This window comes from Oncorhynchus tshawytscha, linkage group LG31 (assembly GCF_018296145.1).
Source record: "Oncorhynchus tshawytscha isolate Ot180627B linkage group LG31, Otsh_v2.0, whole genome shotgun sequence".
Taxonomy (NCBI): domain Eukaryota; kingdom Metazoa; phylum Chordata; class Actinopteri; order Salmoniformes; family Salmonidae; genus Oncorhynchus; species Oncorhynchus tshawytscha.
In genome coordinates, this window is record NC_056459.1 from 7,407,355 (window position 1) to 7,516,623 (window position 109,269).

The window sequence follows — 109,269 nt, forward strand, 5'->3', positions numbered from 1 at the left end:
CGCCGGAGGAACCGGACCGTGGATCGTCGCAGGAGGCTCTGGACTGAGAACCCCTTCTGTTGGCTCTAGACTGAGAACCCCTGCTGTTGGCTCCGGACTGCAGACCGTTGCTGGAGGTTCCGGACCGCAGACCGTCTCATGAGGTTCCGGACCGCAGACCGTCTCATGAGGTTCCGGACCATAGACCGTCTCAGGAGGTTCCGGACTGTGGACTGTCGTTGGAGGCTCCGGACTGTGGACCATCGTTGGATGTTCCGGACTGTGGACCGTAGTTGGAGGCTCTGGCCTGGGAACTGTCGCCGGAAGCTCTGGGCTGGGAACTGTCGCCGGAAGCTCTGGACTGTGGAGGCGCACTGGAGGCCTGATGCGCGGTGCGGGCATTGGTGGTACCGGGCTGGTGACACACAATTCAGGGCGAGTGCGGGGAGCAGGCACAGGACGTACTGGACTGTGGAGGCACATTGGAGGTCTGGAGCGTAGAGCTGGCACAACGCGTCCTGGCTGGATGCTCACTTTAGCCCGACAAGTGCGCGGCGCTGGCACAGGACGCACTGGGCTGTGAAGGCGTACTGGCGATACAGTGCGTAGAGCCGGCGCAGGATATCCTGGACCGAGGAGACGTACTGGAGACCAGGAGCGCTGAGCCGGCACAACCCGTCCTGGCTGAATGCTCCCTTTAACTACTACTTAAAGGGATAGCTTTCTGGGTTTTTACTGCAATCCTAATTGGTTTGTGTTCTAACTTATTTAAAATACAGACGACTTGTTTAAAATACAGGCTCTACAGAAAGCCCTAATGAAGTAAACTATGTATGGCTTGGGAGTAAAGACATATACTAAAAATCTTTGGGAAAAGTTATGTTCCATAAACGTAGATGAACACAGATCTTCTGGAGTGATACACAAGATAAGTCAGGAATTCATGACCAACAGCAACATCTATCCACACTAAGAGGGCGTGGCCTGTCAGCAAGTCACACTCTTCTCTCCACTGATCCAATTGACAACATTCAACTTTTTTTTTAGTATGTTCTCTATTGCTTTTATGTATGTGTCAAATAAAATCAAATGTATTTTACCATATTTCAGCCCTCCTCGATCAAACAACAGGAAATTGTGTAATGGAGCATGTGTAGCAAACATTTCAACTAGGTGTAGGCCTACTTTTGCCCAAAGCACAGTCCAAACGTTTCAGTAAGCCAGTAGCCCATAGCTTTTAGACAATATGAGCAGAGAACCTTACAGGCAACGTTATTATGGGCTCTCTCTGACGTCCCCAATGGATGCTGAAGGTGCCGTAAAACTCCTAAACCGTGAGCCATTTTTGATTGAAATAATGGTGACAAAGCTAGACTTACAGACAATAATGCCATTGATATTACTCACGTGTAGGGTCAAATAAACACACAATGTGACATTAATGAAACGTGTCGAGAATTTACTCAAGCCAAGCAGTAGGTGATTGCGCGTTTACTCTAGTCATGGCGGTAGTTAAAACCCGCAGTAGCTTGTTAATTTCTGCCTGGCCATGGTCTTGACTGTACTGTTACATCGCCAGACATCCCTACGCCAAAGTTAGTAGTTGCGCTGCGGCCAGCCAGGTAGCCTTCACCGCTTGATTTGCTGCGGCTTTTTCAGTCACAGACGGGTGTAATTTTAAGACGTGGAATATTCTACTTGTTCAATAGCACCTTTTTACCTATAGCCTATAAATTATTTGATTTTGTTCAGTTATCTTATTCTGTCCTGGTAGGACGCATGTGCTAACTCTTCACAGGGCAAGGCTATTAGGGATAGAGCAAGTGAGGCCATTATTTGCATCAGGAGTTAGCTTTCAAGCTAAATTAAGAAGTCTGTTTTCATGCCGGATTTCGAACATTTCAGATTTTCATATGCAAGCATGAATCCGTTATTGGGGGAGAACGCGTACCTGGTTCAGCAACAGCAGCATAACCAGATGGGCAGCAATTCGGATTCTTCCATGACAGGCCTAGACTCATACGGTGCACCTGACTCAGGCTTCATCTTGGGTGAGCACACTGGCTTTGGACAAGATGGGCTATCTGGCCTGGAATTTAGTGCGCTGCCACCTTCGGGACTCGGGTATCTGCACCTGAACAACATGCACCGTGCGCCGCCGCCCCCCGCAGCGATGGCCCTGCGTAATGACTTGGGCTCCAACATCAGTGTTCTCAAGACCTTGAATTTGCGCTTCCGCTGCTTTTTGGCTAAAGTTCATGAGCTGGAGCGTCGGAATAAAGCTTTGGAGAAGCAGCTTCAGCAGGCTTTGGAAAATAATGAGGACAATTCAGGAGAAGGACACAGGAAAAAGCCATTGACTAAGGAAATGGGAGTCCAGACTGGTTTCGTAGGGTCCATCGCAGTTAGGCCCGGACATATCCCCCTCCAGAACGTCAATAATTCTGCATACCTGCCCGGAGGCCTTCTCTCTCCATCACTCAACAGGGCTACAACTCCCGTCTTTGAGTCCAACAGCAAATCAGTATTTAGGAACTCGACTCTGACTGACTCGAATTGCAACCTCAATTCCAACCAACTCACTCCACATATTTCCATCAGTCCTTTATTAACCCCTACCGATCCTTGCGAGACGATATCCAACATTAACGAGAAATATTTCCGTTTTGGGACTGGTATGTGTACTAACCCGCCTCCCCGGTTCCTTCCCGGCGCCGTTTGGTCCTACAACCACGACCGCAGATTTGGCGCGGGGAGGGATTCGCGCATAACAGGCACGGGTGTGCCTTGTGCCCAAACGGACGGAGTAGGTGTACAAATCGACACCATCACCCCTGAGATACGGGCCCTGTACAACGTGTTGGGCAAGGTGAAACGAGAGAGGGATGAGTATAAACGCAGGTATGGATGAAGCGGTCTAACCATTATAGTTAAAGGCTTGGGGCTTTAAGCCTATGTTATTGTCAACTGTAGGCCTGATGTGTGATGTCATTTATTGTCTCTATACCCCAGGATTGGCCAACCCTCCTCCTGGAGAGTGAAGGGGTTGTGCAGGCTTTTTTCCCCCCAGCCCTGCTCTAATTACACACCCGATTCTACTAATCAGTGATCCTTTTTATAGTTACAGATACCATAACATCTGTGTCCTTCTGCCAGAGTCTTGTCTAACAGTAACCTGATTTGAGCCTAATCAACCATAGTGTGTTTTTGCTTTCTTAGAACTGAGTTGAAATGAAGAGGCATCATCATCATCCTCCATAAGATGGCTTCTGGTTTTAGCCAATCTACTTTTTGTCTTCAAATTGCCCCTGTACCAAGTGATATGCCATTACAAAGCTTCACTAAAGGCTGGTTGGGGATCATAGTTCAAACATGGTTAATTACAGCGTTTAAAAGAACAGCACTGGCCAAACTCTTATCCAATAGGAGATTATCTAGAGTGGGCTGAATTGGCTGGGGAGAAGTCAGCAGTACAATGTTTTTTCTCTCTCACATGGCCTCTCTCTCTCTCTCGCGCGCTCTCCCTCTCCCTCCTCCGCCCATCTGCGTTTCGTCTCACCACCTGCAATGCAGCACTGTACTGAAACCTGTGACCGCTAGTGGGGCCGCTAGCAGCTGTTCACATTATTCTCTCTTTTTCTTGTTCCCACTTTCTCTTCCTCTCTCACACTCTCTCTATCACTCCCTCTCTTGCTCTCTTTTTCTCACTTGAACCCTCTCCCACTCTATTTCTCTCTTCCACACACAAACTCCCTGTTTCTCTCTCTCTCTCTCTCTCTCTCTCTCTCTCTCTCTCTCTCTCTCTCTCACCCCCTCTACCCATTGCACTCGCCTTCTGCAGCATCTGTGAGAGGATGCTGACATCACTAAATGACACCAGTAACCTTCACTACAGCCTATAATCAACTGTCTGAATGTTAATGGCAACAAGGCAACGTCAACTCTCTGTTCACCAGCCTCTATGCCTTGCCAGCTGAAACACCTTCCTCTAATTCTCTTTTATTGAGAAGGTCAAATTGTTCAACATGGGAACATTTCCAACCATCTGCCTTAGATCGCATGAAAAACAACTGTCTCATAACAATACAGTAACATACAATGAGTTTTTGTGTAATAAGTCTCCAGGGGGCTGTGTGAAGCTAGAATAGAATGCAACTTCATTTTCCATTCAACTTATACAGTGTATACCTAAGGCAAAACCGAAAGTAGGGTTCAAGTTATCTTTATTGTCCCAATTGGGAAATTTGTTGTGCAGTCAGGGTTCAACAATAAAAAACAACAACATTAAAAACAGTGACAACCGTATACAGGTGAAGTCGGAAGTTTACATACACTTAGGTTGGAGTCATTAAAACTCGTTTTTCAACCACTCCACACATTTCTTGTAAACAAACTATAGTGCATGACACAAGTCATTTTTCCAAAAATAGTTTACAGACAGATTATTTTGCTTATAATTCACTGTATCACAATTCCAGTGGGTCAGAAGATTACATTCACTAAGTTGACTGGGCCTTTAAACATCTTGGAAAATTACAGAAAATTATGTAATGTCTTTAGAAGCTTCTGATAGGCTAATTGACAACATTTGAGTCAATTGGAGGTGTACCTGTGGATGTATTTCAAGGCCTACCTTCAAACTCAGTGCCTCTCTGCTTGACATTGTGGGAAAATCAAAAGAAATCAGCCAAGACCTCAGAAAAAAAATTGTAGACCTCCACAAGTCTGGTTTGTTCATGGGAGCAATTTCCAAATGCCTGAAGGTACCACACTCATCGGTACAAACAATAGTACGCAAGTATAAACACCATGGGACCATGCAGCCGTCATACCGCTCAGGAAGGAGATGCGTTCTGTCTCCTAGAGATGAACGTACTTTAGTGCAAAAAGTGCAAATCAATCCCTGAACAACAGCAAAGGACCTTGTGAAGATGCTGGAGGAAACAGGTACAAAAGTATCTATATCCACAGTAAAACGATCCTATATCAACATAACCTGAAAGGCTGTTCAGCAAAGAAGAAGCCACTGCTCCAAAACCGCAATAAAAAAAGCCAGACTACGGTTTGCAACTGCACTTGGGGACAAAGATCGTACTTTTTGGAGAAATGTCCTCTGGTCCGATGAAACAAAAAATAGAACTGTTTGGCCATAATGACCATCGTTATGTTTGGAGGAAAAAGGGGGAGATCGTTGCAAGACGAAGAACACCATCCCAACCACGAAGTATGGGAGTGGCAGCATCATGTTGTGGGGGTGCTTTGCTGCAGGAGGGGCTGGTGCACTTCACAAAATAGATGTTATCATGAGGTAGGAAAATGATGTGGATATATTGAAGCAACATCTCAAGACATCAGTCAGGAAGTTAGAGCTTAGTTGCAAATTGGTCTTCCAAATAGACAATGACCCAAAGCATACTTCCAAAGTTGTGGCAAAATTACTTGAGGACAACAAAGTCAAGGTATTGGAGTGACCTCAATCCTATAGAAGATTAGTGGGCAGAATTGAAAAAGCGTGTGCGAGCGAGGAGGCCTACTAACCTGACTCAGTTACACCAGCTCTGCCAGGAGGAATGGGCCAAAATTCACCCAACTTATTGTGGGAAGCTTGTGAAAGGCTACCCAAAATGTTTGACCCAAGTTAAACAATTTAAAGGCATTGCTGTTAACAACAGGCTACTGTTCCGTAACACAGCTGAGTAAGGGAGATTAGGCACACAACGTGGATATACAAACTCCATTAAACTTTAGAATGAACTGGGTGGTTCGAGCCCTGCATGCTGATTGGCTCACAGCTGTGGTATATCAGACCGTATTCCAAGGGTATGACGAAACATTTATTTTTACTGGTCTAGTTATTTTGGTAATACAGGAGGTTGGTGGCAGCTTAATTGGGGAGAATGGGCTCGTGGTAATGACTGGAGTGGAATCAGTGGAACGGTATCAAATACACCAAATACATGGTTTCCATGGTGTTTGATGCCATTCCATTTGCGTTGTTCCAGCCCTTGTTATGAGCCGTCCTTCCCTCAGTAGCCTCCACGGTTGGTAACTAGTTTATAATAGCAATAAGGCACCTCTGGGGTTTGTGATGTATGGCCAATATACCACACACCCTTGGGCCTTATTGGTTAATTGAACCGCATGAGCACAACACTGTAGCCTATAGGAGATGGTATTAGGCTGTCTGCCTGGTTTCTATCTGTTATTTGGAACTTTTTTACATACATTTTTTATTTTACCTTTATTTAACTAGGCAAGTCAGTTAAGAACAAATTCTTATTTACAATGACGGTCTACCGGGGAACAGTGGGTTAACTGCCTTGTTCAGGGGCAGAATTACATATTTTTACCTTGTCAGCTTGGGGATTCGATCCAGTGTTACTATGATACTATTTGTGAGACATTGTGGCCTTTGACAACGTTATCTACACTGAGTTACAGATGGTCGGGAAAATTGAGGTACTAGAATAGCCTAAATAGACAATAATGGTGATTGTGGGATTGAACTGCTAAAATTGGGTGTGTAATTGGAAGTTGTCTCCCCAGAAGAGACAGTGATGATAGTGCGATGTTGTGGTGATGACTTCCTCATCCATCTCCATTCTCATCTATATGATCACTGTGTGTGTGTGTGTGTGTGTGTGTGTGTGTTTCAACAGATGGGAGGAAGAATATACATTCAGAGTGGACCTCCAGGAGAAAGTGGCTGAGCTGGAGGAGGTAAGCCCTTAGCTGTGTCAATGATAAAGGGCAACAGTTTAACTTTCGTCCGTCCCCGAACCAGGGACCCTCTGCACACACCGACAACAGTCACCCACGAAGCATCGTTACCCATCAGAGCGAGTGACGTCACCGATTGAAACGCTATTAGCGCGCACCACCGCTAACTAGCTAGCCATTTCACATCGGTTACCCTCACCCCCCTTTTGATCTCCTCCTTTTCCACAGCAACCAGTGATCCGGGTCAACAGCATCAATGTAACAGTTTAACTTTTGTCCATCCCCTCGCCCCGGGCTCGAACCAGGGATCCTCTGCACAACGACAACAGTAACCCGCGAATCATCGTTACCCATCGCGCCACAAAAGCCGCGGCCTCTGCAAGGGGAACCACTATTTCAAGGCCTCAGAGCGAGTGATGTCACTGATTGAAACGCTATTAGCGCGCACCACCGCTAACTAGCTAGCCATTTCACATCGGTTACACATACATGTTTTAATAAATTACATATAGCCATTGATTCTTGGAAAACAAAACATATGTAAATGCCTCGTGAGCTTAGTTCAACAGTCAAACCCCCTCAGAACCCAAAATAGAAGTGGGTTTTACTCCATTGTTGGTAAACAATGTAATTGTAAACAAACACTGTATAATGTAGCTTTAAAACATGGTAAAACTATCATTTTGAGCTCATGGATGGTGAGTCCTTGTGTCCATAGCACCATCTATGAATTTGATAGTGGTTGCATTTCTCCGAACACCCCATCCCTAAGCTGTGTACCTAAAAAGCTGGAGGGCGACTGCTTTGTTATCGTTTGAACTGCAGGTTACCCCTTTTAAAATTTCCCATCACACTAACATTATGATTCCACCTCAGATCAGCTGGGTTGATTGGAAAGCAGTAGTAGAGAGATAGTGTATTGTGTAACTTGAGCTGGAAAGAACTACAAATGAACTATGCAATACACCACCCATTCTATTTATTATGCATACTTATAATCAGTTATGTTATGTCATACTTGCAATGCAAATGGTGTGTGTGTGTGTGTGTGTGTGTGTGTGTGTGTGTGTGTGTGTGTGTGTGTGTGTGTGTGTGTGTGTGTGTGTGTGTGTGTGTGTGTGTGTGTGTGTGTGTGTGTGTGTGTGTGTGTGTGTGTGTGTGTGTGTGTGTGTGTGTGTGTGTGTGTGTGCGTGTGTGTGTGCATGTGTGTGTGTGTGTACAGGATCTCCAGGAGAGTGAGGTGTGTCAGGATGAGCTGGCTCTCAGGGTGAAACAGCTGAAAGCTGAGCTGGTCCTCTTCAAAGGCCTAATGAGCAACGTGAGTCCCTCATAGCAACGTTGGAATAGCTCACTCAAGTTGTTGAGATTTGTATACCTCAAAAGTAGTCCCATGAGAGATGGCTTAGAATAGGAGTTTTGCCCTACTCACTTTTGAGTTATAAAATCGTAGAACATCTCTAATTGGTAACACATTGGTGCGGTTTACTTCAAAAATGTATTTTAAAATACAAATAAGATTTGGGAACACGTATTTCCTATTGCGATGGTCACTCACTCTCCTCTCCTTCTCTCTCTCTCTCTATCAGAACCTGTCAGATCTGGACAGTAAGATCCAGGAGAAGGCCATGAAGGTGGACATGGACATCTGTAGACGCATCGACATCACAGCTCGCCTGTGTGATGTGGCCCAGCAGAGGAACTGTGAAGACATGATCCAGATCTTCCAGGTCAGGACTGCTTATAGGCCACTATACAACTAACTATACTATATGTTAGGTAGCCCCTAGACACTGATATGAGATCAGTTTAGCGTTTACCACCATAATGGTTAAGTGTAGGATTTTCCCAAGGTAAGATGATTCTAGATCTGTTGGAGCAATCGTCGATTGGTATAATTACAGCATGACCCATTCTGTGGAAGCAAGTCCACTCATATCTTCTAGGTCAACTCATGTTAATTGCACCTTTATCACACTGCTATTACACTGTTATTCCACCTTTATCTAGCAGATGGCCACACCTCCTTCCACTCTGACTCGCCGGCCCCGAAAGCAGGCGGCCCAGTCGGTTAAAGGCGGTGATGGGGATGAACCAACCAGCATCTCTGAGAGCGAGAGGGGCAATGATGAGGAGTCATGTAGCACGTCAGCCAATCAGATCAACGAGGAGATGCAGAGGATGCTGAACCAGCTGTGAGTCCTAACTATGTGGAAATGGTCAGCAATCGAGGTCTGATAAAGTCTCAATCACCACAACTGGGGAGACACTCTAAATTTCAGACCATGATTATTTGAATCAGGACTGTTAGAGTTGGTCTGGATTAAAAGCTTGCACACTGCTCATCACCAGGACTAGTCTGTCACTTGTAAGCAATGAGCGGACCAGAGTCGGCCAGTAAACTACACTGAACAAAAATATAAACGCAACACGCAACAATTTCATATAAGAGTTCATGAGTTCATATAAGGAAATCAGTCAATTGAAATAAATTAATTAGGCCCTAATCTATGGATTTCACATGACTGGGAATACAGATATGCATCTGTTGGTCACAGATACCTTAATAAAATTGGTAGGGGCGTGGATCAGAAAACCAGTCAGTATCTGGTGTGACCACCATTTACCTCATGCAACCCAACACATCTCATTCGCATAAAGTTGATCAGGCTGTTGATTGTGGTCTGTGGCATGTTGTCCCACTCCTCTTCAATGGCTGTGTGAAGATGCTCGATATTGGTGAAACTGGAAGACGCTGTCGTACACGTCGATCCAGAGCATCCAAAACTTGTTCAATGGATGACATCTGGTGAGTATGCAGGCCATGGAAGAACTGGGACATTTTCAGCTTCCAGGAATTATGTACAGAATATGAGGTGATGGCGGCGGATGAATGGCACGACAACGGGCCTGAGGATCTCGTCACGGTATCTCTGTGCATTCAAATTGCCAACGATAAAATACAATTGCATTCGTTGTCCTTAGCTTATGCCTGTCCATACCATAACCCCACTGCCACCATGGGGCACTCTGTTGAAAACTGTCGCATCAGCAAACCGCTCGCCCACACAGCGCCATACACGCTGTCTGCCATCTGCCCAGTACAGTTGAAACCGGGATTCATCGATGAAGGGCACACTTCTCCAGCCTGCCAGTTGCCATCAAAGGTGAGCATTTGCCCACTGAAGTTGGTTTCAACGCCGAACTGCAGTCAGGTTAAGCCCCTGATGACGATGACGAGCACACAGATGAGCTTCCCTGAGGCGGTTTCTGATAGTTTGTGTAGAAATTCTTTGGTTGTGAAAACCCACAGTTTCATCAGCCGTTTGGGTGGCTCATCTCAGACCATCCCACAGGTGAAGAAGCCGGATGTGTAGGGCCTTGGCTGGCGTGGTTACACGTGGTCTGCGGTTGTGAGGCCGGATGGATGTAATGCCAAGTTCTCGAAAACGATGTTGCAGGGGGCTTACGGTAGAGAAATTAACATTCAATTCTCTGGCAACAGCTCTGATGGACATTCCTGCAGTCAGCATGCCAATTGCATGCTCCCTCAAAACTTGAGACATCTGTGGCATTGTGTTGTGTGACAGAACTGCACATTTTAGACTGGCCATTTATTGTCCCAAACACAAGGTTCACCTGTGTAATGATCCTGCTGTTTGATCAGCTTCATGATATGCCACACCTGTCAGGTGGATGGATTATCTTGACAAAGGAGAAATTCTCACTAGCAGGAAAAATGAGAGAATAAAGCTTTTTGTGCGTATGGAACATTTCTGGGATCTTTTATTTCAGCCCATGAAACATGGGACCAACACTTTACATGTTGCGTTTATATTTTTGTTCAGTGTGTAAATATATGTACAACTAGTAAGCCATACTATTGCAGGAGGGAGTGTGAGTTTGAGGACGACTGTGACAGCCTGGCCTGGGAGGAGACTGAGGAGACTCTGCTGCTGTGGGAGGATTTTCCAGGATACACTCTGGGAGCAGTGGAGACCCAGGGAGAGGTAGGCCACTATACCTGCCACTAGCCACTGGCTGATTTAAGTTTTGTATTTACCACTGTAATGGTTCATGTTAGGAGCTGGCTCGGTAAGCTGATCCCAGAACTGTGTTAAAGGGCGTGTTTCACTGTACTTCCTGCTTATGAATTATTCTTATGGTTGGGCCGCCTTGTCTATGTGTCTCTGTCCTACTTTAAACATTGCATGTATGACTGTGACATTGATATGTCCTGATCCGTGGATCACAGTGTAAATGAGATAAGCTGGTAGCAAACACACACAGAGGCAGGGCAATAGAGACACTTTGGAATTGAGCTGTACTTATGCAATGGATTGGCAGTATATTACATTTCCATATACTGATTGACATTCCTTTTATCTCATGTATATTAGGCAAATAAGCACAAAACAATGTCTTTCTCTCTCTCTCACACGCACACACACACATGCACACACACCACGCAGCAGCAGGAGGAGTCCATAGAGAAGGTGATAAAGGACACAGAGTCCCTCTTCCAGACTAGAGAGAAGGAGTATCAGGAGACAATCGACCAGATCGAGGTGAGACACACCCAAACATACAAAAGCCCTTCTCTAAGTACCACAGTTGTCCCCCTGGAGATTGTACAATATGAGGACTTTGCTGCAGGATAAGGCTATTTATAAGCCTGCAGAGATGTAAACAGAGCCGTAAATACATAGACGTTTCTCTGGGATGATTAAATTATGGAAATGAACAAGTCAGCCATTCCATGTGCTTACATGAATCACTGTTGAAATGAGTTCCTATGTAGATGATAAGATACATTGAAGTAACAAATTGAAGGTAGTGTAGTCTTTCCAGAAGCTCTCCTCTTGCTTGCTCATTTGCTAGTTTCTCTGTTCCCCGTGGCAACGATAGGAAGGACAAATACAATCGACCTAAAAGAAGACAACAAACTAGAAAAAAAAAGATTTATGCAAACGACTGCAGCCTTTTGGTTTTGCGCTTGCAAAGATCCTGCCCCTCATCACTCCAACATGTTTGTGGTGACACTTCAACACCAGAAAGCAAACTTACAGTATGGATTGTCTCACGTTACGTCTCCACAGTTGGAGCTGGCCACGGCTAAGAGTGACATGAACCGACACCTGCACGAGTACATGGAGATGTGTTCCATGAAGCGAGGCCTGGACGTGCAGATGGAGACGTGCAGGAGACTCATCACCCAGAGTGGGGACAGGTATCAGACACCTCCGCATGGTGCTGAACGCTCACCCTAAACGCTCAGAAAGATACCCTAGGTTTGAGATACCTGTATGAGATATCCAATAGGTCAACGAGATACCTAGAGATACCCTAGGGATACCTAGAGATACCCTGGTATTAGATACCAGAAAGAGGTCAAAGATAGCAAGATGTCAAATCAAAATCAAATGTTAATTTGTCCCATGTGCCGAATACAACAGGTGTAGGCTTTACCACGAAATGTTTACTTACAAGCCCTTAAACCAACAATGCAGTTTTAAGAAAATAAGAGTTAAGAAAAGATTTACTAAATAAACTAAAGTAAAAAAAGTAACACAATAAAATAACAATTATGAAGCTATATACAGGGGGTACCGGTATCAAATCAAATTTTATTGGTCACATACACATGGTTAGCAGATGTTATTGCGAGTGCAGCGAAATGCTTTTGCTTCTAGTTCCGACAGTGCAGCAATATCTAACAAGTTATCTAACAATTCCACAACAACTACCTCATACACACAAATATAAGTAAAGGGATGGAATAAGAATATATACATATAAATATATGGATGAGCGATGACCAAGCGGCATAGGCAAAATGCAATAGACTGTATACAATACAGTATATATGCGATGAGTAATGCACGATATGTAAACATTATTAAAGTGTCATTATTAAAGTGACTAGTGTTCCATTTATTAAAGTGGCCAATGATTTCAAGTCTGTATGTAGGCAGCAGCTTCACTGTGCTAGTGATGGCTGTTTCACAGTCTGATGGCCTTGAGAAAAAAAGCTAGTTTTCAGTCTCTCGGCCCCAGCTTTGATGCACCTGTACTGACCTCGTCTTCTGGATGGTAGTGGGGTGAACAAGCAGTGGCTCGGGTGGTTGTCCTTGATGATCTTTTTGGCCTCCTGTGACATTGGGTGCCGTAGGTGTTCAGGAGGGCAGGTAGTTTGTCCCCGGTCATACGTTATGCAGACCTCACTACCCTCTGGAGAGCCCTGCGGTTATGGGGCAGCCCGGCAGGATGGGTGCCATAGGTATCCTGTAAAAGTTTGTGAGGGTTTTAGGTAACAAGCCAAATTTCTTCAGCCTCCTGAGGTTGAAGAGATGCTGTTGTGCCTTCTTCACCACACTGTCTGTGGTCACATTGGCACGGTACCGAGTTGGCGGTACAGGTTAGTCGTAGTAATTGAGGTAATATGTACATGTAGGTAGGGGTAAAGGGACTATGCATGGATAGTAAACGGGGAGGGGGGGTCAATACAAATAGTCTGGGTAGCCATTTGATTCATTGTTCAGCAGTCGTATGGCTTGGGGGTAGAAGCTAATGAGCCTTTTGGACCTAGATTTGGCACTCAGGTTAACTCTTTAATTCTCCCAACTGTACTGATAGATTTCATACAGTATATTAAAGAGACGTGGATGTAGGTCTGTCTATGCAATACTAGACAGACGGAAATGCTAGTGACAGAAGAACAATATTCTATTCCACGATGCCAGAGGGATAAGTACAACATATCATACATTGGCAGCGATAAACACACAAGATTGTAGACAGGTATACACAATGGAGAATGCAGGTACTGTGGTTAGCCACACTGTACCATCGTTACATTGACCCATCTGTGAGTATGGTAGCCTGGTCCCAGATCAGTTTGTGCTGTTTTGCCATCTCCTATGGTCATTATTACTCCAATGACCATAGGAGTTGGCAAGACGTCTCAACAGATTTGGGACCAGGCTATGAATACGGACCGTTGAGTCATCTTGTCTCGAGAACATTCATTGCCTGTTATCTTGACTCCACCTCTCTGTCTCCCTTTCAGGAAATCTCCCCCTCTCATTACTGCGGCAATGGAAGACTCTGATGACGGAGAGAAGGAGTGGAAAAAGGCGTCCCCACCCGCAGACTCGGAAAGTGATGAACCCTACTGTGAAACACAGGTTAATAGTGGTACGGTCCCTCACTTACCATGGAGGAAGTCCTAATCCTTCCTGATGATGCCCTGTAGATGTACCATAGTCTGGATAGTGCTGCTGTTTACATTTTTTGCCATCAATTATGTAAAACTGGCAGACTCTTTCCAGGGCCATATGTCATCACTGCCCTCTTGTGGTTCAGGTTATTAAAACACCTAATCTGAGGATAGGACTAAATGGAAAACATTTCAATGAATTTCTTAACATTGTGCTATTTATATCTCTTCTTATATGATATGAACGATCAAAATATATACATTTTTGTTAAGTTTGCACATTGACCTTGCTGTTTGTAGCAAGGTCCAACCAAAAACTATTTGCACACAGTTTTTGTGGAATAAATGCCTTATGTTACATTGCAGTTACAGATTTGAAACCACAGCTGCATTTTTGAAGGCAAACAAAAAAAAAGTTAGCAAACTATTTGCACAGGATAAGTCATTATCTAGTAGCCTGTTGCAGTCAAACAAAATGAGCATTTGCAATGTGCTAAAGGGAAAGGACCTAGCTGTTGATAGTCATCTATGAAAATGTCTTTTCTTCATAATTAATGTCCTTCTCATGATCTATTTTCCCTTTTTAAAAGAATGGATACCACTTCTAGGAAACCTGTAGAAAGATTGCTTTAAATCCTTCAACATTCGTATATACACAACATGTTATTAACAGAAGTTCACAACATTTTGTATTTATGTTGGATTTATTATCATTTACTAGATTTGATTACATATTCATACATACTTGATTCATTTATTTCAGCACTTTTTCAGTCATCATTGAAATTCAGATAGCTAAGTATTTATTTTATATTAAAATAACTATAAAGAAAGTATGATAGTTGATAGATTTTTTTAAAAATATGAAATGCAGAGGATAATATTATGTCGTTTTGCAAAGATAATTCACAAAAGCCATTGCTATAAAGTTTAGAGTCCAAAGTAAAACATTGGTACCGTTAGCTTTGCACTGTCATGCACATTGCTGCGATTCCAAGCTATAAGCAAACATAGAAGCATACTGCATTAGACCCATGGACAGTGTTGATATCACAACCCACATAAATAAGTCCTACAAAAGCACACACTCAATGCTAGCGTATCAATCCCCAGCCAGCAGTGACTTTATCTTGAACTCAAAAAAGCTCTCTGATCAATCAACGTGGGAATCAGACTGCTATTTTGGTGCACTTTTAAAATGGACAGCCAAGAGGTATGAGTTTAAAGGGAGAAGTAGGCTAGAGTAGATGTTGGTCCTGTTCAGGACAATCTAACATACTGCTAGCAGGCGAATAACTTCTTTGGGAGCTCGTTCAAGGGCACTCAAACTGTGACGTGTTTTTATGTAGTAGCACATGAGACCTTCATTATCCGAACACGGTCAGTGTGTTTAACCATCTGCTTTGTGAGATCTGTGGTTTTGTCTCTGGATGTGGCACAGTTTCATTGCACTTGAACATGCTCAGTGTTTACAGTTGGAGAAAACGTAAAACAAACAAACATATCTAGGGCTCGATTCAAATCAGTAGCCCGGAAGATCAGCGTTACAGAGCGATTGACATTGAAAATAATGTCTTCGCGGTAATCGCTGCATGTGTCGGCTCAATCAGAAACGACCTTTACATTTCAATCACACTACAACACAGATTGTCCGCGCTCCGGATTGAATCGAGCCGCTCCTTTGTTTATTGATGTCTGAAAGCCCATTGTAAATACTCCCCCCCCATATTGTACAGTTTGTAAATCTCCATATATAGGTTGCACAAAAGGATCTATATTCAACAGTAATGATATACACTGTATAAAAAATGCAAACATATAACACCTGTACTAGCTGTTACTGAATGTAAATAACATGTCAATGTACACTGAGAAGACAAATCCATGCAAGAGAAGCCAGGAATGCATGGAAGAGATTTCAGAAAGCGATTTCGGACAGTATGAGTGAAAAAGGTGGCCATTGTATAGGGAGTGTCTTTGCGTGTTCTGAGACTAGCTTCGTTGGTGTGCATGTACCTCTGTCTAGTGCTGTCTGTCTTGTATCGCAAGAATGTTTCAGAGTTTACTTGTTCGCCTCTCTGGGGAATCAAAACATATCTTTCATATTATAAAACTTGAATGTCTGCCTAGTAAATTCTCTCATCTTTACCGCAAAAGAGTAAACACGGACGAAAACAACAGCAGCAAAAGCCGTCTTAAAACTTGCATCGCCATAGCCATCAATAGACTGCCATACCTCGTCATGCAACTGTGTACAGAAGCTCAGCAAGTAAACTTTTGAAAACATCAATGTTGAAATATGAATATTAGCAACAGCTGTGTGAGAATTACGATTATATGTGGTGAAAGAGTTGAACATTACATTTCCAGTCTCAAATTATATACACGGAGTATACCAAACATTAGGAACAACTTCCTAATATTGAAACAGACCCAATTCATCGGGGAATGGACTCTACAAGGTGTCGAAGGTGTTCCACAGGGATTCTGGCCCATGTTGACTCCAATGCTTCCGACAGTTGTGTCAGGTTGGCTGGATGTCCTTTGGGTGGTGGACCATTCTTGACGGGAAACTGTTGAGCGTGAAAAACCCAGCAGCGTTGCTGTTCTTGACACCAACCGGTGTGCCTGGCACCGACTACCATACCCCATTCAAAGGCACTTAAATCTTTTGTCTTGCCAATTCACCCTCTGAATGGTACACATACACAATCCTTGTCTCAATTGTCTCAAGGCTTAAAGATCATTCTTTAACGTGTCACCTCCCCTTCATCTACACTGATTTGAAGTGGATTTAACAAGTGACATCAATAAGGGATCATAGCGTTCACGCAGGGGTGGGCAACTCCAGTCCTCGGGGGCCTGATATGTGTCACTTTTTCTCGATCCCTAGCAAACACATCTGATTAATCTAATTGTATTCTAAACTGAAGATCATGATTAGGTGATTATGGGAGTCAGGTGTTTTAGACGGGGCAGGGGCAAAACTGTGACACCAAATCAGGCCCCCGAGGACTGGAATTGCCCACCCCCTGACTGGTCAGCCTATGTAATGGAAAGAGCAGGTGTTCTTCATGTTTTGTACACTCAGTGTATATCGGTCGACATGATTGAAATGCAGGTGACTTACAAATATGAATGTGTCAAACAGCAGCATTGTATGGAGACGTTATAATGATTAAGTGGTTGCAAAAAAAAAAGACTTGTACTCCGTTGAGACCAATATAATAGATCTGGGACTGTGTATACAATGTATCTGTGTAACATCACAACCTCCAGGTTTCTGGAAACAATAGGAAAACAATCAATGTATTCATGGAAGTGGTGTACAAAATAAAATATCTTGAAGGAGACGGTGGTCCCTGGAGTTGTATTTGTTTCCATTCATTTCCATGGCTGTAAGTTTGTTTTCCTTAGGCATACCCCCTAATGATTTTATCATTAGCTTTCCATTTGGACTTTCCTAAAAGAATGAAATGAAGTAAAAAGGAGGAAGCACCAAAGCAAATCAACGAGTGAGCACTAAAACAACCCTAAAAACAGAGAACAAGCCCATTGCAAAAACATTCATTTACCAGTTCAGCGCATTTAAACACTGTACCCAGTAATCCTTTGTGCCCTCTGGCTGAAAGGAAAACTGTCGCATTGTGAACTTTGAAGTCATTGTGGACTCCGAGGAGACATTGCTCGAAAGCACGTCTGCTACGTGGCCACGGCAGCAGCTGAGCTCAACTTCATCACAATCTGCTGCCTACACTGTATTTCTTGCTTCTGCGTTGAGCTTGAAGCGGCCACACGAACACAGACACCAACAAACACTTTATGTTGAGCTCCATTTCTGTTTAGCAGTGGATTTACTTAGACACTGACATGGCGTACTTTCAAGCGTTGTTGATCTGAGAAAAACAAAACAAAGCAGTAGGCTATCCCTAGACGTTCACAAAGGCAAGTCAGAGCAACTGTCGTTTTTAAAAAATGGAATTATCATTTCTGAGCGAGACCGCACGTTTCCGCAAGTGATCGCTTCCATTTCCGTTCACTATATTTTTGCAATAGTCGACAATATAGACTCTAAACTTTGACTTTTAAAAAAGATATACAAATATATGGTTGTAAAATAGATACATTAGTCAAAAGTCAATAGTTTGGACACACCTACTCATTCAAGGTTTTTTTTTATTTGAATTTTTTACTCTTTTCTACATTGTAGAATAATAGTGTGAAGACATCAAAACTATGAAATAACACATATGGAATCATGTAGTAATCAATAAAGTGTTAAACAAATCAAAATATATTTTATATTTGAGATTCTTCAAATAGATACCCTTTGCCTTGACAGCTTTGCACAATCTTGGCATTTTCTCAACCAGCTTCATGAGGTAGTCACCTGGAATGCATTTCAGTTCACAGGTGTGCCTTCTTAAAAGTTCATTTGTGGAATTTCTTTCCTTCTTAATGCGTTTGAGCCAATCAGTTGTGTTGTGACAAGGTAGGGTTGGTATACAGTAGATAGCCCTATTTGATAAAAGACCAAGTCCATAATATGGCAAGGACAGCTCAAATAAGCAAAGAGAAATGACAGTCCATCATTACTTTAAGACATGAAGGTCAGTCAATACGGAAAGTTTCAAGAACTTTGAAAGTTTCTTCAAGTGCAGTCGCAAAAACCATCAAGCACTATGATGAAACTGTCTCTCATGAGGACCGCCACAGGATAGGAAGACCCAGAGTTACCTCTACTGCAGAGGATAAGTTGATTAGCGTTACCATCCTCAGAAATCGTCAATTAACTGTACCTCCCAAATAAATGCTTCACAGAGTTCAAGTAACAGACACATCTCAACATCAACTGTTCAGAGGAGACTGCTTGAATCTGACCTTCATGGTCAAATTGCTGCAAAGAAACCACTACTAAAGGACACCAATAATAGGAAGAGACTTGCTTGGGCCAAGAAACACGAGCAATGGACATTAGACCGTTGGAAATCTGTCCTTTTATCTGACGAGTCCAAATTTGAGATTTTTCGTTCCAACTGCCGTGTCTTTGTGAGACGCAGAGTAGGTGAACGGATGATCTCTGCATGTGTGGTTCCCACCGTGAAGCATGAAGGAGGAGGTAGGATGGTGTGGGGGTGCTTTGATGGTGACGCAAAACACACCTGTGGGCTGTGTAAGGGCTATTTGACCAAGAAGGGGAGTGATGAAGTGCTGCATCAGCCAACCTGGCCTCCACAATCACCCAACCTCAACCCAATTGAGATGGTTTGGGATGAGTTGGACCTCAAAGTGAAGGATAAGCAGCCAACAAGTGCTCAGCATGTGGGAACTCCTTCAAGTCTGTTGGTAAAGCATTCCAGGTGACTACCTCATGAAGCTGGTTGAGAGAATTTCAAGAGTGTGCAAAGCTGTCACCAAGGCAAATGATGGCAACTTTGAAGAATCTAAAATATATTTTGTTTAACGCTTTTTTGGTTAGTACATGATTCCATATGTGTTATTTCATTATTGTGATGTGGTCACTACTATTCTATTATGTAGAAAATAGTAAAAATAAAGAAAAACCCTTGAATGAGTAGGTGTGTCCAAACGTTTGACTGGTACTGCATATGGTTGTAAAAAATAATATATATAAAAATATGCAGAATATTTTTTTACAACCATCGATTTGGGACCGTTATATCTACCGCTGTGTACAGACTGCGAGTTTGTGCGTCAAAGACGCGTCGACATTTTCCACAGGCGTCGGCTCGCAGAGTTTGTTAGAAATTGGACAAAAGTGACAGAAACCGGCTGGATTTCTTCGGAGTATTGAAACAATCGTTCCCGTGCCTGTGGATAGTACTACTTTCTCAAATATACTGTAGCTATAGTGTATCTCTCTCTGTCTTTTCGTGCCCCCACTCCCTACTCCCCCTTGACCGCGGATTATTATAAAGCAGCTACCATCGAAATGTGAGTAAATGTGTTTTTTAGTTCAGCTAAATGTATATGATATGTGTCCGATAGAGATATAGACTACAGCGTTTTGAATACTTATTTAAGGATGTTAGAGTAATTGTATTGTTGTGTCAACTAATTGCAATTATGGATTGTTTTACTGCTAAGACTAAACATCTGTTGAAATAGTTCATTGCTATTATATATTCATTTTAGGATTCGAATAGTTGACCCAAACGTAAAATATATCACAGAAAGTAGGCCTATTGCAAATTAATATTAGGCTACATGTCTCTGTCTCACAATATCAATAGTAGAATGACTCCTTCACAATGACTCAGTCAATATGCATCATCCATCTTCTTTATGAAGCTAGCTGTTGTAATATTTAAAATATATATATATATATATGATTTTTAGCTGTTTTTGTTGTTGTTATCTACTCAATAATTAGCGTACAGCACCTTGCCTGGTTTGTTAATCTGGAGCTAAATTCATCCATTTTTGAAAAGAGCAACCTTCACGTTTTTTTCCCTCTAATCTCTCTCCATTTTTCTAGTGGAAATCAAGCCTGTCTAATACAGACTCTGTACCAAATCAAATCAGAGTGGTTGTTTGCTCAGGATGTGGCTCAGACATGATGAGAGAACAGGCCTCTATGATTGGCTTTTCTAGTTTAAACATCACATTTTCTACCATAGCCGATATATTTCGCATTCATTCAGTCTTTGTGCTTATTTCGTCCTTAGTGTTTGAAGAGGCCTATTTCAGCAGTTAAGTTATTCTTCACTTAGACACCATTGCTAGTATTGCCTACTTACTATGCTGTATGGCTTAGCAAGGTCAAATCAAAATCAAATCAAAGTCTATGCGGGTGCAGGGAAATGCTTATGTTACTAGCTCCTGACAATGCAATAACATTTCAAACAGGTACACAAATAATACATAATACATACTTTTTATCATTCATTTTCCTTACCAGTTTTGGTGCAGTTTTGGCAGTTATTGTTGTTGTTCGTAAGTTATTGCCTCTCTCTACACAGGTCAACCACAGACGCAGGAACCCCGGGGGCCCCTGAGGGAGAAGGGGGCCCCCCAGCCCCAGCCCCCAACCTCACCAGTAACCGACGACTGCAGCAGACGCAGGCACAGGTGGACGAGGTAAGACTCAAAGAAGAGTACCCTTTTTGAAGTGTTGATCTTTTGATATGTCAGTGCGATTACTCATTTAGGCAGCCCTGTAAACAACCTTTATTTGTCAAAAAATTTACAGAATACTTATATGTGAAGTGAACAATTATAAAGACCGTGTGGAAGGTGGGATGAAACGATAATGATGGGGATGAATAGAGGGGAGGATGAAAGGATAAAGGCAGGGGAAAGAAGAGATGAAAGAATGAAGGGATGAAGGATACTGCGTTTTCTTTATTGTTGTGGGACGAAAGATGAAAATTGTTCCTGAGAGAATCACATTCAAGAACGATGGGAGGACGGGGTCCTAAGTGGAGGAGATGGGCAAGGGGATGGGAGGCAGTGGTCCGTAAAAGGAAGAATGGTCGAAGAAAAGAGGGATGAGTCAGTGAGAGATTACAAGGGCATAAACATTGATCACAGAATATTCTCTGGTCATCTGTATGAGGTGTACACATCCTTTCCAATCACTCATAATGAGGATGAAGAGGGCCCATAGAGGTAAACACTTTCCTAATGAAATACCGGATCATTCAACCAGCGTGTGCTATGCAGGTATTCTTATTTTTCCTATGGCATTGTTTGTACGCCGCCCCTGTTTGTTGGATGTTGGTGCACTAGTTTTGAAATAACTCGCTTGTTGACCGTTCATTCAGAAATGCTGACTATCCTCACCACCTGTGGCATCAACAATTGTAGTGGAGGCTCACATCATTTCTTCTCAGTCAATTGATTCCTTGACCATTGGGTAACAGTGACATTGATATTTACATTCTGATAAGACGTGATTGATTACCTTCTCATTGAGCAATGCCGACTCTGTCCCTTCCTCGCCGTCTACTGTACATTAGTGACACTTGCAGTTAAAAGTTCACATTATTTCTATTCAGTAAGAATTGATTTCTCGACTGTTAGGGGCAATGCTAGCCTCGACTGCAGATGTTCTGTAGGTAACTGCCAAAATAATGGAAACACTTGAGTAAGTGAAGGATACAAAGTATTTTGAAATTAAGAAATTAAAATCCCATCATGCTTAGGGTCATGCATAAAATTATAAAATTGCTGGGCAGGCTAATATTTTGGTTACCTTGACTTACACCCCCCCAGGATGGCAATGCCCTCATCCACGGGGTATGAGTGGTCATTGAATGGTTTGATGAGCATGAAAACGATGTAAACCATATGCCATGGCCGTCTCAGTTATCAGTTCTCAACCCAATTGAACACTTAAGGGAGATTCTGCTGCGGGACCTGAGACAGTGTTTTCCATCAACAACACCAAATGATGGAATTCCTCGTGGGAAAATGGTGTCTCATCCTTCAAATAGAGTTCCAGATACTTGTAGAATCTATTCCAAGGTGCATTGAAGCCGTTTTGTCTCATGGTGGCCCAACGCCCTATTAAGACACTATGTTGGTCCTTCCTTTATTTTGGCAATTACCTGTAGGTTTCTTCATGAACAAGAATACAATGTAGACGGTCCTCTCCATTCCACTCCTGTCCCCTACAGGTAGTGGACATCATGCGTGTGAACGTGGACAAGGTGTTGGAGAGGGATCAGAGACTGTCGGAGCTGGACGACAGGGCCGATGCTTTGCAGGCCGGGGCCTCACAGTTTGAGAGCAGTGCTGCCAAGCTTAAGAACAAGTACTGGTGGAAAAACCTCAAGGTTTGCGTGTGTGTCTGTCTGTCTGTGTGTATATGTAACCGACTGGGTTCAAATCCGGTTCTCCTACACACCACATGTCTGCGTTAACCCTCTTAGTAAAAGCCTAGGCTTTAGCTCACGGGGCTAACACAAGTCTTCAGGTCTCAGGCAACTCTTCACACAAGCAGGAATCATTTGTAATACAACCTTCACACGGGTCACTCTTTAATTATAAAGTGAGTTTGCTGTTTTATGCTTAGGCTTCCATAGTGCAGGCCGCCACACCATGGCAGTCACACACTAGCTGTATATTATGACAAGGCGTTGGGGCATTTCCACAGTGCTCAGACAATTTATACCAATGATGTCCCTGTACATGGAGGAATAACTCTTCGTACTTACAACTACCATTTTAGCCCCTTGTTTACTCTGTTCTTCTGTGACCTCACTTAAGGCTCTATTCAATCTGAATCGCTGAAGCGTTACAGATTGCGCAATAGAAATGTGAAGGTAATTTCCGATTGAGCCAACAATTGCAACGTTTTTCATCGCGAATGCAGCCGCTAACGCAGGAACATTGCCTTTACATTTCAATCACGCTGAACTTCCGCGATATGGATTGAATAGAGCCCTTGCTATATAAAAAAGTAGATCCTTCTATCCAACTATCCTTCAATCCATCTTTCTCACAGCATGAATTTATAAACCCTTAACCAACCCCCAAACCCCCCCCCCACCCCACCCGCCTCTGCTTTTGAGCACAGATGGCTGTCCCGTTGCCAGTCCAATCATGTGTGTCCATTGAGGAGGGGGAGGGGTTAGAAATTCCAATCTGGATTACAGTGTGATGCCAGATTAAACCCAAAAACCCAGCTGTGGCTCAATTTGTGATGTAACCCCTTCAGCTCATCTCTCTCTTCCTCTCGCTCTAATACTTCCTCTATTCCTCCCTCCCTCCATATCTCTCTCTCGCTCCACTTGTTTCTCTCCTAATCTCAGTTATCTGATCTGCAGCCCCGTAGTTGATTTGTATTTATTTCCTCTCTTATGCTCTACAGAGCCGGCTCTAATATAATATTCATCACGGCTAACCTCACTCTCTGAAATCAAATCATTCTTTGCCATACAGGCATAAACTACATCACCCAGGTGTGTCTGTTTAGGTCATTGGCTTGCAGTAGTGTCATAGTAATGCTTACACCCTCTTTGGCACATAATCCATGTGACGTACTGCAGCAGTATCACATTAGTGCTATTTGTTTATACTATGGCTGGGATTTCAAAAGGGAGTTATAGATCAGTATTTTTAAGGTAATTTACTCTTGAACCGACATGTGCATCTGTTTACTGGGTACGAATATTGGGGAAATTGCCTTTAAAAAAGGTGCATTGTTGGCTTTCCTGTCACGTTGGTATGAATGATTCGGGAGACAGGCACAGGAATGCGTAATAGTTGTATTATTTTTTATTACCCAAATGACAGCATGCCATGTAAAGGCATGGGGATGAGGACCAAACAAGTATACACAGGTTGAAACCCAAAGAAAAGACCGAAATACCTAGAATAAATAACACAAGCGCACAATGATTAACAAACGGGACGAGACCCGTAATCATCTGTGCAATCCACAAGGGCACGAAAGTCAAAAAGCACAGCACAGGTACTCACACGACCAACGGACATGGTAACAATAATCGACAGCACCATGGTGAACAAAGGGCACATATATACCAATACAATCAGTGGGAAAAGGAGCCAGGTGTGCACAATGAAAGTTCCAGAGGGATCCGTGACCATTTCCAGTGCACTGTTTTATAACGCGCGCCTTGGCTTGAATCCCAGCCTATGACGAACGACAGTTTAATCTGTTAATGATCGGTATCAATCAATCAATGAAATGTATTTATAAAGCCCTTTTTGCATCTACTGTACATTGTAAATAACGACGGGAGAGAAGCAGCAGAGCAATATACACTGAACAAAAATATAAATGCAACAATCTCAAAGATTTTACTTAGTTACAGCTCATATAAGGAAATCAGTCACTCAGCTCCAGGCGTGGGACATTTCAACTGATATCCATCAACCGCTGTTACCGAGACCAGCGCTGGGTGATGGTTGCTGATTGAAGAGGACTGGCCACCCCTCATAGCCTGGTTCCTCTCTAGGTTTCTTCCTAGGTTTTGGCCTTTCTAGGGAGTTTTTTCCTAGCCACCGTGCTTCTACACCTGCATTGCTTGCTGTTTGGGGTTTTAGGCTGGGTTTCTGTACAGCACTTTGAGATATCAGCTGATGTACGAAGGGCTATATAAATACATTTGATTTGATAATGGGCCTCTGTTCGCCTATATAGATATTCCATTTTTTAAAAAATCAGCCGTTTCCAGCAACAATAGTAATTTACAACAATAACAATGTTTAAACTGTATTTCGGATCAATTTTATGTTATTTTAAAGGACAAAAAAATGTGCTTTTCTTTCAAAAACAAGGAGATTTCTAAGTGACCCCAAACGTTTGAACGGTAGTGTATATGTAAAGAGCAAGGATACAGCTATCATGATGAGAGAGTAATGTTGAATGGATTTTAGATTCAGCTCTCTCCAGATTAAAAACAATAAAATAATTTGCTATTAAACGGGTTTAATATTGAAATGTGTTAGAGAGAATATGGAAGTGGTTTTATATATTTGAAAGTTGATATTTCAGCATTTTTGAAGGCTTTATATTGGTTTTTTTCAGATGATGATTATAATGGCAATCATGGGAGTCATATGTGTTGGAGTTGTGTTCTGTAAGTACCATATATATCTACATTTTCACTTACGGACGAAGTCTGCTTCACTCGATTCTCACACAAAACACATGGGAAAAATGTTTAGACAGTTTTCTGAAATTGTGAAACAACATGTTCATGTCATTTTGTGTTGCTGTAGCCTAGTAGTCTGATGTCCAAAGTAGGAAACAACTGTTTACTCTGTGATATTTACATGGTCTCTTTCTCATCTTCTCCCCTGCAGTGTATTTCTATTATTGAGCTGGTCTCTTCAGGGATGGACAACAAGTGCAAGACGAGATACCAGAATGAAGCCAAATCCACCCTCAATTCCCTCTACTCCTCCTCTCCTTCATCCCTCTGTTCTTAACCGATGCCTTCCATCCAAAACCACCATGCTCTTGTAGACGTTGGCGCAGTGCAACTCCCTCTTCTTTCTTCACAGTCGCTCTCTGCCGTCGTGCCCTTGAGCAAGGTACTTAACCCCTACAAATGCTCTGGCGGCGCTGCGCTGTGGCTGACGCTGTGCTGCTCCGGACATTGTGGGTGTGTGTTGGTGTGTCAGGTTTGGTATTGTGACAGCAAATCGATAAATGTCTGTTGTAAAATGGACAATAAAGTATCTATTCTATTGTTGCTGATTTCTCCAACTCTCTTTTTTGTCTCTCTTCATCCCCCATTTGTAAGTGTTTTTTCCCTTCAAAGTCCAATGTATGTGCTATCCCAGAGGGTTTATCACATTTATGGACTTCTCTAATACACTACCAGTCAAAAGTTTTAGAGCATCTAATCATTCAAGCTTTTTTCCTTCATTTTTAATATTTTCTACATTGTAGATTAATAGTGAAGACGTCAAAACTATGAAATAACACATTAAATCATGTAGTAAACAAAAAAAAAAGTGTTAAATCAAAATATGTTTGAGATTCTTCAAATAGCCACCCTTTGCCTTGATGACAGCTTTGCACACTCTTGGCACTCTCTCAACCAGCTTCACCTGGAATCCTTTTCCAATAGTCTTGATTGAGTTTCCACATGCTGAGCACTTGTTGGCTGCTTTTCTTTCACTCTGGGGTCCACTCAACCCAAACCAACCATTTGGTTGAGTTTGAGGGATTGTGGAGGCCAGGTCACTCTCCTTATTAGTAAAATAGCCCTTACACAGCCTGGAGGTGTGTTGGGTCATAGTCCCACTAAGCCCAAACTGGATGGGATGCCATAATCGCTGCAGAATGCTGTGTGGTAGCCATGCTGGTTAAGTGGGTCTTAAATTCTAAAATCACGGAGTGTCACCAGCAAAGCACCCCCACACCATTACACCTCCTCCTCCATGCTTTACGGTGGGAAATACACATGCAGAGATAATCTGTTCACCCACACCGTCTCACAAAGCCATGGCGGTTGGAACCTCAAAACTTCCACCTTTGCACATGTTTCTTGGCCCAAGCAAGTCTCTTCTTATTAGTGTCCTTTAGTAGTAGTTTCTTTGCAGCAATTCGACCATGAAGGCCTGATTCACAGTCTCCTCTGAACAGTTGATGTTGAGATGTGTCTGTTACTTGAACTCTGTGAAGTATTTATTTAGTCTGCAATTTCTGAGGTGCTGAGTTAACTCTAATGACCTTATTCTCTGCAGCAGAGGTAACTCTGGGTCGTCCATTCCTGTGGCGGTCTTCATGAGAGCCAGTTTCATCATAGCACTTGATGGTTTTTGCGACTGCATTTGTAGAAACTTTCAAAGTTCCTGAAATTTTCCGTATTGACTGACCTTCATGTCTTAAAGTAATGGTGAACTGTCACTTCTCTTTGCTTATTTGAACTATTCTTGCCATAATATGGATTTTTTTTTTTTTACCAAATAGGGCTATCTTCTGTATACCCCCCTACCTTGTCACAACACAACTGATTTCCTCAAACGTATTAAGGAAAGAAATTCCACAAATTAACTTTAGAAGGCACACCTGTTAAATTGAAATGCAGTCCAGGTGACTTCCTTGAAGCTGGTTGAGAGAATGCAAAGCTGTCATCAAGGCAAAGGGTAGCCATTTTGAAGTATCGCAAATATAGAACATATTTTGATTCGTTTAACCCTTTGTTGGTTACTACAGTACATGATTCCAAATGTGTTTTCATAGTTTTGATGTCTTCACTTTTATTCTACAATGTAGAAAATAGTACAAATAAAGAAAAACCCTTGAATAAAGTCTTCACCGGTAGTGTATATTGAGCAGGGAAGGGGGCTAAGGAGAAACAAATAGGACAGAGGGCGCTACCACATGGAGAAAGGAATAGAGCTGGAACAAAGGGGGAAATGAATATTGTTACCAATGAGAACCCCTAGATTGGCCCATGTTGAATGAAACACACGGTAATGGGGGGGCAGGAAAAGGGGCTGAGCTGGACCCAAGGAAAGAAACAAGCATCCAAAACACCCCAAAGCTAGACTAGCCTATTTTAACAACAGCTAACTAACTAACCAAAAATACAGTGGGTGGTCCGCCCAGTTCTAACTGGTGTATTTAACAAAGTTTACCTACAGGTAGTGTATGCCCATGGGCGACTTGTCTTGGTTCCCCCTTTTCCCACCAGCAAACAAACACCATAACCAAAAACAATACTCACAGGTGAGGACAAAGTGATATGGAGGTGCTCAAACAAAAGATAGCTCACTACATAAAGAGCGATAGAGAGACATAGTAGGAGAGGGTGAAACACAGCACAATCTACAGACAGATGTCATTGACAGAGAGATTAAGCTCTAGAGCAAACAACTGACATGGTTTTTAAACCAAGGGAAAGGAACGGTGATTGGGTAGGAAACAGGAGGAGGTGTGTCTTCTGATTGATGATTGATTGGTGACTGATTGGGGAGTGATGATTTTCACCTGTAAGGGGAGAAGGAGAGAAAATAAATACACACACACACAGGATATTTGTATCCGTAACAGCTGTAATAAGATATTGTGTAAAACAATGAATGTGAAGAATTTATCTGCTCTTTATTATGTGTTAGCCAGCCAGTTAGTTTCGGCTATTATAGAGAGCAAAGGCACAACTCCAGAGAGAAATAAGTGGCGCAGCAGTGTCACATTTGGTAGCCTGCCTAAATCAATTGCAAAGCTTTTTAATCGCCTAGCCAACTTTGCTTGATAGGCATTCACCATTACGCCACTAGGTGGCACCAAAGGATCTCTCCCAGGACTGATCTATTTGAATGGCGGGCGCAGGCCCCTACCTGGGAGAACGCAACACTGACCAACTACATCATGTCCATGCATCATGCTTACAGTTTGGGAAATTGAGTTTTGTGTCTAGACAATTCCTAGTCGGAATCGGACGAAAAAGCTTACAGAATCATAAACTGACTATATTCTACCAACAGCCACGCTGTAATCGTTTGCAACATTTATTCTGCTAGCAAGCCAGGCATCACTTACTTTAACTTTTTATATAGGGTTCTAAAGTGATGCGGCTACAAGAGTGTTCTCGCATCGTTGGCGACCCGTCGTTCAAGGCAGGTGGGGGTTTTGAGCCCCACATTTTTAGCACATTTCCTGAGCCCCACATTTCCTGTTTTGCATGTTATTTTGGCATTAATGCGTGTCACATATCAGTTTGCAAACAATGTAAAAGAAATATATATATAATTGAGTTACTTAAGCTGCATACAAACATGGTCTCTTTTTTTGTTTTCTTGACTAAGGCAGCTCCAAAATGCAGGTGTTTCAGTCTAGTCTCAGTGCTTTCTGTGGTGGTGTGGCAAGCCAGTTGAAAATATGGAGTGTTGCGCCGTGATTGGCTCAGTGTTCTGTCACTCATGGGGACACGATGTCACCGCCAAGGGTAGAGCTAGAAAATTCAAGCCCCTTGGGTGCTGCCATAGAGTTACATTAGAAGTGTCCATCCAATAAGGCTCAAGGTCATTGGCCACAGATAAAATGACATCAAATTACATATCTACAGTAGCTTTGATTGGACTGATCATGTTAACATCATACTTTCAAAATCTTAGCTAGCAGTCATCATCATGAAGTCAAGTCAACAATCTACTGGCAAATCATTTTTAATCCTTGTCATATGAAGATAAATAAGGAAAATAAATTATAGATAAAACGTATCGGTGCTCATCGGCCATTGGACATAAACATCACACAACAAGTTGGAAATCTCAAATTCAACAATGAGGTTTGGAAGGAATCAGTGGCTAACAGCAAGCATTGCAAAGCAATTAGCCTGCTATTCAGTGGAGAGGCTGTGTGGTCCCAAATCTAAGATTAAGGGTCTCTTTTCTTAGTTAAAAATGATAAACATTGGCTATGCTGTCAATGAAGCATTATTTCTACTGCGTGCAAAACAACAACTCAGAACTGCAAAATCTGACTTTAGTGAGTTCAAGACAACTGGGAACTCAGGATAAACGAGCTACAACTAGGAAAACACGTTTTGAACGTTCATCCAACTCAGAATTGTAAATTCAGAACTCGGGCCTTTTTCTTGAGCTACGACCTGAAGATCACTGACATCATCATGATTCAGCCTTGATTTTTCTCTCGAGTTTCCAGTTGTCTTGAAAGCGCCATAAGTCCAGAGAACGCCAGACTTTGTTGACAAACTTTGCCCATAAAGACCACCTTCCTATTCATGTGAGTACAGCACAAGGTGAATCCAAAAATGTCTGCTGCTGCATACTGTAGCTAAGAAAGTAATACTAAGTGAATGTTGTGTAATAAGCTGTTAGTAACCCATGTGCCTCAACATAATAATTTGGTCTAGTTTCACCTCTTAATTTCACCTACTGTTCTGACTTGGTGGTGCACATGTAGCCTATAACCTGTTTTTGAGAAAGGTAATCATCAAATTTTGTAAGAGCTTTCATCGTCAGCGTATATGCCCCCTTTATTTATATTATGGTTCTGACTTGGTGTACAGGGAGAACACTAAGAACGGCCCATGTTCTGAATTCGGTTGCTTATGCATTTCAAAAGTGCTGAACAAATAGTTTATTGACTACGTCCGTCCTAGCTTGCTCATTAATGTCTTAATCAAAATTACGGATTGTCGCTTACCTGCTTGTTGTCCCCTTATGCCAGTTTGTACATCTCAATTGTCAGCATAAACCACATTTGTTTAAGCAAGTCAACCATATCAGCTATGTATTTTTTAAAGGCAGTAAATGAGGCAGAATGAACTGTTTCGCTGCCAGACAAGGCTCCGCTGATAGCCAGGTGTAGCAGTGGTAAGGTGTTGGGACAACTTTATGTCGGCCCTAACAGTTTGTGGGTACCGTTTGTCACTGCTATAGTGCAATTAATGTATTGTTTAGTGTTGTGGCTTTGCTGGCATTCATCCCACTTTTTTTGGGTCCCACCAAGATTGACAGGCTAAAATCACCACTGCATCGACTAATTGATATGACATGTCAATCTTAGTGGGACAAAAAAAATGGTGATGAATGCCAGCAAAGCCACAACACTAAACAATACATTAATTTCTTAATGCTTACCTCATACCAATGTTTGTCCTGTGTAATGGCAAGCTTTATTTTGTGTGCTGAAATCCGTCGTTTTGATAAAACTTCAACGGCATCATGAACTCACCCAGTAACAGGTCATTTTAGCCTCTACCAGGAGGCTGAAACTTGGCCACAAGTGGATCTTCCAGCAAAACAATAACCCCAAGCACACATCAAAATCCACAAATAAGCAGATCAGCTTTAATATTGCAGATAGAACCCACAATCTATCCATAGAAATCACATTATATTACCAGCGAACTGTCATAATCCATCAAAGTTCCACGATGGGGCCAAAATGGAAGTAATCTTGGTCAGGGAGAAATCCAAAACCAGTCTAAATAGAATGAATGGCGGTAGAGCAGGGTTTCCCCAAACTCTGTCCTCTGGACCCCAAGGGGTGCAGGTTTTGGTTTTTGCCCTTGCACAACACAGCTGATTCAAATAGTCAACTAATCATCAAGCTTTGATCATTTGAATCAGCTGTGAAGTGTTAAGGCAAAAACAAAAATGTGCCCCCCTTAGGGTCCAGAGGACCAAGTTTAGGAACCGCTGCAGTAGAGGCATAGGTGATGCATTTCCTGCTTTTACTTATGCAGGAAAATAAAAGGCATGTGATGTATAAGATGTGTATTTAACAGAATTAAGGTCAACCTAAAATATTGTCATGATTACAAATACAGTTTATATGGCTTTTATACACATTTTCTGTATAAATAGCCAACAAAATTATGAAAACAGACCATAGATGTATCAGATTCCGTTTTCTCGGAAAGCTATAATACAATATTAGTACTTGTTAAAGTACAACTTGTCTAAGTACTATCATCAACTGATTTCAGCCAGTGTATGGCTGTGGATTGACTGAATAGTTTGAATATAATTTTGGCATATTGGCAGTTAAATAAATTAATAGAATCATTCCTCTAAAACTGTCTGGCTAACACATAATACAAAGCAGATAAATTCTTCACATACATTGTTTTACACAATATATTATCACAGCACTGGCAAACCATGGTTGACCAACTCCCTGACCAACATGGCTGACCTTTGGACCACCATAAGATTCATTCCATTCTAATTCCATCAATTTAATTGACTGCATAATTTCTAATCACCTTTGCCCCCCCCAATGTGTTCTCCAACTCATAAAACATTTTAGAAAAATGTTCAGTGTCGTTATCCTCACAAGGTGAGGCATTGAAAAGGAATTGAAAACAGGGGCGTTAATCATTTTGACCACTACCTTTGAGAAAAAAAAAGATGACTTGTTATACAAAATGTCTTTACCCGAGCAATTGTATTAGTATAAAATATAATTTTGCAACAAGAAAATGTGCACGCTATAGCTAAGAATTTAAATGATTTATTTTAAACAGTCGTTATTGCTCATCTTTATCAAAAGGTGTCAATTTCAGACCCCAGTGTAGTTTTAATTTCTCCTGAGCCTCGATTATACTAGCTGTTCGCCCTACGCTTACAGTATATAGGCTATGCTTATAAACCATTTAAATCATATTCCCCACCTTCCAATAACAAGAAGAATAATCCTTTATTACATTTTTATTTAGGTACCCAAAAAAGAAATGCAGGCCCAGTACGGTCACAGACAGGAAACCCTTTCAACACCTGGCAGAGTGATTTATCTTAGAATAAGAACAATAATGCTACCTTCAACAAAGACAAGACAAGACATTAATGCTATAAAAACTTCAAGCTAATGCTCATCGAGGCCAGTGTTGGAGGTAACGCGTTACAGTAATATATTACTTTTGTGAGTAACGGAGTAATATAACGAGTTATCTTCAAATATTGTAATAGTTGCTTTTTTCAAGTAACGAGTCCTTTACTTTCATCATCATTATATCTCTCAGCGTGTTATACATTGAGTGTACAAAACATGTTCTTCCCATGAAATAGGCTGACCAGGTGAATGCTATGATCCCTTACTGATGTCACCTGTTAAATCCACTTCAAATCAGTGTAGATGAAGGAGAGGAGACAGGTTAAAGAAGGATTTTAAAGCCTCGAGACAATTGAGGCATGGATTGTGTATGTGTACCATTCAGAGGGTGAATGGGCAAGACAAAAGATTGAAGTGCCTTTGAAAGCCATTTTGCATGGTCATCTCAGTCTCCGGACTTGAAAACCTGCGGTATGGCAGTAGGTGCCAGGTTTGGCAATGCCACCAGCAATACTGCTCGTTCTGTGCATGATTTCCTGCAAGACAGGAATGCCAGTGTTCTGCCATGGCCAGCGAAGAGCCTGGATCTCAATCCCATTGAGCACGTCTGGGACCCCCCCGGAAATGTCCGGGAACTTGCAGGTGCTTTGGTGGAAGAGTGTGGTAACATCTCACAGCAAGAACTCGCAAATCTGGTGCAGTCCATGAGGACATGCACTGCCGTACTTAATGCAGCTAATAGCCACACCAGATAGTGACTGTTACTTTTGATTTGGACCCCCTTTGTTCAGGGACACATTATTCCATTTCTGTTAGTCACATGTCTGTGGAAATTGTTCCGTTTATGTCTCAGTTTTTGAATCTTATGTTCATACAAATATTTACACATGTTAATTTGCTGAAAATAAACACAGATATATATATATATATATTAGATAAGATAGATAGATGGCAGCTGTGTTGTTACCCTACTTATCCTTTTCCTTGTGGAAATACTCCCATTACTTTTACTTAATCGAAGAGAAAGAGGACAACGTTTTAGTCAGATGCAAACTCTGCACAGGCAGCAAGCATTGATCTCTTCATCCAGAAACACCACATCAAATCTGAAATAGCATCTGGAGGTCATGCAGAAAGGCACAAAAGCTGGAAGCCTAAGTTCCAGAAATGCGTGAAAGAGGAGAAATCTATAGGCATTATGATAATAAACAAAAGATGCACATGCCTAAACAATATTTCCAAGTGTTCTTACAAAATGTCCATGTAAACAATCAAAATGTCTGATAAATCCAATGTTTGATCACAACAAACATTCTATTTTAATATACAAAGGAATAGGCCTATTGGCCATAAACATTTAGGCAGCTTTACGAAACGAAATGTACATTAAAGCCACTAAATAAAGGCTGTCAAGTGACAACAAGGATGACTTCAAATAACCGGCGCATTAACCTGCTGAACGTGAATGCAAACCTTGTCATATGAACCCTACACAAAATGCACTGTAATAAAGTCATACCTCCTCTGTCCTCGACTTTTCCTGAATGTCTATTTAACACACTGACTGACGTTAGAATTTTCGATATAACAATCAAGAGTGTGTTCTAAGCACTTTTAGGAGGACATGTATTTCTTTTTTCCCACGCTGCCTTTCCGTCACCCGACAGTTGACTAACGGCCAATCGAAACTACACCTAAACTATATTGAAAATAATTTCACACATATAATAATAATAATAATAATAATAACAAACAACAGATGCAGTCTAAAGATCAGATTAAATTCACAAATCCGATGGGTATCAGACTATCAATTGTAATTGTGAATGAAGGATTCAGCACCTTGGATAGCGCCTTAGGGGTGGCTTTGCTCATCTGATACAGGTAGGCCTATAGTGGAGCTCCATGGTGCTGAATGACCAGCGGAGAAGAAAAACAACAATTGCAACAAGTGATATGTAATATACTACTTTCCATGCAACCATACTGTAACTTGACAAGATTAATTTTCTTAAACCTAACAATAGATTACTTTTCTAAGTAATGAATCCCAACACTGATCACGCCACACAAATCCCCAACATTACAATGACGTGTAATGTAGGGGAGTGTAATGTAGGGGACTTGTGTGGCTATATAAACACGACTTGTTTTTTTGGTGTACCCTCAAAAGTGCTTTACGGTTGAAAGCCATGCCACATGCTTGACATTTGAACGGCTTCTCTCCAGTATGTATGAGCATATGTCGTTTTCTATCTTTGCTGACATAAAAGCGTTTATCGCACACTGTGCACGGATACGGCCGCTCCCCTGTGTGCCTCCGCAGATGCTCCTGCAGCTCACTCTTCTGCCTACAACCTTTGCCACATTCTGGACACTTGAATGGCCGTTCTCCAGTGTGTGTCCGGGTGTGAATCCTCAATTCAGCCGTAGATTTGAAACCCTTTCCACAGAGGTCACAGAGGAACGGTCTCTCGCCAGTGTGCATTAACATATGCCTTCTTAACCATACCAACTGAAAAAACTTCTTCCCACAGTCTGGGCAGATGAAAGCAGCATCTGTGTGATGCAACATGTGTTGTTTCAATAGCTCTTTTCTCTGGAACCTTTTCCCACAAGTGGAGCAAGCGTGGGGTTTTCCCTCGACATGACTCTTAGAGTGTGATTGCAGTAGTTTTTCACTCCGGAAACCCTTTCCACACTCAGCGCAGAGGAATGGTTTCTCCCCTGTGTGAATTCGCTCGTGAATAGTCAGGGTATACTGTGTTCGGAATAATCGCTGGCACACTGAGCACTGGTAAGGAGTGGACTCATTTCTCTGATGTAAGCGCAGCTCAGTTAACGAAACAAAAGTCTTCTGACAAGAAGGACAGGGGAACGGTCCCGTAAATTGATGAGTACGACTGTAGTGGCTCTTCAGGTCCATGCCCTGAGAAAAGATCTCGTCACAAAAGGTGCACTTCAAGATGTCAGGGCACTTGTTGAGACTTTCCTTTTGGTGTGAAGCAATGTGCCTTACCATTGTAGCTTCAAATTTAAAAGTCTTCTGGCACAGAGGACATGCTTTAGGAATTGTCTTTTTATTAGAGGACTGTGCTGTAGTGGTGGGGGCTTGAGAGATTGGTGGTTCCTGGGTTGCTGTACTGGAAGGCTGAGGAATGTCATTTTTATTTTCCCTTGGAGCCAGTGACCATGCTGGCTTAGTCGCATGTTTGTAAACTCTCTCTAACCGACAACCTCTTTTGCTCTGCTGGTGTCTCTTCCTTTGACTGTGGGATACAAAAGCCATCGAAGCACTGGGACACTTAAAGCGGCTTTTGTCTGGGGCGTGATGGCGAAGAAAGTGGCTTTTCAAACTAGACGTTTGTGAAAACGTTGCATGGCATACAGGGCACGTTTTGGAATAATTTGCGTTTGAGGAAAGTTCTGGAATGATGCGAGCAGGAGGGCTTTTTGGTCTCAGCTCCTTCCTTTTTTTGACGGACTCACTTGTAGGACAACCTCTTTTGTTACTCTGGTGTTTCTTCAAATCACGGAGGAAGGCAAAACCCTTCAGACAAAGAGGACACTTAAAACATCTTTTGCCTTTGTGAAATATAATAAGATGACTTCTCAACATATATTGAAACTCAAAAGTCTTATGGCATAGGTGGCACGTTTTAGGATCACTACTTGCATTACTGGACTGTCCCGATATCCTGTCATTCTTTCCATGCTGGCGCTCATTGACCTCCTGTCGTTTCGTCATCTCCTCACACTCATTCTGCTGATGTTTTTGGAAGTCGTCCTGGTGGTCAAAGCCTTCCCCACACTGGGTGCACTGGTGAGGGCTCTGCTCGGTGTGAGTTCGCATGTGTGTTGTCAAATCCTTCGCTTCAACAAAACTCTTCCCACATAAGGAGCAAATTTTGGCACGCTTGCTTCTTTTAGGAGACTGCTCTGTGTTATGGGAAACAGGACCTGGAGCACCGACTGGTGTTGGAAGAGAGAAGTACCATTGTTAGAAGGTTACAGATGTCACTCTCACCTCTAACTTGAGCCTTGGATATATATATATTTTTTAAATGATGTTTTACTCACCTGTCATGAGACTGTTGTCATCAAGTTGGGTCAGCAGCACTACGGGCTGAAGTTCTAAATCAGACACGTCTTCAACCACCTGTTGTTTCCTTCCAATATTCATTCTGCCGTCACATTCATCCCCATTTCTCTCTTCTGTTTGCTCTCCGGGGAGTGCCTTGACTTTAACTTTTCTAGAAGCCCCTTTCCCGTGTAGATGCTCCAACTCCACAGAAGGCCCTTCATCCTGATCCGAAGATACAACTTCGCCATCTGAAACCTTGCCAGTTCCCTTGGAATCAGGCATATCAGGCATGTTGGCGAGAAATGTGTGCAGTTCAGAAAAGAATGGACAGGTCGCTCGGCCACTACTGCTTGGGTTCCTCAGTGCTTGTCTGTAGCTGTGCTTCATGTGCTTCATCTTTGATTGGCACTGCTTCCACGTCCTTTTGATGCCAATGACCTTTAGCCGCTCGGAAACTTCACTGTACGCATGTTTTTTCCGGTAACTTTGCTCCATCATCTGAAGAACCTGTTTGTTTGACCACACGGAGATCAGTGCTTTCGTCCCCTCCAGGGTCCAGGTCCGTGTGTCATTGTCTGCCGAGGTTGTCGAAGACACGTCTTCAACCATCTGTTTGCGACAATGTTTTTTGGAGGGGCTTTTCATCTTGCTGTCACTTTGAGGGATGCAACATTTTTCATCCTCTTTTTTCTCGTTGGCTTGCTCTCCGGGGAGTGTCTTGCATTTCACTTTCCTGGAAACCATTTTCTCCCGTTGAGGCGCCAACTCGACAGTCAAAGAAGGCCCTTTATCCCGATCCAAAGACATAACTCCTCCATCTGAAACCTTGCCAGTTTCCTTGGAATCCGGTAAATCAGGCACCGCGGCAAGAAAATTGTGCAGTTTAGAAAAGAACGGACACGGTCGGCTACTTGGGTTCCTCAGTGTTTCTCTGTAGCGCCACTTCAAGGCTTTTATCTTATTGTGGCACTGCTTGGTTGTCTTTTTGATACCAAGCTCCTTTAGACACTCTGAAATTTCACTGTAAACATGTTTTTTTCTATAGCTTTGCTCCATCTTATGAAGAATCTGTTCATCCGACCATATAGAGATAAGTGACTTTGTCTCCTCGGGTGTCCAGCAGGTCCATCCAACGTCATCTGCGGTCATCGATGATGTTGAGGACATGTCTTCTCCGTCTACAATCTCTACCTTTAAAACATCATAAGCCAAGTCATGTCGCAGTCTCTCCTCATAGTCGTTCTCTCCCCATTCCTCTGTTCTTCCATCCACCATTTCCACTGCCTTCTTAACCGTGTCCAAACTCATCCCTAGCTCCTTCTCTACATTATCGTGCTCTATCAAAGTGTCCCTTTCCTTTCTGGATGCACACGTGGATAAAGACTGGCTATGCGAGCGTGCTTCATCAATGTCCATTTCTATCCTCTCTGAGAGCGAGTGAGACAGTGAAGAGAGGATACGATCGTCGGCACCAGATGACGGAGCTGAAACATTGGGAAAAAAGATAAATATTTAGTCTGCCTGTGATTGCTACATACATTTTTGGATTTGAATGATATATGCTGTGATGATATATGGTTCTTGAAGAATATAACTTACAAATGCCTCATGAGCTTAGTTCAACTGTCATAGCCCATCAAAATGAAAATGTAGGTTTGTTTTACTCAATTTTATAGCCTCAAATCATGGTTAAAACTATAATTTTGGTATGGACGGCCAGTTCTTGTATCCATAGCTTTGTCTATGAGTATGAGAGCGGTTACATTTTTCCAACTCCATCCCTCAGTTGTTTACCAAATCAATATCTTGAAAATAGAAACAAAGCATAAATTCCCCCCAGAACCCTCGCTGCTTACGCCCACGATTCCTTTCACAACAAATGGGAGCGTCTCTACAACAGTTACACGTCCAGTGTTGCAGCCCGTTAGTCTCGTTACATATAAAAACGTCATGAAAAACTTATTTGCCACTGTATGAAAACAGAGCTGGGAAAAAGCCTACCATTAGTGAACAAATGGCCATGGCATCTGTTGTGCTGGAGAAGAGTCTTCAAAGGCTGAGGTTGAGTCACAGAATGTGCACACTCCTTCAGCACAGAGGGGGCAGGTCTGAGCCATGATACAGTCTGTGAAGGGGAGGTGGTTTAAAATGAGCAACAAACTAAAATTGACCAAATTACAAAAGTAAGGTATGGTAGACTCCGCAATATAACAACTCAAAATCGGCCAAGGTTGCCACGATTGGCTCTTCCCAAATTGCATCTACCTGTTGAAAGGTTGGCGTTGGAAGCAACTTCTCCAGCCTGATGAGGAACTCCCACATCAGAGTCTGCAGTGCTGCATCATAACTGGACCCAAATTCTTCTGGAAAAACATCCTAGAAGAAACATTAAAGTGCATCTGAGTGGTGTATAACAGATTAAACGAATGCCTTAATTGAGTGTGAGGCATCCTATTGACATCATTAATGGCTATACAAGTCTACTCAATATTAGCTAATGCAGGTTGGGGTTCAACATTACTGACTAAGCCAGTAACGAGGACTTCGATGGAATAAGACGTGGAACAGATTGTGCACACACTGCTGTACAGTTTACCTCTGATTTAAATGTATGTTTAGCATAAACATTGTTCTCACACCAACCTGGAAGAAGTGTTCCCTCTCAATTGGGTCATCTAGAAGAGTTTGGACGAGTTCCAAGAAGTTTGATTCCGATGCCTCCACCTCTGTATCTATCTACAGCAAGTATACACAACACAGTTAGTAAATTAACCTAGCCAACAGAGCTACAAGGCTTGATCACTTGAGTGGCACTCACCTCCTTTTCTCTATGAGTGATGATGCAGGTCCTCATCCTGCTCAGGTGTGGCTGGATGGTCTCCGGGTCGGCTGAACAATCAGAGCGACACAACTCCAGAACCAGCTGTCAAGTACAAACAGGTAACACTGAGGCATTTTAGATGCAAACCAATCCGGCAGTGAGTACGGTAGAAGAATGTTACAGTAAGTGTTAGACAGTATGTAAATGCACTTACAAATGCGTATAATATTGAACCTTTACGTATCATCGTGCAACCTTATTTTCAATGGTTGCATAGGTAAATAGTTATTTTCTCATTGCATTGTTTCTCTGTCCCAGGAACAAAAGAGGTGGGTTTTCATAATGTGTCTTGACCTACCTTTGAAACCCTGATCAAATTTACACCAAGGACATTACTGAATCCTCATTCCTAATACATTACCCATATGGTTTGTTTTCAGACCAATAGCCCCACATTTGAAACCTTGATGATTAATTGGTACACTTATTTATTCCAGGGATGAACGCCTCCTCTGAAGAACTCAAGCCATATTATTGGTGTGGTTTGCTGGTTTCGGAGAAATTCCCAAGACTTTGTGAGATGTGCACATCTGTGAAACGTGTTTGAAATAAAGACGACCTGGAACATGCCCAGAATTACGTGTTGACACAGACATAGGCAGGTTTGTAAATTCACTCTGGCTATCTCCCCGATTTCAGAGCACTCTCGTCTGTGTGCCAGAGGGCAGAATAACTGATGAATTTACCAAACGCTCGACACCTGTTGAATATGGCCGGTGTCAGTAAACATTGGGGGGGAAAAGCTTGATTAAACTGTTGCCAGCAGCACAGTTACCAACGCTCTGGATAACATGAAAACAGCTTAACCAGCTCTGATAGGGCAAGTAAAATGGCCAGTGAGGTGTTCTCTCATTTATGTCTGGAAGTAGCTAGCAAGCTAGCTAACGTTAGCTTGACTGCCTTTGTGAGGTCACAACTCTTGGATCAACCCTACTCCTAGGCCAGAGCAACCAGTGTGTGTTCTAAACGCGCCGAGAGCAAAACGCTCCAAATTTATAAACGGGCAATTTACAAAACGCCCAGAGAGCACTGAGCTCTCCCTGGCACTCCAGAGTGAATTTACGAACGCACCCATAATGTGACCCATAGTGCGTCGTGAAGAATCAGGATGGACATGGCTATGAAAAGCGTGCAAAGGCCAGAAAGAAGAGATTGCGTGAAAGAAATGTTCACAAGAAGAAGAAAAAAAAGAGTGTACATTCTCTACAATTTGTTTCAATTTTGGATACAGAAATGACTTAGGAAAGAAATTCCACAAATTAACAAGGCACACCTGTTAATTGAAATGCATTTTCATGAAGCTGGTTGCGGTTACTACATGATTCCATATGTGTTATTTCATAGTTTATGTCTTTACTATTATTCTACAAAGTAGAAAATAGAAAAAATAAAGAAAAACCCTGGAATGAGTAGGTGTGTCCAAACGTTTGACTGGTACCGTACATGACACTAAACTTGTTCAGTCAATGAATGGTGGGTATGAAGATCAAAACATTAAGCATTGTGTGAAGATACCTCCACTGTTTCACCAAACAAAAGTATTACGGTTACCATTTCACACCAGAGCATTCCCCATACTTGAACTATCACAGAGAAGTGGTAAGTGTATTGATATAATCTGGAAAACGGTAATATGTTGGGAATGATGATTGAATAATGTCCTGAATGTAAATTTGGCCACGGTTTCAAATGTGGGTCAAGACATCATGAAAAACAACCTCTTCTGTTCCAGGGACAGAGCACCAATGCAAATAACTAACTGTTCAACTGTGCAACTATTGAATAGAAGGTTGCATGATGGTACATAAGAATTCATCTTATACGCATGTTTTAAGTGCATTTAAACATTGTTAAAAACTGGATGTAAATATTGGCTCACTATTTGGCAAACACAGACCAGTTATTGCACTATTTTGACCAATGCGATAACTATTTGTTCATGATTTATAATGCATTTACAAATGATGAAATGTTAATAACATAATTATAACCCCTTTACAAGTGGAACCTTATAGTAAAGTGTTACCGGATTTGTTTTATTTTACCTTTATTTTAACGAGGTGTCCCGTTGAGCTCAATGTCTCTCAAGGGAGCCCTGCATGCACACAAATGTCACCCTACGTTCTACTTCAGTCACACCCCTCCATCTCTCACCTGCGCTCGCAGCCCCATGATGAGTTGGACTTTCTCTCTGTAACTCATCAGATCAGGAATCATCTCCAACACAGTGGTGGCAAACTCCTCCACCAACCCGTAGTCCATTGTGTCTCTCCGCTGAACAACTTGCCATAGAGCTGCCGACACCAGCCGCAGTGGAGGAACCAAAAGGCGCAGAGACGACAGAGGAAGAGGAAGACCTGGTTGGAAAGAAAACATTTGGTGACGTTCCAGGCCATCTTTTATTGCGATTGCCACATACAGATGATCAGATTTTACACGTCATGGAGTGGTTTTGTTGCTGCGTAGCTAAATGTGGGTGGCAGTAGCCTAGTGGCTAGCCATCTACTGGACAGGTTATGTTCCTACTTCTACACTGGCATAATGAAACAGAAATGAGTTAACTACATTACAAATAATAAAGCCTGGATTTCACTTATAAGTAGCCTACATGCATTTATTTGACACTTCTCAATATAACAACTGACCTATACTGCAATAAATTGAACATAATGAAGCTTTGGTTTTCAGATGTAAGAAAGTTTTTTAAGCCTCCCCACCTTAATTACCAAGAAATATCACAGTAGTGCCTTTCTACTTTCTAAATCCATCCTGAATCCACCCTTCCAGTGAGATCAAGATTATATGGATTTTCTGCATTAAAACCAACCTTACCTAATCCTGATTAAAGGTCAGACTGGATTACCAAATCCGTATTCGGAGGACGAGAATCTTATTTTTCAGTTTTGAAATACCCAACATTTAATCCAATTAAGGGCTGTGACTGTCATGGAATTTTGGATGATTGTAATTGGACAGCCAAATGACCGAGGTCACCATGATAATGGTTGAAAAAACGTTGACCCATATTTTGTCCTCGCCTCCACTCCTGACTGCATGTGCTGCCATAGAAATACAATGGACGTCTCCATTCAATTCAATGATGGTGGACTGGTGGCCATTGCAAAGCAGGAAGTGAAATATGTGCTGTGATTTTTGGATTCAACTCAACTGACATTACAAAAAAATTAAATACAGTCCATTGCATGAGCCACATTAGTTAACATAATTTGAATGAACATTCTACATACAAACACTCGATCACTTGAAAACACACACATTTATACTGACTATCATCATATAAGCCGCTGCTACTATGTTAATCATATATCCTGATGCCCACCTTACCCCTCTATCTACCTCTATCGATGCAGTATCCCTTCACATTGTAAATATGGTACTGGAACTGACCCTGTATATAGTATGCTTACTTTATCATGTTCTTATTTCTATATCTCACGTGTTTTGCTCGAGCTTGCTTTTTTTTGTATTACATTGTTATGATTACTGCATTGTTGGGGTTAGAGCATACAAGAAAGGCATTTTTCACTGCAATTGTGCATGTGATTTTAAGGGTGCGTTGGTAAAATCACTTTGGCCATCTACTTCGATTTCAGTGTGCAGAATAACGGATGAATTTACAAATGTGCAACAACCATTGAACATGACCGGTGTCAGTAAAACATCTGCAAAAAAACAATTAAATTGTTGCCAGCAGCACAGTTAGTCACCAATGCTCTAGATAACATGAAAACAGCTCAACCAGCTCTGCTAGAGCAAGTAAAATGGTCAGAGTGAGGTGTTCTCTCTTATGTCTGAAAGTAGTAAGCTAGCCAACTTTAGCCAGGTAGCTTTGGTGCTTCAGCGAAACGCTCTGAATCTGGATTTATGAACTCACCCGAAAACATTGCGAGTGTACTGCCAGTTTACCAGTCAAATTGCCAGGGTTAGACGTTATATTCCTGTGTGCTGCTGCTGCATTTAGGTCAGGGTAGCCTAGTGGTTAGAGTGTTGAACTAGTAACCGAACAGTGGGTTAACTGCCTGTTCAGGGGCAGAACGACAGACTACCTTGTCAGCTCCGGGGTTTGAACTTGCAACCTTCCGGTTACTAGTCCAACGCTCTAACCACTAGGCTACCCTGCCGCCCCAATGCTAATGCTAGCTAGCAGTAGCCACACCAGCGATTTAGGAATGGCATGTCATGTTGATCAACACAAGGAGCTGATCAACATGTACCATCACTCTGTACCATCACTCATTCATATATCTTTATGTACATATTCTTTATCCCATTACACTTGTGTGTATAAGACAGTAGTTTTGGAATTGTTAGTTAGATTACTTGTTGGTTATTACTGCATTGTCGGAACTAGAAGCACAAGCATTTCGCTACACTCGCATTAACATCTGCTAACCATGTGTATGTGACAAATAAAATTTGATTTGATTTGATTGGCTGACAATCCCATTCCAAAATGGTTTCAGTGACTACTGCTAGCTAGCATGAGGACGAAAAGGGCAGTTTTTCATAAAATACTAGCAGTATTTAAATCTTCAACGTATCAGTTTGGATCTAGGTTCAATTTGGAGTACATCCCATCCCTGCATTGAGGTACGTTTTCCAACCGGGCCCTGCTGTTGTGTTTTTGAGCAAGGCACTTAATCCACCCAGGGTTGCTGCATGCACACTGTGCCTCTCAATGTGTGTGTGTCTGGGGTTTTGGGAAAGACAGAGGACGAATTTCCATTCTAACTAATCTTGCCCACCAGTCGCTCAACAAATCAAATCTGCAAAGTTGCTTAGGAGCTAAACGCAGAGTTGCCATATCGAACCTATATGTGATACCAATTAAGCCTGGGGACAGATAACATTCTTTAGAAAACAGCCCAATACAGATGATTTTTTCACTAATTGGTGAAAATTAGCTAATCAGATCAGCTCTTAAAAAGATCTGATGTAAAAAGATCTGAAGTGATTGGTCAACACCAATTTGTGGGAAAAATATAACTGTGCTACCTGTCTAAACATAGCGTTAAACTCTTGAAGATTGTTATGTTGACCTGTGTGACAGGGTTTACACAGGCAGCCCAATTTTTATATATTTTTTCCACTAATTGGTATTTTGGCCATTAACATCAGATCTTTACACACACATATATATATATATATATATATTTGAGCTTGTTATGATTGGTCCACTGAAAGAAATATCAGAATTGGGCTGCGAATTCTAGAAATTAATATTGCGCCACATTGCTTTTTAAATAATTGGCTAGCAATTAGTTAAAAAAACTATTGTCAAGTCTGACACTGAAAACTATTAATGTAACCTGATTTTCTTACCATTATCTTCCTCCTCGTCAGTTTCCTTGGACTCAGGCATGTCAGGCATGGCGGCGAGAAATTCGTGCAGTTCAGAAAAGAACGGACACGGTCGGCTACTGCTTGGGTTTCTCAGTGTTTCTCTGTATCTCCACTTCAAGGCCTTAATCTTGTTTTGGCACTGCTTCCACGTCCGTTTGACACCAATGTCTTTTAGCCGCTCCGAAATTTCGCTGTAAACATGTTTGTTTCTGTACGTTTGCTCCATCTTCAGAAGAATCTGCTCGTCTGACCATACCGAGATCAGCGCCTTTGTCTCATCTGCGGACCATGTCCATCCGACATCGTCTGCCAATGACATTGTCGATCTAGTTTTTTGATAATAGTCTACAGCAACTAGTAAACTAGATAATATAAGGTTAATATTAGTGTTAGTAGCTAAGTCCAAAAGCTTTGGTCGACAAAACAAAGTGGTGGACTACTCCCTCTTTGGCTGGCTACTTCGACGTGACGTCATGACGTCATCTACAAGAAAATATGGTCGTTCCCAGATGGGCTTCTTTGCAGGCGTGCTGTGAATCTGAATATTGCCAAATATGTTATAAATAGAAAGTAATACGAACTAACTTGCCGAAGTACGTTTGATTAAAATGTATCAGTAAAACAGTCCAGAAGATGGCATCAATGTCTGCACACTGAGTTAAATTTTATCATAAGCGGAAAAAAACTCTAGATAAATTTTACTCCACATAGAGAGAAGAATACAAAGCTCGTCCTCCATCTGGCAAATTTGATAAACGCTAACAAGCAAAAACTTCAACAGGAAGTACCAGTTACGACCTCAATGCGGAAGTGGTCTGATGCAACAAAAAAGCTAAATTAGAGGACTGTTTCGCAAGCACAGACTGGAATATGTTCCGGGATACATGATGGCGTTGAAGAGTTAAGCACATCAGTCAACAGCTTTATTAATAAGTACATCTACATGTCCTCACAGTGACAGATACATAGTTGATTTGCAAATACGAGCACTTTTTGGATATTAAATGCTTTAGAAAATGAAACGTTGAAACTGCTTTTTATCTATCTGAATATTTTCTTCACTCTGTCTGTGGACAAGTTAGAATAGTGGCTGAGACCATACTTTGAAAAATATAAGATTTGTATTGGTTTCCCCAAATATTTTTTATTAACAACAAATCAATACAGAAAGTACACGAGGGAACACAAGTATATATAGATTATAAACAATGGACAATCGAGCTAGGGGGTACAATATCACATTATAATTACACAAGGACCTTAAGGGACATACATACACTTACAATTCTAACAGCTTTTTTGTTAGTATAGTATTTAACTGTCTTAAAATACAGTTCAATTTCTTTTTGTAGGGTAAGAAAATGTGTTTTTTTATATGAAATTTGGCCAAAAGAATAATGAAATGAATTACATAAAATTGTTTCAGCTTATTTCTATCGTATGTAAAGAATCCAAGCAGTACATCTCTCCACAATAGTGTAAAATCTTCATAAATGTGTTCAATTATAAATCTACTGATGTCTTGCCACAGTTTTCTTACACGAATACAATGCCAAAAAAGATGCAACACTGTTTCTGGGTGGTCATTACAAGAGGAGCAATTTGAGTTGATGTTTTCTTTAAACTTCTTCATATAGTGGTTGGCAGGATAATATTTATGAATAATTTTAAAGGAAACTTCCTTAATTTTGTTAACAAGTAGGTATGTGTGTGGCAACATCCAAACTTTTTTCCAACAGATATTATCAATAAATCCATTCCAATAAGGCATGACATAAGGTATCCTGCTGAAACAAGGTTCATATCGCTCTGTTGTTGAATGGACCAAAATAGAAACAAATATTTCCTACTGATGAGTCAACAGGGTCAATAGAAGGTAGGCTCTGAGGGTCAGGTCTTGACACGTTCCTGAATAACAGAGCAACATCCGAGGGAATGGCGTCTAAAACAATTGCAAAATCTTTAGGTTAACAGGGACCTTGTAAAGTAATAAGAATTCCTTATAACTGAGTAAAAGACCCTCTGCATTTATCGGTTGGCTCACCAATAGGATATTATTTCGGAACCAATATTCTAAAAACAAATAAGTATTTTTATACAAAATATCCAGATTATTCCATATATAATATCTGTGTGGAGAAAAATTGTGTTTATAAATTAAGGAAAGAATGAATGGGGCCATGTATCGTGAGATTTTGAGGGAAAACCTCCTTCCATCAGCAAGGGCATTGAAGATGAAACGTGGCTGGGTCTTTCAGCATGACAATGATCCCAAACACACCGCCCGGGCAACGAAGGAGTGGCTTCGTAAGAAGTATTTCAAGGTCCTGGAGTGGCCTAGCCAGTCTCCAGATCTCAACCCCATAGAAAATCTTTGGAGGGAGTTGAAAGTCTGTGTTGCCCAGCAACAGCCCCAAAACATCACTGCTCTAGAGGAGATCTGCATGGAGGAATGGGCCAAAATACCAGCAACAGTGTGTGAAAACCTTGTGAAGACTTACAGAAAACACTTGACCTCTATCATTGCCAACAAAGGGTATATAACAAAGTATTGAGATAAACTTTTGTTATTGACCAAATACTTATTTTACACCATAATTTGCAAATAGATTCATTAAAAATCCTACAATGTGATTTTCTGGATTTGTTTTCTCATTTTGTCTGTCATAGTTGAAGTGTACCTATGATAAAAATTACAGGCCTCTCTCATCTTTTTAAGTGGGAGAACTTGCACAATTGGTGGCTGACTAAATACTTTTTTGCCCCACTGTACATATAAGGTTCACATATGGGAAAAATCAACAAAATCAATTGTAATTTAATACACCCTTTCCTGACTTAGTGTGGTGGAAATGACATTTCATATAAAACAACAGATGGAAAATTCCATTAAACATTGTCACAGTTGTACATGTTTAATTTGATTGAAGATATAGAACAGACCATTCAAAACCTCAAAAAACAGCATATTTTAGAACAATTTGGGATTCAATACATTAGGCATAAATACACATACAAGGTTGGAAACACTGGTTGACATTAAACACATGATTGTTCACTGGCTGCAGTCTATTGATTCAGACTCATGAGACAGGTGTGTGCTCATGCAAGATTAGATTTTGCCCTTAATGCACTCTATTGCTTAACGAGACCAAATTTCCTCACAGACTGCGCCATCAAGCATCACATGCCATTTTGTCACTGGATGAGGCTCAGGGACAAGCCCAAGCACATTCCCTGGTTGGTATCATACTGTACAATGTCCTCTCTCATTGGCCAAAATAATCGGTTGGCTCCCACATGACTTTTGACTAGAGCACAGCTCTCTGCATCAACATCTTGTATAATACCAGGGTAAGGATCTTCATCCTATTTCACAACACACCACTTTCCAATCAGCCCCTCATATATGTCTGCAATGGGCTGATTTGCTCTAGGATATGGCTGTGATGCTGTGCAGGTTGAAGTGGAAGGTTGTGCTTTGTCTGCCTCTGTTGAATTATCACAGTCTGTGGGCCAAAACAATGACATAGATTTGGAGTCATTTGAGGGGCAGATAGGTCATCATTGTGTAGCTGTAAGACTTCAGGTGATTTTGGTGGTGTGTTCCTTGACAGGGATGACTCCATAACCACTCTTTTCTGGATAGTTGATCTTCTGTTACATTGGTTTATTTTCCGTTGCTTCCTTTCCCCCCTTTTTTTCCTCACTGGGAAAGTTGTGAGATGGGTTTCAGGTCACCACTTTCTTTTGTTTTGAGGTATATTTTTGTTTCTTAAGATACTCCTGGTATCTTATAGGATCTTGTCTGATTTCGTTTTATATACACTACCTGACCAAAAGCATGTGGACACCTGCTCGTCAAACATCTCATTTCAAAATCATGGGCATTATTATGGAGTTGGTCCACCCTGCGGCTATAACAGCCTCCACTTTTCTGGGAAGGCTTTCCGCTAGATGTTGGAACATTGCTGTGGGGAATTGCTTCCATTCAGCCACAAGAGCATTAGTGAGGTCAGGCACTGATGTTGGGCGACATTCCATGTCCTGCATACTCACCAGACATGTCACCAATTGAGCATGTTTTGGATGCTCTGGATCGACGTGTACGACAGCGTGTTCCAGTTCCGACCAATATCCAGCAACTTTGCACAGCCATTGAAGAGGTGTGGAACAATATTCCACAAGCCACAATCAACAGCCTGATCAACTCTATGCGAAGGAGATGTTGCTCTGCATAAGGCAAATGGTGTTCACACCAGATGCTGACTGGTTTTCTGAGCCACGCCCCTAGGTACAGGGCCTTCGGAAAGTATTTTAAAAAATGAATCAGCAATCCAAACACAATACCCCATAATGACAATGTGAAAACTGTTTTTTTTATTTATTTTTTTACATTTTAGCAAATCTAAAAAAACAGATACCTTATTTACATACACTGCCGTTCAAAAGTTTGGGGTCACTGAGAAATGTCCTTGTTTTGGAAAGAAAAGCAACAAAAAAAATGTCCATTAAAAATAACATAAAATTGATCAGAAAAACAGTGTAGACATCGTTAATGTTTTAAATTACTATTGTAGCTGGAAACGGCTGATTTTTTAAATGGAATATCTACATAGGCGTACAGAGGCCCATTATCAGCAACCATCACCCCTGTGTTCCAATGGCACGTTGTGTTAGCTAATCCAGGTTTATCATTTTAAAAGGCTAATTGATCATTAGTGTAACGGCAGATTTCCTCCTCTTCGTCTGAAGGGATCGGACCAAAACGCAGCGTGGTAAGTGTCCATATCATTTATTATAAAACATAAACTGAACACTAAGAAATACAAAACAATAAATGTGACCATGAACGAAAACCAAACCGAGACAGTCCTGTTTGGTGACAGACACAGAAACAAGCACCCACAAACCAACAGTGAAACCCAGGCTACCTAAGTATGATTCTCAATCAGAGACAACTAACGACACCTGCTCTGATTGAGAACCATACTAGGCTGAAACAGAAAACAAACATAGAAACACAAAACATAGACTGCCCACCCCAACTCACGCCCTGACCAACTAAATAAAGACAAAACAAAGGAAATAAAGGTCAGAACGTGACAATTAGAAAACCATTTTGCAATTATGATAGCACAGCTGAAAACTGTTCTTAAAGATTAAGATTAAAGAAGCAATACAACTGGCCTTCTTTAGACTAGTTGAGTATCTGGAGCATCAGCATTTGTGGGTTCAATTACAGGCTCAAAATGGCTAGAAACAAAGACCTTTCTTCTGAAACTCGTCAGTCTATTCTTGTTCTGAGAAAATGAAGGCAATTCCATGCGAAGATCTCTGAAGATCTCATACAACGCTGTGTACTACTCCCTTCACAGAACAGCGCAATTGGTCTCTAACCAGAATAGAAAGAGGAGTGGGAGGCCCCGGTGCACAACTGAGCAAGAGGACAAATACATTAGAGTGTCTAGTTTGAGAAACAGAAGCCTCACAAGTCCTCAACTGGCAGCTTAATTTAATAGTAATAGTAAAATACCAGTCAAAACGTCAACAGTGAAGAGGCGACCCTGGGATCGTAATATCTCATTGGATCGGATTCTGCACCAAGAGGTTTCTAAACGTCTTTTTCCCAAGGGGTGCTTTCAACAGATACCCCTCGTGAATGACTGCATTGCAGCTAGCGTTAGGGGAAGACAGTGTGGTCAGTGGAGAAGGCACTGTGGCCTGTGACCATACCTGGTTGGTTTTCCAATCCATCAATGGGAGTAACCGATCCATCAAGTCTGCTCCAAGTAGCAGGAGTACAGTTTCGAGGCTGGTAACATACACAGGGTGAATGAGCGATACGTCCTGGAAGTGTAGTTTCAGCATGACTCTCAATGTGAGAGGTGAGGTAGTCTGAGTGACCCCTCGAAGTTTAGTGTCGCATCATTCCACTTTTAATCAACGTTTAGTTGGCTTCAAAGCCATTTTGAGACAATCAAACAATGTTTGAGAGATGAGTGATATTGTCGCACCCGAATTAATTAGTGCATGACAAGTTAAGCAGTCCTCCAGGACTGTTTCCAGGTATGGCCGTTTAGATTTCTGGTTAGTGGACATATTCCCCACAAAGTGGAGTGGTCATTCGCTACGACGTGATGTGCCATTTCTGTTCAAGGTGGAAGCAGATTGACTTTTCCGATTTTGAGTGGGCTTGGCTTTAACGAACCGTTTGACCTTTTTCTTGACCTTTTTCCGCCCGTCAGTCAGGAGCTGCCGGAGCTGCCCGTCAGTCAGGAGCTGCCAGAACCGCCCGTCAGTCAGGAGCTGCCAGTGCGGCCCGTCAGTCAGGAGCTTCAGGAGCCGCGCTGCCGGAGTGAAGGGATGGGGGCCCGCTGCAGCGGACTGGGGCCCGCTGCTAGGGTCCCCAGTCCGAGGTCGGCGGCGAGGGCTCCGAAGGCACCACATAAGTGGGCCAGGGGGGGGGGTACTGTCACGTCCTGACCTTAGTTCCTTTTTTATGTCTCTATTTTAGTTTGGTCAGGGCGTGAGTTGGGGTGGGCATTCTATGTTTTGCGTTCTATGTTTTATATCTCTATGTGTTTGGCCTGGTATGGTCAATCAGAGGCAGCTGGCAATCGTTGTCTCTGATTGAGAACCATACTTAGGTAGCCTGTTTTCCTATTTTGAGTTGTGGGTGATTGTTTTCTGTTGTGTGTCTGCACCAGACAGAACTGTTTCGTTCATTCACGGTGTTATTTATGTTATTTCTGTGTTCATTAAATAAATATGGACACATACCACGCTGCCCCTTGGTCCTCTCATTCCAACCGCCGTTACAAAAAGCTCATTCATGCTTTAGTCATATTACAATGCTCCGATTTGATCCTGCCGTACATACCTACATGTACACTACGGTTACAAGACGTAGGCCTCCTTATTGTCCCTAGAATTTCTAAGCAAACAGCTGGAGGCAGGGCTTTCTCCTAAAGAGCTAATTTTTTATGGAAATATCTTTTTATGGAATGATCTATCCATGTGAGAGAGGCACACTCAGTCTTGACTGAAAACTCATCTCTTCAGTAGGTCCTATGATTGAGTGTAGTCTGGCCCAGGGGTGCAAAGGTGAACGGCAAGGCACTGGAGCGACAAACTGCCCCCTCTCCACTGGGATTCTGGGGGTTGAGTCACTGGCTTACTAGTGCTCTTCCATGCCATCCCTAGGAGGGGTACGTCACTTGAGTGGGTTGGGTTCTCTGTATTAGTATTACCCACATCAGCCCATTAAAACACATTGGTAGAGCAGAGATGACTTAGAGCCTTCAAAATGAACTCTGGACCTCGAAGCCAGTTCGACTGCATTTTTTCCATTGCTCCCCTCTAATCAGAGACTGATTTAGACCTGGGACACCAAGTGGGTGTAATTAATTATCAGGTAGAACAGAAAACCAGCAGGCTCCGGACCTCGTAGGGTTAGAGTTGAATACCCCTGACTTAGAGCATGTGACTTTGCAACACACAGGTGTTTCATCTCCCCACTGGGATGATTTTAACGGTGAAATGCCACACATGCCTCATTCCACTCAGGTAGGAGGGTACCAGAAATACATTAAAAACAAAACAAATGAAAAGAGAACACTTCAGTACTTCAGGAGCACACAGACCAAAAATATCCCTGGCATCAATATTTTCAACAAGCTCGGCTCGGTATTATAGCACCACCAAATTCCATTTATTAAAAGGCTGATTCAATTCCTATGGGGAGGGGTGGTCGGAAACAGTCGATCAATCTGCCAAAGTCTGCAAAAAGCTCCAGTACTGTTTGGTAAAGTAAAAATCAGGATACACCGTATCTGTTTTGAGTTCCTCTGAAAAAACCTGTTACAGTCTAGCCTTACGTAGTATGCCACTGTCATTGCGTAGTGTGCCACTGTCATTGAGGAAGAATATGAACACCATGATCACGGTCAAGTAGAGGATGGTAGTGGTGGTGATCTGTAGCTTGGAGAAGAAGTAGTGCACATTGAAGACTCACAAGACATCTCACCCATTGAGCATGATCGGGATGCTCGGGATCGACGTGCACAACAGTGGGTATGAGTTCCCGTCAATATCCAACAACTTCGCAAAACCATTAAAGAGGAGCCGGACAACATTCCACAGGCCTCAATCAACAACCTGATCAACTCTATGCTAAGGGGATGTGTCCCTCTGTATGAGGCAAATGGTGGTCACACCAGATACTGACTGGTTTTCTGATCCACAACCATATCTTTATTTAAAAAGGTATCTGTGATCAACAGATGCACATCTGTATACCCAGTCAAGTGAAATCCCTAGATTAGGGCATAAATAATGTATTTTGTATTTTAATTAACCAATTTCCTTCTATGAACTATAACTCAGTAAAATCGTTGAAATTGTTGCATGTTGCGTTTATGTTTTTGTTCAGTGTAGATACATACTATTTATCCGCATATTGCCAGATTATTGCTATCAACCCTGTTTGTATCTTTTGGAACAATGGTAGTGAAGTTTATTAAAATTATGTAGAATAGATGGGCCACCACAGATGTTACAGGCCTCCACAGGTCTTGACCACCATGTTGCTATGCTTCTTTAGCATCATATTGTTATTTATTTAAAAAAATATATATATATATATATATATATATATATATATTAGCATCACATTGTTGTTGTCGTCGTAGAAGAGTACAGAGATGGGACTGAGCTTGGTGGGTGCGCAGCACGCTTTGGAAACCTCATCCGGCTTCAAAAGGTGAACCTGCCATGAAAAAAGGTCAATCAGACTTATTCATACATACACTTTGATATAATCAATGATAATATCCTGTTTATAAAAGAGGTATGGATTACTATTATGCAGATGCTTCAGTGCTCTCCTACCTCAGTGGGATGTGGCTTCGCCCCCCTTGTCTGAATGTGGTCAATATGTTTTAACCCGGGTTGTCTGTGCTCCACAAGACTGTATAGCCCACTGGGCCAAAGCCTAGACTTTCAGAAGTTCAACTATAACAACCTCCATGAAACAAGCTAAAACATTTCAATGGGCCATTGACCTAGCTAGTGACTTTAAAAAAAAAAGATTTGGTCTATAAGTTTTATATTATACACACACAACATAAGAAAGCCTCTGGTGACAAAATAGGGTCAGTGGAATTAGAATGATGACCAGGAATTGTATAGGATTCTAATGGTAACCATAGAGTTCCAAACTCATTTCTATGGCAACACAGCTGTCAGTTTAGTAAACAACAATTTTCAAATATATGTGTTGCCATGAGACATCTAACCGTTAGAACATATCGGCGTTCTATTGAACGTTTTCTGTTCGAAAACAAGAACAACTTCAATTTGCTGTTTAACAACAACAAACTTGTCTGATTTTTGAGACCTGAGATTGAAACATCGACTGGAAAATGCCTGGGTGCTTTTCAAGATTGACGGAGCGAGTGCGAGGACGTCGGCAGCCTTCTGCGTCGACAGGTTGTTCAAATTCATTTATGGGTTGTTTTTGTTGTCTTTTTCCGTTTTGCAGGGTTCGCGATCGTCGGGAGGTGGACAGCGACAGCGACTTCGAAGAGGGTACGTGGAGTTTTAAACTTCTTATTTTACCACATTCAACATTGACAATGTCATTTGTGAAACGTTGTGTATTTCTGTAATCCAAACTTTCAAGCTAACGTTAACTTTAGTAATTGTTGCTAAGCGATGCACTTTTGGACTTTTACTAGTAGTGACGTTAGTACGTGCTACGTTTTACGTCCTAATAATTGTTTGTTTTCCTTTTCCTACGTTTAGAATCAACTGTGCTGGATGAGGTCCAGTTGGATGTGCCACTGCTGCCAGTTATCCTTAATGTCCAGGATGCTGCTATCATCCTCAAAAATGTGCCAGATGTGCTGACTATCTTTGAGGTATAATTTTCTGAACGTTTTGGGTTTTATGTTTATAAAGTATCCCACATATTCATTCTGAAAATCTTTGTTGTCTGCTTTAGGAGGCCACTGGTAATTGGCAGCTGATACCGATTAGGTTCAGCCCCCTGTACTGTGGGCCTGTTGTGATCAGGGTAAGAGAACCACACACAGTCACATCACCGTTACAATGTTTGCTGTTTCTAACCTGAATGTACTGTAATGTCACCCCCTCTTGTGCAGAACAATGCCGGTCCGGTGGCTAAAGCCTGGAGAACTTTCCAGTTCTTCAGCCCCTCTATCACCTACATGCGTGGGGGATCCCAGGTATGTGTCTTTGTAGCTATCTAGTCCTTATCTACATTGTCAGAGTCATGTGATCAAGATGGAAATATTTTACAGCGATGGCTGATGTTGTTTTGTTGATGTTACTTGTCGTTTCTCTCCACAGCAGGTGGTGGTGAGGAGGCACCATGTGAGTAGGGTTCGAGGCCTGGAGACTCAACTGGTGTGGGCCATCTCCAAGGAGACAGCCAGGCTTAGTCCAGAGGGCATCCCCTACTGTGCCACCAAGGTGCAGTCCGTCACTTGGATCCAGGTAAGATGTAAATACTACGGAAATCGTATTAGATTAGGCTTTTCTTCACTTATTCCATTTGGCCTTAACATGTCGTCTCTCTCTGTCAGTATGTGGCTGGCAGGGTGACCCAGTATGTGTCTCACCTCCGCCACGAGACGTCTGTGGACGTGACGTTTGGCTGCTACCAGGTAAATAAACGTTTTCCTATGTATATAGAATACCAATTACTGTGCATTTTTCCATTAGATATGCTCTGTTTTCTAATAATGTGTGTGTGTGGTAAACAGGTGTGTTGTGTGTTTTTTTGGAGCAGCAGACTGATGTCTCAGTGGTGTATGCCACTCTCCACATGGGGCTGGATGGGCTGCTCTCCTCCTCGGCGTGGTCGGAGGCTGCCTCCGTGTCTACGCCCACCAATCAGCAGTTCACTGAGCCAGAGCCTGAGGGCCACAACTGCTATGAGGTCAGATGTTAGACACACAGCTACACATTCTATTGACTAGTAGCATTAAGATCCATCCATTGACACATTGTTTGTCATGTCATTGCATTGGTCACTGATGTTGAATGTTTGTTCTGTTGTTGTAGGGCTGGGAGGAGGACCTGCTGCCTGAGGAGAGAGAGGTTCCTCTGCTAAAGTGAGTTCCTCTAAATGTCTGTGTAGTCTGGGCTTGCCAGATGCTGAAGGATAGTTGTCACCATGCTGTATCCCCATTGACTCTAATGGTTGACATGCTCCATTCCCTCCCTCCCACAGCCTCTACCTTACCACCAAGAGAGTGGAGGACATCGCCCTGAGGCTCGTCTCCCTGCGCCAGGCCTTCACTGTGAGTGGACCCACTTTTATTTTTTCTCTGTATCTTCTTGTTCTGTCTGTCTCCTAGAGGAAGATGGGTGTCTCACCCTAACTCTTCCCTCTTCTCTAGACACTGTTTGGTTCCACCCTGGGCAGGAACCATCTGTTTGTGGCAGGAAAGGTCCTAATGGGTGCACTGGTTCAGGCCCACCACATGGTAGCTCACTAACTCATTATTCATTCAAGGGAAAGAGGGCGTCCTCAGTGGGAAATGTGTTCTGTTCACTAACATCAATGCTCTTTGCTTTGTTATAGGACGAGGCCGAATTCATCCGTGCCTATAATGACTTTGTGGACTACCTGAGTGACCCCTCCAAGAAGATTGACATTGAGAGGGAGCTGGTTGAGGCAAAGGTGAGTTCATTAACTCTTTCATGTCTCACTTTGAGTTCTTCCACATGCATGTCTTTTATACATCACAGTAGCTGATCTATTTGAAATCATTCCTATTTTCTTGTCCTAGATCCATCATGTTAACCTGATAGATGTCCTCTTTGAACTGGTGCTGTTTGGGTTGATGACAGCTCAGAAGTCCCTGATGGTGGTAAGTAGCATCTCACTGGTACATGTTTCGATGTCTCTCTATTAGCAAGTTCACTTCAATTTTTCTTCTCTCTTCCTTTTTCCTTTAGCACCCTGGTGGGTTCATGGAGCGTCTGTACGCTCTCCTGTACTCCTTCCTGCCCGCTGCTGCCAGCATTGAGCCAAAGGCTGAGAGATACCTGCTGCTGCTCAATGTAAGAGTCAAGAGTTTACTTCCTTATTCCTAGTAGACTTTTTCCTGATTAACAGGGTTTCAATTACATTTTACAGGGAGTAACTCTCATTGTCTCTCTGCTCTTGATAAGCTAGTAACTCAGAGCCATTATCTATGTGTTGTGTGGTGTTCTCTTCAGGGCGGGCTGATGGCTCTGCTAGATGACATGTTTGGGCAGCAGCTGGCCTGGTACTTTAACCCAGTGTCTCTGGTCACTGAGCTCTCCAGCCTCCTGGAGTACCACCTGGAGAACCTCATGGCCAGCATGTAGTCCTACTGCAGAGATCTGAAAGGCCACTCTCTCTCTCTCTGTCCATCTCTCTGTTTTTGTCCATCTCTCTCTCTCTGTCCATCTCTCTCTCTCTCTGTCCATCTCTCTCTCTCTCTCTGTCCATCTCTCTTTCTCTCTCTCAGGATTTGAGGACTTGAAGTGCTTCGTTGAACCTTGATTAGTTAACACCCCATTCAATTAATGTATTCTCTTGTTTTCTCTCCCCACAGGATTCTTGTGACACTTTGCCACCTAACAGGGATCTAGACACTAATGCACTACATTACTTTGCACTGAATTTTACATTTTTAAATAAAATAACTAGTATTTCAATTGCATTTGTCTCTGTCTTTCCATTTACTTGATTATTTCATCACTACTTCCTCTTCCTGGAGTTATGAGGCTAATATTACATGAACAATTATGCTTTATTCTTTGCATATGGAAATAAACAACGTTTAGTTGATTTACAGGCCCACACTTTATGGCATTGTATTGTGATGTGTGATACTGTACTGACTCTACAAGCTGTCAAAAGTGTTCCACAGGGATGCTGGCCCATGTTGACTCCTTCCCACAGTTGTGTCAAATTTGTATAATGTCCTTTGGGTGGGTGGACCATTCTTGACACACCTACTACCATACCCTGTTCAAAGGCACTTACATATTTAGTCTTTCCCAATCACCCTCTGAATGGCACACATACACAATCCATGTCTCAATTTTCTCAATGCTGAAACATCATTCTTTAACCTGTCTCCTTCATCTACACTAATTGAAGTTGGTTTAACAAGTGACATCAATAAGGGATCATAGTTTTACCTGGCCAGTCTGTCATTTAAAGAGCAGGCATATAGTATAAAGTCGACCACTTCAGTCTTGAATATAACTTCTCACTATCTGTACTCTACATTAAGAGTCTGCCATTGCAGACTCAGTTAATATAGGTATTTTACTTTCAATTTGCCATGTTTTCCATTAATGTCTGAGCCAATTACCTTCTTTCCCACTGAAACCAATGTTATCGTTCATATGAGAGAGGGTGTAGTAGTGCATACTGACCACTAGTTGGATCAGAGTGTGGTTGGTGGCGTTCATGCAGGACCCCAGAGGGTATAATAATGTGTACATCACTTTTTCGAGGACAATTTGTAGACGACAGCTAGTTAGGCCTACGTTTTGAATTGTTGCATTTTGTTTTAAGTGGGTCGCCACGCGGTAAGTGTAATGCAACACTTTTTTTTGTTAACTTCAAACAATCAAATGTATTTAGAGAGCCCTTTTACATCAGCCGACTTCATGCTGAAATCAATAGAATGGGGGTTAAATGTTGGTGGTGTAGCGCTGTTTGAAGGAACACTATTCACACTTGGAATAACCTATACACGGTTGGTTAGATGAATTTGTAGAGGAATTAAATTTTTATCTTGGAATGTCAGGTGTTGATTTCGGTAGGAAACAGACCACTTTTTTGTTAGTGAACTTCAAACGAATCACTTAGGATATCAACAGTGACAACGGTTGGCTGCTATTTAAGTGACAGTTTGACTGTCAAATCCATGTATTGGTGTGTGACCATCGACTTTTATAGAGAGAGCGCGTTTAATTTTCTTTGCCATTTCATTAATTTATGTGGCATTTCTAAAAGTCCTGCATAACCCAGTGCGTGTGACAAAATCATCGGTACAAAACCAAAGATATTGATCTGTTTTAAGCAGTCAATCATGTCATCGTGAAAACTATACACTTTTATACTAGCATCAACAATCTGAGGTAAAATGGATGTGTAATTCCACTACATTTTATGGGGTGAAAATGCAGGCTTGTGGGAAATTAGTGTAATATATAATTTACTATGGCAAAATAATTTAACATGTCAATTTAAAAGATGATAGTATACAGTATGTTGCCCACTCACAAACAATTGCAACAATGACGTCTTTTTCTCACTCATTTAACCATTTAGAGAGTAAAATGCTCTCAAACCCAATTTAACCGGGTGCTCTAGACTAGAGCCTCCATCGTCTGTACAGCAGCCTGAACATTTGACATCCCTACCTTTTAGATTTCTCTTTGTGTCTAGACCATTGTACTGGCCTGTTGTGTGGACTAGTTTGATGCATCTTATTGCTTTGTTATCATTTGTCACCAGTCAGCCTCAGCCAACAATTGTTGATGTCCTCCATTCCTTAGTCATTCATGCAGCACTTTGAGAGCAAGCATCCCAAATCCCCAATGCCCCCAGAGCTGGATGATGCTGAGGCTTAAAAGACCAACGCACACAATGGACCTACAGCTGGGTTTCTATTCTCTCATCATTCAGACTCCCAGTTTACATGTTAGAAGCAAACTCTTTCCTTATGCTAAAGTTGTATTTTGTATGACTCATTATGTGGATATGTTGTCACTCATCGCCTTTCATGTTGTGATTCACAGACACACGATGACCACGATTAGAGAGCTGCAACTGGAACTTAATGGCGTCAAGAGACAAAATACTGAGACCCCTGGACATGGGTGGGGGATATTTGTGACAATGACCTAAAAAAGGGGGCAGAAGCACACCAGCACCCTATCTTATATGTCCAACCACCCCTCAACTTCAGACTCTTTTGAAGCACCCATCTTAATTATATGAGCCCACTCTACCTACATCCCTTTTCCCCATGCTGCTTCCTTCAATAATACCTGATTCAATAACATCTAGACTGTTACACGTCTAAAAGTATCAGGGTGTTATTGTTTTTGCAACTTTTTCTCAGTTGTGTACCGCTGTCTTACTTTAACCCACAACTCTTTTCTATACCTCCTCCCATACACTCTTGTGCAAATCATTTCTGCTTTCTTTGAGAATGGTGTCATAGTGGAAAGGATTTGTTATTTGTCCAAGACTGAGTCTTGTTCTGCCTGTAAAAGGCCCTGGTTGAAACAGTGCCAAAATCACTGTGGATAGTCGCCGGGTCCACGTTGTAACAGTTGTATTTTGCATTTGACCATTTCCAAGAAATGTAGCAATATATATGAAATCATTCCTCTGCCTATTTGATCCATTCTGAAGGAAAGCAGTGAATACGTTTTGTGTGTGAGAGAATATTTATGCCTTGTAATTCTAGCAGAAAATGTGTTACTTCCAAATGCAAGTTAAACGCCATTCCTTCTATACTGATACCAGACAAATGTATACTTACAAGTATTTTCAAATGTATTTCCAATATACTGCAATGGTATGTAGCTGAAGAGTGGTGACACTGTTTAGGATAGGAGTGTCAATGGCATTTACTCTCACGTCTGCATCAAATCAACCTCTGCAATAAATATTCTAGTTTGTTTTATTAAAAATATAGCAGTACACAGTCCTTCAGAAATCTTTTGTCAATGACACATGCATATGTATTGGTTCCTCTGTACATAGAACAACTACTATTGCTACTAACGTGTACTGGTTCAAAGTATAATTAAAGAAATGCACACACTTATGGTCCATATATTTAGCGTTTTAATTGAACCATGTGTAGTACATCTAAAAGAGACAATGAGAAATTCATGGTTCAACAAGACAACAGCCATCAAAAGGGTAGAAATGTAGCGTTGCACATGTCACAGTACTTCACAGCTTTGATTGGATACATAGAATATGACAAAGGGTGATGTAATTATCTGAATTACTGTAGATTTGAATAGTTTAATCAAGAGGGACGAATGGTTTCAGTCCAATGTGAAATAGATTTACTGTTGGCACAAAGACTTGACAAAAAAACATACCGGCACAGATAATCTGGCAAACTGGAAAGTGTGGAAATCTGTCCTAACAAATATTTCACATTTACATACAAAGAGAGAGCACAGTATGCCATTATTGTGATAACTATGTATGTATGTATGCATGTGTAACAGTATAACTTTAGTCCGTCCCCTCGCCGGGCTCGAACCAGGGACCCTCTGCACCATCAACAACTGACACCTACGAAGCATCGTTACCCATCGCTCCACAAAAGCAGCAGAGCAAGGGGAACCACTACTTCAAGGTCTCAAAGCGAGTGACGTCACCGATTGAAATGCTATTAGCACGCACCACCGCTAACTAGCTAGCCATTTCACATCGGTTAGACATGTATGCATGTATGTATGTACAGTTGGTCGGAAGTCGGAAGTTTACATACACTTAGGTTGGAGTCATTAAAACTCGTTTTTCAACCACTCCACAAATGTCTTGCTTAACAAACTATAGTTTTGGCAAGTCGGTTAGGATATCTACTTTGTGCATGACACAAGTAATTTTTCCAACAATTGTTTATAGACAGATTATTTCACTTATAATGCACTGTATCACAATTCCAGTGAGTCAAAAGTGTACATACACAAAGTTGACTGTGGCTTTAAACAGCTTGGAAAATTCATGAAAATGATGACATGGCTTTAGAAGCTTCTGATAGGCTAATTGACATAATTGGAGTCAATTGGAGGTGTACCTGTGGATGTATTTCAGGGCCTACCCTCAAACTCAGTGCTTCTTTGCTTGACATCATGGGGAAATCAAAAGAAATCAGCCAAGACCTCAGAAAAAACATTGTAGACCTCCACAAGTCTGGTTCATCCTTAGGAGCAATTTCCAAACACCTGAAGGTACCACGTTCATCTGTACTAACAATAGTATGCAAGTATAAACACCATGGGACCACGCAGCCATCATACAGCTCAGGAAGGGGACGTGTTCTGTCTCCTAGAGATAAACGTACTTTGGTGCGAAAAGTGCAAATCAATCTCAGAACAACAGCAAAGAACCTTGTGAAGATGCTGGAGGAAACAGCTACAAAAGTATCTCTATCCACAGTAAAACGAGTCCTATATCGACATAACCTGAAAGGCCGCTCAGCAAGGAAGAAGCCACTGCTCCAAAACCCCCTTAAAAAAGCCAGACTACGGTTTGCAACTGCACATGGGGACAAAGATCATACTTTTTGGAGAAATGTTCTCTGGTCTGATGAATCAAAAAAATAGAACTGTTTGGCCATAATGACCATTGTTATGTTTGGAGGGAAAAGAGGGAGGCTTGCAAGCCGAAGAACACCATCCCAACCGTGAAGCACGGGGGTGGCAGCATCAGAGCATGCGCAGACCAGCTGGCTGATGTGTTTACGGACATATTCAATCAATCCTTATCCCATGCTTCAAGAGGGACACCATTTTTCCTGTTCCCAAAAAACCTAAGGTAACTGAGCTAAATGACTATCACCCCGTAGCACTCACTTCCGTCATCATGAAGTGCTTTGAGAGACTAGTCAAGGACCATATCACCTCCACCCTAGCCCCACTCCAATTTGTTTACCTCCCCAATAGGTTCACAGACAACGCAATTGCAATCACACTGCCCTAACCCATCTCGAGTAGAGGTCGACCGATTAATTGCAATGGCCGATTTCAAGTTTTCATAACAATCGGTAATCGGCATTTTTGGACACTAATCACGGCCTATTACATTGCACTCCACAAGGAGACTGTGTGGCAGGCTGACTACCTGTTATTCCAGTGCAGCAAGGAGCCAAGGTAAGGTGCTAGCTAGCATTAAACATATCTTATGAAAAACAATCAGTCTTAACATAATCACTCATTAACTACACATGGTTAATGATATTACTAGTTTATCTAGCTTGTCCTGCATTGCATATAATCGGTGCGGTGCCTGTTAATTTATCATTGAATCACAGCCTACTTCGTCAAACGGTTATTTAACAAGCACATTCGCGAAAAAAGCACTGTTGTTGCACCAATGTGTACCTAACCATAAACATCAACACCTTTCTTAAAATCAATATACAAGTATATATTTTTAAACCTGCATATTTAGTTAATATTGCCTGCTAACATGAATTTCTTTTAACTAGGGAAATTGTGTCACTTCTCTTGTGTTCTGTGCAACAGAGTCTATATGCAGCGGTTTGGGCCGCCTGGCTCGTACTTACAATAAACAATTCCCGACAAGGAAATGGGGGAAACAGAGGGAACATATACAACATGTAATTAGGGGATTGAAACCAGGTGAGTGCGACAACCAGACAAAACAAATGGAACATGAAAAATAGATCGATGATGGCCAGAAGACCGCCCGAACTTCGGCAGAAGTCGTGACACTGATCAATTGCCTGGAGCAAAGAGAATAGCATAAAACTCATCAAGACATTGTTAGACCCTTGTTAGTGTGCTATTTGCTCTGATAGTTTTGCCAGTGTGAAATCAATTGCAAACACGAGGGAAATGCACATGATGTAAGATGCCCTGAAAGAGTTATTCATACAAAGTGTTATTAATAGGTGAAACTCACACGCCTCTTGAAGCCGAAGTAGGCTAGCTGCCCATGAAGGTAATGGTCACGGAGATGCCAAACCACAAAGCCAAGATGGCCACCACCGTGCCGAAGGGGATGGCTGCCAAGAAATCATCCACCCACAGGATCAGGTTAACCAGGAAGAAGTCTGCAAACAAGATCCTAAGAGGGAGGGAGAACAATGGGTGGGGGAGGCGTGGGACAGTGAATATCTCACTGGACAAATGGGCAACAGCATCACCCTAATAAAATCTAGACATGTTTAAAGATGTTTCAGTCAAGTATGTTGCCATGATGTGTAGAATCTGTCATTGACAAAAGGGAATATTGATCATAAATACATAGTGGTGATTAGCATGACAGTTGTAAGTAACAGCAAACTTTCCAGGACATAGACATGTCTTATATGGGCAGAAATATTAGATTAACAAGAATTTAACTGCACTGTCCAAGCTATTACAGTGAAAAAATACCATGCTCTTGTTTGAGGAGAGTACACAACAACAAAAAAGGTAAATCATGTACTTACATTCAGTAATCTTGCTCTGATTTGTCACCCTGAGGGTTCCTGATGAAAATGTAGCATAGTTTTGTTTAATAAAATCCATTCTTATATTCAAATGTAGGAACTGGATTCTACAGTTTGAACCCCTGCTGTCTCTGGCTCCACACCCACCCTGTCCAGCCATCCAGATTGGTGAAAGTTAGTGTATAAGCTAATGATCCATCATTTATGACATTCCTGGGAGTGTGTAAACTTACATTTTGTATTACCATACAATTGTTGTATGATCTCTATAGTTATGTACTTGAAAATGTATCAATTGACCAATTCGGCACATTTGGGCAAACTTGATACAAAATATTGTCCAGTATTGCCATGCTTCACTGGATCAATCTGGACCTTTATGCACACACTGCTGCCATCTAGTGGCCAAAATCTAAATTGTGCCTAAACTGAAATAATACATGTTATTTATTTTTTATTTCACCTTTATTTCTACAGGTAGGCTAGTTGAGAACAAGTTCTCATTTACAACTGCGACCTAGCCAAGATAAAGCAAAGCAGTGCGACACAAACAACAGAGTTACACATGGAAAAAACAAGCGTACAGTCAATAATACAATAGCAAAAAAGAAAGTCTATATACAGTTTGTGCAAATGGTGTGAGGAGGTAAATAGGCCATAGTCATGGAGTAATTACAATTTATATAATTAACACTGGAGTGATAGATGAGCAGACAAAGATGTGCAAGTATAAATACTGGTGTGCAATAGAGCAGAAAAGTAAATAAAAACAAAATGGGGATGAGGTAGGTAGATTGGGTGGGCTGTTTACAGATGGGCTATGTACAGCTGCAGTGATTGGTTAGCTGCTCGGATAGCTGATGTTTAAAGTTAGTCAGGGAAATATAAGTCTCCAACTTCAACGATTTTTGCAATTTGTTCCATTCATTGGCAGCAGAGAACTGGAAGGAAAGGAGGCCAAAAGAGGTGTTGGCTTTGGGGATGACCTGTGAGATATACCTGCTGGAGCGCGTGCTACGGGTGGGTGTTGTTATCGTGACCAGTAAGCTGAGATAAGGCGGAGCTTTACCTAGCATATATTTATCAATGACCTGGAGCCAGTGGGTCTGGCGACGAATATGTAGCGAGGGCCAGCCGACTAGAGCATACAGGTCACAGTGGTGGGTGGTATAAGGGGCTTTGGTGACAAAACGGATGGCACTGTGATAGACTGCATCCAGTTTGCTGAATAGAGTATTGGAAGCTATTTTGTAAATGACATCGCCAAAGTCGAGGATCGGTAGGATAGTTTTACGAAGGTATGTTTGGCAGAGTGAGTGAAGGAGGCTTTGTTGCGAAATAGGAAGCTGATTCTAGATTTAATTTTGGATTGGAGATGTTTAATATGAGTCTGGAAGGAGAGTTTGCTGTCTAGCCAGACACCTAGGTATTTGTAGTTGTCCACATATTCTAAGTCAGAACCGTCCAGAGTAGTGATGCTAGTCAGGCGGGCAGATGCGGGTAGCGAACGGTTGAAAAGCATGCATTTGGTTTTACTAGCATTTAAGAGCAGTTGGAGGCCACGGAAGGAGTGTTATATGGCATTGAAGCTCGTTTGGAGGTTAGTTAACACAGTGTCCAAAGAACGGCCAGATGTACAGTATACAGAATGGTGTCGTCTGCGAAGAGATGGATCAGGGAATCGCCTGCAGCAACAGTATTGCCTTTCTCTTGCATTTCAAAGATGATGGAACCAAAACAAACCAAAAAACAGTTTTTTGGTTTGTATTACATTTTACCAGATCAAATGTGTTATATTCTGCTACATTAATTTCATATTTCCACAAACGTCAAAGTGTTTCCTTTCAAATGTTATCAAGAAAATGCATATCATTGCTTCAGGTGTAACAAAACCAAAGGACAACGAACCTCACGTTGCGTAGGCTACGCAGAGCTAATGTAGAGAAATGCTATTTCTTATGCAGGTGACCAACCTATTGCTAATACAGGGCTACAACTCAAAGTAAAGCCTGTGGGGTCCCCTACAGGATAGCTCCCGCATTACACTAACTGCCAAAACCAGCGCACACACATAATCTCCTTTGTAGCTGAACATTGTGTGCCCAAAGAGGATTCTACGATGACGGACAGACAACTGAGCCAATGGCGGAAGACTACAGACTACACCCCAGCTGAACCAATCCAAAGATCCGATCTTCCAGAATCAACCTACTTTCTGTTCTGTATATTAGTGGTGTACTGATTGTAACGGTCCTTTTTGCCTGCTGTTCCATACGAACTAACGGAGGAGCCGTAATTACGCTGTACTAGATATCTTCACTCTGAATAAACTGTTACTTGTCATAAAATTTACCACTTTGTCTGAATCGATCCTTGACCGGCTCACCCATCTACATATCTAATTTCTAACACTAACAAAAAACAAAAAAGGCTCTCTCAGGTCAGGGCGGGACAGTACTACCCCCCCCCCAAAAAAAAGTGCGGACTCAGGCCGCAAGACCTGAACCTATAGGGGAGGGTCCGGGTGGGCATCTATCCGCGGTGGCGGCTCTGGTGCGGGAATATGCACTGGAGACACACTGCGCAGAGCCGCATAACATGGGGCCTGCCTAGTCACTCTCTCCTCACGTTAAGCACAGGGAGTTGGCTCAGGTCTATAACCTGACACTGCCAATCTCCCCGTGTGCCCCCAACAAAAATTTTGGGGGACCGTTTCTTGGGCTTCCGTGCTAGCCGTGTCCCCTCGTAACGCTGGGCCCCTTTTCTTGCTGCCTCTGCCTTCCTAGCTGCTTCCACCTGTTCCCATGGGAGGCGATTCCTTCCAGCCAGTATCTCCTCCCACGTCCAGGATCCTTTGCCATCCAGGATGTCCTCCCATGTCCAGTCCTCCTTACCACGCTGCTTGGTTCGTTTGTGGTGGGATGTTCTGTAACACTCGTCGGAAGAAGTGGACCAAGGTGCAGCGTGGTACGTGTTCATGATTCTTTATTAAAACCGAACACCAAAAAAAAAAAAAGACCACCGAACGTCAAGTTCCGTAGGCTACGCAGAGCTAACAAAAAACAACATCCCAAAACCTAAGGTGGCAAAACAGGCTGCCTAAGTATGATTCCCAATCGGAGACAACGATAGTCAGCTGTCACTGATTGAGAAACATACCCAGCAAAAACATAGAAACACAAAACATAGAAATAAAGAACATAGAATGCCCACCCAAATCACACTCTGACCAATCCAAATAGAGATAAAAAGGCTCTCTCAGGTCAAGGCGTGACATCAGGTCCTGAGCTACGGGAAGTTAGATTTGGTGTAATTTTAGGTGAAAATTGAAAAAAAAAAGAGTACGATCCTTAAACTTCTTATGGCTTAGAACCCGTTAATTGGATCGATATGACAACAGCCAGTGAAAGTGCAGGGCGCCAAATTCAAAACCACAGAAATCTCATAATTAAAATTCCTCAAACATAGAAGTATTTTACACCATTTTAAAGATAAACTTGTTGTTAATCCCACCACAGTGTCTGATTTAAAAAAGGCTTTACAGCAAAAGCACACCAAAAGATTGTTAGGTCTGCACCTAGTCACCGAAAAACACAGCCATTTTTCCAGCCAAAGAGAGGAGTCACAAAAAGCAGAAATAGACATAAATTAATCACTAACCTTTGATGATCTTCATCAGATGACACTCATAGGACTTCATGTTACACAATACATGTATGTTTTGTTCGATAAAGTTCATATTTATATCCATAAATCTCAGTTTACATTGGCGCGTTACGTTCAGTAATGTTTTGCTTCCAAAACATCCGGTGATTTTGCAGAGAGCCACATCAATTTACAGAAATACTCATAATAAACATTGATAAGAGATACAACTGTCATGCATGGAACTTTAGATAAACTTCTCCTTAATGCAAACGCTGTGTCAGATTTCAAAAAAGCTTTACCGAAAAAGCACACCATGTAATAATCTGAGTACGGCGCTCAGACACAAAAACGAGCCATACAGATATCCGCCATGTTGTGGAGTTGTGGAGTCTTCATCAGAATGCTCCCAGGAATCCCAGTTCCACAATAAATGTTTGATTTGTTCGATAAAGTCCATAATTTATGTCCAAATACCTCCCTTTTGTTCGCGCGTTTAGCCCAGTAATCCAAATTCATGAGGCGCGAGCAGACGAAAAGTCAAAAAGTCCCGTTACAGTCCGTAGAAACATGTCAAACGATGTATAGAATCATAAATCTTCAATAATGTTCCAACCGGAGAATTCCTTTGTCTTCAGAAATGCAATGGAACGCAAGCTAAGTCTCACATGAACATGCGTGACCAGCTCATGCCACTCTGCCAGACCACTGACTCATTCAGCTCCCATTCCCCCCTCTTTCACAGTAGAAGCATCAAACAAGGTTCTAAAGACTGTTGACATCAAGTGGAAGCCTTTGGAAGTGCAATATGACCCCATAGACACTGTATATTCGATAGGCAATAAGTTGAAAACTACAAACCTCAGATTTCCCACTTCCTGGTTGGATTTTTTTCTCAGGTTTTTGAAACTTCAGAGTGTTTTCTATCCAAATATACTAATAATATGCATATATTAGCAACTGGACCTGAGTAGCAGGCAGTTTACTCTGGGCACCTTATTCATCCAAGCTACTCAATACTGCCCCCAGCCATAAGAAATTGAGGTTATTAAGAGGTTCATGTCCCAGACCCAGTGGCAGATTTAGGTACAGGCGATATGGGCAGCCGCCAAGGCGACATCTTGCCGGGGCTGCATGGTACACCCGCACAAAAAATTGGAATGGTGACATTTGCGCAATCAGTTTTTTGTATTGAAAATAGGTTACAAACAGAGTAGACTAAGTTTTATTTTTACTTTATCCTTTCTCAAAGTAATAAATAAATAAATATTTAGAAAGAGTGCAAGGGCGCATTGAGTTACTGCACAAGCGCACTTGTGGTCTATGTTGGGTTAGTTATAAAAATCTTTGCTGTTGCCAGTTGCAACAGTTTCAAAAGTTAAATCGGTCGCCTGAAACTTCCTTATGTTCGCGATCCAGATCGTCTTCTTTGCAGTTGTGCCGCGCATCTGAATATAAAATAGAGTGTGTACGAAGTACGTCTGTGCTACACATTTAGAATATATTCAGTGTGCCTCCGCCGGGTTCATGCGAATTTGAATTGGATTTTACCTGGTAATTATGTATGCCTTTTGAGATTTAATAATCCAAAGTGATATACAACGAGAATGAGAAGGTATAGCAAAGATGGATGGGTGGGTGTATAACACGAATGTCTAGCAAAGATGGGTTCCGGTGGATGTATAACTCTGTCTAGCAACCAAAAGGTTGCTAGGTCAAATCTCATCATGGACAATCTTAGCTTTTTAGCAACTTTTCAAATAATCACTACTTTTCAGATACTTTGCAACTACTTAGCACGTTAGCTAACCCTTCCCCTAACGCTTTAACCTAACTCCTAAACTTAACCGTAGCCTAGCTAACGTTAGCCAGCTAGCTACAATTGGTAACATATAATACACATTTTTATTTGTAACATAACATACGAAATGGGTGATGGACATCCACAAATTAATACATAACATACGAAACATAACAGATCATATTAAATGGAGCGTCTCGGATGGATTTACGTAAATAATTATACAAAAGGCCCTGACACCAGGTTGGCGCAAAGTGTGTCATGGCCTTTAATGTGATTCTTGAGATGTTGAACACTTATGGTAAAAAAAACTGTTTTGTACTACATTGTGGAATCACCAACACACTATCATGGTCCAAACACACCAAGAAAGTTGTGGAGAGCACAACAACGCCTTTTACCCCTCAAGAGACTGAAAACCTTTTGCATGGGTCCCCAGATCCTCAAAAAGTTCTACAGCTGCACCATCGAGAGCATCCTGACCGGTTGTATCACCGCCTGGTATGGCAACTGCTCGGCATCCGACCGTAAGGCGCTAAAGAGTAGTGCGTAAGGCCAAGTACATCACTGGGGCCAAGCTTCCTGCCATCCAGGACCTACAGTAGCAATCAAAAATTCTTTCTTTAATTCTTTCTTATTTATTCTTTAAATTTTTTTTCTTTATTTGTACTCTTTTATACATTGTAGAATAATAGTGAAAACATCAAAACTATGAAATAACACATGTAGTAACCCAAAAAGTGTTAAACAAATCAAAATCAAAATATATTTTATATTTGAGATTCTTCAAACTCCCTTTGCCTTGAAAACAGCTTTGCACACTCTTGGCATTCTCTCAACCAGCTTCATGAGGTAGTCACCTGGAATGCATTTCAATTACCAGATTAACAGTCAATCTGTACATTTTCAAGAATTTTAAAAGTTTCTTTAAATGCAGCCATCAAAACTATCAATCGCTATGATGAAACTGGGTCTCGTGAGGACCGCCACAGGAGAGGAAGACCCAGAGTTAACTGCACCTCAGATTGCAGCCCAAATAAATGCTTTGAAGTTCAAGTAAAACAGACACATCTCAACATCAACTGTTCAGAGGAGACTGTGAATCAGGCCTCCATGGTCAATTTCCGGAAAGAAACCAATACTAAAGGACACCAATTGACTCCCGTGTGGCACAGCGGTTTAAGCCACTGCATCTCAGTGCAAGAGGTGTCACTACAGTCCCCGGTTCGATTCCAGGCTGTATCACATTTGGCCGTGATTGGGAGTCCCACAATTGGCCCAGCGTCGTCCGGGTTAGGCCGTCATTGTCAATAAGAATTTGTTCTTAACTGACTTGCCAAGTTAAAGGTTCAATTAAAAAATAAATGTAAAAAAAGAAGAGACTTGCTTGGGCCAAGAAACACAACCAATGGAAATTCGTCCTTTGGTCTGACGAGTCCAAATTTGAGATTTTTGGTTCTAACCACTGTCTTTGTGAGACGCAGAGTAGGTGAAAGGATGATCTCATGTGTGGTTCCAACCGTGAAGCACAGAGGTGTGATGGTGCTTTGCTGGTGACACTGATTTATTTAGAATTTAATACACACTTAACCAGCATGGCTGCCACAGCATTCTGCAGCGATACGCCATGCTATCTGGTTTGCGCTTAGTGGGCCCATTATTTTCAACAGGACAATGATCCAACACACCTCCAGGCTGTTAGGGCTATTTGACCAAGGAGAGTGATGGAGTGCTGCATCAGATCACCTCACCCCATTTGAGATGGTTTGGGATGAGTTGGAGAGTGAAGGAAAAGCAGCCAACAAGTCCTCAGCATATGTGGGAACTCCTTTAAGACTGTTGGAAAAGTATTCCAAGTAATGCCAAGAGTGTGCAGAGCTGTCATCAAGGCAAAGGGTGGCTACTTTGAAGAATCTAAAATATATTTCCATTTGTTTAAGGATTGTACCCTTCTTGTCAATTTTCACCTAAAATGACATACCCAAATCTAACTGCCTGTAGCTCACGACCTGAAGCAAGGACATGCATATTGTTGATACCATTTGAAAGGAAACACTTTGAAATATGTGGAAAAATAAAAAGAATGTAGGAGAATTATAACACAGATCTGGTAAAAAAAACATGTTAATTTTTTTTGTACCATCATCTTTGAAATACAAGAGAAAGGCCATATTTCCAGGCCAGGTTTTGGCCACTAGATGGCAGCAGTATGTGCAAAGGTTTAGACTGATTCAATGAACCATTGCATTTCTGCTCAAAATGTTGTAACACTACCTAAATGTGCCTAATTGGTTTATTAATAGCTTAAGTTCATAACTGTGCACTCTCCTCAAACAATACGATGGTATTCTTTCACTGTAATAGCTACTGTAAATTGGACAGTGCAGTTAGATTAACAAGAATTTAAGCTTTCTGACAATATCAGATATGTCTATGTCCTGGGAAACTTTGTTACTTACAACCTCTTGCTAATCGCATTAGCATACGTTAGCGCAACCGTCCTGAGCCCAATACTATAGCGGTTAACACTTTTTTTTGGTTACGACATGATTCCATGTGTTATTTCATAGTTGTGATGTATTCACTATTATTCTACAATGTAGAAAATAGTAAAAAATAAAAACCCTGCAATGAGTAGTTATGGCCAAACCTTTGACTGGTACATTATATATATATATATACATACACACACACACACACACGCACACGCTGTTCACTATCTATGCAGTCACTTTACCCCTACCTACATGTACAAATGACCTTGACTGTACCCCTGCACATTAACGTGGTACTGGTACCCCCTGTAGATAGCCTCATTATTGTCTTACATTAGTTTTTGTAATTTTGTAAACATGTTCTTAAAACGTCATTTTTAGTTATGGGCTTTTAAGTAAGCATTTCACAGTAAGGTCTACCACACCTGTTGTAGTCGGGGCACATGTGACAAATACAATTGACCCCCCGCAATCTCGTGATAAAAATAAACAATCCTTTATTACATTTTTTATTTAGGTCCCAAAAAAACATATCAATAATATTAAGTCAAAAAACAAAAAAAATAAAATAGCTATCATTTCCACAGTGTCCAGGAGTCAGCCTGTAGAAACGCTGCAAGTCCATATATATATATATATATGTATGTATGTATATATATGTAAAGAGCCATGGTTTCAAGCTTGGGCGCGTCATCTTCTGCTGTGCCGATCAGGAATGTAGAGGTGATGGGGTTCGGGGGGCCTAAGCCAGGCTACTGCTGCGACATCTGAAGCAGGAGAAAGGAACAACCACAGTACAAAGTGTGACAAGACTCGTGAACAGAACACACACACACACCTCTCTTTGGGCTGAGCGCTTACCTGCTGTTGTTGAGGTTGTGGTTCGGGGCCTCTGCTGGCCAGGCGGCTCAGGATGTTCCTCTCGGACATCTGGAGTCTCACTGCGACGGGGGGTATCCGGGCGATGGTTGCCGGGAGACGGGTGACATCTGCCTTCATGTCACTGAGAAGCTCCTCCAGCTGTTTTAGCACTGAGAGGGAAAAGAGTGAGAACCTGGAAGTGCTTGACAACTTAAATCTTCAACTAAGCCTCAAGGTACTTTAGGTTGATAACGTATTATGGTGTGTTGTCAGCAGAGAGACTATCCTTCCCATTCCTTTGCACAGGGTCACGTTTAGTAGGCACAAAACGGCCGGGGGAAAAAAAAACTGTCAGAAACAAAATGAAAAATGGGAAGGTACCATCCTAACGAACTCGACCCAGACGTACTAGGCGAGTGCAAGCTGGCTAGCTACCTTTGTGCAGGACGGCATTGGCGGGCTTGTTCCCCGACATGGACTCCTTGCTGAGGTGTTGGTGGGACTCGGCCAGACACTCCACCTCGCTGAAGCGCGTGTTGAGGGCCATGGAGGGATGGGAAGGGTCCTCCGACATGTTGAGGTAGGCCGCCCGGCGCAGCTGCTCCTCGATCACCAAGGCCTGCTCCAGCAGCTAGTGGGAGGGAAGGAGGAGAGGAGATGGGGAAGGAAAGTACACAGAGCACAACAAACCTGTATATTATAGGAGTGAAAATGAGAACTGCTGACAAAACTGTACTAGAAGAGTTGGCTTAGAAATGACGCTCATAAAAGTATAAATGGCTAATAAAGGACTTTATACCTTAAACCTCCTGGCCAGAAACTTGTTTTTGATCTCCAGGAAGTTGCCTCGGTTCATCTCAGCCTTGAAGGGCTCGTTGAGGATGGCGTACTTCACATCGTTCTGGATGTCCTGCCAGCGCGCGTAGCCGTGTCTAGGGGGCGCCAGAGTCAAGGGGAAAAACAAAACAAGCCCCACTGTTTGTGTTATGACCAATAATGGCCTAATGTATGTGACCTTTCACTAATACTTGAAACTGGTCATAGTTCATAGATATGTTCTGATCATGCTACAGGCAGTCCACCCTGGAGGTAATAATCCAATGACGGGGTTGTACCGGTCAAATGTTTAAGAGAAAGAATTGACAGTAAATCATTGCGTTCTGTCCGTTGGAATGCGCTGTCCTAATGTTTGTTTGCAAAGAGCCACAGTGAGCAGCCTAGTATAAAAGGATACTGTATTATGCCAGCAAGCAGCCAGTAGTCGTGGCGACGGTGCCAGATCTCATTGGTCTTCTTGGTGACGGTGGCGGCCCTCTCCTCGTTCTGCCACAAGGAGTGCAGCTCTGTAGGCGAGAGAAGAGATTGTTAGTGCTTCCCTGTAACAATTGAGACTATTGAAAATGCAGTTTAGTCCACGAGTAGTGCATAACCATGTATCAACCAAAACTCAGTTGAGATGGAGTTGAGATCTGGGCGTGCGTGTCCCTCGACACTCTCCAGTCCTCTTACCTGTGAATCCTCCGTCGGCGATGTTAAACATGAATCTCGTCTTCGCTTTCTTCTTCTCCTCACTTAATCCGGCCGCCACTCCCTCCTTCACACTGTCCCCGTTCTGCAGCTTGGCTGGCTCCTCCACCTTCACTCCATCCTTCTCCTCCTTTTGCTCTGCAGACAGAACGAGATAGAACAAATAAAAATGGGGCCAAAGAGAGAATGGCGTGAAGCAGAAACGTTGACAAACATCAACCAAGGAACCGAACCTACAGGATGTTCTTACTGCAGTTTGTTGATCGACAAGGGACAAAACAAGAGCAGATGGACGAGCTACCTTTCTTTTCCTCCGAGGCAGGAGTGGTGTCCATCTCTTCAGTCTTCTCTTCTTTCTTATCTTCTGCTGCAAATCCATGAAGAGAAAGAGGGGGAGACATTAGCAAACAAGTGTAATAGAAATGGTACTATGGGAAAACTAGTACTGAGCCATATTATATTATGACATTGACAGAAAAGTTCACCTTTGGCCTCAGAATCTTCAGATTTGACCTCCGACACGTCCGTCTTTTCCTCCACTGCTGGAGACTTGGTCCCCTCTCCTCCCTCAGCACTCTTCTCCGCAGTCTCTCCATCCTTCTTTTCCGCCTCTCCGTTGGTAGGCTCGTCTGTTTCCATGGGCTCCTCTTCCTCTTTCTCCTTTGCTTTCTGTTCAGGGGAAGGGGCCTTCTCATCCTCATCAGGGATCGCAATTATCTGAAAGAGAGGGGAAAGTGCAATAGGACAATGGATAACAACCCAAGCCACCCAGTCTATTGACCAATGTAGATCAAATTCTTTACCTCTGGGTCTTCCGTCTTTCCGGACTCCTTCTCCCCCTCACAGTCTTTCTTCTCTTCTTTCTCGCCATCCTTCATGGCGTCCTCAGTCCTTGAAGGATCGTCTGCTAAACCAACAGATCATCCTCTTTAATCCACCTTCCACACCTCTAAGCATTGATTGACAGTTACACATTTTACACACCAAGGACTCTTATTCTAGGGTGGTTTCACTAAAACCAGCATAGCAGCAGCGCATGGGTCAGAGTCCTGGAACAGTGAGTGAGTGTGGAGGTGGGGGCAGTTGGTTTACCTGGGGCGGGCGTGTTGGGTTGCGTGTCTGCGGGTGTGCCTGTGGAGGGAGTTTTGGGGGCTGGGGAGGGCGAGCACACAGAGGAGAACAGGGGTTAAAAGCATTATCGCAGGAGGGTCTACTTGCAGAAGTGGGGGGTTGCAGGCCATTGGTCAACACAGCAGAGAAAGACGGATTCCTGCATTCATAAGGAATGCAGGAAGAGCAGGGATCAAGGAGAGGGTTGTGGAAGAGGGCGTAGCGGTCTGTACCTGTGGCGGGTGTGTTGGGCTGTGTGTCTGCAGGCGTGCCCGTGGAGGGGGTCTTCCCTGGGGAGTCGGGGTGGGCTCCAGCTGCAGCGGCCGCAGCCTTTTTACTCTCCTCCAGCTCCATCATCCAGGGCATGGACCACTGGCCGTTGACGTGCTCAAACTCCTGGACCTGGTCCAAAACATGGTCAGAACACGGCCAGGACAGATAATGAAACACAGGGCCGTATACGATCATGAGACCAGTATACCACAAAGACTTTAACTTAAAAAGTATGACAGTTATCCCAAACAGGAACTGGGCTTTACCTTCTTACGGATCAGTGACATCACGCCGATGCGGGTGAGGACGTGTTGCCGCGACAACCCTTCGCGTGGGACGCCGTCGGCGAAGGTCTCGGCTCCGTCTGCGCCGGGTTCGCACAGGTGCCTCATGAAGAGCGAGACATATGCCCTGAGAGAGACCAAGAAGGAAGAGAGATGAGTGGATCCGATGTAAAAAAAATTTTTTTTTAAAAGACGACAAATTCAACAAATATCAGGGCATTACTATTTTTATTTACACTATAACATGTTAGTTACTTACTTGAACTCTTTCTCAGCTTTCCCACGCAGGTCTCTGACCAGCCACTGGGTGGTGAATGCATCCTGGGGAGGCATCCCATAACGCATCACTGCATTCAGGAAGGCCTTCCTCTGGCGAACGTTGAAGCCCAACACCTGAACACCAGAGAGGCAGGGTTAGTGTCGAGTTAGCAGGTAGTCTTACAGATCGACCCCCAACCTCTAACTATTTCTATCCAAGCCAATTGAATGTCAGAGGCACGAGGTGGGTAGGCCCATCTGTAGATAACCTAAATTGCAAACACATTCAGAATCACGCAGAGCATTGGTTCAGAGTGCAGTGATTGATGGACATTGACAGCTGACCTCAATGTTGCCTCCCACTCTGGCCAGCAAGGGGGGCAGTGGCTTGTCCCTGTCGCCCCGCATGCCTTTCCTGTTGGGTCTGCGAGAGTTGGCTGCACCGCCAGAAAAAAGGAAAACATGAAAAGTTATTCTCTTAAGCTTCACAAACCACACACAAGCGCTCTTGTAAACCCCACTGACAGGGACACCATCTCTGTCCACACACTCTCTCTTACCTTCTGCCCGCTCATCAAAGTCCTCGTCACCCTCCTCGGAGGCCACAGAGTAGTCAGAGTTGTTGTCCGATTGGTCATCCTGCCAATCTGCTTGGAGACAGAAAGACACGGGGAGCAATTTCAGTACACAGTCCAGAAACGTCTTTGAACTTCTTTAAAAAAATATATGAACATTTAAAGAGGGGGGAGAAGATTCTACAAGGAAATGGACTGAGTGAAAGGTTGACAAACAGACCAAGTACAGAGATCTAGCAGGAAACCACCGTCACAGATATGGGGTGATGTCTCAACTTGCCTACACACAATACACGCAGTGCCCGAGTAGGAGTAGCTGACAAACCACATGTGGGACTTTGGTTAAGCTAGTATGTCTATAGTTAGCAGGCAAGGAAAAAGGCACCGGTTCCCAACTCAAGTGGGAAGGGGTACAATAAACACAAACCAAGTAAGCACAACACACACACAACCCCAATTCAGTCACACACACCCACTTCTATCTCTTAGGGGACTAGAATAAAAGAGTACAGTTTGTGGGGCAGGTGCCGGCATTTTCTTCCTCTTGGTGAGGAGCCTGAGATCATGGTGCCCTTACATTGCATTGTGGGTAGAGTAGTCCACACCATTGCAATGCATTGTATTCAGGTGTCAAAAGTTAATTAAGGAAAGCGGTCAATCCAAGATAAAAGGACTTGAACATATCTGCTCATCATATGTAATCCTGAACAGTTTGGATTGTTGTTGGGAATAGAAGATCCCTAACGTATGTGAAGATTTACCGGGCCTTCTGAGGTTTGACACAGAGCCTGGCTGGAGTGGTGAGGTAATGCAAATTGGATGAAAATTCAAAATTTCCAACACGACTGTGACAGAGAGGCATGTCTCATGCAGGAGGTAAAGAAAATTCAAACCAGCCCCGAACACCACTCTTGTTACTAAAGCTTCACCGGAGACGCTCACACAGGTACATACCTCCATGCTCCTACACACTGCATGCCTCACCTTGCACACATCCACAAAGGGACACACACACACAAAACATGTAAGTAAGTAAATAATGGCGTCGGCGCTTGTTGTTACCCCGTCTACTACCTCGGTCCTCCTGGGAGCCGTCGTTGTAGTTGACCTGCTTGCGGATTCGCTTGCCCTTGCCCAGGTTGCGGGCCAGGTCCTCCTGCTGCTGCTCATAGTGGTGCCTGAGCAGCTTCTCCCAGTAGTCTGGGTCGACACTCTCCTCCTGCTTGATGATCTCCCTCTGTACTTCCTCCTCCTGAGGGGGGCCAAAAGCGAAGGAATAGGAGTGAGTGAGACAAAAGGTGATTCATTGATCATGTCAAAAATTCTATTTGTCACACGCGCCGAATACGATAGGTGTGGACCCGACTGTGAAATGCTTACTTACAAGCCCATAACAATGGAGTTCAAGAAGAGTTCAGAAAATATTTACCAAATAAACTAACGTAAAACATTTCATAAAAGTAACAATAAAAAACAATAACGAGGCTATTACAGGGGGGTGTGCGGGGGGGTTAGTCAAGGTCATTTGTACATGTTGGTCGTGGTAAAGCGACTATGCATAGATAATAAACAGAGAGTAGCAGCAGTGTAAAAACAAAGGGTGGGGTCAATGTAAATAGTCCAGGTGGCCATTTGATGAATTGTTCAGCAGTCTTATGGGGGTAGAAGCTGTTAAGGGGCCCTTTTTAAATATTTTATTTATTTATATTTTTTAAACTTTGACTTGGTGTTCCGGTACCGGCTTGCCGCGGGGTAGCAGAGATCAGTCTATGACTTGGGTGACTGTCAAATTAGACACACACACGTCTGGGCTACAACAAAGACACATAGGAGTCAACCTTCTAAAAATGTCAAATTGGACCTAAATAGCCTGCTAAGTGGCATATATGTCCAACAAACACGCTTACCGCCTCCTCCTCGTCCTTGACCACGTACTGGGCCACCTTGAAGGAGCCGAGGTACTCATTCATGCTCCCGATCTCCGTTTCCTCCGGGGTTTCGGACTCCTGGTTCCTGTCCAGCAGCCTGTCCACCGCCATGTCATCGTAGTGGATCACCTGGCTGTCCTCCTCCTTGTTCTCACCTGGGGGACATCACAATTACATTATGGACAAGCTCCATCTAAAAACATCAGCACACGTTCTAAACATGATCATGTAAGGCAGGGTTTCCCCAAACTCGGTCCTGCCCCCCCTCCTCGGTGCACGTTTTGGTTTTAGCCCTAGCAAATACACAGCTGATTCAAATAAACAACTCATTAAGCTTTGATCATTTGAAGCAGCTGTGGAGTAATGGCACAAAAAACAAAAACATGCCCCCAGTGGGGGGCCCCAGGACAGAGTTTGGGAAAACCCTGATGTGAGGGATAATCAACGAGGGGCTATGCGTTCTAGGGAAAATAATGAATGACGCATAGAGCCCCGGGTTGAAGATCCCTTTTATACCATGGCTATAATTGAACACATTTGCAGGTAGAAATGTGTTCAACATCCACTGAAGTAGCTAGCAAGTTTACTAGATAGCTACTGTAGTTGCCGTGGTTACCAAACAGACTTGCTAGTTTAGCTAACCAAACCATCAGTCCTAGCTTGACATTATGAAAATCGAATTCAACAATGCCAATGTTTTCAATTCAACTGTTTCTTTCAAAAGCAGCTCAAAACATGTCAGAATTAACTATAGCCATTGAATTCTACCGTGCGTTATTGGGAAAATATGCATGCTCAAGAATGCCCTTCAAGCCAATCAGAAACAAGTATTTAACAATGCCATGGTATAATTAAGCAAAAGCCTGAGGAGGTGAGATATATGGCCAATATACCATGGCTAAGGGCTGTTCTTATGCACGACGCAACGCAGAGTGCCTGGACACAGTCCTTAGCCGTGGTATATTGGCCATATATCACAAACCCCCAAGGTGCCTTATTGTTATTATAAACTGGTTACCAACATAATTAGAGCAGTAAAAATAAATGTTTTGTCATAACCGTGGTACGCGGTCTGATATTCCACGGCTGTCAGCCAATCAGCATTCAGGGTTCAAACCACCCAGTTAATAAAACGTTACACTGAACACGTTATAAACATTGTCATAACCTTAATCTTGAACCAAATCTGTTATATACATAATTATGATGTTTTTCATCCCGGTTTACCCAGAACTAAAACCATGTGTAATTTGGTTAGATGCTCCATCCATTTCTAGGGGGTTTGGGGGGGGCATGATAGTAATGTTGAACATTTCACCTAATAAGCACTAATAAGTAATAAACAACAAACTATCAGCTTATTTGACTGTTCGTATCTGCTGGCCTTTGCTCGTTTTCTGTTCACCTGCAACACGCTTCCAGTAACCTGCTGTGGGCAGGTAAAAAAACAACAACATTTTGTTTGCTCACTTGCAAGCCAACTGACTGGTGATTTGACAGATGAACAACTATCCACTCCATCCATCATCCCTCCATGTTTACCTTCTTTGTCCCCCTTTCCAAGCTCGTCCTTGAACAGCTCCTCCGTGCCGAACTTGAGGATGTCGTCCAGCTCCTGTTTGGACATGGAGCCCGTCTTGGAGCCCAGACCAGGACGCACCACCAGGTGGGTCAACATCATCTTCTTCTTGGCAACCTGGTGAGGGAGGGAACATGGGACGTTTCAATGCCTGCACTTTCTTTCAGCCCATTTAGGCCATAGAAATTAAATGAGTAGAGCTGACAGACAAGGCTCTGTTTCACACACACAACATTCATTGGATCCATCAAGAAAGTATCATTTCTATGATACAGATGTTGTGTTACGTTGTGAATAGGTCATTGTGATGTTGCGGGAGAGGGGACAGCCTGTTTACCTGAGTGATCCTCTCCTCCACAGAGGCCTTCGTGACGAAGCGGTAGATCATCACCTTCTTGTTCTGTCCGATACGGTGAGCTCTGCTGAACGCCTGAGATGAGGAAGAGACAGAGAAACTGTATGAACCTTTCATCCTTGCAACCACCTTAATAAAGTTGATATGGAGGAGGACAAGGAAACGGTAAATGGCCCAATCCCAAATCGACCGCTAAACACACGTGGAGATCTGATTGGATAAGCGTAAGCAATATGGAATAGCTCCACTTGCCCTGATCGGCTAGGTGGAAGTTTCACCATATTGCTTAAACAAAATCAAATTCTCTAAGTCCATAGGACTTGAATTGGCCTGTGTGTGATGGTTCCATGTGTGATACCTGGATGTCGTTGTGGGGGTTCCAGTCGGAGTCGTAGATGATGACGGTGTCGGCGGTGGCCAGGTTGATACCCAGACCTCCAGCTCTCGTCGACAGCAGGAAGGCAAACTGGACCGCTCCCGGGGCTAAGGAACAAAACAGATCAACCACTCAGACCAAATCACTAAACATATACACAAACATGGATACAAAAGTATGTGGACACCCTTCCAAATTAGGGAATTCGGCTATTTGCTGACAGGTGTACAAAAACGAGCACACCGCGCCATGCAATCTCCATAGACAAACATTTGCGGTAGAATGGTCCTTGCTGAAGAGCTCAGTGACTTTCAACGTGGCACCGTCATAGGATGTCACCTTTCCAACAAGTCAGTTCGTCAAATCTCTGCCCTGCTAGAACTGCCCCGGTCAACTGTAAGTGCTTTATTCACAGGCCTGGGCAACTCCAGTCCTCGGGGGCCTGATTGGTGTCACACGTTTGCCCCAGCTAACACACCCGACTCTAACTAATCATGATCTTCAGTTAAAAATGCTATTAGTTTAAAATCAGGTGTGTTTGCAAGGGATGGGGGAAAAGTGTGACACCAATCAGGCTCCCGGGGACTGGAGTTGCACAGGCCAGTGTTACTGTGAAGTGGAAACATCTAGGAGCAACAACGGCTCAGCTGTGAAATGGTAGCCCACACAAGCTCACAGAACAAAAGCACGTAAAAGTCGTCTGTTCTAGGTTGCAACACTCACTATCGAGTTCCAAACTGCCTCTGGAAGCAACATCAGCACAAGAACTGTTTGTCGGGCCATGGTGATAATCTAGTGGCAGTCCATGGTTGCAATAGGCCCAATGAATTCAGGATGCATAGAATTGCAAGAAATTTGCTTTAAAACGGCAACAGCAAAAAATCTATAAAAAAATTTTTTAAAGTCATATACACATGGTTAGCAGATGTTAATGCGAGTGTAGCGAAATGCTTGTGCTTCTAGTTCCGACCATGCAGTAATAACCAACCATGCACCATATCCGACCATGCAGTAATATCTAACAAGTAATCTAACCTAATTTCACAATTACCACCTTATACACACAAGTTTAAAGGAATGAATAAGAATATGTACATAAAAATACATGAATGAGTGATGGGCGAACGGCATAGGCAAGATGCAGTAGATGGTATAGAGTACAGTATATACATATGAGAGGATTAATGTAGGGTATGCAAACATTATATAAAGTGGCATTGTTTAAAGTGGCTAGTGATACATTTTTTACATCAATTTGTTCATGATTAAAGTGGCTAGAGATGAGTCAGTATGTCAGCCTCATGGAGAAACATATAATTGCAGTAAATTGCAGTCAACAAAACTAAGGAGATGATTGTGGACTTCAGGAAACAGCAGAGGGAACACCCCCCCTATCCACATCGATGGAACAGTAGTGGAGAGGGTAGTAAGTTTTAAGTTCCTCAGCGTACACATCACAGACAAACTGAATTGGTTCACCCACACAGACAGCATCGTGAAGAAGGCACAGCAGCGCCTCTTCAACCTCAGGAGGCTGAAGAAATTCAGCTTGTCACCAAAAGCACTCACAAACTTCTACAGATGCACAATCGAGAGCATCCTGTCGGGCTGTATCACCGCCTGGTACGGCAACTGCTCCGCCCACAACCGTAAGGCTCTCCAGAGGGTAGTGAGGTCTGCACAACGCATCACCTGGGGCAAACTACCTAAAACCACCAGATGTCACAGGAAGGCCATAAAGATCATCAAGGACAACAACCACCCGAGCCACTGCCTGTTCACCCCGCTATCATCCAGAAGGCGAGGTCAGTACAGGTGCATCAAAGCTGGGACCGAGAGACTGAAAAACAGCTTCTATCTCAAGGCCATCAGACTGTTAAACAGCCACCACTAACATTGAGTGGCTGCTGCCAACACACTGACTCAACTCCCGCCACTTTAATAATGGGAATTGATGGGAAATTATGTAAAATATATAGCCACTTTAAACAATGCTACCCAATATAATGTTTACATACCCTACATTATTCATCTCATATGTATATACTGTACTCTATATCATCTACTGCTTCTTTATGTAATACATGTATCACTAGCCACTTTAACTATGCCACTTTGTTTACATACTCATCTCATATGTATATACTGCACTCAGTACCATCTACTGTATCTTGCCTATGCCGCTCTGTACCATAACTCATTCATATATCTTTATGTACATATTCTTTATCCCCTTACACTTGTGTCTATAAGGTAGTAGTTTTGGAATTGTTAGCTAGATTACTTGTTGGTTATTACTGCATTGTCGGAACTAGAAGCACAAGCATTTCGCTACACTCGCATTAACATCTGCTAACCATGTGTATGTGACAAATAAAATGTGATTTGATTTGATTAGATTTTTAATGGAAACAACAACAAAAATGTATCTGCACCACCAAGACGGGGTTGTTTCTTGCCCAGAGACCGGAACAAATTCAGCCGCACCGACCACCACCTAAGCCCCCTTTTGATCCAGAAAAAAACCCTGCTTTTTTACATCAGCTATTTTCTACATTAATCACTTTCAATATCAAACAACGATAGGATATATACTCCTACAGACTCAACTATATAATATTCACTCTGAAACTGCAGTATACACAGTGATATAGTCGAGTGTGAATGAGGAAGTCTGTGGGGTGAGCCTCACCGTTGAATCTGTCGATGGCCTCCTGTCTCATGCCCCCGGTGATGCTGCCGTCGATACGCTCGTACTTGTAGCCCTCGTTCTCCAGGAAGTCCTCCAGCAGGTCAAGCATCTTGGTCATCTAATACAGAGGGAGTGAATGGGCGGTGAGTAAACAAATGAAGTTGATGCACGAGAGGCAAAATAAATGTCAATCTATAAAATAATCTACAAGGGTAAGCAGTGTCCATGTGTGTATGTCTGTGTGCTTTTTGTATCTTTAAGTGTCTGTCTCCAAGATCTTTGAAATGGTTGAATCCTTCAAGATGTAATGCGATTTGTGGATTCAAATAAAGTATTTAAAATGTGAGTGTTGGGTAACTAACTTGAGAGAAGATGAGTACTCTGTGCCCTCCGTCTTTCAGCTTCCTCATCATCTTCTGCAATAGAGTCAGTTTCCCGGCAGACTTAGTGAGGGCGCTGCCGTCGTACATCCCATTGGGCATCTTTGGGGCTTCCTGTTTGGGGGAACCAATCAAGAGTCAGAGCCTCAGTTAAAAAGAGCTTCACAGCAAAAAACTTAAGTTATAATGCATATTATATCTAAAACTGCAAATACAACCCCCCCCACACACACACACACACACACTTATCCATCACAATAGCATGGTCCACTCTCAGTCAACAACATTGGTATGTGGGTCGTACCATGGCTGCCACAGGGAAGAGGTAGGGGTGATTGCAGCACTTCTTGAGGTCCATCACCACATTGAGAAGGGATACTTGGTTCCCACCACTTCGTGTGTTCAGGGCCTCAAAGTTACGGGTGAGGATGAATTTGTAGTACTTCCTAAAAAGATGAGACAATAAGAAACACTTAATACCACTTCCCCAGTCCAATTATATTGTAAGGTTCTCATGAGTTGAGTATCCCGAGGGAAGATTGTGTTTAATTAAGTAGTCTTGGGAAGATAACTAATCATTCTAACTATATATTTGATCACATCACCTTTTAGCCAATAAATGTGGGTTACCACCATTCAATTTACCCTCTTCACTACATCCTATCCCTCCTTTCCCACATTCACTCACTTCTGCATGGGGCTGAGCTCCACCCTGACGATGAGCTCAGTCTTGGAGGGCATGTGTTTGAAGACGTCCGCCTTCAGCCTCCTGAGCATGTGGGGTCCCAGCATGTCGTGCAGCTTCTTGATCTGGTCCTCTTTGGCGATGTCAGCAAACTCTTCCAGGAAGCCCTCCAGGTTACTACACAGAGAGAGGAAGATGCAGGGAAGTAAGTAAAGGTTTAACTCTATAATAGCTGGTCTAAGTTTTGCGGGGTGTGATACAGGTGACGTGAAGTGGTCGTTGGGATTGAGTGGGAAAGTATGGGGAGTAATGTTCAGAGGGTGGTCAGAATGTGTACACACACCTGAATCTCTCTGGCGTGAGGAAGTTGAGGAGGTGGAACAACTCTTCCAGGTTGTTCTGTAGAGGTGTACCGGTCAGTAGCAGCTTGTGCTGGAGAGGATAGTTGTTCAGCACCCTAAAGAACTGGACGGGAGAGAGAGAACTGTTACTAAACTAAAAAAAGGCACACTTGAATTTCTCAATGGTACCATCAGCCATACCAGTTTAGGTGGAGTTTCATTGTACTTAATACAAAATCAGGATATCCAAATTACGATAAATGTTATTTGGTATGCCTCAATACCCTTATACTTCCAAATTGATATTTTTCTTGAGTAAGGGAATATGTTGCACATAACAGGTAAACTACCTCCCTAGCACAAGCTCTTTAAACCCTCACCATAGACATGTTATAGGAGTCGTCAACTCTAATCTCTCACCTTGGACTGGTTGTTTTTGAGCCTGTGGGCTTCATCGACCACCAAACAGGCCCAATCTATGGAACCTAGGATGGCCATGTCGATGGTGATCAACTCATACGACGTCAGCAGCACATGGAACTTCACCGATGAGTCTTTCTACAAGGCCACGGGGATGGTTAAAAAACGTGACACACACCAGCATATCATTGAAGGAGTGAGCTTATCGTGGCAGATTGACAAAGCAAGTACTTCCTTACTTCAACAAGTACATTTGATCAGTTATCATTCTCACCTTCATCTTAGAAGCTCTCTTGCCTCCGCGGATGGCGTTGTTCTCGAAGGAGAACTCATTCTCTCTAATGACGGCTCTGCTGTCCTTGTCTCCTACGTAGGTCACCACGTACATGTCTGGGGCCCACATCTCAAACTCTCGCTCCCAGTTAATGATGGTGGATAGGGGGGCGCTCACCAGGAACGGGCCCTTGGAGTGACCCTGTGAGGGGGAAAGAAAAAAAGTTCCATACAAATTATATTTTTAATGTGTGGCCCCAGCGGGAATCTAACCCACTACCCTTGGTGTTGAAAATGCCATGCTTCACCAACTGATCCACAGCTAATTTAATAAAGAAATATCATTTTTCATGTAACATTCATGCATCCATAATTCTAATGTAAATACATGGTGTTGTCTAAGGGGTTGCATTATACACTCCGACCAATAGGTGGCAGTAGTCTCCATGTGATCACCCCCCAAGAGGGTTGACACAAAGCTCAAGCTTAATGTCGTCAGATTTCACCTGATTTATACAAAATGGCTGGGCTGGTATTGGTCTATAAGGCTGCCAAGGGAACTATATGCCAAAGTTGGCATTTCTAATCAGTTTCTCTTTCACTAATGGCTACCACTTCACATTTTGGCCTTGATTTTTAAAAATTTTTAAACAATGATATTAAATCAATAAATAAAAGGTTAGAAGCTATAGTTAACATGTGAAAATTCAAACTGAAAGTTATTATCTCTAATACATGCACATTCACCCCATACCTCTTTGTAGAGTGAGTAGAGGAACACGGCAGTCTGCACAGTCTTGCCCAGACCCATCTCGTCAGCCAGGATAGTGTCTGTGCCCTGTGCCCAGGAGAAACGCAGCCAGTTGAGACCCTCCAGCTGGTAGGGGTGCAGGTTGCCCCCCGTACTGTCTAGGTAATCAGGCTGCCGCTCAAACTTGATGGTGGGCTGAAGGGGGGGAGATGAAAAGTGAATTACTGTTGAAGCCAAGACACTATACAGTAAATAAACACCATAAGGGATTTATGTGATCGGCACAATTTAGAGCTGCAGAAGAGGCTAAAAGGCCATTTTAACAGTAATATACTGGAACAATTTATGATCAGGAATATCTTTTAAATCAAGAGAAACCATCTCTCATTAAAAAAAAAAGACATAAGACTCCAATAACAGTTACAACTCCACTTACGTCAACGACAGGGTTCTCAGGAGGCCGGTCCAACCGTTTCGTCTTGCCTTTCACCTTCATCTTCTTCCCTGGTTTACCCTCATCGCCCATCATTAGCTCCCTGAAACAAACAGATAGAGAATATTGTTAGCCTCGGAAACAGACAAAGGGTGAAAGTAGAAACTTCTCCAGTTCATCTACGCAATATAGAGAAGGTGTACAATAATGCATTAGTGACCTGTGGTTCCAGTACTGCTGTCTGAAGATGTCGAACTCGGGGATGTCCATGTCCTCGGCCTCCCAGGTGGCCTGGTCATAGGGGAGGTCTTTCCACTTGATGAGGTAGTGGATGTTGTTCTTCTTGTCCTGACTGCAGCGCACAAACAGGCAAAACTTGGTTAGCAACATTGAAAATGACATCTGGTAGGTATTCGCAACGGATTGGTTTAAATTATCGCTTTGACCAATTTCAGATTTGCACCATGAGGAGAAACCTTTCACCTGACAAACACATTCCATTGAAGGGAAACTCCCGACTAGACAGTATTTACAAAGTGCACGACTATATCGGCCTGGCCTTGCAACTAAAAATCTGCTGCTATTTTGGAAATGTTAACTCTCAATGAAACTAAAACACATTTCAATCACATTTAGGAGCCAGTCTTTGAGTCTGGTCTGACCTGTGGTTAAGGATGCGGTGAATCATCATCCAAGCAATCTTGATGCCAAAGCGGTAGTACTTCTCCTCCATCTTGGCGTAGAGCGGGTCCTTGGCCTTCCTCTTTGTGCTCTTTTCCTCATCGCCCTCGCCAAAGTCGATTGAAGGAGGCTCGTCCATGTCGTTCTTCCTCTGGTAGTTCCTGAACATCACCTGACAGTGCAGCTCCAACTGGGGAGATGGGAAAGAATGGGTGAAAGGGAGAAGTGTGTGTTCCCAAACGTGGTTGTGACATTAAAGCTCTTCTCTAATCAATTTGAGCGAGAAAGAAGAGTGTCTTTGTTTGAACGCTTTGGTTTCAGTGTGCGACTGAGAAACGAAAAAGAAGATGTGCAACAAGCCAACTGAGGGTAGCTGTGTATGAGCACGATTGCCTGTAAAGTAGCAGCGTAGCGAAAATATTTTTTCATGCCCGTGTGTATGTGTGTGTATGTGTGTGTATGTGTGTGTATGTGTGTGTATGTGTGTGTATGTGTGTGTATGTGTGTGTATGTGCGTACATACCTGCAGCTCAGACACCCAGGAACAGTGCCAGTAGGACATGTTGCTCCACTTGGCGAAAAACTCCCTCTCAGGGCGCCCGGCCAGAGGGGCGGGGTCTGGCTGGTCAGCCGGGAGGTCTGGGGGGCGGGGGATGGTCGTGGGTGGAGGGGGGTCACCCCAGCGCCACGTCAGAATCTTCTGCACCTTGCCTTTCATGGGTGGACACTGAGGAGAAGAGGGGAAATCCAATGAATAGGTCAAAAGAATTTAAAACATTCACTTTTCATGACCAACAGATCATAATGACATGGTGAAAACTCCTTGCCTACAGATAGGTATTGTTACATGGCATTCAACCATTTAGTCATTGTGTTTTCCCATTCACTATCTAAGACCGTAGGGGCTAGGTTTCAATTTGGGAAGTCAAATGTGACCCATATGTCGCACTTCACAGGAGTGACATTTGAATGTAAAAAAACATTTTCATCAAAATGCATAGATCTTCTGCAGAAATGCCTTCTTGAACATGTGCACTTTCATGTGCCTTAATAACAAACCAGTAGGTAATCTGTAAAAATAAAACAAATATGAAATCACAAAGCTGTTTAGACAACAAAAAAATGCAGAATTTTGCCTAGCCATGATTGGTTGATATAACAAGGGGCTGGGACATTCACGAGAAAAACATTTTTGTCACTCAAAATGGCACATCCTGCTCTCTGCTACCGCGGATATTTGAAATATCCATTGGATTTACTCATAGACTACATGCAAAGTGTAGCTGCAACTTTCAATACCCGGTGGTATTCACACAGCTCTGTATTCTGTGATTCAGTCTGCCGTGAATCATTCTCCATACACCAGTTAAGAGTCTACAGTTAAAATGCCAAAATATAGCTACATGCGTTACTGTCTCAACTGTATCAAAAAGTTGCTCATTGCTAGCTTTTGTACTAGCTAGCTAAACAGTTGCATACATGTGCAGTTATGGCTTACTTCATTCTGCAACGACCCCTTGTTTACAGATGGCTCATTGAGGGGATGAAGCAACATTAAGACAGTTAGCTCAGCAGTTGCCTTCTGCGCTTACAGTAATGTTGATGTGTTAAGGCATGTATGACGATAATCTTTTTTGTGTTTGATGTTTAACCAGCTAAATTAGCTACCAAAAATAGCCACTGTGGTGCGAATGCTAATCAAACCCCAAGTTACTTTATAGGGACAAATGGTAAATTGGATGAAACGATAGCTAAATAACTAGCTAGCTATTGGATTATAGATTGAGGAATTCTTTTGCATGTTCAACTAACTGGCTTGCTTAACGAATACCATTTATATCTAGCCAACTGGTAATTGTGCTAACTAATCAAGCTAATTACTATTGTTGGCTGGAAGCAGGTTACGCGTGTACTGGGCATTGTAGTACAGTTGTCGCAGTCAACAACAAGTTATAGGACATTCATTCACATTTTAACTTATTTTTCTGGAATTTGACTTTCAGCATAAACCTGCTCTCTCTCCACCACCAGTACAAGGAGATGATTGAGGGTGACAAAGCAACACTTCAGGTATTTTGTCTTTGTACTTTGAGCTTATTGCTTGGACTTGGGGGGGTCAATGAATGTTAGTACGCAAGGTTTTAATGTCTATTTTTCTCTGCTTTCCTCCTTTACAGGTTGAATTGTCTGGAAGCTGGTGTTGCAGCCAAGGAGCTTCCACTCAGATGGAACCAGGTTTCAGCTGCTGTGCAATGTTGACGTCCTTCCTCCCAGAAATGTGAAAGCATCCCCCAGACTGGACACAAACCAGCAAACATATTTTTGAGAACATCAGGACTTTTGCAATGAAAAGGCCATGGACATTACATATCCTGTTCCAAAAGGCAGGACAGAAATATGCTCTCAGGCTAGATTCCTTTGTTCACATCATAACATTACCTGAACCAAAGTTACTCAAAGGATCTGATGATATAGGCCTAGGTCTAGATAGTTTTCACCTAAGCCTTATGTGTTACCTAAATTGTAGGCTACTACCTTTACCACTTGAAGTTAAAGTAGCACTAAGTCACTGCTTTAGCACATGGCCACATTTGCGTATTCCAATGTGAATTTGTCAAGAGATGGATAGGTCGATCTGAGGCTTTAGAGGGTGTGAACGATGCTACATGGGTGTAGACAAAGAACAGCACTGTAGCTGTTCAATGTGAAAGGTTACCTTGAAGATACCCTTTTTTTAATGATTTTTTTATTGTACAACAATAGGCAATTTAATACTGTAAATGGTTTCCTAAATGGGGCAGTTTGGTGAGATAATGTTCAGAGAGTTGATTTTGGCAAGTATTCCTTTTCTAAATATGTTTTCAAAAGATGAATGTAGAGCAAGTGTGAAAATCACAGCAAAATGGGAAAAAGTTGGCTGCCCTTTTCTCTCGAAAATGGGACTATAAGCAGCATTACTTCCCCATGTTTCCTCTAACTACAGTGTATGAAATGCCATTTTGAAGCTCAGTGTCTGTACTCCATTTCGAATTCTGGTACACAAGACTGAAAAGAGACGGTGGGTCACAAATTCACTTCACCCTCCAACTGTCTGTGCCCCATGTCAATCACCCTCTGGGTCCCACCCCATTGGTTCACTCACAGTGCAGCGGGGGCAGATCCACTCTCCGTTGGGGATCTCAGGCAGGGGCGGATTGAGACAGTGGATGTGGTAGGAGGAGGGACAGGAGTCGCAACAGAGCAGCTCGCCACCGTCCTTACACACCCTGCAGAACTCCATGTGGTGGTCGTCCTCCTCCGGCTCGGGCTCCACCTCCTCCTCTTCTTCTTCTGAGCCATCCTCCCGCGCCTCCCACTGCTTGCCCTCCTTCTCCTGTGGATGGGGGAGGACAGGGGTTCATGTGAATGGTAGTAGTGGGGAAAAGGTTAACTGGTTGAATGGTGGCGGAGCAAAGACAATTATTCACTGGAGAAATTTGAGTTTAAATACTACCAGCATATACCATAGTACTACTAGCTAGTAGTTTATGATCATTGACCAATGCTGGTCAATATGAATAGTTCATCGCTACCCTCTGCAATTTCCTCCGATTTTTTTCAGCACTCCAATTGGCCAGACATTCTCGTTGACTAACCAGTACCACTTTCCCTGGTCACTTACTCCACAGAGCTTAGGAAGGTGTCACTCACACAGTGTGGGCAGCTCCAGGTGCCCTCTGGAGCATTCTCCATGTCGGGGTCCAGACACACCATGTGGTAGGCCCTGGGACAGGTGTCGCACAGAATGATCTCCCCTCCCTGCTGGCACACCTCACAGTAGTCCTGGTGGTCCGTCTCATAGCCGTCACCATCCTCCTCGACTGGAGAGAAGGAATAAGAGGAGAAAAGTGCGTGAGAGCAATTCAAACTAAACAAAAATATAAAAACGCAACCCTGTCAAAGATTTTACTGACTTACAAAAAAAATATATATATAAAGAAATCAGTCAATTGAAATACATTCATTAGGCCTTAATCTATGGAATTCACATGACTGGGAATACAGATATGCATCTGTTGGTCACAGACAACCAGTTAGTATCTGGTGTAACCACCATTTGCCTCATGCAGTGTGACATCTCATTCTCATAGAGTTGATCAGGCTGTTGATTGTGGCCTGTGCAATGCTATCCCACTCGTCAATGGCTGTGCGAAGTTGCTGGATATTGGCGGGAACTGGAACACGCTGTCATACACGTAAATCCAGAGCATCCCAAACATGCTCAATGGGACACATGTCTGAGTATGCAGGCCATGAAAGAATTGGGACATTTTCAGCTTCCTGTAATTGTGTACAGTTCCTTGCGACATGGGACCGTGCATTATCATACAACAATGGGCCTCAGGATCGTCACAGTAGCTCTGTGCATTCCGTAGCTTATGCCTGCCCATACCATTACCCTATTGTGCCGGTGGGGTTCTCTGTTCACAAAGTTGACATCAGCAACCCGCTCGCCCACACAACGCCATACACTCTGTATACCATCTGCCCGGTACAGTTGAAACCAGGATTCAGCCATGATGAGCATACTTCTCCAGCGTGCCAGCAGCCATCAAAGGCGAGCATTTACCCACTGAAGTTGGTTACTACGCCAAACTGCAGTCAGGTCAAGACACTGGTGAATACAACGAGCACGCAGACAAGCTTCCCTGAGACTGTTTGTGCATAAACTCTCAGGTTGTGCAAAGCCAGTTTCATCAGCTGTCCGGGTGGCTGGTCTCAGACGATCCGACAGTTGAAGAAGCCAGATGTGGAGGTTCTGGGCTGACGTGGTTACACATGCTCTGCGGTTGTGAGGCCGGTTGAATGTACTGCCAAATTCTCTAAAAACGACGTTGGAGGCGGCTTACGGTAGAGAAATGAACATTAAATTCTCTGGCAACAGCTCTGATGAACATTCCTGTAGTCAACATGTCAATTGCACGCTCCCTCAAAACTTGAGACATCTGTGGCGTTGTGTTGTGTGACAAAACGGCACATTTTAGAGTGGCCTTTAATTGTTCCCAGCACAAGGTGCACCTGTGTAATGATCACGCTGTTTAATCAGTTTCTTGATATGCTACACCTGTCAAGTGAATGGATTGTCTTGGTAAAGGAGAAATGCTCACTAACAGGGCTGTAAACAAATTTGTGACCAGAATTTGAGGAATGCCTCTTCAACATTTGTTGTTGTTTGACGATCACCCTTACAGAAATACCAGGAACACTAACGCTTTAGCTGTTACATATGGTAAGGAATGTACAGCAGGAACGCATATTTGAATCAGAATGTATGACAAAAACTAATCATTTTATTAAGCGCTGTAGAATTAAACATTATGGAATTGCGCACATTTTTTTGTCTCTCCCTTTTACTGTGTAGTTGGAGAGTACTTCATACGCAATTGAAATTAGGAAGCATCTCAATCTCATAGCCGATGTGTATCAATGCTCTGATGGAAGAGCGTGTCTACTGAATGTGTCAGCGGGTGTCAAACTATTTAAAGGAAGATGATGCTGGATACTGCCCTCCTGAAAACAATCTTCTAGTGACTCAGTAAGACTGAGCGGTACTGACTGAGTCATGGCCAATTGGACATGCACAAACTACAGCTATGGAGTCTAGAAACTCGACGCCACTTTTTTCATTGGGCTTGAGACATACTGTATCACAGCCATGGAAGAGAGACACACACACCTGCAGAGTACTGACCCTTCTTCTTCTTGGGCTTGCTCTTGGGCTTCTTGGAGCGGCTGCTGCGGCTGTTGGAGCCGTCCGACACGGACACGCTGTTCATGCTGGCGTCGTCAAAGTCACTCTCCACGTCGGGCTCCTCTTCCTCACTCTAATAGGAACACAGAGGGAGTGAGAGAGAAGGGTTAGAAACATATTTTTCAGGAGAAATTATTCTCTAGGTTAAAGGCCTCTATGCCAACCTAAGATGACTCAAAATGAGCGAGAAAGAGGTGACGAAACAGTAATGCTGGGAATTGCCAGGGACCTCACAATACAATATTATCACGATACAGATCATATCGGCACCGAAGTATTGTGATTATCACGATGCTATGTATTGAGACTCGATACTGTGATTTTATTGTTATTCGATGTTCCAAACATATTGCTGCATATTGTCTGCTGCAGAGGGACAAGAGAGCCATGCAAAGATAAGTTATGGTCAGTCATGGACATAAAAGTACTGAAAAATTGTCTCTCTATTTAAGGAGAAGACAGAGAAAAAGCTATAAAGGAAAAATACTGCCGTTTTGGTGCAGGTAAAGCCAACGAGCTCAAAAATAATATTGCGATATTGTCAAAACGATACATCGTCAAAAATAACGAACTTAGCTTCCGATTTTTCCCCCTCCATCACTACTAAGCAGGTCCAAGGAGAGAGAATGAGGAAGAAATGGTTGCAAATGGGGGACATGTAGAGAGAGATTGAGAAAGGAGAAGGAAGACAAAAAGAAAGTGAAAGCACTTACTGAGGAGCGTTTCCTCTTGCTGTTGAAGCCTCCTAGCTTGATCTTGAGCGGGGCCACCTTCTTTGTAGCCACCTTCTTCTTCTCTACGGGCTTGGGGGTCGGCTTGGACTTCTTACGAGCATTTGGACCTTTGCCCTCTTTGGTCTTGGCCTTTTTCAGAGGCGGGGCAGGCGGTAGCTGAGGCTCGGCGACCAGGGCGGGTGCGGGAGGGGGTGCGACCTCCGCCACCATGCTGTCCACGGCAGCAGACACGTTGGCGGCAGCCAGGGCGGCGTTGGCCGCGGCGGAGCCTCTCAGGGGGTTGTTGGTGCTGAACTCACGCCACTTGGCGCCCAGTACCATCATCATCTTGGACACTGCGATCTTGGGGTTCTTGGCTGCAATGAGGGGTCTGGGGAGGATGGTGAGTAATGAGGACAAAAAAAGACAAGATCAGGGGAAGGAGAAATATTTGAGTGAGCAAAAGTTTAAAGGGGGTAAGAAAGAGAAAGCTTAATATACTATTCAAGCCGCAAGCGTCGATAAGGACAATCTTGTTACCGGACATATTGGCTGAAGGCCTTGTAGTTGGTGAGGGAGCGGTAGTCCTCTTCGCTGAAGACGTGGTCAATGTCCTCCATTCCCCAGTCATCCAGGAGCTGGGACGATGTCTTAGGCTCCTAGATGGGAAAAATTCAATATGAACGTTTGCGTAAAAGTGGTTATTTTCCAGTCTTTTCCATACTGCCTGGACTACTGTGGTGGGAATATTTCTTGCCCTCTGAGTGGTGGCATTGTTTTCAATAGCTACTAGGTATAATAAAAATATACAAGTTTACTCTCGCACCGCTTTGGACAAAGCACTTTCCTGCCAGCATTGGCGACTAACGGTTATTTGATGCCGCATACAGTTATACCATGTGCAAAGTGTTTGTCTTGACAAAGGATCAATGGCAGGTAGTTCTATGCTGCCACAGTGATAGTATGTCATTACATAAGTGCAATTACCTCTACCAGGCACTCTAATGGTAGTCTACTCTCAACATAGTAGTATTGTCAACTCTTATATACAGCTAGAGCTACAGGTAGCTTATGCAATCCCTTTCTATGGAGCTATTAATGGGTTTAAGTTGCATAATTACAATTAAATTAACACCATGAAATATTGTTTGGTTAACTTTAATACCGTACCCCCTCAAACACTCTCCATCCTCAAACTAAATCTTACCGAGCTATCGTCATCATCGTCCTCATCCTCTTCTTCATCAGGTTCAGGGTCCTTCCTCTTATCCTTTCCTCCGCCGTTTCTGTCAGCGCTGGTGCTGCTCCTCTTCTTCTCCTTGGAAGTGCCCCCCCTGTTCTTCTTCTTCTTCTTCCCCGGGTTGTAGTCGCTGCCCTCGCTGTCCGAGTGGGGAACCGCTCGCTCTTCATCTCGGTCTACCTCGGGGGTCTCCATGGGCTCGGGGGAGCTCATTGGCACATCCTGGAGGGGACACAGGGGGGTTAGGAGTAAGCTGTCTTCTGACAGGTGCCGTGTCCCTCCACTGAAAGACTAACGCTGCACTATCTGATCGGAGACAATGGGGGTCCCTGAACAATTCCTCTGGAAAGGATGTAAAAATATACAGTATAGTATTTTACCTGCCTTCTCGGTCTATAAGCTAAAGTTTTAAATTTTGGGCCAATTGACCAACAACAAACAAGACATGGTGCATCCTAACAACGTACACATATGACAGAGACATGGTCATGTCACAGTAGCCTACCTCTCTGCGAGAGGTTCGCCTCTTGCTGCTTTTGTTCTCCCGGCTCTTTTTGGCCTTCTTCTTTTTCTTCACTTTCGGGGCCTCATTCTCTGACATCTCTTCCTCATCTGCAATGGAGGTCAGAGGAGACACAGCTTAACCACATGACCCTGGATATAGACGTGTGTGTCTGTTTCTTTTCTCTCAAATTCAAAGACAAAAACATTGATTGTTTTTTTTCTTCCCATTCTACTGCCTAAAACTCAAATGACAAAAAGAGCAGTTTCTTTTGGATTGCATCTTTGCAAAGTGAAAACATAACTGCAAATTAACCCATAAACGTGTGCATTAATGGGGGCGGCAGGTAGGAGCATTGGGCCAGTAACCGAAAGGTTGCTGGATCGAATCCCAGAGCTTACAGGGTAAAAATCTGTCATTCTGCCCCTGAGAGATACAGTTAACCCACTGTTCCCTGGGGGCTGAAGACATGGATGTCAATTAAGGCAGTCCTCTGCACCTCTGATTCAGAGGAGTTGGGTTAAATGTGGAAGACACATTTCAGTTGCACAGCTGAGTAGGTATCCCCCTTTCCCTAATGCAAGAGCGAGAAATCGCAATGGTGTCTTTTTGTAGGCACCAACTTCGCCATGGTTCGTCGGACAAAGCCTGTGGGGGAATGAATGATGTTTTTGACAGGTTTTTGGATAAACACCAAAAACAAGGTCTGTGTTAAAAACAGGCTTAGGAGATCTTATATGTTTTGTTCTATGAGATTCTTCATCAGCTTTTATGTCATTAAAAAAAAAAAAAAAAACACAAATGCTTCATAATTCATAAAGGTCATGTTATCTTACTGATATTATACCACTGAACAAAATTTACTATTATGGTTTCGGAGAACAGAGCCCGAGCCGCCATGGAACCGCCACCATGTCACATGGCTGGCTAGATTTCAAATAGGCTGCAACTACTACCTACCCCCCATAACTGTACTACTACCTACCCCCCTTGTCAATTCAATATCCTAGGTATCCCCCATTCCTTGCAATCCTGGTAGCTGCCAAGTCATATGGAATGGAGTTCAAAGCCTATTATGTAATTACTCAGGGTACATTTAAGCAAATGGCCGTTGGCATTGAAATCAAGACAAAGTGGCAACGGTTTGACATGTGATAAGCTGTCTGTAGGTCAAAATGAGGGGGGCTGGATGACCAATTATATGCCATGTCATTATTATCTTGATTAAGTTCAATTCCAGTTAGCCCAAATCCATAATGTGATTTCCCACAAACAAATAGGAAAAGATGCCTCTTCCAAGTAATTTTTTTTTATTTGAGTGGGGTTATGGTCAATGATTTCCACATGTGAGAGGTTTGAAAGCAAAGAAAATAAAAATCACTAGCTATGCTAATAGAATTTACCAAAATAAATCATCCATGCATTTGAATTCGATTATTTCTGTAAATGAATGCGAGTGGTTTAATAATTATATTAGTTAGCTACTATCTAAAAAGGTGGCCTGGCGACGCATGTTGTGTTTAAAAATCAGAAAATTCCATCGCCTTAACTTCCCCCCCTCAAATATTCTAATGGAATATGCATTGCCTTCATATCCGAATCAGTTGTTGTTGTGTAAACAAAGTTTTATTGTACTTCCCCAACTATTGTACGATAGTTAGCTAGCTATATGTCAAATTCCGTTAACATTTTCCAGAACTGTATAGACAGCATTTATTTCTACCACGCAAAGCGGCGCTACCAACCACTCGATAGAGGAGGAGAAAACCACCGTCGTCATCTGCCATCTTTCAAGCTAACTGGCTGGCTCCATCTTGTCATCCGCACGTAAAAATACCGGTAATATTTGCTAGGCCGCAAGAATATGCCGGTGGGTCGGCATGATTTTAGTAGCTCAAAGTTTAAGTTGTGCCAGTTGCCTAGGTATGGCCGTTTTGCTAAATTAAATTTAAAATTGCAAGCAATCCAACAACTGAAACCAAACGTTAGCATTGTTAGCACACGCAAGCTAGGCTAAGTTAGCTTCGGCTAGATAGCTTGCCAGGCTAGCTTCTGGCCAACTAGTTAGTTAACCAGACAGTCACTCAGTTAACCAGCTAACATTTAGCTTAGACTGATGTCCATAGTTTCAGAAACTTACTTTAATTGGCTAAAACACTTTTCCATAACTAGTTGGCCAGCTACATAAGAAATTGTGATAATGGTGCTAGCTAACTAGAGCCAAGTTAGCTAACCATAATAACCAGCCAAGTTAGCCAACCATAACCAGCATCAACTAGCTTAACGTTACCAGTTAGATACAATAGCTATTCATAAAATTTTAGTTTTGACAGTACACATAAATTGTATATTTGGCCTAGTTATACGATTTACCTGTATTATTTACATAAAGTACAGCAAACGTTGATAAATCAATTTCGTTGTAATGAATATGTAACGTTAATTTGTAGAAGTGGTACTACCATGCATTAGAGACCGATCCTCTGGGGCTCCAAAATCATCCCTATCTTCTTCGCTTCCAGACATACTGTTAGCTAACTTTAAATGTAGTTAGCTAACTAAAAAGTTTTTAAATCCGTTTTGCCTCCTGAGTCCTGTCCGAGTCTTCAGTCCGTCCAGGTCGAGCATGGAGTCAAGGAGGACAGGTCGGCAAGGAGGTGGAAATAAGAGACAAAAAGAAAACAGAAGTGAATATTCTTGACTGGTTTCGTTTATTGAGCAATGTAAATACATGGAATGCCTCAGTAGGTAAAATACAATTTCTGGTGCCAATTGTTTCAAACAGCACTAGGCTACTCAAGATTATCAGCATTTCAATCTATGCGTAGTCTCGCTAGCTACATATAGCTAGCTAGCCATTTGACATGCCATCATCGTGCGGCTAGCTTGCTACTAGTTTTCCGTCCCACACTTGGTTAGTTAGCGCACACCGGCTAGGTTCAGAAGCACGATTCACCTAATCATCCCAAAATATAACTATCAATAAATGACTAACTTCAATTTGTTTAATTTCGATTATAAAAGGTCTGTCACAAATACATTTAGAAACAATGCAACAAACTACAGTAACGTTACTCACAAGTTGAATGATTCCACTGTTTGAAACCAGAAACAACGAAACGGTATGTTTTTCTTTTTAGGTTACAATAACTAGCTAGTTCCAATAATTAAAATGCAGTATTTTTTCTTATGTTGCACACGACGTCTCCCTCTCTCGCACTAAACACCCGCGCACGCACACACACAAAGAGATCAGGGGGCAGACATCCCATAATAACCCCACACACGTTCACCCCTCCCCCACTCTGCATAGTTACCTTGCAATGTACAGACCATAATAATCCACCCCCCTCCTCCCTCACATGCAGTCTCTTCCCCATTCCTCCATTCCCCCCCTAGCAACCAACGTTACTATGGAAACACTCGCCCCCCCACATCCTACCCAACATCCCATAATAATAATGAGCACAGTCACTGACATCCCACAATAAGCATAACTCCAAAAAGAGAGGGATGAAAAAAATACGTCACATGGCAACTGTGTACCACATGACTGCATTTAACTTCAGTCTCACAATCTACATGTATGTTGAGACACTGTACTGTACAGCCTAAGAGTATATTTCATCATGGACTGACACAAAACATTGCACACGCATATTATATATAGAAGACTTATGAATACTTATAAACCATACATTCCTCGTGGAGGTTCACCACAGGGCACACTCAGGTAAACACTACTATGAACTTGGGCAGGCCCGTTTGAAAACCATTGATTTGAGTCCAATGATTTGCTCAATCCTCCATGATTTGTCTACACACAACCAAACGACCATGACTCAAATAAAACATGTTGTTTCCAGTCAAAGCAGACACAAAGACAAAACAGAAGTACCATTAACTCAGGGAGACCATGGTTATAGGTTCAAAAGTCACCATGCATCATAGACACAGACCAATGAGGCCTTATTCAAAGCCATGTCTCATTTAGGCCTCTGTATCATCCTAGTGACTAGTCAGATTTAGCTTATACAGCATAACCAACAGCTGAGACCCAGGGTCTGCAAAGGAGACCTTGTGATAGGCCAATACTGTATTGCACTCAATGGTGAGAAAATGGTTTGAATCCTAACATGATTCCGATATGCTATATCCTGACTGGATATTAGAGTGCAAAAGTACTGCATATGAAGCTAAGCCAAAGCATTGATAATGTACAATGTGGATATTAAATGTAGGCTTATGCAATTATCTCATAAGTGATGCAATCAGCATTTTTCAGTACTGGCAAAAAAGGCACAATGTATCTACCAGTTAGGGATCATTTGTGTTGTACTGTGGCAAATGCAGTGTTTGTGTGAAACCCCACATTTAGCACGGTGAAATGATAGACCCTTCCAGAAATGTATTATGAATTAAAGGGGTTATGGTTTTATTAATGACTGATATAGTCAGGGTTCAAGCCATTCTAATCTTGCTGATGTGGTGGCACACTGTGGTATTTCACCTAATAGATATGGGAGTTTATCAAGATTGGATTTGTTTTCAAATTCTTTGTGGGTCTGTGTAATCTGAGGGAAATGTGTGTCTCTGATATGGTCATACAGTTGGCAGAAGGTTAGGAGGTGCAGCTCTGTTTCCACCTAATTTTGTGGGCAGTGGGCACATAGCCTGTCTTCTCTTGACAGCCAGGTCTGCCAATGGCTGCCTCTCTCAATAGCAAGGCTTAGCTCACTGAGTCTGTATATAGTCAAGGATTTTCTTAATTTGGGGTCAGTCACAGTGGTCAGGTATTCTGCTGTGGTGTACTCTCTGTTTAGGGCCAAATAACATTACAGTTTGCTCTGTTTTTTTGTTGATTATTTCCAAAGTCTCAAGTAATTATCATTTTGTTTTGTCATAATTTGGTTGCTGTCCTGGTGCTTTGTGGGGTCTGTTTGTGTTTATGAGTAGAGTCCCCGTACCAGCTGGCAGAGGGGACTCTTCTCCAAGTTCATCTCCCTGTAGGTGAGGGCTTTGTTATGGAAGGTTTGAGAATCACTTATTTTTAGGTGGTTGTAGAATTTAATTGCTCTAGATTTTGATCTCTCTCTCTTGTCTCCTCCCTTTGTCCCACTCACACTAGCCTCTTCCTGGTTTCTCTCTCTCTCCTCTCTCCCCTCTCCCGCTCCCCTCCTCCCTTTGTCCCTCCCTTTGTCCCACTCACACACTAGCCTCTTCCTGGTTTTTCTCTCTCTCTCAAGGTGAGGTAGAGTGCTGGCACAAAGAACAGCGGAAATGAAGCACATGCACACTCCTAAATTCTCTCTCTCTTCTCACTCCCTCTATTTCCTCCCCTCCCCCCCACCTCTTATTCACTGTGGACACAGTGTTCATGTGTGCATTTGGAGCGGGAAGGGGGGTTGTGTAACATCCCATAATCACCAATCAGAAGAATATGTGGTGGTTGTCATGGATACCCGCACGCAGCCCACCCCTCCCCCACACCAGCGGACGCACCACTAAACATCCCATAATGTAATTTCTGAGTGAAAAGAAAGTACAGACCATAATATTCCTTCTTGTCCTGGTTGTCGCTATGGAGATAAACACTCGCGAGGGGGTGGGGGTTACAGGCGGGGTCAGATTACCATGTAAGCCAAAATGCAGACCATAATACTCCTTCACCCCCCCACCCACACCAGTCCCCCCTCCCTCCACACCCCCACACCCTCTCCATTCCAGACATCCTTTAATGTTTCACTGTTACTAGGCAAAGGAGTGCATATGGACATGATCATGCACACCCACTGATATAAGGAGAAAGCTCACCAACAGAGAGATAAGAAAGCAACTACTTGACGGACAGTCGGACAGGTAGACACACGTGATGGTGTGTATATAGAAGGTATTGACTTGATAACCAGACAATGCACATACTGCACTGTGAAAAGAGTACAATGTGCCATATTTCTGTCATGGACAAAAATAGGTATAGCCTACCTATTTGCATAGCCAATATGATCATTCATTACCACCATCCTGAGCAGTAGGTGTCTTCAAAAATAGGATGCATGTAATTCATCTGAATGAATCTATGGGAGAGTGCAGGAGACAAGACAATAAGCTGAGACAGATAGCCAAGGAATAGAATACAGTTGATTCTATTTCACCTGTGGTCCAAGAAAACCAGATGATGTCTCTTTTTTGGTCAATATTACTTCTGGAATTCAGTGTCAAGGTTTCACCCTGCTGTTGTACACTGCATTGCATTGGCTTGTTGAAAAGGAGCCTTTGTTCTTATCAGTGGGGCCAATGTATGAGTATATACATTCTGGTTTCATAGTGCAAAGATCTCCAACCCTTCATCAAGGTCTCTTTGAAGAATAGTGATAAGGTATGAACAGAAAACATACTTTGGCAGATTTCTTCCCACAAGCCTAGACCGAGTTTCCCAGACAGTCTCTCTCTGTCTCTTAGGTCTGTCTCCTTTTTAATTCAATTCACACCTGAGGATAAACATCCCATAATACTCAACATGTCGTAGAGCCTTGATCTCGATCCGTACGCAAGGGCTCCCTTGGTAACACAGGCGCATTCTCGGGCAGGGAGGAGGGAGGGAGGGCCACTGTACAGCACTCAAAAACAGGCCTAGGCCAGACCATAATATTCCACCAGCCACCCCCTCCCTCCCTAGTCCCCCCTTCCCTCCCTCCTCCTTTTCACATCACCCCTCTCACCCCCCTTAATTTCCACACCTCCCCACATCACAACACCCGGCATCCCATAATATGCAGAGCTGCTGCCCACCATCTCTCCCTCCCCCACACCACTGCCACTCCATAATAATCAGAGTGCTAATTCACCCTCCCCACCTCTGTCTCACTACTGTCTCATAAGCACTCCTTACAGAGTACAGTGCGTCTTTAAAAAAAATGAAGCTGGGGGCACACAGGAGCCCCAGAGCTCAAAATACACTTTATGACGTCTGCAACGGACTTCATCATGCACAAGGGTTCTTCTCTCGCCTTTTCTTTTTTTCCCTCTTTCTCCTTCTCAGGCAGCCTTTATAAAACCACAGTATGGTTTAAATGTATGCGCACACCATTCCCAGATATAGGCTACATCAGGCCCCATTTTCAAGTGTTGGCATGTCATAATCTGTGTGGTTTCCTTAGATTGTTTGTGCTCTCTGGGTGCTGTTTAAACCTGACTGTCTTGAGCGTCACCTAAGGGAGATAGCCAATGGCAATACAGGCTGAATGGATAAATGGTGTAATGTGCTCTATCATGAGAATGCCATGCAGATCTGTCTAAGTCCTCACATCCAAAGGAAGGTTGCTTTCTCTCTGCTCCCAGGTCCAGTCAAGAGGCCTAACACACACATCAACATGTATTTCTACCCCCCCCCCATACCAGGACAAGTCATGACAAAACAAAGAACATCCCATAATATCACAGTTGGCTGCCTCACCGTCACAGTGTACATGGTAACCGGTTATGTCAGAGATAGAGGGACTGTGACGCTTGACTGTACTTCGACATACAAACCAACGCATGAGCCTTTAAACGGTTCACATACAATTATAATTTCCCCATAGATGCAATGTACATGCTATTGTTAACCGTGTATGTCTAAATGTCTCCATGTATGTTTTTATGAACCTGTACATGGTGTATATCACCAATCTAAACAGGTACTGTCCTTTGGATGCAGAGGTTAATTCAAGAGCGATATGCCTTTTCTATTTTCAAATCTGTTGTTGACTATCTTTGTTTAGGCAAACCGTAAGTCCTCTGAGAGAAAAAAGAATGAGAGGTCAGGTTTCTATCCCATAATTCCTCTATTCTGCCCCCCCCCCACACACACACTGTTGCCCATGACAACACTCTTATAATGAGGTCAAATTGGCATCCCATAATATGCACTAACCACTCTGACTCAGGCAATGTGGAACATACAGCAGTCAATGTGTCACTGGCTAACACCAACCACTTGACGACGCAAGAAAGCTAACTTGTGTCTAATTTCTCTGTGGATAACGAAGGACCCCCTTACTCCATGAGACCTTTCTTGGCTACTTAACATCAAGCTCATCAGCTTAGTTCTAAAAGAGAGCTGACATCTGTACTGTTCGGGATTATATTTGACAGGTAGTTTGTTGTCCTACACAAGTTACAGAAAGGCAATGATCAATACATGTTATTTGAGGCGGAGTAGCCTATGGGAGCATCCACTAAAGTGGGCTAGACTCCACAGTAAAAAGGGTCTCTAAGATTGTCAATGAACAGATCATATCTGGACACTTGTGGTGAGTGATTCTCCGGACTGTGGTATTAGGACTACAGGGCCACAGTAATCATGACCGACACATTAAAAATGCACCAACTGAAGATACAGGGTTAGTAAGAGTATAGGGTCTACACTCACTGATGGCAGGATGGGATTACATTGAACACTTTGCATTCCCAACAATTCACACATAGGCCTACAGTATCCGTGGGTACAGGCTGTTAAGAGGGTTAGGTTGGGACGGAGATCTTGAATGTAGCCTCACTCGTGAGAACAGAGGCTTTACCTTCAATAACCGTATTGTGATGTGGAAAGATACTAAATTCATAAAAGATAAGAACATGTATGATAAAAGTGCAGTGGCTATAGTTTAGCTTTGTAATGGAGGGAAATCCGTCTGTGGGAGAGGAATGGTGACAGAGAATGTAGAGACTAGTATGTCAGACTGATACACCTTTACTGTGACATAAGATGAGATGTAAGCACTAAACATCATTCTGTTGAAGAAATAGAGGTGAACTTGGACCTCCATTTGTCTGTGAAGACCCTTTGTGGCTATTTGCTTACTCAATCAATTATCTGTAGAGTGGAGTTCCCCAATGCATTTGCTGTCCAGGGTTTCGACAAAAACCTAAAGATCATCTATACATACCAATAAGATTATTCCATTGGTATGCACTATGCAATGGACGAGCAGTCATCTTAATGCTAAGGATTATCTTTGTTTTTGTTCAACTCGCCCGAGAACTATCTTTTTCACTTAATCAAATCACACAAACCAACACACTGCTCTGCTTAAATCTCTCCACCACATTTCCCTCATGGAGACTAAAGCCAATGGTTCTTCATTTAATTTAATCACTTCATTTTATTGGAATGAGATCCATTTTAGATCACCAATCAAAATGGGACTTTGAGAAATGAGTTCGACTCAAAACAAATGGCATACCTCCCCCTAGTGGCCATAAGATTGAACAAGTTAACCCTCAACTCTTCCACCCCTGGGGGGTTACTAGTGTACATGACTGTTCTCTTTGTCCATCCACTTCAAATACTGGTTCCACTGGTTTCATCAACGTGTTTCAGCGCTATTAACCTCTGGGAAAAAGGATACTTTTATTGCGGTTGTTTCCATTTAGAATGAATGAAAAAGCATGCATTAATTACCAACAGAAAAGCCTACCAAATTTGCTACAAACCCTTATGAACTGAATCCCTCATGATGAGCAGGGTTGAGCAGCCCAGGGATAGATAAACTTACTGAAGGAAGGACATTGCATGTTTGTTTTTCTATACATCTTATTTTTCTCTGAACTGTTTGCATTGCTTGCATTGGATTCAGAGAATGTTAAATAAATTGTATGGGACATAGAAAACTAGGAACATCAACCATCTCTAATCATGTAGTTATATTAAGCATCTTCACTATACCATGAGATAGAGTGGCTATAAACACTATTTCCTCAAAAAGTGGACAGTAGTTTCTAAGCAGCTACTTTGTTCTTTCACCACTTTTATCAACTTTGGTTTTGCATCTCTTCTGAACAAAAATATAAATGCAACAATTCCAATGATTTTACTAACTTACAGTTCATATTAGGAAATCAGTCAATTTAAATAAATTCATCAGTCTGTAATCTATGGATATCACATGACTGGGCAGGGGCACTGCCATGGGTAGGCCTGGGAGGGCGTAAGCCCACCCAACTTGATTGCCAGGCCCACTGGGGAGCCAGACCCAGCCAATCAGATTGAGAATTCCCCTCACAAAAGGGCTTTATTACAGACAGAAATACTCCTGTTTCATCATGCATATTCTTATCAAATACTTTTTTCTTTACTTAATTGAATGTGCTGACAACAAAATCACACAAAAATGATCAATGGAAATCAACCCATGGAGGTCTGGATTTGGAGTCACACTCAAAATTAAAGTGGAAAACCACACTACAGGATGATCCAACTTTGATGTAATGTCCTTAAAACAAGTCAAAATTAGGCTCAGTAGTGTGTGTGGCCTCCACAGGCCTGTATGACCTCCCTACAACGCCTGGGCATGCTCCTGATGAGGTGGCGGATGGTCTCCTGAGGGATCTCCTCCCAGACCTGGACTAAAGCATCCGCCAACTCCTGGACAGTCTGTGGTGCAACGTGGCATTGGTGGATGGAGCGAGACATGATGTCCCAGATGTACTCAATTGGATTCAGCACATGGACATGGAGGGCTGTGCGGCCCCCCAAAGAAATGCCACCCCACACCATGACTGACCCACCGCCAAACCGGTCATGCTGGAGGATGTTGCAGGCAGCAGAACCTTTTCCACGGCGTCTCCAGAATCTGTCACGTCTGTCACATGTGCTCAGTGTGAACCTGCTTTCATCTGTGAAGAGCACAGGGAGCCAGTGCCAATCTTGGTGTTCTCTGGCAAATGCCAAACGTCCTGCACGGTGTTGGGCTGTAAGCACAACCCCCACCTGTGGACGTCGGGCCCTCATACCACCCTCATGGAGTCTGTTTCTGACCGTTTGAGCAGACACATGCACATTTGTGGCCTGCTGGAGGTCATTTTGCAGGGCTCTGGCAGTGCTCCGCCTGCTCCTCCTTGCACAAAGGCAGAGGTAGCGGCCCTCCTACGGCCTCCTCCACGTCTCCTGATGTACTGGCCTGTCTCCTGGTAGCGCCTCCATGCTCTGGACACTACGCTGACAGACACAGCAAACCTTCTTGTCAGAGCTCGCATTGATGTTCCATCCTGGATGAGCTGCACTACCTGAGCCACTTGTCTGGGTTGTAGACTCCGTCTCATGCTACCACTAGAGTGAAAGCACCGCCAGCATTTAAAAGTGACCAAAACATCAGCCAGGAAGCATAGGAACTGAGAAGTGGTCTGTGGTTATCACCTGCAGAACCACTCCTTTATTGGGGGTGTCTTGCTAATTGCCTATAATTTCCACCTGTTGTCTATTCCATTTGCACAACAGCATGTGAAATGTATTGTCAATCAGTGTTGCTTCCTAAGTGGACAGTTTGATTTCACAGAAGTGTGATTGACTTGGAGTTACATTGTGTTATTTAAGTGTCCCCTTTATTTTTTTGAGCAGTGTATATACAGTACCAGTCAAAAGCTACACCTACTCATTCAGGAGTTTTCATTCTTTTTACTATTTTCTACATTGTAGAATAGTAGTGAAGACATCACAACTATGACATAACACATATGGAATCATGTAGTAACCAAAATAGTGTTAAACAAATTGAGAATCTTCAAAGTTGTCACCCTTTGCCTTGATGACAGCTTTGCACTCTCTTGGCATTCTCTCAACCTGCTTCATGAGGTAGTCACCTGGAATGCAATTCAATTTACAGGCGTGCCTTGTTAAACATTATTTTTTGTGAAATTTCTTTCCATCTTAATAAGTTTGAGCCAATCAGTTGTGTTGTGACAAGGTAGGGTTGGTATACAGAAGATGGTAATTTACCAAATAGGGCAAAGTCCATATTATGGCAAGATCAGCTCAAATAAGCAAAGAGAAATAACAGTCCATCATTACTTTAAGACATGAAGGTTAGACAATGCGGAACATTTCAAGAACTTTTAAAAGTTTCAAGTCAAGTTGCAAAAACCGCAAAGCAGTATGATGAAACTGGCTCTCATGAGGACCGCCACATTAAAGGGAAGACCCACACTTACCTCTGCTTCAGAGGATAAGTTCATTAGAGTAAACTGCACCTCAGATTACCGCCCAAATAAATGCTTCACAGAGTTCAAGTAACAGACAGATCTCAACAACTGTTCAGAGACTGTGAATCAGGCCTTCATGGTCGAATTGCTGCAAAGAAACCACTACTAAAGGACACCAATAAGAAGAGGCTTTCTTGGGCCAAGAATCACGAGTAATGGACATTAGACCAGTGGAAATCTGTCCTTTTGTCCGATGAGTCCAAATTTGAGATTTTTGGTTCCAACCACCATGTCTTTGTAAGACACAGAGTAGTTGAAGGGATGATCTCTGCATGTGTGGTTCCCACCGTGAAGCATGGAGGAGGTGTGATGGTGCTTTGCTGGTGACACGGTCTGTGATTTATTTGGAATTCAAGGCACACTAAACCAGCATGGCTTCCATAGCATTCTGCAGCGATATGCCTTCCCATCTGGTTTGCGCTTTAATTATTATTATTATTATTATTTTTAAATGTAACATTTATTTAACTAGGCAAGTCAGTTAAGAACAAATTGTTATTTAGAATGGCGGCCTACACCGGCCAAACCCGGATGACGCTGGGCCAATTGTGCGCCGCCATATGGGACTCCCAATCACGGACGGTTGTGATACATCCTGGATTCAACCCAGGGTGTCTGTAGTGATGCCTCTAGCACAGAGATGCGGTGTCTTAGAACGCAGCGCCATTCGGGAGCACTTAGTGGGACTATCAATTGTTTTTTGGCCGGTATAGGCCGCCATTCTAAATAACAGCATTGCTTGCTGTTTGGGGTTTTAGGCTGGGTTTCTGTACAGAACTTTGAGATATCAGCTGATGCAAGAAGGGCTATATAAATCAATTTGATTTGATTTTTCAACAGAACAATGACCCAACACACCTCTAGGCTGTGTAAGGCCTATTTGACCAAGAAGGAGAGCAATGAGTTCTGCATCAGATGACTTGGCCTTTACAATCACCTGACCTCAACCCAATTGAGATGGTTTGGGATGAGTTGGACTGCAGAGTGAAGGAAAAGCAGCCAGTATTTGTGGGAACTCCTTCAAGACTGTTGGAAAATCATTCCAG

At 42.7% G+C, this 109,269-nt stretch overlaps 5 protein-coding genes and 1 long non-coding RNA gene across 28 annotated transcripts; 4 read left to right on the forward strand and 2 right to left on the reverse strand.

Annotated features, from left to right (window-relative positions):
• The first annotated feature begins 1,449 nt into the window (after positions 1–1,449).
• Positions 1,450–16,049, forward strand: LOC112229841 (non-homologous end joining factor IFFO1). Of its 6 annotated transcripts, none has more exons than XM_024395924.2 (9): positions 1,458–2,880; positions 6,639–6,699; positions 7,922–8,017; positions 8,286–8,426; positions 8,707–8,891; positions 10,586–10,706; positions 11,172–11,264; positions 11,796–11,926; positions 13,766–16,049. In XM_024395924.2, exons 1-9 carry the CDS (start codon positions 1,862–1,864, stop codon positions 13,926–13,928), a joined length of 2,010 nt encoding a protein of 669 aa, XP_024251692.1. In that variant the 5' UTR covers positions 1,458–1,861; the 3' UTR covers positions 13,929–16,049. The 6 variants fall into 6 exon arrangements, with proteins under 6 accessions (XP_042165827.1, XP_024256555.1, XP_024251692.1 ...); XM_024395925.2 differs by having other exon boundaries at positions 1,462–2,880; positions 8,710–8,891; XM_024395921.2 differs by having other exon boundaries at positions 1,464–2,880; positions 11,169–11,264.
• A 3,496-nt stretch (positions 16,050–19,545) lies between these two features.
• Positions 19,546–26,293, forward strand: LOC112229840 (vesicle-associated membrane protein 2-like). Its single transcript, XM_024395920.2, has 5 exons — positions 19,546–19,870; positions 20,899–21,016; positions 22,558–22,716; positions 25,437–25,488; positions 25,715–26,293. Coding segments are annotated over exons 1-5 (348 nt in total). The 5' UTR covers positions 19,546–19,868; the 3' UTR covers positions 25,732–26,293.
• Positions 26,294–33,258: 6,965 nt separating this feature from the next.
• On the reverse strand, positions 33,259–45,744 carry LOC112229839. Its single transcript, XM_024395919.2, has 8 exons — positions 44,978–45,744; positions 41,789–41,991; positions 39,572–39,676; positions 39,397–39,489; positions 39,019–39,129; positions 38,755–38,878; positions 36,750–38,237; positions 33,259–36,641 (listed from the first exon to the last, which is right to left on the reverse strand). The coding sequence occupies exons 1-8, from the start codon at positions 45,315–45,317 to the stop codon at positions 34,753–34,755; spliced, it is 4,353 nt and encodes a 1,450-aa protein (XP_024251687.1). The 5' UTR covers positions 45,318–45,744; the 3' UTR covers positions 33,259–34,752.
• Positions 45,745–54,200: 8,456 nt separating this feature from the next.
• LOC112229282 lies at positions 54,201–57,750 on the forward strand. Its single transcript, XM_042310600.1, has 14 exons — positions 54,201–54,589; positions 54,806–54,921; positions 55,005–55,076; positions 55,165–55,248; positions 55,373–55,519; positions 55,609–55,689; positions 55,815–55,964; positions 56,090–56,139; positions 56,259–56,328; positions 56,428–56,514; positions 56,613–56,711; positions 56,821–56,901; positions 56,990–57,094; positions 57,616–57,750. Exons 1-14 carry the CDS (start codon positions 54,424–54,426, stop codon positions 57,748–57,750), a joined length of 1,443 nt encoding a protein of 480 aa, XP_042166534.1. The 5' UTR covers positions 54,201–54,423.
• Positions 57,751–58,447: 697 nt separating this feature from the next.
• LOC112229281 lies at positions 58,448–60,734 on the forward strand. Its single transcript, XR_002950161.2, has 3 exons — positions 58,448–58,603; positions 59,579–59,723; positions 59,822–60,734. It is a non-coding gene; the product is annotated as an uncharacterized LOC112229281 (long non-coding RNA).
• Positions 60,735–72,672: 11,938 nt separating this feature from the next.
• Positions 72,673–99,469, reverse strand: LOC112233274 (chromodomain-helicase-DNA-binding protein 4). 18 transcript variants are annotated; one of them, XM_042309963.1, is made up of 42 exons: positions 99,285–99,469; positions 98,668–98,809; positions 96,209–96,315; positions 95,671–95,925; positions 95,004–95,122; positions 94,464–94,854; positions 93,676–93,823; positions 91,650–91,819; positions 91,102–91,332; positions 88,483–88,686; positions 87,941–88,149; positions 87,499–87,630; positions 87,282–87,381; positions 86,849–87,040; positions 86,096–86,296; positions 85,822–85,959; positions 85,404–85,525; positions 85,064–85,237; positions 84,680–84,821; positions 84,358–84,489; positions 83,996–84,113; positions 81,286–81,410; positions 80,910–81,002; positions 80,536–80,689; positions 80,399–80,422; positions 78,973–79,148; positions 78,140–78,317; positions 77,051–77,137; positions 76,836–76,927; positions 76,492–76,625; positions 76,215–76,359; positions 75,909–76,077; positions 75,658–75,717; positions 75,369–75,472; positions 75,051–75,282; positions 74,867–74,932; positions 74,548–74,703; positions 74,273–74,381; positions 73,838–73,970; positions 73,474–73,669; positions 73,039–73,208; positions 72,673–72,944 (listed from the first exon to the last, which is right to left on the reverse strand). In XM_042309963.1, exons 2-42 carry the CDS (start codon positions 98,729–98,731, stop codon positions 72,930–72,932), a joined length of 5,967 nt encoding a protein of 1,988 aa, XP_042165897.1. In that variant the 5' UTR covers positions 98,732–98,809; positions 99,285–99,469; the 3' UTR covers positions 72,673–72,929. The 18 variants fall into 18 exon arrangements, with proteins under 18 accessions (XP_042165897.1, XP_042165894.1, XP_042165895.1 ...); XM_042309960.1 differs by having other exon boundaries at positions 76,836–76,936; XM_042309961.1 differs by having other exon boundaries at positions 77,051–77,140.
• Between the last annotated feature and the right edge of the window lie 9,800 nt (positions 99,470–109,269).

Bases quoted from the DNA above. Each gene is read 5' to 3' on its own strand.
- LOC112229841 (XM_024395921.2), top strand. From the start codon at position 1,862: ATGCCGGATTTCGAACATTTCAGATTTTCATATGCAAGCATGAATCCG. The intron at 6,700-7,921 runs GTAAGCCCTTAG...GTGTGTGTACAG, and splicing joins AAGTGGCTGAGCTGGAGGAG to GATCTCCAGGAGAGTGAGGT. The intron at 10,707-11,168 runs GTAGGCCACTAT...CACACCACGCAG, and splicing joins CAGTGGAGACCCAGGGAGAG to CAGCAGGAGGAGTCCATAGA.
- LOC112229840 (XM_024395920.2), top strand. The intron at 21,017-22,557 runs GTAAGACTCAAA...TGTCCCCTACAG, and splicing joins CGCAGGCACAGGTGGACGAG to GTAGTGGACATCATGCGTGT. The intron at 22,717-25,436 runs GTTTGCGTGTGT...GGTTTTTTTCAG, and splicing joins ACTGGTGGAAAAACCTCAAG to ATGATGATTATAATGGCAAT.
- LOC112229839 (XM_024395919.2), bottom strand. From the start codon at position 45,317: ATGTCATTGGCAGACGATGTCGGATGGACATGGTCCGCAGATGAGACA. The intron at 39,130-39,396 runs GTTGGTGTGAGA...TGTTTCTTCTAG, and splicing joins AGAGGGAACACTTCTTCCAG to GATGTTTTTCCAGAAGAATT. The intron at 38,879-39,018 runs GTAGATGCAATT...TCCCCTTCACAG, and splicing joins CAACGCCAACCTTTCAACAG to ACTGTATCATGGCTCAGACC.
- LOC112229282 (XM_042310600.1), top strand. From the start codon at position 54,424: ATGCCTGGGTGCTTTTCAAGATTGACGGAGCGAGTGCGAGGACGTCGG. The intron at 55,520-55,608 runs GTAAGATGTAAA...TCTCTCTGTCAG, and splicing joins AGTCCGTCACTTGGATCCAG to TATGTGGCTGGCAGGGTGAC. The intron at 56,140-56,258 runs GTGAGTTCCTCT...TCCCTCCCACAG, and splicing joins AGAGAGGTTCCTCTGCTAAA to CCTCTACCTTACCACCAAGA.
- LOC112233274 (XM_024400792.2), bottom strand. From the start codon at position 98,731: ATGTCTGGAAGCGAAGAAGATAGGGATGATTTTGGAGCCCCAGAGGAT. The intron at 76,078-76,214 runs GTAAAGCCCAGT...GTTTTGGACCAG, and splicing joins TGTCACTGATCCGTAAGAAG to GTCCAGGAGTTTGAGCACGT. The intron at 73,209-73,473 runs GTAGCTAGCCAG...TTTCCCTCTCAG, and splicing joins CAATGCCGTCCTGCACAAAG to TGCTAAAACAGCTGGAGGAG.